General features: G+C 35.3%; 5 protein-coding genes across 7 annotated transcripts; 2 read left to right on the forward strand and 3 right to left on the reverse strand.

The window, feature by feature from the left end:
* The first annotated feature begins 7,900 nt into the window (after positions 1-7,900).
* Positions 7,901-12,965, forward strand: LOC115423496 (tumor necrosis factor ligand superfamily member 14-like). Of its 2 annotated transcripts, none has more exons than XM_030140335.1 (4): positions 7,901-8,225; positions 10,516-10,549; positions 10,636-10,722; positions 12,423-12,965. In XM_030140335.1, exons 1-4 carry the CDS (start codon positions 8,028-8,030, stop codon positions 12,806-12,808), a joined length of 705 nt encoding a protein of 234 aa, XP_029996195.1. In that variant the 5' UTR covers positions 7,901-8,027; the 3' UTR covers positions 12,809-12,965. The 2 variants fall into 2 exon arrangements, with proteins under 2 accessions (XP_029996195.1, XP_029996196.1); XM_030140336.1 differs by having other exon boundaries at positions 10,648-10,722.
* Positions 12,966-31,866: 18,901 nt separating this feature from the next.
* On the forward strand, positions 31,867-76,280 carry mylk5 (myosin, light chain kinase 5). Of its 2 annotated transcripts, XM_030142169.1 has the most exons (17): positions 31,867-32,206; positions 40,507-40,656; positions 53,508-53,660; positions 53,796-53,978; positions 55,517-55,552; positions 60,395-60,522; positions 60,859-61,012; positions 62,510-62,821; positions 64,698-64,806; positions 65,182-65,385; positions 69,071-69,288; positions 70,231-70,354; positions 71,221-71,373; positions 72,975-73,104; positions 73,188-73,272; positions 75,328-75,468; positions 75,559-76,280. In XM_030142169.1, exons 1-17 carry the CDS (start codon positions 32,071-32,073, stop codon positions 75,762-75,764), a joined length of 2,622 nt encoding a protein of 873 aa, XP_029998029.1. In that variant the 5' UTR covers positions 31,867-32,070; the 3' UTR covers positions 75,765-76,280. The 2 variants fall into 2 exon arrangements, with proteins under 2 accessions (XP_029998029.1, XP_029998030.1); XM_030142170.1 differs by lacking the exon at positions 31,867-32,206 and having other exon boundaries at positions 40,568-40,656; positions 53,504-53,660.
* Positions 76,281-80,640: 4,360 nt separating this feature from the next.
* Positions 80,641-82,580, reverse strand: LOC115424668 (complement C1q-like protein 2). The gene is made up of 3 exons (XM_030142047.1): positions 82,291-82,580; positions 81,181-81,315; positions 80,641-81,092 (listed from the first exon to the last, which is right to left on the reverse strand). Exons 1-3 carry the CDS (start codon positions 82,541-82,543, stop codon positions 80,806-80,808), a joined length of 675 nt encoding a protein of 224 aa, XP_029997907.1. The 5' UTR covers positions 82,544-82,580; the 3' UTR covers positions 80,641-80,805.
* Positions 82,581-87,994: 5,414 nt separating this feature from the next.
* LOC115424669 (coenzyme Q-binding protein COQ10 homolog, mitochondrial) lies at positions 87,995-100,828 on the reverse strand. The gene is made up of 5 exons (XM_030142048.1): positions 100,615-100,828; positions 95,195-95,347; positions 94,893-95,085; positions 93,339-93,440; positions 87,995-88,513 (listed from the first exon to the last, which is right to left on the reverse strand). The coding sequence occupies exons 1-5, from the start codon at positions 100,716-100,718 to the stop codon at positions 88,361-88,363; spliced, it is 705 nt and encodes a 234-aa protein (XP_029997908.1). The 5' UTR covers positions 100,719-100,828; the 3' UTR covers positions 87,995-88,360.
* A 7,530-nt stretch (positions 100,829-108,358) lies between these two features.
* hsd17b1 (hydroxysteroid (17-beta) dehydrogenase 1) lies at positions 108,359-119,052 on the reverse strand. Its single transcript, XM_030141724.1, has 6 exons — positions 118,956-119,052; positions 117,022-117,183; positions 115,593-115,772; positions 115,409-115,502; positions 110,914-111,097; positions 108,359-108,531 (listed from the first exon to the last, which is right to left on the reverse strand). The coding sequence occupies exons 1-6, from the start codon at positions 119,050-119,052 to the stop codon at positions 108,367-108,369; spliced, it is 882 nt and encodes a 293-aa protein (XP_029997584.1). The 3' UTR covers positions 108,359-108,366.
* Positions 119,053-144,179: the final 25,127 nt, after the last annotated feature.

A 144,179-nucleotide genomic window follows, 5' to 3' on the forward strand; every position in this document is an offset into this window, starting at 1 on the left:
CCTGTCAATACATGTAAATAATTGGAGTAAAATGCAGTTTGTCATCATTTCATGGTCATCAGATATGACCCATTTGGACGTTCAGAGGCTCTGTAGTGAACGTGGAAACACCGTCATCTTCTTTAACATTGATTCACCAGTGAAACCCATGGAGTTGGATCAATGACAGTGGATGGAGACATATGGTTTTACATTCTGTTATTGATATTTTTGATGAAAAAGTCACTTTTCCTTTAGTTTTCACTGTTTCTGTTATCACAACCTTTGAATTTACACTGAGCTTTAATGAACATCTACATCAGGGGTGTCAAACTCATTTTAGTTCAGGCCCCACATCCAGCCTAATATGATCTAAAGTGGGCCGGACCAGTGAAATAATATAAGCAATAGGACAAGAACTTTTGAGTGAAAAAAGTAACTTCCGTAAAATAAAAAATACACTTAAATAATCTTAAATATCCTGCAATACATGCAAAAATACACTTAATTATGCTCAAAAATCCTACAATACACGAAAAAATACACTTAAATATGCTTAAATATCCTACAATACACGCAAAAATACACTTAAAATTCCGTAATTCAAGTGTTTACATCTACGAATTGTACTTGAACATAACATGAACAAATATGAACAACCTGAAAATTCTTTAGTAAAATAAGTGCAATGTTAACAGTATTACGCCTTAGTTGATCATGTTTACATGTGAATCACAATTTAGAGATCACAGTGGATCTACAAATACACCAAACATTAAATAACAGGGAGAATATTTTCAAAATTCCACATACTTCTCTTAAGACTGTGACTTCTCTTAATTCTGTTGGGTTTCTGTAAATTGACTTAGAGTCTGGTTTTGACCAACTCTATATATAAAATGTCAAGAGATAACTTTTTTGTGATAAAAAGCGTCTGCCAAATGCGTAAACATAAACATAAACAAGACATTTCAGATATTCACATTTTCTGTGTAAAAGACTAGTCTGTAAATGTGAACATTTTTGTGTAATTTTACATTTTTTACACTAAAACAGACAAATTTGCAGTTTTCATTATTTATAGTTTATTATGATAGTACTTTACTGTTCTGATCCACTTTAGAATTAATTGACCTAAAATTATTTGAACATCCTTGATTATTAATATTTTCAGTGTAATTTTTGTATTTCACAAATTCATCCCACGGACCACATTGAACCCTTTGGCGGGCCGGGTTTGGCCCCCGGGCCGCATGTTTGACACCTGTGATCTACATAATCAGTAAGTTAAATATAAGAAAATACCTCATTTTCACTGAAAAAAATGCAAAATACAGAGGACAATATTGTAATAAATGGTGATAAATCACTTACAAAGGTTCAATATAGAGAACTAGAAGCACTCGGAGAGTGCAGACCTCCGCCAAAGCTGATCAGTGGCCCCCCCCGTGGGCCCCCCCACCCCCGATCACCACCAAAATTTTATCATTTCTTCCTTATCCCATTTCCAACAAACCCTGAAAATTTCATCCAAATCTGTCCATAACTTTTTGAGTTATGTTGCACACTAACAGACAGACAAACAAACAAACCCTGGCAAAAACATAACCTCCTTGGCGGAGGTAAAAAATTAATTTGAGAACTACCACAAAATTAGCACTGGGCTTTTATGGGTTAATGCCTTGCTATGTGAAACAAAACAGGACAGCACTTAAGGAAGACCTAATTTATACATGTTAGTAATTTGTTCAGAGATATTCAGGGGGTTAATGTTGTAGTGTTAACCTCCTGGCCTTGTGCTTTTTGTGGTGCCCCTCACCACACATGTGGAGCTGTTGCCCCGAGGACTGCAGGTTCCAGACAGTCACGGTCAATGTGTGAAACCAGCAGAGCGAAAAACAACAAGACCTTTTGCACGACAAGGTCTTAAAGACACCTCTACAAAGCACATGTGCTACTTCAGCCACAGGGGAGAGGAGGATTGTAAAGTAACAAGAATTCCTGACGTAACGTGGTATTTGAGGAAGTGCGGAAAGCCAAGAAAAAGAGTTGGCAGCGGGCTTGGATTTCTAAAGACGAACATTTGGAGATTAATGGATTTGTTGTGCACTAACTCCAACATCTGATTAATGCTTAGTGTTAATGTTGTTAAGGTTTGTAACACCCCCTGCTGTTCTAACAATGAAAACTCACATAAAAACACAATCTGTCCTATTTCATGAATGAAGACCCTTTGCAGTAATACATTAAGTTTGTGGGAATAGTAATTATCAGCAACACAAAACCCCTCAGGAACTAACAATTTGTCCTGTAAACCTGAGAACTGTCACAGGTTTAGTGGCATTTTTTCATTTTACATTTTACACTTTTCTCGCTGAAAAGCTGAAGTGTTATTAATTGTGCTGCTCAAAGCAGGTAATGTCAGTAAGTTTTTAAAGCCTATGGCTATTGAAATACACCATAAGGAGAGGTTAAGGGTATGTTTGGCTCCATAGAGACCCAGAACAGTAATTATTTAAACTACTACTACTATTACTCCCACTACTACTACTATTACTAATAATAATAACTAAAAGCACTCGGAGAGCGCAGACCTCCGCCAAGGCTGATCAGTGGCCCCCCCTGTGGGCCCCCCCACCCCCGATCACCACCAAAATTTAATCATTTCTTCCTTATCCCATTTCCAACAAACCCTGAAAATTTCATCCAAATCAGTCCATAACTTTTTGAGTTATGTTGCACACTAACGGACAGACAAACAAACAAACAAACAAACAAACAAACAGACAAACAAACAAACAAACCCTGGCAAAAACATAACCTCCTTGGCGGAGGTAACAATAATAATAATAAGAGTAGTAGTAATAGTAGTAGTAGTAGTAGTGGTGGTACTAGTTGTTGTTATTGTAGCAGCAGCAGCTAGTATAGTAGCAGCAGCAGTAGTAGTAGTAGTAGTAGTAGTAGTAGTAGTAGTAATAGTAGTAATAGTAGTGGTAGTAATAGTAGTAATAGTAGCAGTAGTAGTAGTAGTAGTGGTAGTAGTGGTGGTAGTAATCGTAGTAGTAGTAGTAGTGGTGGTAGTAGTAATAGTAGTAATAGTGGTAGCAGCATTAGTAGTAGTAGTGGTAGTCATGGTAGTAGTAGTAGTGGTAATAGTAGTAATAGTAGTATTAGTAGTCGTACTAATAGTAGTAGTAGTAATGGTAGTGGTGGTGGTAGTAGTAGTAGTAGTGGTAGTAGTGGTACTAGTAGTAGTAGCAATGGTAGTAGTAGTAGTAGTAGTAGTAGTGGTAGTAGTAATACTAATAGTAGTAGTAGTAGTAGTAATAATAGTAGTAATGGTAGTAGTAGTAGTAGTAGTAGTAGTAGTAGTAGTAGTGGTAGTAGTAGTAGCAGTAATAGTAGTAATAGTAGTAGTAGTAGTAGTAGTGGTAGTAGTAATAGTAGTAGTAGTAGTAGTAGTAGTAGTCGTAGTGGCAGTAGTAGTAGTACTAGTAGTAGTAGTAGTGGCAGTAGTAGTAGTAATAGTAGCAGTAGTAGTAGTGGTAGTAGTAATAGTAGTAATAGTAGTAGTAGTAGTAGTCGTAGTGGCAGTAGTAGTAGTACTAGTAGTAGTCGTAGTGGCAGTAGTAGTAGTAGTACTAGTAGTAGTAGTAGTGGCAGTAGTAGTAGTAGTAGTAGTAGTAGTAGTAGTAGTTGTAGTGGCAGTAGTTGTAGTACTAGTAGTAGTAGCAGAGGTAGTCGTAGTGGCAGTAGTAGTAGTAGTAGTAGTAGTAGTAGTAGTAGTAGTAGTGGCAGCAGTAATAGTAGTAGTAGTGGCAGCAGTAGTAGTAGTAGTGGTAGTCGTAGTCGTAGTAGTAGTAGTGGTAGTGGTAGAAGTAGTAGTAATAGTAGTAGTAGTAGTAGTCGTAGTTATAAAAGTAGTGATAGTAATAGTAGTATTAGTGGCAGCAGCAGTAGTGGTAGTGGTTTTGGGAGTAGTAGTAGTAGTAGTAGTAGTTGTTATAATACTAGTAATAGTAGTAGTAACAATCATTGTAGTATTGTTGTAAGATTAGATTTATTTTTGCATTAATTTCCTTTAAATAAACTCTCAGTGCTTGGATATGTTTGTCATTTTCAGTCATTCATCAGCTTTAACACCTTCATCCTACAGTTAGTTTTTCACATTTATCTCATTAGTTTCTGTCTTAACTTGTGTCATTAGTGTATTTAGTGTTTTTCTCACTTTCACTTTCATTCTCACTATTTCACCTGGTCGATAAATTATTAAAACACTCTTTTAGTCATGAGTATCCATTATGGGATGTTTTTGATCATCAGTTTTTAATTATAGTTAGTTATTTCTGAACATGTATCAGATGCAGGTGAGAGTGAAATGCAGTACAGAGTAAAAGTGTTTTTAGATACTTCTTTTTTTTTGCAGGATTATTGCATCAACAGTGTGTTACATTGATTTAGACCAAACAGTTCTCCTTATCTGTCAGTGTAGGTGGTGTTTACTGCAGCTAAAAAACAAACACTGTCTGCAGGAACTATTTTCACCTCTAGATGGCGCCAGTTTCTTATCATTATCTCACCATTGACCAAGGAACTGACATCTAATAAGTTCCCAATAACATCACAGCCTTCATTGTGTACCTCTGTGAATTAATGTAATATAATTAATGACTGAACTGTACATTTAAGACACAGATAGAATGTCGTTATACTAAAATCACAGACAAATACAGTATATAAATAATGCAGCTACTGGGATTTAGCTGATTGAAATAATGTTGGAATAAAATATTTTTACTTCTTCTCATGAAAATATTGTGAAAATGTGATTTATTTTTGATGTATAAAATGTAACTGGGACTCAATATGTAATCATTGAACATGGATAAGGTGATTACTGATAGGAATAAATAGAAGAATGTATCTGAAAGTTAAATTATTCCAACTTTATGGGCAACAGTGTATTTTAGAACCTACAACATATGATTATATGGCAATATTTTTTTTAACATTCCTATGCATTACTCACTATGTACTTTCTTGGTTGGACTGAAACACTCAGTTCAATATATAATTACGCTTTCTAAACCTATCCAGACTAAAATTTCTTTCTAATTGCTTTGCTGTTAAGTACTGAGTCCATTTCAGAGATAATGATGGTCAATCTCTGGAGGAGAAATTAGCATATTTTAATGTAAAACCACTTCACTTCCTTATAATTAAAATCATAGATACATGTATAAATGATGCAGCTATTGGGATTTAAATACACTGTTACACATATAGTTGGAATAAACATAGTTTTACTTCTTCTCATGAAAAGATTGACAATGTGATTTATTATTGACATAAAATGTAACTAGGACTCAATATGTAATCACTGGACATGGTTAAAGGTGATTACTGATGTGTATAAACAGGAATAAATAGAGGAATGTGTACAAAAACAAAATTATTCCAACATTATGAGCAAGAGTGTATTTTAAAGTCCATAACATATGACTATTTACCAATATTTTTAACATTCTATATTTACCCTGTTATGAATTATTCATTATGTACTTTCATGGTTGGACTAAAATATTAGATCTACTTATTCTATCACATGTCCTTGTATCACAACAATATATAATTCAATCTATAATTATGCTTTCTAAAACCCTATCCAGACTAATATTTCTTTCTAATTGCTTTGCTGTTAAGTACCAAGTCCATTTCAGAGATAATGATGGTCAATCTCTGGAGGAGAAATTAGCACATTTTAATGTAAAACCACTTCACTTCCTTATGATTAAAATCATATATATATATATATATATATATATATATATATATATATATAAATGATGCAGCTATTGGAATTTAAATACATTGTTACACATATAGTTGGAATAAACATAGTTTTACCTCTTCTCATAAAAAGATTGACAATGTGATTTATTATTGACAGATAAAGTGTAACTGGGACTCAATATGTGATCACTGGACATGGTTTAAGGTGATTACTGATGTGTATAAATAGGAATAAAGAGAGGAATGTGTCCAAAAACAAAATTATTCCAACTTTATGAGAAAGAGTGTATTTTAGAACCCTAAATATATGACTACGTATTTAGCAATATTTTTAACATTCTATATTTACTCCATTATGCAATTTTTTGGTTGGACTAAATTATTTGATCTACTTTTTCGATCACATGTTCTTGTATCACAACACTCACTTCAATATCTAATCATGCTTTCAAAAAAAAACTGTCCAAATTAGGATTTCTTCCATTTTTCAGGAACTAATTTCTTTGCCATTAAGTACCATGTCCATTTTAGAGATAACAATGTTCAATCTCTGGGGAGAAATTATCATATTTGATGTAAAACCACTTCACTTCCTTATAACAAAAATCATAGATAAATATATAAATAATGCAACTATTGGGATTTAACTGATAGAAGTACACTGTTGCTCATAAAGGTGGATTAATATATTTAAAATATTTTCTTTTTCTCAAGAAAAGATTGTGACAACGGAATTTATTATTGACAGATAAAATATAACTGGGACTCAAAATGTAATCATTGGACATGGTTAAAGGTGATTACCGTGTATAAATAGGAATAAATAGAAGAATGGGTCCAAAAACTAAATTATTACAACTTTATGAGCAAGAGTATATTTTAGAACCCTCAACGTTTGACTTTAGCCTATAGCAAATTTTTTAACAGTCTATATTTACTCCATTATGTACTCTCTTGGTTGGACTTAAGTATTAGATCTATTTATTCTATCACATGTCTTTGTACCACAACACTCAGCTCAATATCTAATTAAGCTTTCTAAAAACCTATCCAGATTAGGATTTCTTCCATTTTTCAGGAACTAATTGCTTTCCCATTAAGTACTGTGTAAATTTTAGATAACAATGGTCAATTTCTGGGGAGAAATTAGCATATTTGATGTAAAACCACTTCATTTTCTTATAATTAAAATAACAGATAAGTATAGAAATAATGCAACTACTGGTATTTAGCTGATAAAAATACACAGTTGCCCATAAAGGTGGATTAATATATTTAGAAAAGAAAAGACTGTGACAATAACTCATTATTGACACATAAAGTGTAACTAGGTCTCATTGGACAAGGTTAAGGGTGATTACTGATGTGCATAAATAAGAATAAAAAGAGGAATGTGTCCAAAAACAAAATTATTCTAACTTTATGAGTAACAGTGTATTTTAGAACTCTCAACATATGACTATAGCCTATAGCAAAATTTTTAACATTCTAAATTTACTCCATTATGTACTGTCTTGGTTGGACTGAAGTGTTAGACTCAGATTCACATTTATTTGTCATTTCAGCATATAAAATACACAAAAACCAAACACTGTTCTCAGGTCCTGATTGTCAGCAGCATTAATAAAATACTATGAAAATACTGATAAAAATAATAAAATACTGATAAAAAAAAAAAAAAAGCAATTAAAAAAAGATCTACGTATTCTATCACCTGTCTTTCTGTCACAACACTCAGTTCAATATCTAATTATGCTTTCTAAAAACCTATCCAAATTAATATTTTTTTCCCCATTTTTCAGGAACTAATTGCTTTCCTGTTAAATACTGAGTCCACTTCAGATAACAATGCTTAATCTCTGGGGAGAAATGATCATATTTTGATGTAAAACCACTTCACTTCCTCATAACTCAGACCTACTTTGCTACAACACAGTACAAAGGTAAATAAGGTTGATTATTATCTTCAACACAGACACTTAACATGTCACAGCTGTACATGAAAAAGCCACATCAACTTATTTATGTTTTTGGTGTTCGTTTTTGACATACTTAGACATTGTTTACAGATATAAATCAGGATTTCCTTTTCCAGCCCAACTTCCTAAAATCCATCTCCACAATAAGCCAATGCATTTACTTTTGATTTCTTTTTTAGTCTTCTTACAACATAGGATCGTTTCTGTTTGTCTCTGCAGCCTGTTGACACTCAGGTGGGTACTTTAACACTTTACACACAGAGAAGCAGTGACAGTATGGCTGAAGAGCGTGGAAAGTATATCTCTGTGTATCTGGTGGACGACCACCTCACCCACCCTCCTCAGACGCCCACGGTGAAGGTGAAGCAGCGCTGTAGTGGACTGGAACTGGTTCTGCTGTTCCTGGTCAGCCTGGTTTTGTGTGGCATGATCATACAAGCCTTCTTTATCTACCGTCTGTACCAACCTGAGTCAGTGAGTATCAAATGTTTTTAAAGCTTACACATATCAGCAATACTTTTTTTAAAACTTGTTTTGGCATTTTTATTTTACTGCAAATTCTTATCATCTACACATGTGTGCTTATTCTTTTTCATTGAAATCCAAGAATGACTTCATGAGCTTTAACACTTCAACCCGACTTTTAGTTTTTATTTGTTTTTCTCTGAGCTTGTGTTTTTACAATGTTGTTTTTCTCTCAACTGAAGAAAGCCAGATTACTTTCACTTTTACATTTGCACTTGGCTGTTGAGTGAAAACACCCTTTTAGTCATGACTATTTATTATGGAATGTGTTCTTTGGGGTGGGGGGGTGGGGGGGTGAAGTTATATTTTTCATTTTTAAGACAAAGATAGGGAGAAAGTGTTAATTATATCTGACGACAATAATGTCTAATCACATTATGAAATATGATGAGTGTTATATGATGGAAGAAGTTATTACCCCCCCCAAGGGAAGGCAAGGGGTATTGTTTTTCATTTGGTTGGTATGTTTGTTTGTTTGTTAACACTCTAGCAGCAAAACTATTGGTTGAATTCATACCAGACTGGGTTTATAGATTGCCAGTGACCCACAATGGATCTGATTACATTTTGGGAAAAGTAGGGCAAAGTAAAAAAAAAAAAAAAAATATGATTTTTTAAATCTTTTTTTTCCACATTTCCTTATAATGGGCGACATTTCAAATGTCTGTAGCAGCAAAACTCTTAACTGAATTCATACCAAAGTTGGTGTATATATTGCCAGTGACCTAGAATATATGTCATTACATGTTGGGAAAAATAGGTCAAAGTTTCAATTTTTTATGATTTTATTTAAAAAAAATTTTTCCATGTACTTATAATGGGCAAAATTTTACGTCTGTAGCAGCAAAACTATTGGTTGAATTCATACCAAATTGGGTTTATAGATTACCAGTGACCAAGAATAGATGTCATTACATTTTGAGAAAAACAGGTCAAAGTTAAATTTTTTTATGAATTTTTAAAATCTTTTTTCCCAATTTACTTATAATGGACGAAATTTCAAATGCCTGTATCAGCAAAACTATTGGTTGAATTCATACCAAATTTGGTTTATAGATCGCCAGTGACCCACAATAGATCTGATTACATTTTGGGAAAAGTAGGTCAAAGTAAAAAAAAAAAATTATGAATTTTTAAATCTTTTTTTTCCACATTTACTTATAATGGGCGACATTTCAAGTGTCTGTAGCAGCAAAACTCTTAATTGAATTCATACTAAAGTTGGTGTGTATATTGCTAGTGACCCAGGATATATGTCATTACATTTTGGGAAAAATAGGTCAAAGTTTCAATTTTTTATGATTTTATTAAAAAAAAATTTCCATGTACGTACAATGGGCAAAATTTTTCGTCTGTAGCAGCAAAACTATTGGTTGAATTCATACCACATTGGGTTTATAGATTACCAGTGACCCAGAATAGACGTCGTTACATTTTGAGAAAAATAGGTCAAAGTTAAAATTTTTTATGAATTTTTAAAATCTTTTTTCCCCATATACTTATAATGGGTGAAATTTCAAATGCCTGTATCAGCAAAACTATTGGTTGAATTCATACCAAATTTGGTTTATAGATTGCCAGTAACCCAGAATAGATGTGGTTATGTTTTGGGAAAAGTAGGTTAAAGTTAAAATTTTTTATGAATTAAAAAAAAAAAAATTCTCCTATTTACTTATAATGGGCGAAATTTCAAATACCTATAAAAACATCAATTTCATTTCCACTTACTTCAAACTTGTCACATATATAGAGGCAACTGATATGCTGACATCACCACATGCATAGACATGATGACATCAGCTGGATGGATGCCAAAATAAGCTACAATACGTGCGAGGGGCGGGGTTTGTTGTGCCTGGAACCACTTGTTATGGAGTGTATTCTTATTTTGGGGGAGGGGGGGATCCATTTTTCATTTTTAAGACAAAGATAGGGGAAAAGTGTTAATTATGACTGAACATTCACCAACATTATGAAATATGATGAGTGTTATAAGTTATTTATAGCTGTAGACCTATGACTTTTAGAAATATACAGTAAAAAACAAACATAACCATGACCTAAAAAGAAATACTGTACAGTGCAACATACAGAGGAAGAACTTAAATGCCAGACAGAGCTTTTCAACATTGATGAACTTAATTAATAACTTGATTGCACACAAAATAACAAAATACTAGACATAGAAACTCACATTATAACACAACTAATAAGGAGACTGTTTGCATTTCCTTTACAGACCAACTCTGGATCATCTTCTAAACTCATCGGTGGTAAGTCCCTGAAGGTCAAGTCAAAATAGGTAACATCATAACTGACATAATCAACATAAGAGACATTATATTTGGTTTTGATGCAGACAAGGATGCAGGTGAGGACGAGCCTATGGCAAAGAAATGGGACAGACTTATTGATCCTCCATCCAAACCAGCTGCACATCTGACAGGTGAAAATGAGTTTTGACGCTGCATTGATGACTAGATTCCAAAAAAAGCTGGCACACTGTGTGAAATGTAAAGAAAAATAGAATACAATGATCTGCAAATCGCATAAACCTGTATTTTACATACAATGGGAAATAAAGGACATATTAGATCGTTAAACTGAGAAAATGTAGCAGTTGAACCCATAAAGACCCAAACAGCCCCCGTCAAACAAAACCATCTACTGATCTAAACTGTTTAAAACCTGTTGATCCACTAACCCACAGGTGTCAAACATTTGGCCTGGGGGCCAAATCTGGCCCGCCAAAAGTTCCATTCCGGCCCACGGGATGAAAATGCAAAAATGAACCTGAACAGTCCATGTTGTCCAAATCATTTTGGTTCAGGTTCCACATACAGACCAATGTGATCTCCAGTGAAAATAACAACACAATAACCCATAAATAATGACAACTACACATTTTCTTTGTAAAAAATTATGTGGAAAAATTTAACTGAAAAAAATAACATTAGACTGTGAAAATATTTACATTTACAAAACTATTCTTTCACAATAAAATGCAAATAAATACATAAATAAAAACAAAGATGAACAACCTGAAATGTGCAATTTTCACAATATTCTGCCTGTTCCTAAATGTTTTGTGCATTTATGGATCCACTGCAATCTGTGGTTGTATTCATCATAAGAGATCTAATATTGTAGAAATTGTTCAAATTTTAGTTCCAAACTCCAAAATTTTGACAATTTTCTGCCTGTTACCAAATGTTTATGTAACATTGTGTGTAATGTACATGTATAAATAATAAGTCGAGGCATAATATTGTTAAAATTGCACTAATTTTTCAAATGAAATTTCTATTTTTTCAGGTTATTCACATCTTTTTTGTAAAATGTAAACATTTTCATCATTTAATTGGGGGTTTTTTTTGTACTAAAACAAAAAGAAAAACTTGGATTTGTCATTATTTATAGATTATTAAGTCATTATTTTACTGGTCTGGCCCACTTGAGATCAAATTTGGCTAAATATGGCCCCTGAACCAAAATGAGTTTGACACCCCTGCACTAATTCTATCAATACATGGAAATAATTGGTGTAAAATGCAGTTTGTCTCCTTTTCATGGTCATCAGATATGACCCATTTGGATGTTCAGAGGCTCTGTAGTTACCGTGGAAACACTGTCATCCTCTACAACATTGATTCACCAGTAAAACCCATGAAGTCTGACAAATGACAGTGAATGGAGACACTTGTTTTATGTTCAGTTAATGATAGATTATACTGAAAAAGTCACTTTTTTCTTCATTTTCTCTGCTTTTGATATGATAACCCTCAATTTTAGTTTGAGCTTTTATGAACAATACATAATTAGTAAAATAAACATAGGAAAATAGCTGATTTTCACAGAAAAAAACACAAAATACAGAAGATAATATTACAATAAATTGTGATGAATCACTTAAGGAAGGTTAAATATAGAGAAAAACATCATTTGGGAACTGCCATAAAAGTAACATGGGTTAAGACAAAATTGAGGTAATTTTTTTTTTTTTGAATTGTAGCAACATGTAAAAAGAAAGAGCTGGAGGAACATTTTGCACACATGAATATTTTTACGCATAGTGTCCCAACTTTTGTATTACCATAGTGCTTCATATTACACATGTTATTTAATATTGCATTTCTTTTTTAATAGATGGACTGGACGTAGTTCTTGGAAGTGAGATTTTGACCTGGAGCCTGAATGGAGACCCCCTCCTCTACAAACTGGACTACAGTGATGGAAGCCTCATCATTCAGACTGAGGGTTATTACTATGTCTACTCTAAGGTTACTTTCTTAGACAAGAGTACATTCCACCACTCAGTTCATCGCAAAACTAAACTGTACACAGGTAAAAGTATCGTCCTCCTGGAGTCCAGGATGTACTCGAGCAGGTCTGGTAACATCCAGTCCAACAGTTACCTCGGCGGAGTGTTTCACTTGTACAAAGACGATGCCCTCTTTGTTAAAGTGAGCAATACTTTGCAAGTTGTGCGGCACAAACACTATGAAAATGTCTTTGGCGCGTATATGATTTGAGTGCTTTACAGATGTTTCACCAAGAATTTTGAAAGAAAGAATGACATACACTGCAAAAATCAGAATCTTACCAAGTGTATTTTTCTCATTTCTAGTCAAAATATCTCATCACACTTAAAAAAATAAGACATAATCACCTAAAGAGTAGCTTTTCAGTGAGATATAAGAACTTATTTTTAGACAACAGATCTTGAAAATCTTATTTCAAGAAATCTTACCAAGATAATTTTCAGTTGTTCCATTGGCAGATTTTTTTTTTTGTTTGAATTAAGCAAAAAAAATCTTGAATTAAGCAAAAAAAAAAAAATTGCCAATGGAACAAGTGAAAATGATCTTGGTAAAATTTCTTGAAATAAGATTTTCAAGATCTATAGTCTAAAAATAAGTTCTTATATCTCACTGAAAAGTTACTCTTTAGGTGATTATGTCTTATTTTAAGTGTGATGAGATTATTTTGGCTAAAAATGAGGAAAATACACTTGGTAAGATTTTGATTTTTGCAGTGTAGATGAGGATCTGATATAATAATGTACATATATGGACTAATAGTGGTTCTTCAGAGGGTGAAAGGGGAATAAAATTTCTTTCAGATGATAATTTTGTATCTAAATTTACATACCAGTGATTATTTCTGTGTTAGGATAGAAAGCTTGCTATAGGTCAAAATTTTAAAATAACTTCAACACAATGGTAAGTCTTATTTTTGTTTAGTATAACCTTACTCATCTACAATTAAACTTATATACACTTAAAAAAAAATCATTCTTGCTGTATCTGCATACTGTTTTGTTACCCCAAAGTTAAAATGATTGTTTTAATCCTGCTGTATTTTATTTTTACTGCAATAAATGATTGTAATGTTATTCATCCTCCAGTAAAACAGAAGTTGGTTCATTCACTTAATGATCATGTAGAGTCAGTCAAACAGATAAACAGGAAAAAACACACCAGTTTGAGTTAGTTTATTTTGTTTAGCAGGGACCATAAGACTGCCTGACCCAAATACGGTCGTGGAAATAATTATTAGACCATTAAAAGTCATCAAAAACAATGGTTATGCAATCCAGTACTAACTCCTGTATGTATCATGTGACTAAAACAGACAGAAAAGAAAACATGGAATGTCTAAAAGCACTGTTTTTGTCAGTACAATGCCATAGCTATTGATGTAAGAACTGAAGTGATTTTGGTTATTATCAAGAAAACATGGAAAATGTCTAGATATCAGCTCTGAAATTAACCCTTTCATGCATGAATAATGAGAATCTTTTTTTTCCTGAGTGTTTTTATTCCTCATTATGCATAAAAAATCAATGTGAAATTTTGAAATATTTTCTATGAACCTATTTTTCATGGAGTTACAAAAAGGTCTATTCTGCTGGACACCATGTGTTTAATTCTCGAAGCAAAAAAACATGCATTTACAGATTGAAACTATGAAATAATTTTTTAAAATGCTGCTAACCTCATATTTTCTCACATTTTTAACATACTACAGGGTGTCCCATTAGTCTCCATACATAGGAAAAATAAATGTTTCTTGACATAAACCATTTTCATTTATATAATATGCTCTATATGACTGCCATTTTGTCAGGAACACATTTCAATGCGTGTCTGCTGAAGAACTATAAAGAAGAAATATAAAGAAATACATGTTAGAACCATATATGTATAGAATGTATTATGTCTCCTATGTATGGAGACTTACAGGACACCCTGTATAATACTAGGTATTACTCACTCAGGTTATATGCAACAAAAAAAACTTTTTGTTTAAAAAAAATTACAGTCTAATAACAATTGGCAAATAATTTACACTCAAATATGTTTCTGCAGATGAGGGTTATCGAGAACAGTAAAGTTTTTGTAATGGTATGAATTACAGTGTATGGGATGGTGCATAAGGGTCAAAACACAGTATTCAAAATCTCTCTGACCGGACATTTTAGAGATAATTTGACAGATTAGTGTTGCTAAATGACCCACGTTTTTACTTTCAAATTCATTTTTGCTTTAGTTGGACCATAAGGGATTATCCAAAACAAGGAGCTACTTTATACTGAAATAAACGTTGGAATGGCAATCAATTAAAGCTCGCTCTCTGACAGGACATGACTGTGTTTTGACCAATAAGTGTCCACTGTTTTGGCTGATATGCAAGTAAAACAAGAAAAGCACTTGGAGAGCGCAGACCTCCAGTCCACTGTAGTGACCACTATGCATGAAAAGGTTAAACTCTTATGAGCTATTTTTGTTGTTATCATCATATTTGTCCAAACAAACGTACCTTTAGTTGTACCAGGCATTAAAATGAACAAGAAATTGAAAAAAACAAGGGTGGTCTAATAATTTTTTCTGCAACTGTATAAATATAAAGCCTCTGCTTATCTAAGGTAACTTCAGCTTTTGTTCATTTGTTAGCTTAAACATAAATGTGGAGCCTGATTACACCCTGTCCTCACACATCCCCACCTCACATTCACACCATAAACACACACACGCAGATCTAATGGGTTTTATGTTGTACTAATAGTGTAAAGTCCAGCCAATAAAAATAACATTGTTTCTTTTAATCTTCATGTGTTGCATCATCTGATAGTTTACATTATAGCTCTGTTAGCTTAGCTCTGTTTTTAGACAGGAAACAGCCACAGTAAAACCACAAATCACCTTTATTATCTGTATAAATTGTGTCAATAGCTGCACTAAAGATCACCATATGACAGGAAACCTACTAAAACATCAAAACACAGTGATTTCAGCATCAACTCCATTCCTTTTCATTTACAACTATGTCCAGTGGTGAAAAAAAAAAAACAGTGCTTCTAGCTTTTATTACTTTGTCACTTTGCTTTGCTTAGTGACCTCATCTGACCTCGTAATATTCTAGTTATTTCATCAAAGACCCTGAAAGTTCTGGGAGGTGGACACAGTCACTCACTACCCCCTTTAGTGGTCGTATAAATAAAACAACCTATGGATGTAAATAAATCCAGTTTATAACGCTACAGTCCAATAGATTAATAAATTAATGTTAGCTATGCTATTGTCATAACTAGGGATGTCTGATAATATCGGCCCACTGATATTATCGGCCCGATATTTGCATAAAAATGTAAAATTGGTGAATATTGTTATCGTTTTTTTTTTTTTGCCTATCATTAAAACTGATAAAATAATGCCATGATTTTGCCGGCATTTACCGACACATAAACGAATAATTGTTTGTAGCTGAAAGTAATATGCAGTTTTCAAAATTGTACAGTAGAGTTGCCACACTGTAATAAACTCATGGAGGGAGGGAGAGAAAATAAATAAATATGGCATTTTTTCCACAACTTAAGTTGAAGTATGTATTCTTTGCACAGACAGTGTTTACATTTTGAAAGCCTTGTTGCATTTGAGAATGCATCCAATGGGGCATCACAATAAAATTAGGCATGATGTGTTAATTCCATGACAGGAGATATGAGATGTTACCTAAAATTAGTTTAATATCCCACATATATCGGCAGCGGTATCGGTAGATATCGGAATCGGAAATTAAGCGTTGGACAAAATCGGCATATTGGTTTTTGGCAAAAAAGCCAATATTGGACATCCCTAGTCATAACCCATAAAGACCCAAATATCCATCAACGACCAAAAGCATCTACCGATCTACACAGTTTAATACCTGTTGATCCACTAATTCTTTCAATGCATGTAAATAATTGATGTAAAATGCAGTTTCTGATCTTTTCATGGTCATCAGATATGACCCATTTGAATGTCAGTAGTGAACGTGGAAACACTGTCATCTTCTACAACATTGATTCATCAGTAAAACCCATGGAGTTGGATCAATGACAGTGGGTGGACACACTTGGTTTATGTTCAGTTAATGGTATATTTTACTGAAAAAGTCACTTTTTCTGCAGTTTTCTCTCAACTTTAATCTGAGCTTTTATAAACATCTACATGATCAATAAATTAAATATAGGAAAATACCTGATTTATACTGATAAAATACAAAATACAGAGGATAATATTATAAATAAATGGTGATAAATGACTTATGAAAGGTTAAATATAGAGAAAATTTCATTTGGGAACTAACATAAAAGTAGTGCTGGGTCTTTATGGGTTAAAAAGAGAAAATATGAAGATGCACAGACTGCCACATGATCTGGGATTAAAGAAAAGGTGGACTGTAACAATATGACAATGTTGATACAATTGTGGTTTTTAATCCACATCTTTTAAAGTCTGATTATACAGTGATCTAATGGTTTTAACATAGCCTCATCTGCTTGAGACCAACAGGAGATGCAATAATTGATATGACATGCCAAATAAACCCTAGATGCTTCTGTGATGAGTGCATTTCTATTATGTCTGAAGGCAGTTATGGTCTACTACAGCGTGTGTCAGAGATCATCCAAGTATTTCACTTCCTCTACTTTGTCTTTTAGAGGAAGTCTTTTGTCAGATCTACAATGGTAAAATACCGCACAGCTTTCTCAATAGTCAGGCTAAGATGTACTTATATTTGACATTTTAGAAGCCATTTCCTCTTAGAAATGTCAGTAAATAATAACCCAGATCTGTATTCATTAAATCAAAAACACAATTTAACAAAATGTTGACAGTGTATGTCTGTTTTTTTGTGGGTACAGGGCTTTTCCTGATGTAGGTTCGGTCACATTTGTAGCAAAAGAACCAAGATCCTCACATGTATTAATGCAGATCATACTCAGTAATCACATTACTTTCAGTTTGTAGAGATTTGCATTTCATTAAAACCTATTCTAGTCAAGAAGGGACAAAATATTCCAGAATAAGTTTCCCTCTGTCAATTTGTTTACTTTCCACCCACATCCACATTTAATATTATTCATTTGCACTAAAAGTAAATTGCAGTTTCTTTTCTTTTTTTAGGCTACAGTTCCATGTCATTGAATGTCTCCAGATACTGGAAGAGCTTAGGTTTGGAAATCCCAGGCTAATCTACTTGTGTTATCTACCAGAGCTTTTTATTGGCTTCAAAAGAACACTATGATATCACTGACAACTTCCTTGAAGAGTTTTGCCGTAAACATAGTGACGTATTTTCAGAAAACCATGATGTGAATAGGTTTGCACCAGTACAGGGTGGGGAAGCAAAATTTACAATGAACATTTAGTTGTTTTTTTTCAGCAGGCACTACGTCAATTGTTTTGAAACCAAACATATACTGATGTCATAATCATACCTAACACTATTATCCATACCTTTTCAGAAACTTTTGCCCATATGAGTAATCAGGAAAGCAAACGTCAAAGAGTGTGTGATTTGCTGAATGCACTCGTCACACCAAAGGAGATTTCAAAAATAGTTGGAGTGTCCATAAAGACTGTTTATAATGGAAAGAAGAGAATGACTATGAGCAAAACTATTATGAGAAAGTCTGGAAGATACTATTAAAGAAGAATGGGAGAAGTTGTCACCCGAATATTTGAGGAACACTTGCACAAGTTTCAGGAAGCGTGTGAAGGCAGTTATTGAGAAAGAAGGAGGACACATAGAATAAAAACATTTTCTATTATGTCAGTTTTCTTGTGGCAAATAAATTCTCATGACTTTCAATAAACTAATTGGTCATACACTGTCTTTCAATCCCTGCCTCAAAATATTGTAAATTTTGCTTCCCCACCCTGTATGTCATATAGTTTTACTGTAAATGTATTTGTTTATTGTTTCTATTTATTATTTATTTTTTGTTAGAAATTTGTTATGGTTTTTCAATATATTTTCAGATTGTTTTTCATTCTCACTACCAAACCGAGGTGGTAGAAGTACTTGCATTCTGTACTTAAGTAGAAGTACAGCTACTTGTGTGAAAAAATACCCTTGTAAAAGTAGAAGTACTGATTCAACTCCTTTACTTCAGTAAAAGTAAAAAAAAAAAATACAACTTCTCAATTGTAATGAAGTACAAAAGTAAAAAGTAAAACTGCATTTTCTTTTTTTTTTTTTTGTCGTGAATGATACAATAATTATATAACCAGGCAAAATCATAAAAGTTTCCGTTTACCAATTCCACAGTGAATGGTACTGACCAGAGTCCTGCACCAGGTCAGGTACCCAACAGGTAAAACGCAAACACATGCGGGGATGGGTTAAAAAAAAAAACACGGATTTTCCCTCTCTGAAGCGACATATTTTATGTACTGTCACATCCATTTAGTCTGAAAAAGTAACAAGCCTATTCTGAGAATGTAAGGAGTATAGAGGGTATGCATATAAGTCACTTCCCCCCTGGGCCACGCCCCTCTAAGTCAGACTGAGTGGCAAAAACCAACCTGCTCAACATGACGGAGTATAGCAGTAAACATAGCAAGACCCGGAAAATGTGAAATATGAAATTAAATGAAGGACAATTGGATTGGACATGGATCCGTATGAGCTACCAAAGAGCAAGTGGTCCACGAACACTGACATGTGGACAGAAATCATGTATCCGGACATCCATGGTGTGGGGGATCATCGCTATTTTTACCTGAAACAAATATACATGGTTTCATCATCACTGACAACCAGGGTCCAAAACTAGGCAGAGAACCAGCTGATCCAAAGTGCATTTACAGTAGACCGTGTACTGACCCCAGTGAATATATGTATGATCTACTGGGACTGAGGAGATTTACTGAGTCTAGTTCAGATCAAGTACTTTATACAACACAGATACTACTGCTGTGGACCAGCAGGGACTTTATTCTTGTAATATTATGGCTTTATTGTCAGAATGTGAGGACTTTAATCTCATAAACGAATGACATTTTTGTGAAATTATGAGGTTGTTTTTTTTTTTTCCAACTATACTTATTGAACATTTTCAATGAACACAACAGACATTATATCAATACGCAGCAGTCAATACACAATCAAGAATGACATATCTGACTGTCAACACCCATCCCTTCCCACCCACCCAACCCACAGGCCAAAATAAATAAATAAATAAATAAATATATAAATAAAAAATAAGGAAAAACATAAAAGAAATCAAAAACAGAAACCACAAATAGTGATAGAGGAACTCAAATCGTAAAAGTAATAAATTATGAGGGTTTTTTTTTAGAACTACGACTTTATTCTCATAACATTGTGATTCTTTTCGTACTTGACTTTATTCTCATAAAATTACGGGTTTTATATCAATATTTTATGATTTTATACTCGTAGTGTCAAGCGTTTTTATTTTCTTATGTGGCCCTAATACGCTGTCGTAGCTTTATTCTCCAGTTTCCCCGTATTTGAAAAACTAGGTTAGCCTCAGTTTAAGTTAGTTTACTAATCATGTAGCAGCACAAGGTTCAGAATCACAAAATGAAGACAAAAACCATGAAAGATCTGATCATGAAACCAAGAGCTTTACTAAGAAGTAACGTTAGCCAAAACAATACCTCATTTAAGGTATGATTTTACCCAAAAATACAGCATAAATTAATGTTACCTGACACAAAATGGGATCCACAAATCTAGGTTTGATGGATTTTTCAGGAAATGTTGATACTGGCACAAGGAACAAATTATTACGTTTTGGTGGTGATTGGGGTGGGGTGGGGGGGGTGATCTGCCTTGGCGGAGGTCTGTGCTCTCTGCTTTTTTAGTTTTCAAAATGTTTCTAATTTTATGAATGATGGTATTTTACATCTGACCCAGGGACAACAGTTGAAAAATAGCTTTTTTGCTAATAATTAATGTGTACTGTCCCTGCTAAAATAAATAAATAAATAAATAAATGAATACAGTACAGATATTTATTCAAAAATGTAGGGAGTACTAGTAAAAAGTTGCCAGAAAAATAAATACTCAAGTCAAGTACAGATACCTAAAAAATCTGCTGAAGTACAGGGTCAAGTCACGCGGTTATGTAGGGAGTGTGACTACATTTTATACTGTAATTCAAAAAGTATTTAAGATAGAGACATGAATTATACATCATTTTAAAAGGTATTAACTAGTACTTGAAGCTCATACAAAGAAACAAAAGATATAGTGCCATCTTTTGCCATAAAAATTTGAAAAACTGCATGGTTATATAGGGAACAAAAATTAACATCTAAACTTTCCTTTTTTTCTAAATCAGGGGTCACCAATCCTGGTCCTCGAGGGCTACTATCCTGCATGTTTTAGATGTTTCCCTCTTCAAGCACACCTGACGGTTGTTATCAAGCTTCTGCAGAGCTTGATGATAGGCTTATCATTTGAATCAGGTGTGTTGGAAGAGGGAAACATCTAAAACATGTAGGTTACCGGCCCTCGAGGATCTGAGTTTGACACCCCTGATCTAAAACATGCAGGATACTAGCCCTCGAGGACCAGGATTGGTGACCCCTGTTCTAAACGTTTTAAAAGTGCGGTTGCTAACTATGAAACTTTGCTGAGATGTTCTTTAAGGTGTCTATTTTGATAAACTATGGATGCATTTTTTATTTTTTAAATATAACTATGACTCATGGCAAGAGTTTTGAAGAATGGAATAGTTATGTAGGGAATTAGGAATTTCGGTTATGTAGGGAAAGAAAAGACAGGTATACAGTTTCAATAGTTTATTCAAGCACTTGGTAACAAATTTATACATTTTTATACATATACACTCCCAGGCAAAAGTTTGGACTCACTTGGTTTTTCTTTATTTTTATGACTATTTCCATTGTAGATTCTCACTGAAGGCATCAAAACTATGAATGAACACACATGGAATTATGTAGTTTAAAAAGATGTGACAAAACTCAAAGCATGTTTTATATTTTAGATTCTTCAAAATAGCCACGTTTTGCTTTTATTACTGCTTTGTGCATTCTTGGCATTCTCTCGATGAGTTTCATGAGGTAATCACCTGAAATGTTTTCTAAAAGTCTGGAAGGAGTTCCAAATGATGCTGAGCACTTGTTGGCCATCTGAGGTCCATCTCATGTCATTTAAATAATAAGGTGAGTCCAAACTTTTGCCTGGTAGTGTACGTTAACAAAGTACTTATACTTTGTTACTTCCCACCTCTGCAACTAAATTAATGGAGAATATTCCCTAGATTACTAATACTGCTTTAAAAAAACAGTCCGAACTCTTCTCTCTGCTGTGACTATCTCCAGTCTGCATCTCCTGTGTTTAGACTGCGGAAACACGGTGAATCATTGCTTTTAGCTTATCACACATCAGTCTTTGGACGATAAAGAACAGGCTGAACTACCTGAACACATTCCATTATCAGCCTAAGTTAGAGCAGAAAATGTGGACAAAGACGTAGAGCTGCTGGGTCAGCCAGCATGTCTGTCCTGCTCCAGACTCTATTGTCTGAAGTTAGTGGCCTTTGACTAAATTATATTAATTATGCCTCTGTGGGCCAAAACTCACTGGGACAAATGTAGCTTTATCACTGTGTCATTTTAACAAGCCGTTCTGCAGCGTTAGAGGCTCTGCCAACACTCACCACACGTGTTTTCTTTTCCCCCCGGAAGCTGTCGTGACTTTTTTAAAGCTTTGAGACAGATCTTATTACATACCGTGTCCGTCATAATGAGCATCATATCCAAAACAGGTCTGAAGGCGAAATTATCAGAGCAGTTAGAAGCTTTTAATGAAGAGCCCATTAATATGATCATTATCAGATTGCAGGAGTTAATTAGATAAATGGATGATATGTTCACAGACACTACTTATAGAAGGAACTTTAGGGGTTTTTATAGTATTCATAATCCAAACTTAACAGCAGGGGGAAGTCATGTACCAAAACTACCAACAAATCAACTATCCACAGACTGTAACACTCACTGAATAAAGTATAGATCTCATTGTTTACACACATCTGTATTATGATCTCATCAAGTTTTTTTTAGAATAAAACTCATGCCTGCTTATTTTCTTTGACATCGGTCAAAATAACAGTGTGTCTTCTGATCTTCACGTGCTGCATCAGCTGGTAGTTTACAGAATAGCTCTGTTAGCTTAGCTCTGTTTAGAGACAGAAAACAGCCACAGTAAAACTACAAAAACCTCTGTTCTTTGTACAGTTTGTGTTGTCAATAGCTGCATAAAAGATCTGTTTGGAAATCGTCCAAGCAAGGTCAGAACTGTTACAGTTTAGACTGAACCGTGGATCAACAAATGGCAACTTAGTGAAGATGCAGAAGAGATGATTTTAGCATTAAACTCCATTCTTTTCATTTACAGCTGTGTCCAGTGGAGAAAATAACAGTGCCTTCAGCGTTTATCGTGGACTCTCTTTCTATAGCCACTTTTATGCAGAGATCCCAGAAATAAGGTGAGATGGTGATCCCACCTTTTTTCCACCATTGACTGATTTCCACAGACAAACCAAAGGAGTAACAGAGGTGAGACAGGCTGGACTTTTACACAGCAGACCTGCATTCTGGAATCTAAGGGGTGGTGACACAGCACAGCGTATAGGGTGACATATAACTTGCATGTCGGAAATACCCGAGCATAGTGGTGTTCCTAACCTCTTTCACTGTTCCACAGATGTTAGCATGGATAGAGTCCTCCACCCAAAGTGACAACAGCTCATGGATTGATGAAAAATGACATAAAATAAAGCCTAATAGGGAGAAGGGCCTGAGGGGCAAACAGATGAAGTTATTTCCCAGCATAGGAGCCACATGTTGAAGGAATAAAGTTATTTCCCAGCATAAGGGTTTGTTGCCTGGTGCATCGCAGTGTCTAGATAAGAACATGAGATGAGCATTCTCATGTCTCATGTAGCGGCCTAATGGAGACTAATGGTCCCAACCTGCATTCCAAACGTATTAAAAGATGACAAATGGTGGACAGTAGATGTCAACCGATGCTGGGACCAGATGATGAGTCAGGTTCCCAGGGTGATAATGGGGGCCTGACTTAAGAAACATATATAAAAAACCATGATCAAGGACACCTGACACGGTTGTTTTTGATTATCATTAATTAATAGAAACAAATGCTGGGAAAGGGCGATTTTTCGGGAAGTCACGCCCCGAGCCCCGAAACAAGGTATAAAGGATGGGGGATTTTCAGTTACCCTTCAGACCATTCCCGGGTGTGTCTCCGTGTGTTTCTCCTTGCTTTTGCAAATAAACACATGTACGGCTCTGAAGACTGGTTGACTCGGCTCATCACTGTCTCTGAAGAAGTTTCTTCTTGATCATCACTTAGCTATAATTTGGCAGTATAGATTAGGCGGGGAAAAAGGCACAGACCTACAACCAAGTCTCGTCAGGATCTCCACAGTTCAACATCTTTCTGGTCACACTGATATGTTTGTTTACGGTACATGCTCATTTTAAAATCCCCCCAGGGGGAGGGTTGCACACGCAATACTTTATCAAAATGACACCTTGGCCGTGGAACAAGAGGTGTTCCTTTACATAGCATTCCGGAGTCATGATTCCACTTTCATCACGGTTCTGTTACTACCCCAGAGGTGTAACAGAACCATGACAGAGGTGGAACGATCTCTGCTCAGTGCATTTGTCCGTAGGTGCTCAGCTTCCATGCACTTCAATGGAACTTCATGGAACAGTTTTTTTCATTGCCTCAAAACTGGACGGCAATTGGATAAATGCTACGATGTTGTCCCGCCCCCGGACGCTCAGCGTCTCTGGGGGTGAAAGGAGCTGTGGGGGAAGCTCGGCTGGGCTGAACGCCAGGCTTCCACGTGCTGATTGGAGGATCAATCGAAAGGCTGAATCCCATTTGATTGACAGCTATTTTGAGATCTACTCCTTCACTGACAGTTCAGTTTAATACCGTCACGCATTCTGCTGTGAAATGGAGAGAGAAACCACTACGAAATGACTTGTTCATTTCTTGCACTGTAAATACAACACACTCATTGTACTTCCTTTTTTCAATTTAACATAATTTAAACGTTTTCCTGTTTACTTGGTACGATAAGGTCACTGACCACTGGGCCAAATTTATGTTTAACCCTTTCGTGCACGAATTATGAGAACCTTCATCAAAAGTTTTTCCTGAGTGTTTTTATTCCTCTTTAGGCTAAAAAAAAAAAAACAATTTTTCTTCTGAAAAATAAATAATAATAATTAAAAAAAAAAATAATAATAATAATTAAAAAAAATTTTAAAAATACATAAAAAATAATAATGAAAAAAAAAAATTCTTATGAACCTATTTTTCCATGAAGGTGCAAAAATGTCCACTCAGCTGGACACCACATGTTTAATTTTTGACACAAAGAAATATGCATTTACTGATAAATTGTGTGAAAACTATGGGGAGGGCTTGTGATTCTGGGGCTTTATGCTCAGGAGAGATCTACATAATGTTACCAATTCATGCCAGAAAAGATATGTAGTGTCTTAAAACTTTAATAAAGACATGTGTAAAAAACAACAACGAAAAGAACAACAAAATCCATGAATATACAAGAGAACAGCTGTAGAATAGCTGTCCACTGTAGTGACCACTATGCATGAAAGGGTTAAATAACCCGACTTTTTTTTTTATGTAAGCCGACAATGAGCCTCCCCTGTCTGAAAGACGAGCAGCCGCCACTGCCGTAAATATATATACATAAACATATATTTTGGTAGACCAGTTCTCCGTACACATCTACCCAGTTATTCATATTTATCTTAACTATTCTCAACCCATTGTTGTCCTTGTCTCTAGTCAAATGTTTGTATATATTAGGCCTGTGTTTAAGTGTGTTTGGGTTTATGCTGAAATTGTACATTGTGAACTAAGAAAAAAAAAAAAAAAACGAAGCCATTTTCCTCCAATAAAGCTGATTCTTTGTGGTTCTTAGACCATCTGGTCACTTTCTGATGCTTTGGTCAAAGAAGTTAGTTTTCCTCACCATGGGAGACCAACAGAGTGACTCACTACTCCCTCTAGTGGTTGCATAAACTAATCAGTGTAAATAATGTATATTCAGTTCATATCTCTACAATGTAATGCATTGGTATCTCTGGCAGAACTTCACAGATCTTTATTCTAAATACAGTAATGATATTTTTAGTTCAGTTTTATACATATATTACACATAGCATGATCATTATTTGATGAGTCGTCTTGTGGATTTACCAAGAATGCTACATGTGCAAGTTGTAACCTGTGTCTAAGTGAAAACGAAAAGGTTCTCTCACAGATTCTTTAGCAAAATGCAACTTGAGAAATGAAAAGGGAGTTGACTCTTATCTGTTGCTTTATAGTTTTTGTTTTCTTATTACCCCAGCGGTTTCAGCCTGTATCTGTGTTTCTTTTATCTCTGTACAATGGCACTGACAAAAAATACTTTTAGCAGATGTCCACCAGAGACAGGGATGGGTCACTCTCACAGCAGCATGTACTGAAATAACCCAACAACTTGTTCTATGTAACCCTTTCATGCACAGTGGTCATTACAGTGGACAGTTCTTCTACAGCTGTTCTCTTGTACACTGTAAGCCCGGAATTTGTATTTACAAAAATGCTTTAATTACAATGCACTTAAATGATTTAAGTTTTATGATGTTACTATAAAATGTTAAGTATATTCTACTAATTTGTAGACATAGTTGACAGTACAAAAAAGTTTAAGTTGAATGGAATTAAATCACTAAGTTTTAGTCATGACCACACCTTTTTATCTTCACATTGGATTGTGGGTATTGGGCCTGTTGTTGAAAATGTGTTATTTTTCTGTGCAGGGGTTCAGCGGGGTTGTGGTGTTAGTGTTAATTTGGATTTAATGTGTGTATGGCAGTGTTTATTGGCCTTTTTGTGTTTGTTTTTGTATTTTTGTAGAGCTGCACCATGACTCAGAGCCATAGGAAGAACAATGGGTTTCCTGTTCATCTGAGGCTGTTATTGGAGAATGGAAATTTTAATGTCTTGTCAAATTAAAAGCATATTTTGTACTGGCAAATGACATTGAGCTAACTTCCATTCCTACTACAATACATTAAATTGAATAATTTTGTAACTATTATAGTCAGGAATAGAATTTTGAGTTTGATTATCTTAAAAAAAAAGTTGTTTAATCAATGATACATTAATCTGGCTACAATTGAGAAAATTAGTCAGTGTAACCTAAAATACTGAGTTGAATGGTTGGATAGTGGGGTTGATTTTACAACAGATTTAAAGTACAAATAACTTGTCTTTTAGTGTTTTCTACTTAATAGTTTAAGTTCAATACTTTTAGCATTAAAGTTGAACCTACTTAAACCAACTGATTAGTCGATCATTACTCAAATCATTTAAGTGCAATCACTTGCCTCAAATTTTTTGAGTAAACTCTACTTATCCGGGCTTACAGTGTATATTCATGGGTTTTGTTGTTGTAGTTCCACATCAGCCAGCACAGTGGACGCTCATGCATCATCCCTTACACCGATATTCATACCATTACTGTAACTTTCCTGTTCTTTTATCTAAATCAATTGCTAATTGTTATTAGACTGTAATTAAAAAAGTTTTTTTTTTTTTTTTGCATATTATCTGAGTGAGTAATAACTAGTATTATAGTATGTTCAAATGTGAGAAAACATCAGATTAGCAGCATTAACCTCTTGAGACCCAGGAAAGTGAAAATTTTAGCTTTTTTCCATTAAACAATTGTCTTGATTGGAAACCGCATCATGCAACAGGTTTTTGTTTTTGGGGGGTTTTTTTTGCAGATACATTTTTTAAAACTATTTTTATTTATTTTAATGGAATGTCCTTTACAATGGACAGCATTTTTTAAGTGAAACTGTCAAACTTTTGTCCCCTACAGAGGATAAAAATGTGTTGCTGGGTCTCAGGAGGTTAAAAATGTTTTTATTTCATAGTTTTCACACAGTTTGTCAGTAAATGCATGTTTGTTTGCTTCCAAAATTAAACGCAGTGTTCAGCTGAGTGGACATTTTTGTAACTTCATGAAAAATAGATTAATTAAAAAAAAAAAAAAAATCAATCACATTGTTTTTTTCATGCCTAAAGAGGAATAAAAACACTCAGGAAAAAAAAATCTTGATTAAGGTTCTGATAATTCATGCATGAAAGGGTTAACTAAAAATTAACTTTACAAGAAATGGATGCAACTGAAAACAAAGGTATAAGGGGAATTTATGCAGAAAAACAGCCTTACAATAGTTCCTCTGTGTGCAGACGTTTGGTGAATGTTTGATTTGGGAATTCTCACAGAAACTAAAACAAGACCCTCTCAGTGCTATTCTGTGTGGTCACTGATGTGGAATTTGGGAATCTGGGATGGGAGTGGAGTGGAATGGGATGTGTTAACCACCTCAGTGGGTTCTTATTGTGGTCATTCACATTCACTTTACTCGCCTCATGAACACTGACACCAAAATTTATACCCACATCTTCAGTTGTAATGATTTATTTATTGATTTTTAACCCATTTGTCCCCATGGTGAGTGTATTCAGCTGTAAATAATATAACCCACAGGTGTCAAACATTTGGCCCAGGGGCCAAAACCGGCCCACCAAAGGGTCCAATCCAGCTCGTGGGATGAATTTGTGAAATGCAAAAATTACACTGAAGATATTAACAATCAAGGATGTTAGGATCACTTTAGGTCAATTCAGTCTAAACTGGGTCAGACCAGTAAAATACTATCAGAATAAACTATAAATAATGAAAACCACAAACTTTTTTCTTGGTTTTAGTGTAAAAAAAAAAAAAAAGTTTAATTATACAAAAATGTTGACAGTTACAAACTAGCCTTTGACAAAAAATGTGAAAAACCTGAACCAATACACACAACCTGAAATGTCTAAATAGAAGTATGTGGAATTTTAACAATATTCTGCCTGTTACTAAATGTTTTGTGTATTTGTAGATCCTCTGTGATCTGTAAGTTGTGACGCACATGTATAAATGATAAACTAAGGCACGGGTGTCAAACATGTGGCTCGGGGGCCAAATCTGGCCCGCCAAAGGGTTCAATCTGGCCCCTGGGATGAATTTGCGAAATGCAAAAATTACTGAAGATATTAATAATCAAGGATGTTAGAATCATTTTAGGTCATTTCAGTCTAAAGTGGATGAGACCAGTAAAATACTATCATAATAACCTATAAAAAATGAAAACTGTAAATTTGTCTCTTTGTTTTAGTGTAAAAAAAGTAAATTACACAAAAACGTTTACATTTACAGACTAGTCTTTTACAAAAAATATGAATATCTGAAATGTCTTTAGAGAAGTATGCGGAATTTTAATAATATTCTGCCTGTTATTTAATGTTTGGTGTATTTGAAGCTCCACTGTGATCTCCAAGTTGTGATTCACATGTATAAATGATAAACTGAGGCGTAATATTGTTAAAATTGCACTTACTTTACTAAAGAATTTTCAAGTTGTTCATATTTGTTCATGTTATGTTCAAGTACAATTCGTTGATTTAAACATTTCCATTGTAGCAGAATTTACTTTTTTCATTCAAAAGTTCTTATTCTATTATTTATATTATTTTACTGGTCCGGCCCACTTTAGATCATATTAGGCTGAATGTGGCCCCTGAACTAAAATGAGTTTGACACCCCTGATATAGGCTGTGTGATGTTTTAGTGCTGACTTGAGCATTTCACGAACATATGTCGCTCCTGTGAACAAAAGCTCCTCGTGACACCTCTCCTTGTTGTCATAGCTGTTCAAGTGACGCTATTACCCTGGAAACAGACGACCTGTTTGTGCTGGGATATACTGTACTGCGACAGGTGCCCAGACTTCAAGCCAGGCAAGATTTATTACCCCCATGTGCGGAGAAAAGATGTTAAAAGCGTCCCACTTGTGTGAAACGCTAGTGTCGTCACCTGCATCACAAAGTTCAGCTCCAGCATTGATAAGTGAGTAAGCAAACAGGGAAATTGATAAACGGCAGCACATTCAACAAACAGCAGACAATACGACCTTTGGCTGGAAGGCCAGATAACCCACCACCTTTCCCCGACTCTGTGTTTTTCCTGTTTATGTGCAGGGTGTGTGTCCATTCACTGTAACATAAAGACAAGGTTTGAGTAAAGGGAGGGGGGGGGATCTGGCAATAGAGCAGGGGTGTAAAACTCATTTTAGTTCAGGGGGCCACATTAAGCCCAAATTGATCTCAAGTGGGCCAGACTATTAAAATAATAATGTAATAACCTATTAATAATAGCTATACATTCTTATATTTGTTTGTAAATTTATTTTGTTTTGTGCAATTTTAACAATTTTATCAGTTTCTCATTTAGACGTGTGTTAAAACTTACATATCTACAAAGACACAATTTATTTACTAATAGGCATGATACTGTTCAAATTCCACTTATTTTTCTAAATAAATTTAAGGTTGTTTGTGTTTGTTTAGATTATTCACATTTTTTTGTGAAAGGGTAGTTTGTAAATATAACATTTTCATCATGTAATTTTACTTTTTGCACACTAAAACTAAAAAGGTTGTCATTATTTATAGGTTATTATGCCATTATTTTACTTGCACTTTGTATATTTTCCCCCTGGGTTGGGTTTGTCAGGCCAGTTTTGGACCACAGGCTGAATATTTGACACCCCTGGCATATGAGATGTGTTAAAGGAATTAAAATCTACACTGCAAATACAATTACACTGAAGGGAGTTAAGATAAATGAGAATTAATAAAATGAACAGACTCGGTCATTATAACAAGATAACCAGTAAACCAGAAGCATAATAACCTATAAATAATGACGACTCCAAATTTTTCTTTTTATTTTACTGCAGCCCACATTAAATTGTGAAAATATGTACTTTTAAAAACTATCCACACAAAATGATGCGAATAACCTGAAAAAATGAAATTTCTTGAGAAAAATAAGTGCAATTTTAAATATTACACCTCAAAATTTCACTTTCAAAAGTTCAGGTTTTTCATATTTTATTGTTAAAGGATAGTTTGTAAATGTTAATATTTTCATAATTTAATGTAAGTTTTTACACTAAAACCAAGAGAACAAATTTGGAGTTCATTATTTATAGGTGAAATGTAATATTATGTTTTTCACATTAAACTAAGAACATTTGGAGTCATTATTTATAGGTTATGCTATTATTTTAGTTGAGATCACATTGTTCTGTATGTGGAACCTCAACTAAAACGAGTTAATTTTTGCATTTCACAAATTCATCCCAAGGGCCAGACTGAACCCTTTGGCGGGCCGGATTTGGCCCCCGGGCCGCATGTTTGACACCTGTACCTTAGTTTATCATTTATACATGTGCGTCACAACTTACAGATCACAGTGGATCTACACATACAGAAAACATTTAGTAACAGACAGAATATTGTTAAAATTCCACATACTTCTATTTAGACATTTCAGGTTGTTCCTATTGGTTCAGGTTTTTCACATTTTTTGTCAAAGGCTAGTCTGTAAATGTCAACATTTTTGTGTAATTTAACTTTTTTTTTTTTTTTTTTTTTTACATTGAAACCAAGAAAAAAGTTTGTGGTTTTCATTATTTATAGTTTATTCTGATAGTATTTTACTGGTCTGACCCACCTGAGATTGAATCGACCTAAAATGATTCTAACATTCTTGATTGTTAATATCTTCAGTGTAATTTTTGCATTTCACAAATTCATCCCACAGGCCGGATTGGACCCTTTGGCGGGCTGGATTTGGCCCCTGGGCTGTATGTTTGACACTTGTGTCTTAAGACATTTCTGGTTGTTCATATTTGTTCAGGTTATTCAGATATTTTTGCAATGTTATACTTTGTTTTTGTGTAAATACATGAAAACATTAACATTTACAAAGAGAAAAATTTGGAGTTCTTAGTATTTATAAGTTATTATGACCTACCTGAGATTGAATTGGTCTGAATGTGGAACCTGAACTAAAAGGATTGTTAACATCTTAGTGTAATTTTTGCATTTCACAAATTCATTCCGAGGGCCAGATTGGAGCCTTTGGCGGCCTGGATTTGGCCCCCGGGCCGCATGTTTGACACCTGTGCAATAGAGTGACTTAAGGAGATAAGGAGATGCCTGCCCACACAGTGAAATGACCTAAAGAGTAAAAGAGAAGGATTTGTGCTGTAGGTGGAGTTAGAGCTTGAACAGGGGAGGGTGAGAAACTGAAGGCTTGAACATGTGCAGTAGAAGAGTGAGTGAAGGCAGAAGTGTTCAGCCTTGGCTACGAGTAAGAAAGAGAAACAGAGCAGCAGACCCACACAACAGTGACAAAGACAGGAAGTCAGATAACCGGCGTGGGAAATGACAGTGTATTTATTATTATTTTTACTTTCCGGTTAGAAAGAGGACAGACATGAATGGTGATGGAAGCAAACAGCGTTATGTGTCCACTTTTAGGATGCACATCAAGGCTCCCCCTGCATCATCTGCACCGGGGAACGGACCGGGAATTGTTAAAATTTTGACCTCAGATAAAACTACTAAAGCAGGTAAGAGCAAAGAGAGCTGCAAAAGAAAGACAGGGATTAATACTGTAAGATTGTTTGTATTGAGATAAACTGGTGGCATTTCAATAGACAAGCCTGAACCTGCTGCTTCCTTATAACACATTAGTAATAAGGGAGAAAAAAAAACAAAACAGATGGTAGTTTTCCCTTTAGTAACATAAGATGTGAGGCTGCTTTTTAACCCTTTCATGCATAGTGGTCACTACAGTGGACAGCTATTCAAAGCTGTTCTCTTGAATATTCATGGATTTGGTTGTTTTAGTTCCATGTCAGCTAACACAGTGGACACTTACGCATCATCCCTTACACTTAAATTCATACCGTTACTGTAACTTTACTATTTTTGATAAACCTGATCTGTAGTAACATGTTTGAGTGTAAATCAACTGCTGATTGTTATTAGACTGTAATTATCATTTTTCGTTAACCCTTTCATGCATGAATTGTAAGAACCTGAGTCAAGATTTATTTTTTGAGTGTTTTTATTCCTCCTTAGCCATGAAAAAAACAATGTGATTGAGTTTTTTTTTTTTCTATGGAGTTACAAAAATTATCCATGCATTTAGTTTTTGAAGAAATGTGTTTAAAACCAAATATCAGAAAGTGATATAAAAACAATGAAATAAAAACATGTTTAATGCTGCTAATCTGATGTCTTCTCACATTTTAACATATTCTAATGCTAGTAATTATTCACTTCACAGAGATAATATGCAAAAAAAAAAACCTTTTTGCCTAACAAATAACAATTGATTTACACTCAAACATGTTAGTGAAGATCAGGTTTATCAAGAACAGCACAGTTACAGTAATGGTATGAATGTCAGTGTATGGGATGGTGCATAAGTGTCCACTGTGTTGGCTGATATGGAACTAAAACAACAAAACCCATGAATATACAAGAGAACAGCTGTAGAATAACTGTCCACTGTAGTGACCTATGCATGAAAGGGTTAAGAACATCTTTTTTTTTGTATATTATCTACATGTACTAGTATTAGAGTATGTTTAAATATGAGAAAACATCAGATTAGCAGCATTAAAAATGTTTTTATTTCATAGTTTTCATGCAGTATATCAGTAATAGGTTGATAAAAAAAAAAAAAAAGTAAATCGCATTGTTTTTTTCATGCCTAAAGAGGAACCACTGTCTTGTCTCGTCCTGTCCCTGCACACTTTCCTCTATATGAGCCCTTCTTCTGTGTATATGTATACGGGCAAGGAATGGATGAACATGCAAATATAAAGTCTGAGATCGTTACTTAAACACAAGTTGTAATTAAAAACAAATAGTTCAGGAATTTTCATTTTGTCTTCTTATCTTAATGATAGAGGGGTTATTTTCTTTTGTTCTGAACAAAAGAAAATAACCCCCGTATAATTAACCCTTTCATGCATAGTGGTCACTACAGTGGACAATTACTCTACAGCTTTACTCTTGTATATTCATGGGTTTTGTTGTTTTAGTTCCATATCAGCCAACACAGTGGACACTTATGCATCATCTCATAAACTGCAATTCATACCATTATTGTAACTTTGCTGTTCTTGATTGGTTCTTGAGTGGAAATCAATTGTTAATATTTATTTTTTGCATATTATTATAACTCCATGAAGTGAGTCATAACTAGTATTAGAATATGTTAAAATGTGAGAAAACATCAGATTAGCTGCATTAAACATGGTTTCATTTCACTGTTTTCATATCACTTTATGATATTGGGTTTTAAATACATGTTTCTTTGCTTCAAGAATAAAATTCACGGTGTAGCCGAGTGGACATTTTTGTAACTCCACGAAAAACAGGTTGATTAAAAAAAAAAAAAAAAAAAAAATCAATCACATTGTTTGTTTTTTTTCATGCCTAAAGAGGAATAAAAACACTCAGGAAAAAAAAAAAATCTTGATTAAAGTTCTCATAATTCATGCATGAAAGGGTTAAAAATGAAGTTGTCCGCTGAAGAAGGGGGTGGTGGCGAATAAAAAAAAAAAAAAAAAAAAAAAAACAGGATGAAAAATCGGGTTTAAGGTTCTTGTAATTCATGCATGAAAGGGTTAATTTCCTCATAGTTTGTCTTTATTCTTGTATTGCTCACAGACCACTTTTTTTTCCCCCCTAAATAATTTACACTAGACTTAATTTCCTGTTAGAATTAAAAACAAACAGAAATTCCAGCAACTTAACCCTTTAAAGACCTAGAGCTATTTTTGTGGTAAATTCCAGATGACTCTTCCTCTACATTTAACCTCCCCGAAGGCATTCATTTACTATATTACTATCCTCTGTATTTTTAGTGAAAATCAGGTATTTTCCTGTAGTTTATTAACGGATCAGGTAGATGTTCTTAAAAACTCCCAGTAAATTCAAAGGTTATTTGATCAAAACAGAGAAAATGGATGAAAAAGTGACCTTCATTGCAAATTATATCATTAAGTGACATTAAAACAAGTATATACAACCAGTGTCATTTGGTTTTACTGGTGAATCCGTGTTGCAGAAAATTATGGTGAAGCTGAGAAACTGCATTTAACCTGAATAATTAAAATACAATGACAGGATTAGTGGATCAAAGGTTTTTAAACAGATTCAATCACTTGGTGCTTTTTGTTGCTGGTGGCTGTTTGGGTTTTTGAGGGTTAAAGGTGGAAATGAAAAGCTGAGATACTGTATTTTAACTGATTTTTTTAATTGTGCTGCTAGGATTAGTGGTTTTAGTCACTGTTTAGGTCTTTGACGGTTAATGCAATGCTTTTACATTTCTAATTATTTCATTTTAGTCTGTTGTCTGGTTACATTAAGTCTGTCATCCATGCTTTTTCTCCATGTTGTCCTCCTTTGTGCATGTTGAACATCTTTTATTTGGGTTTTTGTTTAGTCGAATTTTTACGACATTATGAGACAATAAAGTGAATCATGAATCTTGAATATCACTGTGTTTTAACCCATAAAGACCCAAACAGCCACTATTGACCAAAGTCGTCTACTGATCTAAACTGTTTAATATCTGTTGAGCCACTAAACCTATCGATACATGTAAATAATTGGTGTAAAATACAGTTTGTTATCTTTTCATGGTCGTCAGATATAACTCATTTGGATGTTCAGAGGCTCTGTAGTTACCATGGAAACACTGTCATCTTCTACAACATTGATTCACCAGTAAAACCCACGGAGTTGGTCAATGACAGTGACATAACTTTGCTGAAAAAGTCACTTTTTCGTCAGTTTTCTCTGTTTCTGAAATAATAACCCTTACCATATATCTGAGCTTTTATGAACATCTACATCAGGGGTGTCAAACTCATTTTAGTTCAGGGGCCAAATTCAGCTAAATTTGATCTGAAATGGGCCAGACCAGTAAAATAATAACATAATAATATACAGGGTGGGGAAGCAAAATTTACAATGAACATTTAGTTGTCTTTTCTCAGCAGGCACTACGTCAATTGTTTTGAAACCAAACATATATTGATGTCATAATCATACCTAACACTATTATCCATACCTTTTCAGAAACTTTTGCCCATATGAGTAATCAGGAAAGCAAACGTCAAAGAGTGTGTGATTTGCTGAATGCACTCGTCACACCAAAGGAGATTTCAAAAATAGTTGGAGTGTCCATAAAGACTGTTATAATGGAAAGAAGAGAATGACTATGAGCAAAACTATTACGAGAAAGTCTGGAAGATACTATTAAAGAAGAATGGGAGAAGTTGTCACCCGAATAGTTGAGGAACACTTGTGCAAGTTTCCGGAAGCGTGTGAAGGCAGTTATTGAGAAAGAAGGAGGACACATAGAATAAAAACATTTTCTATTATGTCCATTTTCTTGTGGCAAATAATTTCTCATGACTTTCAATAAACTGATTGGTCATACACTGTCTTTCAATTCCTGCCTCAAAATATTGTAAATTTTGATTCCCCACCCTGTATAAATAATGTCAACTCCAAACTTTTTTCTATGTTTTAGAGCAAAAAAAGTTAATTTACATTATGAACAGGTTTACATCTACAAACTATCCTTTCAAAAGATGTGAATAACATGAACAAACTGAAAAAATGAGTGCAATTTTAACAATATTATTCCTCAGTTTATCATTTACATATGTACATTATAACTTACAGATCACAGTGGATCTACAAATACACAAAACATTGAGTAACATTCAGAATATTGTTAAAATTGTACTTGCTTCTCTTTAGACATTTCAGGTTATTTGCTTTTTTTTTTTTTTTGCAAAATTATACTTTGTTTTAGTGTAAATACATGAAAATATTTACATTTACAAAGAGAAACATTTGGAGTTATCATTATTTATATGTTATTATGATAGTATTTTACTGGTCTGACCCACTGGAGGTTGAATTGGTCTGAATGTGGAACCTGAACTAAAAGGATTGTTAATATCTTAGTGTAATTTTTGCATTTCACAAATTCATCCCAAGGGCCGGACTGGACCCTTTGGTGGGCCGGATTTGGCCACCTGGCCGCATGTTTGACACCTGTGATCTACATGATCAGCAAATTAAATATAGGAAAAAACATGATTTACACTGAAAAAACACAAAATAAGGAAGATAATATTACAATCAATGGCGATAAATTACATAAGAAAGTTTAAATATAAAGAAAAACTCATTCACAAAAGTAGCACAGAATCTTTATAGACTCCTAATAATTATGTTTTTGTCCTAGTTATGTTTTCCATATTTAGGTATCTCATTTACACATCTGCTCATGTACAGCAAAGTGACACATATCTAAAACCCAAACAGAGCTCACAGGAACTGACACCCTGCCGTCACCTTGCTTCATCTCTCTGTTGCCCAAAGCTATGAGAGTTTCATTTTCAACAGAAGTGAACGCTTTTTACCGCAACACATAAACCTTGATAGTGAGTTTCTGAGCAATGAGTGACGTCTAATTACAGCTGTGAGCGTCAGAATAAGCCTGGTAAAAAAACAAAGGTCAAATGGCCATAATGTGAAACAGGTGTGTCTGTGGGCTGCAAGTCATTGACCTCATGGGTCATGTGTTACTACGTTGTCTTAGGATTCCCAGCATTGTAAACACAAGGATAAAGGTCGATGGTAAACCACTCATCTTGTTAAACCTTAACAAGGATAATGTCAGATAGAGCACAGGTGTCAAACATGCGGCCCGGGGGCCAAATCCGGCCCGCCAAAAGGTCCAATCTGGCCCGCGGGATGAATTTATGAAATGCAAAAATTACACTGAAGATATTAACAATCAATGGTGTTAAAATCATTTTAGGTCAATTCAATCTAAAGTGGGTAAGACCAGTAAAATACCATCATAAAAACCTATAAATAATGAAAAAAGCTTTTTTTTTCTCCTCTGTTTCAGTGTAAACAAAGTAAAATTACACAAAAATGTTTACATTTACAGACTAGCCTTTTACAAAAAATGTGAATAACCTGAACAAATAAGAACAGCCTGAAATGTCTTAAGAGAAGTATTTGGAATTTTAACAATATTCTGCCTGTTAATAAATCTTGTGTGTATTTGTAGATCCACTGTGATCTGTAAGTTGTGATACACATGTACAAATAAATGATGGTGCAATATTGTTAAAAATTGCACTTCTTTTTTTTTTTTTTAATTTCCAGGTTGTTCATATATTTTTATGTTATGTTCAAGTACAGTTCATAGATGTAAACATTTTCAAATGGAATTTTACTTTTTCACTCAAAAACAAAGAGAAAACTTTGGAATTGATATTATTTATAAGTTTGTATCCTATTATTTTACTGGTCTGGCCCACTATAGATCATATCAGGCTGTATGTGGCCCCTGAACTAAAATGAGTTTGACACCCCTGAAATAGAGTCTAGAGTCACATAGTCTTTTAGTTCTGATTCTCTGTACTAAAGTTGATAGACTCTATGGACGAAATTAAATGGACTCTGGATAACATTCATTGTCAGCGTTTTGCAGCTGATAATGGACTCATGATGTAAAAAAAAAAAAATAATAATAATAATAAGTATGGGGTGGTGGTGGGTGTAATTCCTGGGAAAACACATTCCCCTTGGCTGGAATCCATACTTCTTAGCAAAAAAGTTCAGTGGAAGTCCAGCATTGCACTGAAAAACAAACAAAACGCAGAGAAAAATATACTTCAGTAAATATGACCTTCATAGTTCAGAGGCAGAGGATTGGTGTAAAGGCTGTGGTTATAAAGAGATGACCTGCTGTTATGAAAAAACACCGAAAAAGAAGAACTGAAAAAGAGTTGACACGATGTGACTGGGTAGGACATGACCGTAAATATATGTCACATTTTATTTCAGAATAAGAGTGAGATCTTTTTAATATGACTATGGACTCAGAGGTGCAACATCCCCTTTTGCGTGGTAGTTTCGCTTTGTGACTTGTGAATTTACAGAAGTGTCTTCTCTAGTTTATTAGTCTTGATTGTGGATTCTATCTATTTGACTACAGCACAGGTGTCAAACATGCGGCCCAGGGGCTAAAACTGGCCCGCCAAAGGTTCCAATCCGGCCCGTGAGATGAATTTACAAAGTGCAAAATGCAAAAATTACCCTGAAGATATTAACAGTCTAGGGCATCAAACTCAAAAATGATAGCATAATAACCTAGAAATAATGACTCCAAATTTTCTTCTTGGTTTAATGTGAGAAAAAGAATATATTATGCCTATAAATAATGGCAACACCATTTTTTTCTCTTTGGTTTACTGCAAAAAACATTCAATTCTGATATCCTTTAACAATAAAATGTCAATAACCTGAACAAATATGAACAACCTGGAATGTCTAAAGAAAAATAAGTGCAATTTTAACAATATTCTGCCTATTTTGTGCCTTGGTAGATCTGATCTTTAATGCACATGTATAAATCAAAAGTTGAGGCATAATATTGATAAAATTGTACTTACTTTTCTTCAGAAATTTCAGTTTTTTCCAGTTATTCACATCTTTCTTGTTTTGGATAGAAATAGTTTAATCATTTAATGTTATTTTTTTGCACTAAAAAATTTGGAGTTGCCATTATTTATAGGCTATTCTGCTATTATTTTACTGGTCCGGCCCACTGGAGATCATATCGGGCTGAATGTGGCCCCTGAAAGAAAATGAGTTTGACACCCCTGGACTACAGGGTGGGTGAAAAGTAACTAGGCATTAAAAATTGGTAATAAAATCTATATTCCTATTGCAAATTTATTGAAACAAATGGTACATGTTCTTTATTACATGGGAAATTGAAAGTAAATCTTCATATGCCAACCAGCTTTCTCAAACAGCCAGGGATGGAGTGAACAGCCCTCTGAAGGACGTCATCTGGGATTTAAGTAGTCGCTTTTCCATTGGACATCTGCGCAAAACTTTACCGATATTTACCAAATGTCGAAAAAACCAAAGTGCGTAATGTCGGTTTTTCCATTAAATCATGAATGCGATGATTTGTTTATTTATTATGGCAAGATGACACGAGAAGTCATTCCATAAACATGGTGTTGATTTACAGATATATTCATTATTATTATAATTTACCCCTCTATCTCGTACTAAATTAAAAAATGATTGGGTTTCCTGGTGTATCCACACATACCGCGACATGTTTCTTCTTCTTCTTCGCTTGTTGTAACGTTCATCAACATCCGTTTTTTTAATTCACGTGACTCTAGTTGCCAAAAAAGGTCTTTCCATTTCAGTTTTGCGTGACAAACCACCTCTTGCCAGCGCAAAAACTTTTAATCAAAAAATGAGACTTTTGGCGAAATTGTCATTTTTCCATTAGGTCAGTTTTTATGCGCAAGTTATATTTGCACAATTTAAGGGTCAATGAAAAAGTGACTATTGAGAACCTCCTGAATCCATGAATAAGACATAACACAATAAGAAAATAAGAAATCCCCGTTACTGTGTGGTTTGTTTAAAAAAATTTTTCATCATGACTTCAGTGATACTAGTTTAGTTTATTTCAGACACAAACATAACACAAAACATAGGGAAAAAAATTAAACAAAACAAAAATAAAGTTTAGAATAATAGAAAAAGGAACAACTGTTGTGCCTGAAAGGGAGTAAGAAGAAGATACTGCTTTTCCAGTCTTTCTATAACAATTTGTAATGCCTAGTTACTTTTCACCCTAAACTGAATTGTAAAATGAGGAATATTCACAAACTTTAATTATTTCCTCAAGTTCTAGTATCATTTTTTAAGCCTCGCAGTAGAAACATTCCAGATAAAACCTCAACATCCATTCACTGTCTGTCATCTCTTCCACATCCAGGGTCTTTGAACTCTTCCTGTGGTAAACGTCTAGATCCGCCAGTCTTCATAAAACCCCTGGAGGACTGCTGTGTGGACGAAGGAAGTGATATCGCATTGCGTGGGGTTCTCACTGGGGGTCAGCCAATCAAAGTGTCATGGTTACATAATGGTGAGAAGGAACTATTTGTTCTGTGAACGAACCAAAACACCACTTAACATTTCAAGACTGCAGAGCTTATTTTCTGGCTGTGCTATTTTTAAATGGAATGCTTCAGTTTATGCAGATTTCCATTTATTTTGCAAAGCATAGGCTACCTTATATTTTGGAAACAGTTAAAACAAGTTATAGGTTTGAACAGCTGTGGAAACCCACTACCCTCAGATCTTTAGTGGACCCTGCTCCCCCCTCCCTGTGTCTGTAGTCACTATGGGAGTTACATCTTACTGTCTGTTGTAGAGTATATGTTTTGCCAGTTACAGAAAATCAGTCTTTATTCTTATGTTGTGCATTGGTTAAAACTGCTCCTGTTTCCTTTAATGCAGATAAAGGATGCATCTAAGTTTCAAAACCCTCTTAGATCAAAAGTGTCAAGCAACTCGCTGCACCAGTACACATATATTGGAGGCCAAATTGCTGAACAGGACAGGTTCAAAAATAAATAAATAAATAAACAAGTGGTGCCAGGCACAACAAACCCTGACCCTTGCACACATTGTAGCTTATTTTGGCATCAATCCAGCTGATGTCATCATGTCTATGCATGTGCTGATGTCAGCATATCAATTGCCTCTATATATGTGCAAAGTTTGAAGTACATTGAAACAAAATTGATGTTTTTATAGACATCTGAAATTTCACTCTTTTTAAGTAAATGCGAGACAAAAAAGATTGAAAAAAATTCCTTAAAAGTTTAAACTTTGACCTACTTTTCCCAAAATGTAATGCCATTTATTTTGGGTCACTGGCAGTCTATAACCTCAGTTTGGTATGAATTCAATCAATATTTTTGCTGCTACAGACATTTGAAATTTTGCTCATTATAAGTAAATGGGAAAAAAAGATTTTAAAAAAATCATAAAAAATTTTAACTTTGACCTTCTATTCCCATAATGTAATCAGATGTATTCTGGGTCACTGGCATTCTATAAACCCAATTTGGTATGAATTCAACCAATAGTTTCGCTGCTAGAGTGTTAAAAAACAAAGAAACAAACTGAACCAAAAACCATAAGAATAGCACTCGGAGAGTGCAGACCTCTGCCAAGACAGATCTGCCCCCCCCGATCACCACCAAAATTTAATCATTTGTTCCTTGTGCCAGTATCAACATTTCCTGAAAATTTCATGAAAATCCGTCCATAACTTTTTGAGTTATCTTGCTAACAAACAAACACGCAAACACGAACGCACGCACGTACACAAACACACAAAGCACACAAAGTGATCACAATACCTCCTGGCGGTGGTAAAAAGCACTTGGAGAGTGCAGACCTCCACCAAGCCAGATCAGTCGTCGCCCCCCCGATCACCACCAAAATTTAATCATTTGTTTCTTGTGCCAGTATCAACATTTCCTGAAGTTTTCATCCAAATCCGTCCATAACTTTTTGAGTTATCTTGCACACTAACAGACAGACAAACAAATACACAAAGCAAAGTGATCACAACGCCTCCTGGTGGAGGTAATAACTTGCCTCCCCTTCAGGGGGCGGGGTAATAAATAAACAAAAATAAAATGATAAAGGACGCAAAATTAGCGTTGATATCCATATATTATGTGCATTATCGTGACTAACTCCCTTTATGCCACACAACTTTCTCAGTTTTAGCTGCAAATTGAAAACCTTTACAAGACTGCCTCCAAATATCGCAACTGTTTTACTTAAATATTGTCATTACCCGGCTCTAGGCATGACAAAAGGACACCAACAACAAAGTATGTATCAATGAATAAGCTGATTAATTTACAATAAAATCGTATCAGTATCTATGTAACTGGTTACATGTGGTTGTTACCTGAATTGCATTAGTTTTTTGCTGAACCTTCATACAGTGGATGATGTCGCCAACAGACCAAAGAGACTACTTACGATTTTGAGACTTTTGTTAAGTCATCCTTTGTTGTCAGATGAGTTAACATTATGGTGACTGACCTATGACCCACTGACAGTTTTATGTGGAAGTCTTTGTATTTGCACTTTTATGAGCTGGTGTCTGTGACAACATTCCCACTGAATATCATCATTTAGTGATGTGTGTTTTATCGTCATGGTGACCTGTGACCTATCACTGTATTAACGTAAGGCTCGAACATAATACAATAGTAGAAAATACAATAGTGTTGCAAATAGTGAGTAATTTAATCACGTTCACCTTTGTCAACAAGATTATGTAATAATCTGATTCCACCAGAGACACATCATGAGGCAAAAAATACAATGGAAACAGAAAAAGCCACAGAAAGTGCATCTTCTACATAACTTTTGGTTTCGAGGGAGTTTCACCCCTTGACTTTGACTTTGTGAGGAGGAAGGTGACCCGGAGTTCGATGGTTCAGTACCGGTCAAATTGCAACACAAGTGTACATAGAAACATCTTCTGCAGCCAAATATTTAACCCTTTGATCTGTCTAATTTACTACCCTCTGGGGACCCAAAAAACACAAAAAACTGCTAGAAAATCACCATATGTCAATATTTTTTCCTTTATTTTCTGCATAAATCTCTTTAATCAATTCAACTCTGCTAAAAACGACCAAAAGTTCAATTATTTTTTGGATTTTTAAGCCTTTCAGTGCTAGTTTGGGGGATGGGATGGCATTGCTGGCGACTCTGATGCGCTGAGTCTATTTCAAAACTGGACCAAAACTACTGAATGTTTATTGTCAAAGGAGTTAAAGCAACGCCACAGAGCTTTTGCTCACGGGGTTCCCCTGACACCAATAAGGGAGGGGGGGCAAACATGACAAATTCATGCGGCCCAGCATTTGTGGGGGGCCCATAGAGCAGTGGAGGGGGTCCAGTGGATACAGGTTCGAAGTTGTGAAAATTTTGTGTTTGATCCAATGTGTAACAGAGGCATAGAAGTCAGGAGTTTGACATTTCAGTTTCATTTCATTGACATTATGTATGGATTGCACCCCCACCTACAACCTGACAGATTGAGAAGATACTGAATTTATGAAGGGTCCACAACGTTTATGCTTTCATTGGGCCCACAATTGGTAGCGGCACCCCTGGTAACAACTGTCAGAAAATCTCTATCTCGGTAATAATTGCGCATTTGTTGACAAGTCATTGATGTCGGCAAACTTCTTGAGGCAAGGCAGGAGACACACTGATAGAAATTTACAAGGGTCTTCCTCAGTGACACATGATTAAAAAAATACAATATGAAGTTCGGAGCCTCCGGCGGGATAGTCTGCGATCTCTGTACAAAATCAAATACAGTGCAGGAGGCAGAATCGGTGTGAAAGTGAAACTTAAGATGCGTTACTAATTCTTCTAAATCTCCCACTGTTATGAAGCTCATTTACCTTTTCCCTACCTCCTGAAACTTCACAAACTTTGAGGGGCCAGGACATTCTTCTTTTTTTTTTTTGTTGTTTCTAGGGGGGTTTGCCCCCCGTACTGGCCCCAGAGGGAACTCCTGTGGCAGGTCAAATGGGTGCAAGTTCAATGTCTGGTGTCCAAATTTGTTGTCTTATAATAACAAAGCTGCTGTATTGTTCATTAATATACAGACATACTCCACCTCACTGTGTTTTACCTGTTACTTCAGTATTGCGGTCAGTCGGAAGGGGGTCCCGAAGCCATCAGTGGCAAGATCAGAGTTGTGGTCCTGTTCGGTGAAAGCCATGACGCAACAGTCCTTAAATTCCTTTTGGAAGCAAACGTTCCCCCGGAGCTCGTCTCCTTTATTCCTTAAAAACGAACATAAAAGTTCAAAAGCCAGGACGCCAAACTCCTTACTGCCGGTCACTGCATGCACGTGTGTCCATCAATCACATGACGTACACCATAAAGCAGTCAAATTTTTTTTGTAGTTCTTTTTGTGTAGGGGTCCAGACCCGAACCCAGAAGTTGCATTGTGCCAGTATAGTGGAGTGATGACGAAAGTAGAATCGAACCTATTGTGAGTTCTTGTACCACCAAAATGACCTGGAAAATATAGTTTGAAGGCTGAAAAAGTGCATTGTGTTACTTTAAGGTAGTGGTTTGTTGTGGTGGCTAGAAGAGGCTGGTTAAAGGAACACTTAAGGCAGCTGTAGGGGGCATGAGGAAGGTGGCAAGGTGATGATCAGAAACCAGCACACAGAAGTTCACAACAGCTAGGTTGCCAACTGTCCCTTGAAAAAAGGAATCGTCCCAAATTTAGAAACAAAAATACGCGTGAGCTGAGCTGAAAATTGAGCTGAAAAGGGACACACTTTTTCACACACACAAAACGGGCAAAATAAATTCACCACTCCAGGAGGAATGAAGACAACTGGGTCAGCCAGCTCTGCCAATGAGGTGTCCCTTATTTTTTTTTTTTTTTTCAGGAAGTTGGCAACACTAACAACAGGGAGGGCATAAAGTCTGAACACTGGAATCCTCTGGTGAAGTGGTAGTGGCTTAAATACACAGTACAGGGCGAGGATAATTGCAGTCAGGTGTTACTCATCAGCCACGCCTCCTCACACACGCCTGCAGGGAGAGAAAATAACACAAACACAACAACACAACACCACAGATCTGAGTCTTGGATAAGGCAAAAAGTAGCAACAACTTGTTTAATCTGGTGTATTTACTTGTGAAACAGAGCTGTTTTGTATTTTGGAAAAAAATGTGAAAAATGAAGTACATATTGATTTCATTGTATTAGTATTTTTTTGTGAGTGACATTTAAAAACATGGTTTCAAAGTAAGTCAATAAAGCGTTTTTCATCATGAAGGTCGTGCACTGCACAAAAAAAACTACTAATGCAATAAAATCAGTGTTGTTGTTAATCTTTGAATCTGATATAAAACAACAGTCCAATCAGTCCACTAAGCTTTATATGAAAAATATCTCATATTTTGTGTTTTAAAGAAAATGAGTGGCATCCTGTTTCAATGAATTATTGAACATGTAGTTTTGAGCAGAGCTGAAGTGGTTTCAGATGTTTATGCAGAATAATATGGATATACTGATTGCATATTGTTCAGTGTCTGGGACTGACAGTGCAGCTTCCATTCTGTACAACTGTGTTCATTTTCAGTGAAAAATATGTTCATCTAATCTACTCTGTTCTTTCTGATTCAACTGTAAAGTTATTAGGTAGGAGCAGCCACAGTTGTCTAATAGTCCAGTCTGTCTTTAGGACATTATAATGTAAGGCAGAGAATTTGTCTCTTCAATATAGACTGTGTTACTGGTTATAATGTTGTGGAATGTCTAAGTTACAGTGAATGCCACACCTGTGTGCCCGAGAACTGGAGTTCACACGAGACTGGAGTTAGTTATTGTCCAGAGGTTGAATGGCGCTCATGCCTTCTTGCATGGACAGCATGAATCGCTGTTCTGTGCGTAGTGCAGCCCACAACCTGAAGACTGATGTAAAGCAGTAGCTTGTACTCACCTGCAAAGTTCACTAAAAGTCCCGAAAAGTGAGATTCTTGTCGTGTGAAGTTATTATCACCCATGCACGTCCACACAAAGCGGCTGAGTTTCTTTCTGGGTCTGAGCACGACAATAATGTTATAATCATGCAGGTTTATTCTGATCATTAGATGCGTCCAGATATCTGTTCTTCTGAACTTCCTACTTTTATATTATTTCATTTTAAATAGTTTTTTAAAGAATGTTCTTTCACATACAGTTAACAGGTGCATGAAGATTTTTTTTTTTATATTGTGTATTTTGGAGGTGAAATGACCAGAATGACCTTTTTAATGCATCTGTGTATCTCTGTTAGGTTTGGTTAAGATCCCCAATATCAACAGAATAGAATAGAATAGAATAGAATAGAATAGAATAGAATAGAATAGAATAGAATAGAATGCCAAAATACCTTATTGTTTGGCCCATACATTCACATGGACACTAGGATGACCTGAGAAGATTTTGATTACACAAAGGTCAAAGGTCATCGTGACCTCACAGATAACATTTTTGGCCATAACTCAAGAATTCAAACTCTAATTTTGACAAAATTACACAGATATTTCATTAAAAAAATGAGATGGGGACATTTTATAGATGGAATATCAAATAGCAATATCACTGTACTATAATAATGTTCTGTAAAAACCCTTTCCTGTTCATTACGAGGGCCGTTCAATAAGTTCATGGCCTCATCCAGAACAGAACAACATAGACTGATAATTTATATTTTATTTTTCAACATAATCTCCATTTACAGCAATGCACTTGGTCCATCGATGTTCAAGCATCACTATCCCATCACGAAAGAATGTAACATCCTGTATTATAACAACCAGTATTTCTAGGTGAGGCCATGAACTCATTGAACAGCCCTCGTAATTTAACATTACTCAATTTCCACTAATTGGCAGCCAGTGTACAATTCTTGATAAATACGTTTTTGAAGAGGGGAAATAAATATCCTTTGTTGAATGTATTTACTGGAGATCAGCCATCAATGATCCACCAGTTCTGTGGAAGTCATTTGATCCGACCACATATCCTGTTGTCGCCTGGAGCGTAGGCCTGGTACTTTTTTGGAACATGTAACTACCTCATAGCTGGGGTTAGTCATGTTGGAGGGAGAACACAGCAGAGTTGGATGTTACAACTATAGGCCTTTCAAACACCTTATTGCAACTGTTGGAGCTAACCACATTATTTTTTTTGCATAATCACATGGACAGAACTATCACTATTTCCTCATTCTACCTACTATTACTAATTTCTTTGTTACTCAACCAAGAGGCGTTGTATTTATAACTTATTTATGTGAAATATGTCCTGTGCAATTGTTTACAGAGCCTAAAAAAACATGTAGAATTCCATTTTTTATTTGCATGTGCCAGTGTTCAATGCCAATAAATATCTCTTCTTCACTAAGTGAGCTGTATGCACATGTATCGAAATAAAGTAACTGTTTTATACTAAAGAAGTGGCAAAAGTGAAGAGAAAAATTAAGACTATAATGTTAATCAGAATTATTTCAATACAATTAACCGCAAACAAAAATGTCTGAAATTTCCAGTAATACAGGGTGGGGAAGCAAAATTTACAATATTTTGAGGCAGGGATTGAAAGACAGTGTATGACCAGTTAGTTTATTGAAAGTCATGAGAATTTATTTGACACAAGAAAATTGAAATAATAGAAAATGTTTTTATTCTATGTGTCCTCCTTCTTTCTCAATAACTACCTTCACACGCTTCCTGAAACTTGCGCAAGTGTTCCTCAAATATTCGGGTGACAACTTCTCCCATTCTTCTTTAATAGTATCTTCCAGACTTTCTCGTAGTAGTTTTGCTCATAGTCATTCTCTTCTTTCCATTATAAACAGTCTTTATGGACACTCCAGCTATTTTTGAAATCTCCTTTGGTGTGACGAGTGCATTCAGCAAATCACACACTCTTTGATGTTTGCTTTCCTGATTACTCATATGGGCAAAAGTTTCTGAAAAGGTATGGATAATAGTGTTAGGTATGATTATGACATCAGTATATGTTTGGTTTCAAAACAATTGACGTAGTGCCTGCTGAGAAAAAACAACTAAATGTTCATTGTAAATTTTGCTTCCCCACCCTGTAGGTTGGTCATATATAAAATACCATAAAAAACATAAACCCTATTTACTGAATAGTTTTAAAAGAGTCTAATTAAAACTAAATATTAGGTGTGAACCGTTCATTAACAGACAAAAGTACAAACATTTTCAGTGTATTTTACAGACCACTTATTAAGTTTGTCAGTAAAAACACAGATGTTGCTTTTGCATCTTCCACTGATGACAACTTGGATGGTTTTTTCATCTCCGACATGTAGAACCTGACATCTGTTCCTCCTAACAAACACCTGAAATGCAAACTTGTATGACCACGGTACACGTCCGTCCGAGATGAGCTCAGGTCTGCAGAACCTGGTGCACTGGACTATAATGTCAGTTACATTTCAGGATTCAGCAGTGGAGTGTGTTGCATGACAAGGGTTTTCCAAAGTCCTCCTGGGTCCATGTGGTTGTATTCATCACTGTAAATCGATGTTTTTTCATGCAATGTCACGTAAGGGTCAAAGGTCGCACAGATTCAACAGCGGTTTCCATGAGTCTATTCATTATACGATGCACTGTAGGTGGCAAAAATTAGAATTATTTCCAATTTCATGTTGAGAAATATTCTTTCACCTAATGATGATGATTCTTTGAAATTGAGCCATAACCCACCCATAACTCAGTCTTGAATAGATGCTCCTGTTATAATAATTATTCTGCCAACACTGGTCTGCAACTTTTGAGCCTGCCTCTGAGATTAAATGTGTTAAAAGTTAAATATTTTAATAAGAGCAATTGCAAAACAAGTGATACCAGGCACAACAAATCCCACTCCTTGTACGTATTGTAGCTTATTTTGGTATGGATCCAGCAAATGTCATCATGTCTATGTATGTGCTGATGTCAACATACCAATTGCCTCTATATATGTGGCAAGTTTGAAGTAAATTGAAACAAAATTGATGCTTTTATAGAGATGTGAAATCTCGTTCATTATCAGTAAATGGGAGAAAAAAGAAAGATGTAAAAAATTCAAAAACAATTTAACTTTGACCTGCTTTTCCCAAAATGCAATGAGATCTATTCTGGATCACTGGCAATCTATAAACCTAATTTGGTTTGAATTCAACCAATAGTTTTGCTGCTAGTGTGTTAACAGACAAAAAAACGCGCAAACAAACACACAAACAAACCGAACCGAATTGTTTTTCAAAGGCAAAGGTGTGTTTATATTATATATATATATATGTACAGGGTGGGGAAGCAAAATTTACAATGAACATTTAGTTGTTTTTTCTCAGCAGGCACTACGTCAATTGTTTTGAAACCAAACATATATTGATGTTATAATCATACCTAACACTATTATCCATACCTTTTCAGAAACTTTTGCCCATATGAGTAATCAGGAAAGCAAACGTCAAAGAGTGTGTGATTTGCTGAATGCACTCGTCACACCAAAGGAGATTTCAAAAATAGTTGGAGTGTCCATAAAGACTGTTTATTTTTTATTTTTTTCTCTTCTCATTCTTTTTTTTTTTTTTTTTCTTCTTTTTTTTTTCCTTTCTTTTTATGGGCTCAGCTGGCTGACAGGCAGCTGTCTGTACCGATAAGGCAGCAGCCAACACCAACTGTACTCCCAGTCATCATTGCCCATTTTTCTAACACCTTTGCTTGTGTATCCTCTTTTATTTGGACATTTTACCAGGGAGTGTCTCACACTACCTTTTTTTTTTTTTTTTTTTCCTACTTGTCTTGTCCAGCATTCTAACAGCAGAATGGTAGTCTGGTTCTGCCATAAAGACTGTTTATAATGTAAAGAAGAGAATGACTATGAGCAAAACTATTATGAGAAAGTCTGGAAGATACTATTAAAGAACAATGGGAGAAGTTGTCACCCGAATATTTGAGGAACACTTGCGCAAGTTTCAGGAAGCGTGTGAAGGCAGTTATTGAGAAAGAAGGAGGACACATAGAATAAAAACATTTTCTATTATATAAATTTTCTTGTGGCAAATAAATTCTCATGACTTTCAATAAACTAATTGGTCATACACTGTCTTTCAATCCCTGCCTCAAAATATTGTAAATTTTGCTTCCCCACCCTGTAAATGGGAGAAAAAAGAAAGATGTAAAAAATTCAAAAACAATTTAACTTTGATCTACTGTTCCCAAAATGTAATGAGATCTATGCTGGATCACTGGCAATCTATAAACCTAATTTGGTATGAATTCAACCAATAGTTTTGCCGCTAGTGTGTTAACAGACAAAAAAACACGCAAACAAACACACAAACAAACCAAACCGAATTATTTTTCAAAGGCAAAGGTGTGTTTATATTATATACATATATATTGTGCTTTGCAGCTACCAATTATTTTCATTGTACGATGTGGATGATGCCATCACTACAGTGATACTGTTAGCTTGAAACTGTTTGCAACCAGTGTTAGTTTGTTGTGTAATCAGGTTTGGCTGTAAATTCTGCTTATACATTGCTTTATATTTTACTGAATGTTGAAATAATGCAGTTTTACATTTTGGCAAAGTGAAATATCCTCAAGAATCTTACCACATTAAATTATTATGTACATATTTATTGGAGCTTAACTTGCTGTAAATAATGTGTGAGATATTTGTTTTTAATGACCTTTTTTTTTTTTTTTTTTTTTTTTAAACAAAAACAAACAATAAATACAACCATTTGTTTTTAACTGACAGCCAAGACAGACATTTATGCATTTTATCAATATTTGTAAGACCAATACAAGTGGCTTTATTCTGAACCATTTGCAATTTTCTTATATTATTTGATGAAGTACTGGACCAGACTGCTGTACAACAATCCATGAGAGAAAAAAATAATAATCTGGCACTTGTTTAATAGCTTTGATGACCTCAAGTGTTGCTGCCTTTGTCCTCTTTTTTGGCTCATATTAATTCCAAATCATAGTGACTTGCTGAATTTGAGCTTTCAGATTAACAGAAGTTCCATCCAACTGCCCTATTAAACCTGATAATAACTTTTCCTGTTCTTCCCACTATTTCCCTTAACCCTTTCATGCATGAATTATGAAAACATTAATCAAGATTTTTGTCTTTATTCCTCTTTGGGCATTAAAAAAACAATGAGATTATTATTATTATTATTTTTAATGAAGCTATTTTTCATGGAGTGGCAAAAATGTCCACTTAGCTGGACACCATGTGTTTCATTTTTGAAGCAAAGAAACATGTATTTACTGATACACAGGGTGGGGAAGCAAAATTTACAATATGTTGAGGCAGGGATTGAAAGACAGTGTATGACCAGTTAGTTTATTGAAAGTCATGAGAATTTAGTTGCCACAAGAAAATTGACATAATAGAAAATGTTTTTATTCTATGTGTCCTCCTTCTTTCTCAATAACTGCCTTCACACGCTTCCGGAAACTTGCGCAAGTGTTCCTCAAATATTCGGGTGACAACTTCTCCCATTCTTCTTTAATAGTATCTTCCAGACTTTCTCATAATAGTTTTGCTCATAGTAATTCTCTTCTTTACATTATAAACAGTCTTTATGGACACTCCAACTATTTTTGAAATCTCCTTTGGTGTGACGAGTGCATTCAGCAAATCACACACTCTTTGACGTTTGCTTTCCTGATTACTCATATGGGCAAAAGTTTCTGAAAAGGTATGGATAATAGTGTTAGGTATGATTATAACATCAGTATATGTTTGGTTTCAAAACAATTGACGTAGTGCCTGCTGAAAAAAAACAACTAAATGTTCATTGTAAATTTTGCTTCCCCACCCTGTACTGTGTGAAAACTCTAAAATAAAAACATTAAATGCAGCTAATTTGATGTTTTCTCACATTTTAACAAACACCACAAACAAAAAGTTATGGATATTTTTAATTTATGGGCTATTTTATTCAGTTGGGATTCTTGCACAACGCTTTTTACTTTTTTGTGTGTGAATTGAATTGAAACACATTTTTTTAATGACCAGACATAGTTTTATTTACAAATGGCAAAAATGACCAAAAAAAAAAGACAAAAAAAAAAAAATCCTTAACATTTTGTTTGTAGTGTACTCTAATACTAGTCATTACTCACTTCATCGACATAATATGGGAAAAAAAAAAAAAAGTTGTTAATTACAGTCTAATAAAAATAACAAGGAATTGATTTACACTCGAACATGTTAGATCAGGTTTATCAAGAACAGCAAAGTTACAGTAATGTTTTCAATGTCAGTGTATGGGATGATGCATAAGTGTCCACTGTGTTGGCTGATATGAAACTAAAACAACAAAATCCATGAATATACAAGAGAACAGCTGTAGAATAACTGTCCACTGTAGCATGAAAGGGTTAAACCCATATAAAATTGATATAAGCATATTCAGACAAGCCTGTTCTCATGATGGTGAAAGGACTTTGGTGATTATAGAACCAGCAGTGACTCAGAAACCTCAGTTTGAAGTTTAACCAATGCAATATTTCATGGAGAACTATGGAAAACCTACACCAAACAACCTGCACATTCAGTCTAGTCTGGTATTATTATCATTATTTTCATTTTCCTGCGTTCCATTATCAAAAAAGAGTGTCTAGCTCACAGGTGTCAAACACGTGGTCCGGGGGCCAAAACCAACCCGCCAAAGGGTCCAATCTGGCCTGTGGGATGACTTTATAAAGTGCAGAAGATATTAACAGTCAAGGGTGTTTAACTCTAAAATAACAGCATAATAACCTAAAAATAATGAGTCCAAAAGTTCTTCTTGGTTTAATGTGAAAAAAAAATTTAAAAAATGACAACATGCCTATAAATAATGGCAACAACAATTTTTTTCTCTTTAATTTATTGCAAAGAACATTAAACTCTGATATCCTTTAATAATAAAATGTCAAAAACCTGAACTAATATGAACAACCTGAAATGTCTAAAGAAAAATAAGTTTTAAATAATATTGTGCCTGTTTTGTGTCTTGGTAGGTCTGATCCATAATGCACACGTATAAATATTGATCAAATTTTTCTTATTATTTCTTCTTATTTTTCCTTCAGAAATTTCATTTTTTTCAGGTTATTCACATCTTTTTTGTTTGGATAGTTTATAAAATGTAAATGTTTTCATAATTTAATGTTATTTTTTGCATGTTAAAAATTTGGAGTTGTCATTATTTATAGGCTATTATACTATTATTTTACTGGTCCGGCCCAGTGGAGCTCAAACTGGGTTGAATGTGGCCCCTGAAAGAAAATGAGTTTAACACCACTGGTCTATCTTTTTTGTGTCTTTGCTCCTATGGGCAGGTGAAGCGGCTCGTTTTGGGAAACCCTCCTTCAACGGTAGAGAAGTGAGTTTTGTTGTTCGGGAGTCTTTGCCGGAGGATGCTGGTGCTTACACCTGTTTGGCAGAAAACAGCGCAGGGAAGACATCCTGCTGCGCCGCTGTGTTTATCAGAGGTAACGTAAACACCCAGACTGTCCCTTCAAGGTCATGGAGATTAAAAAATGTAAATTCTGACATAATGAGTTTCATTTCTGATATTTTGTGGTCTGTTTCTTCCCCTTTTTCCACTTTGCTGACAACCAACCCAGACTTTGAAACTATCTGCAGCACGAAGAAGCATGTTTCAGCCGTTCCCACTTCTCCATCCGAGAGCATAACTGAGAATGGACGGCCACCACAGTCTGCCCCAGATACACAACTACACAAGCTTAAAGGGTCGACTTGTACATCCCCCACAGACTCCGATAAGAGTCCAGTCTCATCTCCAAGAGGTAACTTTACGATCATTTATAAGCTTAGTCAAATCATATCATTTACATTTACAGTCAGGTCTGTATGCTTTTGGAGAATGACACTAATTTTGTGTATTTTCATCTGTACGACACCGCAGTGAATCTGAAATTAAACAAAATGTTGACATTTACAGTCTAGCCCAGGGGTGTCAAACTCATTTTAGTTCAGGGGCCATATCCTCCTAATATGATCTGAAGTGGGCCAGACCAGTCAATTAGTAACTTAATAATGCATAAATAATGCCAACTCCAAACATTTCAATGTGTTTTATAGTGAAAAAAGTAAAATTACATTATGGAAACATTTACATCTATAAATTATCCTTTTAAAAATGTGAATAACACGAACAGCCATGAAAAAAACTGAAATTTATTAAGAAAAATAAGTGCGATTTTAACTCTATTATGCCTCTGCTTATCATTTGTAAATGCGCATTACAACTTACAGATCACAATGGATCTGCAAATACACAAAATATTTTAGTAACTGGCAGAATATTAATAAAATTGCACTTACGTCTCTCAGGACATTTCTAGTTTTTCATATTTTTTATAAAAGGTTAATTTGTGAATTTACACATTTTCATGTAATTTCACTTTTTTTTACACTAAAACAGAGGAAAAATTTGGAATTGTCATTATTTGTAGGTTTTTATGGCAGTATTTTACTGATCTGACCCACTTGAGACAAAAGTAGAGCTTTATATGTCAAGGACTGACTATTAATAACTTGAATGTAATTTCTGCATTTCACAAATTCGTCCTACGGGCCGGATTGGACCCTTTGAAGGGCCGGATTTGGCCCCTGGGTCGCATGTTTGACACCTGTGGTCTAGCCTTTAACAAAAAATGAGAATATCTGAAATGTCTTAAGAGAAGTATGTGGAATGTTAATAATATTCTGCCTGTTATTTAATGTTTTATGTATTTGTAGATCCACTGTGATCTCTAAGTTGTGATTCACGTGTATAAATGATAAACTAAGGTGTAATATTGTTAACATTGCACTTATTTTACCAAAGAATTTTCAGGTCGCTCATGTTATGTTCAAGTACAATTCATAGATGTAAACATTTTCATTACGGAATTTACTTTTTTCACTCAAAAGTTCTTATCCTATTATTTAGATTATATTACTGGTACGGCCCACTTTATGTCATATTAGGCTGAATGTGGCCCCTGAACTAAAATGAGTTTGAGACCCCTGCCTTACGCTATTGTCCACTTGCTGCCGGATATCCATGTTATATTTATAAAAGAAAAGGAAGTGCATCATTTCTGGCGTTTGCCTGATTGGTTTTCAGTCAGGAATTGTTCAGGGCTTCCATGGCAATGTGTGCTCTTTTGATACACCCTGAACAAGTTTTTCAGTCCCAAGTGAACACCATGTAGGGAAGCGGACAGTAGACGCTACAGTACAAGTTGCTAAGTATGTAAACTGATAGCCTTAGACGGAGCAGGGCCACACCTCTATCCACCTCTGTTAAAACCAACCTGCACTTTATTTCCTTCTGCAGAAGTCGTTCCAAAGAAGAGAGCCAACTCAGGGACAGGTGAGCAACACATGCAGTACTTATCAGTTCTTTGTTTCACTTCTCACACTACTCAGTTTCTGTGCTTTTGAATTAATACTACTGCTGCATTAATGTATACCCTCCTGAGACCCAGCAACGCATTTTTGTCCTCTGTAGGACACAAGAGTTTCACAGCTTAATTTAAAACACAAAAAAACAAAACATAAAAAAAGCTGTCCACTGCAAAGGACACTCCATAAAAAAAAAAAAAAATCTATTTGAAAAAACTGTTGCATCATACTGTTTCCAATCAAGACAATAATATAATGTAAAAAAGCCAAAACTTTTCCTTTCTTTGGTCTTAGGAGGAAATGTTGATTTTTTACTGCTGTACCTGTTTAAGAATGCGCTCACTGTTACTATTATATAAATTACTGGGTAATTTAATGTACAGCAATTCTTTAAATTATGCAAGATCATCATGGTTAAGAACCAAAGTCCGCTTTTTATGAATGGAGAAAAACAGGCTTATTTTCAAGCTTTGTGCCAATGCATTTTTATTTTAAAAGAGTTTGTTTAGTGAATAATATCCATAAAAGAAGACAAATGTAGCACAATTGTGGAAAAATTTATTAGACCACTGTTGTTTTCTTCAATTTCTTGTTCATTTTAATGCCAGGTACAACTAAAGGTACATTTGTTTGGACAAATATAATGATAACAACAAAAATAGCTCATAAGAGTTTAATTTCAGAGCTGATATCTATCCATTTTCCATGGTTTTCTTGATAATAACCAAAATCACTTTCGTTCTTACATCAATATCTATGACATTGTACTGACAAAAACAGTGCTTTTAGTCATTCCATGTTTTCTTTTTTGTCTGTTTTAGTCACATGATACACACAGGAGTTAGTACTTGATTGCATAATGATTGGTTTTTGATGACTTATGATGGTCTAATGATTTTTTCCAATAACTGTAGTGTAGAAGTGTAAAGCTGCTTAAAATCAAGTGGAAATACTAAATAGTATGTCCTTTAGTCCACCAGTGACTGTAACTTGCCTGTTAGTCTGTCCCTGGTGCTCTTGTGGTTTTCCCTAGAGCTACACCTTTGTAGCCTTTGTTAAGGATATAATGTTGTCTGGATAAAATATTGTGCTCTTAAATGGGAACTTTGTGGTTCATCTGCATGAATAAAAGCAGGAAATGCCTCATGTAACCAGACTAGATGTCCAATGTAGATACAGTCGCTGAAAAAATTATTACACCATCAAAAGTCATCTTTCATCTTATTTCTTGCACTTCAAAAATTCTATGCATAATCAAATATTTTAATGTGCGCTGCTTTTATTTTTATTTTTATTTTATTGTATTTCTCTCAAATTTCATTTCATTTCTTGATGTATAATCAAATCTTAATGTATTTTAATATTGTATTTTTTCAATCAATGTGAAGCGCTTTGGGCTACAATTTCTGTATGAAAGGTGCTATACAAATAAAGTTTATTATTATTATTATTATTATTATTATTATTATTATTATTATTATTATTATTATTATTATTAAAAGTCATCAAAAACAATTATGCAATCAATTATGTGAACATGCAATCAAGTACTAACTCCTGTGTGTATCATGTGACTAAAACAGACAGAAGAGAAATTTAAGAGATTTATGCAGCGGCAATATTGATACAAAAAAGTTAGGCTTAGAATATAGAACTGTTACCTGCAGAGGGGTATCTTCACAGTGTGTAACTTTTACTGAAGAAAATATCTGAATACATTTGCTTTTGCGCATTTGGCCAATGCAAAATACAATCACGGAAAAAATTATTAGACCATCAGAAGTCATCAGAAACAATGATTACTAACTCCTGTGTGTATCATGTGACTAAAACAGACAGAAAAGAAAACATGGAATGCCTAAAAGCACTGTTTTTGTCAGTACAATGCCATAGATATTGATGTAAGAACTGAAATGATTTTGGTTATTATCAAGAAAACATAGAAAATGGATAGATATCAGCTCTGAAATTCAACTCTTATGAGCTGTTTTTGTTGTTATCATAATATTTGTCCAAACAAACATACCTTTAGTTGTACCAGGCATTAAAATGAACAAGAAATTGAAGAAAACAACAGTGGTCTATTAATTTTTTCTGCAACTGCACGTTATACCATTACAGCCACAAAGAAGTGAAAATATGTGTAGTTAACAGTTAATATTTATTACATATGAACCATGGATGAAAAGGAAAATACAGAAAGCTAAATAAACTAGGCCATTTATGCAAATAAGAGGTTTATCAGATTGTGTCCAGTCAAATTCCCTGTCCTAATGCCGTTCTATTTAAATGTTTACAGTTTTAGCTGTCACTATATGGTATTTCTTACAGTAATATGATATATAGATAATTGTTAAAGTAAATAGTGCTGTGTTTATGACCTTTAATCTTTAGTCTAGTTCAACAGTGTTGACATTTGATTGCACAAGGACTGGTTGTGCTTGTGTGGGGTAGGTTGTCTGTGTATAAGTGTCACTGTGCATTTGTTTCCAGTTGAGACACTTGTATGCAACAATAATAAGGGTCTAAAGAAAGCAGTAACCTACTTTCAGTTTTACAATACGCCAAAAACCACAGAGCATGTATTCCCATCCCCCAGACTTTCACTCGTCACTCTTTATCGCACACTGTCACACCATGTTTCCCTTTACCAGTGTGATCTCCATACTGGATCCACTCTGAACTTGGTAAAACAGCTTCTTCCTGTGCTGGACCTTGGTCATGGAACAATTTGGAAAACTCCCAAACAGTCTAACAGAAGTGTATAACTGCTATCCTTAACCCTTTCATGCTTGAATTATGAGAACCTTAGTCAATATTTTTTTCTTGAGTATTTTTATTCCTCTTTAGGCATGAAAAAAGCAATGCAATTGAATTTTTTTTTTTTTTTTTTTTTTTTTTTTTTTTTTTATGAACCTATTTTTCATGGAGTTACAAAAATGTCCACTCAGCTGGACACCATGCATTTAATTTTTGAAGCAAAGAAACGTGCATTTAAAACTCATCATCAAAAAGTGCTATACTGTGTGAAAACTATGACATGAAAAGATTTTTAATGAGTGCTAATCATATGTTTTCTCACATTTTTTTCATACTCTAATACTAGTAATTACTCATTTCATGGAGATAATATCCTCCTGAGACCCAGGAAATTGACAATTTTAGCTTTTTTACATTTAAAAATTGTCTTGAATTGGAAACTGCATAATGCAACAGTTTTTTCAGATACATTTTAAAAATTATTTTTATTTATTGATTGATTTTTTTAATGGAATGTCCTTTGCAATGGACAGCATTATTTAAGTTAAACTGTCAAACTTTTGTCCCCTACAGAGGACAAAATGCATTGCTGGGTCTCAGGAGGATATGCAAAAAAAAAAAAAAAACAACCAAAACTTTTTGTTTCAGAAAACTGTTAATAACAGTCTAATAACAATTAGCAATTGATTTACACTAAAAAATGTTACTGGAGATCAGGTTCATCAAGAACAGCAAAGTTACAATAACTGTATGAATACCAGTGTGTGGGATGAGGCATAAGCTCCACTATGTTGGCTGATATGGAACTAAAACAACAAAACCCATGAATAAACAAATAGAACAGCTTTAGAATAACTGTCCACTGAAGTGTCCACGATGCATGAAAGGGTTAAACTGGTTTTCAACTTTTTATTATTTTAGCCATTTTATGCTGTCTTAACTGTATATAAGTTTTATACTTTGTTAGTTCTTTTGTATTGTACTGATGTGCACTGTAAAAACAAACCTTTAGAATCTACTCTAAAAGTGATGTAACAATTTGCACTCATTTTGGTTGGGTAGATTTTACCCCATATTTTGAGTAAAATGTGATTAAATTTAACAGCTATAATACACTAAAAGAAATGAGGTAAAATCCACCTCTCATATCCCAATAGATTACACAACAAATTACTCATAAAAAGTGAGTAATATTAACTCTCAATTGTTAATAGGAATATGTCCATCTACTTAATTTAGGGCAGGGAGGATCAATCTAAATATTGATAATATCGATACTAAGGTGTGTGTGCATTGGTATCAGATCGATACCAAAATTCCCAGTATCGCCTACCCTTAATTTAATTGTTATTAGTAACAACCAATCAGTAGAACTATTTAACCATTACTTATTCAAGGAAGGATGGTTTTACTTGCAAATCTGCCAGTCACAGGAAGGTATTCATCATTCAACCCCAACTCTAAGGACATAAAGACTGAGCAACAAGGACTTCAAATTTATGTTTTATTTTTACCCACCCCTGTATGGAACACAATTACAGAGAATAATGAAGCAAAGAAGCAACTTAGCTCATGGTGCAAGAATATGGAACTCAACAGAAATATTCATTCAACAACAAAATAACAAATCAAAACAGTAAAACACACCATAACTGCGCTATATATTAAAAAAACAAAAAAAACCCCACTTTTTCTCAACTCAGAACAGTTAAACACATAAAAACTGACCCAACTAGTTTGTCCCAATGCATGCTGGGAAACTCCCCCCAGCTGCTCCTCACGTCACAATATTATGGGGTAGATTTTATTATATTATTTTAATTAGCAATTGTTACTGTTAACAAATAGGTAGAATTTAACCAGTCCTGGCTAAATGTTACTGTTGATTAAAATGTAACTGATTTCCATAGTCTGTATTTACCAACCCCCAAAACCCTTTTTTACAGTGTGCCTCTTGGTCAGGTCTCCCTCAAAAAAGTGATTTTTACCTCAAGTGACTTCCTGGTTAAATAAAAATAAATAAAATCTCATTTTGTCTTTGCATTTCCAGCTACACTTTTACACTTTGAAAACCCTCCACAGCACCTGGAGGTCAGGGTGGGACAACCAGCCCGTCTGACGTGTTTTTTCGATGGCAGCCCACCTATAGTGTCCTGTTGGATCAGAAACAAAGAGCAGGTAATAAAGGGGTGGGATTAAATTAAGTAGTGTTTACTTTGTTCCAGTCCTTTTCAAATGTGTAAATAACACTAAATTTGTATTAAGTATTTCTTCTGTGTAATAATATAAATTTATTTTTTTGGTTGTATTACGTTGTTAAATGGCTTAGGGCATTTGCTTTTGTTCATGGGGTATTGTACTTTTTATATGTGTGAAATAAAACATGTATTCATTCTTGATGATTTGAAGGCGTGTTTACAAAATAGCAATTTTCCCCATTGTTACTTTGTTGTCTCTCTGTATTTATCACACACACTCCATGTTTTTCTTCCCCTTCACAACTTTGATGAACAGATAGTGGATGGTCCAGAGCTCTGGGTTGAAAATACTGATAAAAACAGCACGTTGGTCATTGCAGAGGCTAAACCACAGCACACAGGTCGCTACACTGTGGTAGTAAAAGACCGGAAGAGTTCAGCACAACACACACTCACCCTCTCTGTAATAGGTAAGAAAACACACACTCTGCATCGCCAGTTTCCCAAGATAAGATAAGATAAGATAAGATAAGATAAGATAAGATAAGAGACAAGACAAGACAAGATAAGACAAGACAGTGGTTCCCAGACCTTTTTTCTTTTGCTAAAATTAATTTGTTTCTGATCATGTAAGAGTTTGGAATACTACGTTGCAAATAAATGTTAACTTTAGATAACATTTAGTCTATATAATGCATATTATTATGGACGGAGGCAGAAAAGCCAGGTGTAGATTACTGCACAAAGTGAGAATGTTATTTTCCTTGGTCAGGATATGTACAGTCAGTCCAGCTTGGATTTACAAGGCTGACAATTAATACTGAACAAACAAGAACTCAAACTGTGAATTATGAAAGAGCTGCAGCATCTGAAACCGACCACAATGAACATTTGACAGATAAACAGAACCACAGTGCTTCAGTTTCAGCTTCACAGTTTGTCATGTCTTTTATGGATTGGGATTGTCTCTGTCAACTCACCGTGTATTTATTATTAGTACGTGTTTTTTTTTTTTTTTTAATCAATTATTAGAAATTTCATGCAACCCCATTTGAATTCCAGGTGACCCCACATGGGGTCCCGACCCCAAGGTTGAAAAACACTGAGATAAGATAAAATAAGACAGGGGAGTCAAACTCATTTTAGTTCAGTGGCCACATTCAGCCCAAATTGAACTCACCAATAAAATAAAAACAGTGAAAATAGTAAAATAATATTCTGATCACGTTTACATCTACAAAGTTTCCTTAAAAATCTGAATAACATGAACAACTTGAATTGTCTTAAGAAAAACTTGTGCAATTTTAACAACATTATGCCTCAGTTTATCAGTTTATCATTTACACATGTGCATTACAATCATACAAAACATTTAGTAACAGGCAGAATATTGGTAAAATTGCATGTACTTTTCTTAAGAAATTTCAGTTTGGTCATATTTGTTCAGATTATTCACATTTTTTTTTTTTTTGTAAAAGTGTAGTTTGGTAATGTAAACATGTTCATGTAATTTTACTTTTCACACCCAAAAATAAAGAGAAAATTTGGGGTTGTCATTATTTGTAGGTTATTATCATAATATTTTACTGGTTCTGACCCATTAGAAATCTAATTGGACTGGATGTGTCTGTATGTGGAACCTGAATTAAAATAATTTTGACACCATTGATATCTTCAGTGTAATTTTTGCATTTCACAAATTCATCCCGCGGGCTGGATTGGACCCTTTGGTGGGCCGGATTTGGCCCCTGAGCCACATGTTTGACACCTGTGAAATAAGCTAAGCTAAGTTAAGATAAACTAAGCTAGATAAGCTAAGATAAGATAAGATAAGATAAGATAAGACTTTACTGATCCCACCATGGGGAAATTTAACAGTTTACAGCAGCAATATGCAACACACTGGTACATTAACTTGTTTGGCAATTTCTAACCTGTATATTCATCATCTCACACCCTCCTTCCAGAAAAACCAGAACCTCCAGCGTCCTGTCCTGTGATCTCCGTCATCTCTGGTACCAGCCTTGTGTTGTCCTGGTCGGGTCCCTGCTATGATGGCGGCAGTGCCATCCTAGGTTATGTGGTTGAGGTAAAGAACGGAGGATGTGCTGAAGCTGGGGACTGGAGCGAGCTCACCGCCCAGTGCACAAGTACCTCTTACAGAGTATGTTCTGGGCTGCAGCCTCTGAAGGAGTACTGTTTCAGAGTGAAGGCCTACAACGCAGTGGGAGTAAGCGAGCCAGGACCAGTATCACCAGTAGTTAAAATGGAGCAGAAAGGTGAGGTGGAATGTTTCATGGAGGCCTGAGATGCAAATAGATAGAGCTCATAATACTACGACTACTATTAACAGTTACTTAACCCTTTCATGCATGAACTGTGAGAAACTTAATTGTGTGAGTGCTCAGTGTTTTTATTCCTCTTTAGGCATGAAAAAAATAATGTGATTGAAATAGTTTTTTATTAACCTATTTTTCATGGAGTTGCAAAAATGTCCACCCAGCTGGACACCATGTGTTTAACTTTTGAAGCAAAGAAACATGTTTCTATCGATACACTGTGTGAAAACTATGAAATTTTTTTTTTTTTAAATGTTGTTAATCTGATGTTTTGTTACATTTTAAAATAGTCACTTTATGGGGATTATATGCAAAAAAAAAAAATAATAGTAATAATGTTAATGACAGTCTAACAGCAATAACAAGCACCTGATTTACACTCAAACATGTTACTGCAGATCGTGTTCATCAACAGCAAAGTTACAGTAATGGTATGAATGTCAGTGTATGGGATGATGCATAAAAGTACTGTGTTGGTTGATATGGAACTAAAATAATAAAATCCGAGAAAATACAAAAAGAGAACAGCTGTAGAACAACTGACCACTGTAGTGACCACTATGTATGAAAGGGTTAAAAAAGGAAAAAATATAACACAGCAGTGGCAGAAGTTATAGGAAATAGAAATTTCAGCCACACATCCACAATAAAAATGTACAGAAAACACATACATATAGAACACCACCAATAATTTAAAAGGAACTAAAAATATAGAGCAATGTCCCTTAAAAGCATTTACTTAAAGTCATTTCCAGTGGATATAGACCAGTGAATAAGATGAAAACAGACCTAAAATACATTTCGGCTAAAATTTGCTTAGAGGTCTTATTTCTGGTCTTTGTGCATAAGAAATCAATATAAGTGAATCCCCAAAGGAACTTTGTGTTGCTAAATGCAAGTTATGCAAATTTACAGGATTTCAGTTCTGTTGCAACATGTTGATGGTCATATGAACTATGTTTTCAGGTCAAAAATGTCCAATTTCATCACAATTAATGCTATATGTTCATGTCACAAATGGCCAAGTTATATTTTAACTGAATTTACCAGAAAAACAAATATTCTATTCTTTTAGATTCCCCAATTTTTCTTACAAGATTATATCCTACATATCACATGTTTTATTTTTACAAGTTGCAATATGGTGTATGGTGCTGATCCATCCTGCTTATGTTACGCCAATACATACATTAAGAATGTCACACGTCACTTTTGAAATCAACAGTTTTCTAATAATAAGCATTTTTATAAAGAAATAACAATTCTATATTGTTATTTACTCTTTAGTATGATGATAAACTATACAATAAATAATTCTGATCCTAGTTTTTGCACAGGGATCATTTGTGGAAACGGTGACATGGCTGCCGAGCATCAGTATGATGGGATCTGTAACAACCATGTCACATCCGTCCACTGCCACATTTTGTGTTTTTGTGTCAGCTGTTATTGTTTTAGATCCACAATACTAACATTTATGAATAAGAGGAGAATTAGCAATAGTAAGTCTATACGTTTATTACTAATAAAGTACTGGTACTGACCAAAGCATCATGGGTAATGTCACGTCCGTCCACCAGCAAAAGTTTTCACATACACGTGCTATTCAAAATCCAATATTTCTGAAAATATAGCTTCCACTGTCAAATAATATCAGTAGTCTGTGCACAAATGTATTAGCATTATTTCAACACAGTTCTATGCATTTCTTACAACTTTTTTTTTTTGACAAAATTGGCCACTCATTTGACCCCCTAAGTAAATTTTAGCCGATTTATAAATTAAAAGAATACTAGAATATTGTGTCTGTGTGTAGTTCCACAGAGATCACCAGAAGAGGAGGCCCCTCAAACATATACCTGTGTCACAATCGACTCTTCCCAGAAAGTCACGGATCACTACATCTTACAGGAGAAGCTGGGAATGTGAGTATTTGTCACAACAGCCTCCAATTTCCAAACATGTTTTTTCACGTAGTGCCAGAAGGAACTGCCTTCAGAAATTAAAACAAACAGCCAAGGTTAATATTTTAGGGGAAAATCCTCCCTGTATCAGTGGAGTTATCTGGAGAGAGGGAAGTTCTGCCAAGTGCAAAAGAGGATTTAAAGTTCAAGCGTGTAGAGGCATGGTTGTTACCCTTGTCGACATCAGATAGAAAGTTGTTTTGAATTTATAATGTGTATTTGATTTATTAGGTGATCAGTTTACAACAGTGCCACATTTTTAATGACATAATGCAATAGTGTCATTTTATTCCACAGAACAAGACAAGAAAATGACTAATATTGTTTTTCCTTTAGGGGAAAGTTCGGACTGGTGTTTAAGCTAACTCACAAAGAAACAGGGCGTGTGTGTGCTGGCAAGTTCTACAAAGGCCGGCGTGCCAAGGAGAGGGAGGCAGCTCGAAAAGAGATCGAGTTAATGAACTACCTCCACCACCCAAAGCTGGTTCAGTGTTTGGCAGCTTACGACCACAAACCTGAGATGGTCATGGTCATGGAGTTGTGAGTATCATCACAAAGTGGTCCATCTGTGGGTGCACACCAGGGGTCGGCAACCTTTGCCATCTAAAGAGCCATTTTAGGACAGAAATAGAAACAAAAACCAAACATCTTTGTATGTGTTAGCTCAAAGTGGTGACGGTTTAAGAAACTCTTTAGGATTAGTTAGTACGGAATTAGGGATGTAACGATTACACTGGTCTACAAGGAAAATGCTTCCAGAATAAAAGTAATGAAATTTTACCACATGAGAGTCACTGATGAAGAAAAATCAAGTAAAAAATGCTGGTTGGCTGAACTTTCCAAGATACAGCCTCGGGTCAAAATGTGAAATTCAAGAATTAACGAGAGAATGGGTTTGACTCAAAAGGAATATTTGTCTCAGAGCTACAAGATCTACTTCAAAACACTGTCTGCACATTAGAATACATTCACTTTACAGGTTCTATTTAGTGGAAGATTTATAAAACTATTATATAAATGTACATAAACCAATATATATGTGTAATAACACTTAATCATATACCTTGAAAACATCAGCAAACCGGCACTTTTGTCATTTATTTTCCAATTAATCTTATTAAATACGTAACATTTAGCACATTTACCCTCTGAAGCAAATCATTTCTAAAAAATGGTAGACCAGTGTTACTGGTATACCGATAAACTGTGGTAAAATTGCAGATGGTTAGTATTACCGTTTAAATTCTAATTATCATGATAACCATGTTTGATTACTGCACTTTTAGGGGAAAAAAAACCCTCTGTAAAGATCTGCTTTTATGTCAAATATTTGAGTATAGTTTTAATTTATTATAATTTTAATTGTATATACCTAATATTTGGAACTAATATTCACTTTTAAAGTCTTTGAAAAGGTTTGCTAAGCATCTTTGTGTTGTTTATTCAATAAATTATATAAATTTTTCAAATCGGATTTTATACTTTTTGTGTATTTTTTGTCCTTTTGTGTTGATATAGTAGGTTGAAGTTAAGAAAAATAATAGACAGATGAGATAGATGAAGTTGTACTGAAAAAAAAAAAGATACCAAACATGGGTATAGTAAACATTTGTTTATATAGTATATAAAGGCAAAATCAAACGTACTGAAAAACGGACAAAATAGGCTCAGGCCCAAAAATACAACTTAGTTAAATTATTTCAGTGACTGTATTAGTACTTTTTGAACATTTTGAGCACAATTTCAATAATACCGCAATAATAATGATAACCGTGATAATTTTGGTCACAGCAACTGCGATATGAAATTTCCATATCGTTACATCCCCATATGGAATTTGTCGAGTTTCGGTGCATTTACAGAACAACAAAGAAATTCCAGAACGACACTTAAGAAACCAGTGATATTTGCCATTATTGTGTTGTGCAACAAAAAATTACTGGTGTATCAGACTGATCTCATGAAATTGCGTTGTATGTCACACAAGGTTATTATCATTAATGAAAACTAACGAAATGACAAAAACTACAATTGTAAAACATTTTCGTTAACTGAACTAAATAAAAACTATAATTAAAAGAAAAAAAAATGATAACTAACTGAAACTGTATTGTGTGCTTACAAAACTAACTAAAACAGATAAAAATTATGAATAAAATTCCCTTCGTCTTCGTCTTTGTCAATGCTGGATTGATATGAAATTTATTTATTTCGCTCTAGCAATTTTAGCTTCCATCACCATATGATATTTAACGGTCCGTCACTTGTCATCACTTGTGGTTTCCAGTCGTCTTCTGGTCCCCACTCTACCTGGAAACATGGAGACTAAAGTTGGGAGAAAGCAGCAGAGTCCTGTCTGGGATTTATTTGAATATGACGTAGAAGAAGAGAAAAGATATCCAAATCCGTCCATAACTTTTTGAGTTATCTTCCACACGGACAGACAGACAAACAAACCAAGGCCAACAAAAACATAACCTCCTTGGCGGAAGTAAAAAAAAAAAAAAAAAAACTAAACTAAAACTAAGCATTTAGAAAATAACGAAAACTAATAAAAACTTGCAAACCTGCTCTAAAAACTAATTAAAACTAACTGAATTAGAGGAAAAAAAAGTCAAAACTAAATAAAACTAAACTATAATGAAAAATCTAAAACTATTAGAACCTTGATGTCACGCCAGTTCTTATGGCATTTGGGATGCTATACGTACGCTTTTTTATCCTTTCACGTGTTATTCAACGCCATTTGTCAATGTACGCCAAGATCTCCGGTTTACGTATTCGCTGGGGCGACGATAAGGGGGGGGGGGGGGGGTAAACATTTCAAATTCATGGGGCCCAGTGTATGTGGGGGGGGCCATAGAATAGTGCAGGGGCCCAGTGGATATAGAAGTTGCTAAAATTTCGTGTAAGATCCGCTGTAGAAGAGAGGTGTAGAAGTTGGGAGACAAATGGTAAAAGGATGTTAAGTTTCAGTTTTGTTTTCATACCAGGATCGTACCCCCACGTACATACCCACCCCCACCCCCACCCCCACCCCCCATTCCAACAGATGGAGAGGACGGGAAACGTCAATTTCTGTAGTGTCCGCAACGATTACGCTGTCATCAAGCCCATGATTGGTAGCAGCGCCCATACATATCCGTAACTGTTAACCCTAAACACTGGTATTTGACGCTGCATGAACCAAGGTTATAATAGTTTTGGATTTTTCATTATAGTTTAGTTTTATTTCATTTTGACTGCTTTTTTTCCCTCTAATTCAGTTAGTTTTTATTAGTTTTTAGAGCAGGTTTGCTAGTTTTTATTAGTTCTTGTTATTTTCTAAATGCTTAATTTCAGTTCAGTTTTAGTTTTTTTTATGTCTTTTATCTTCTTTGCTGTCGAATTCACATAAATCCCAGACAGGACTCTGCTGCTTTAGCCCAACTTTAGTCTCCATGTTTCCAGGTAGAGTGGGGACGAGAAGACAACTAAACGACAAGTGACGAGAAGTGACGGACCGTTAAATATCAAATGGTGACGGCAGCTAAAATTGCTTGAGGAAAATAAATCCATTTCGTATCAATCTGACATTGACAAAGACGGAAACGAAGAGAATTTTATCCATAAATTTTATCTGTTTTAGTTAGTTTTGTAAACACACAATACAGTTTCAGTTAGTTATCATTTTTTTCTTTTAATTATAGTTTTTTTTTTATTTATTTCAGTTAACGAAAATGTTTTTACAATTCTAGTTTTCCTCGTTTCGTTAGTTTTCGTTAACGATAATAATAATTAGCATGAACATACACGTGGAAAACTTATAATGCATACAGACAACACAACAATTAAAAGTAGTGTTTTATCTTTACACAATTAAGATTTTCTTTGCAGTAGAATATACAGATGAATACCTTCAGCGTCTTAAAATAAAAAGTCGACATTTACTACAACTACTATTATTACTACTTCTATATTTTGATTCATTTGGAGTGTAGTCTATATTTTTAAAACTAGATAACATCAGAATTACTTTATGGTTATAGCAAAATGTGTAAAAATAACTGTTCTACCTTTGCATATGTGTATTTTTTTTTGACATAGCCACATGGAGACACTTAAAAAAGGGCTCAATAGCCAAATGTGTCCCGGAAACCACAGGTTGCCTACCCCTGGTGTATATCAAGAACCCGTAATAATAATAAAACATTTACTTTTGCATTATTTGCTGGTGTGTCTGCAGTATAGCAGGTGGGGAACTGTTTGAGCGGATTGTGGACGACAGCTTTGAGCACACAGAGCCCACCAGTGTGCGTTACATGCAGCAGATCTTGGAGGGGATTGCCTACATGCACAAGCAGAATATCGTCCACCTGGACCTAAAACCTGAAAACATCGTGTGCGTCGACTCCACCGGCACCTCCGTAAAGATTATTGACTTTGGATTGGCAAGCAGGCTCGGTATGTAAAATGTGAAGTCAAACCGACACTGTAAGCCCAGATAAGTAGAGTTTACTCAAAAAATTTGAGGCAAGTGATTGCACTTAAACGATTTGAGTAATGATCGGCTAATCAATTGGTTTAAGTAGGTTCAACTTTAATGCTAAAAGTATTGAACTTAAACTATTAAGTAGAAAACATTAAAAGACAAGTTATTTGTACTTTAAATCTGTTGTAAAATCAACCCCACTATCCAACCATTCAACTCAGTATTTTAAGTTACACTGACTAATTTTCTCATTTGCAGCCACATTAATTTATCATTGATTGAACAACTTCTTTTAAGCCAAACAAACTCAAGATCCTACTCCTGATCAAAGTAGTTATGAAACTACTCAACTAATTACATTGCCACATGAGTAGAAATTAGCTTAAAGTCATTTACCAGTACAGGAAGTGTTTCTTTAATTTGACAAAACATTAAGTTTTCCATGAGAAGATAACTGTTTCAGATGAACAGGAATGTGATTATTCTTCCTATGGCTCTGACTCATGGTGCAGCTCTACAAAAAAAACAAAAACAAACACAAAAAGGCCAATAAACACGGCCATACATACATTAAATCCAAATGAACTCTAACACCAAAACTCCGCTGAACCCCTTTCACAGAAAAATAACACATTTTCAACAACAGGCCCAATACCCACAATGCAATGCGAAGATAAAAAGGTGTAGTCATGACTAAAACTTAGTGATTTAAAGCCAACTTAAACTTTTTCGTACTTTCAACTATGTCTACAAATTAGTAGAATATACTTAACATTTTATAGTAACATCATAAAACTTAAATCATTTAAGTGCATTGTAATTAAAGCATTTTAGTAAATACAAATATAGTGTAATATTTACCTTCCATACTTGAACAAGATTCAGCTCCAGACTGTGCATTTTATGTTGAACAGATGGAAACACACCTCTGAAGGTAATGCATGGAACTCCAGAGTTTGTAGCGCCTGAGGTGATCAGCTATGAGCCGGTGTGTTTATCTACTGACATGTGGAGCATCGGGGTCATCTGCTACATATTGTAAGTTCGACTGAAAATCCCTCAGCCCCTTTGTGTTAGGGTCTGTTTGTCAGTAACTAGGGCTGTGTATTGGCAAGAATCTGGCGATACGATACAAATCACAATGCTAGGATCACGATACAATATATCACGATATATCACAATACTATTAAAAAGGCAAGTTTTTAGTGGTTTTGTTTCTTTTTGAAAAGATTATTTCCTGGAAGAATTGAATTCCACCAGAAATATGCACAAATACTAAACACATTTTTATTTGATCCCAACAGGCTTTAATGCAATATCGCAAAATGTTCCTGTGTTCAAAATTAAATGATGTTTTACAGACATTACAGTTTAAGATCTTGTTCACGTTCTGTTAGTTCATAACTAACATCAGAACATTATTTTTGTGCAATCCCAACAAAGGAACTAATATCATTTAATAAGAGTGTTAAATAATAATAAAGAAAATATAAACAAAAAACTCAAAAACTCAAATGAACCTCCACAATATCTACATTTGAAAAAAATACCAAAAAATATTGATACAGTATTGTGAAATGAAATATCACGATATATTGTAGAACCGATATTTTCTTACACCCCTATCAGTAACGCAATTATTCAGCTATAAAGTAACTAAATCAACCTGGGACTGAGACACTTTACTTCCCAGGAGACCCTTAATAAGCATAAAATCCACTGAAAACCAGAACTAAATCGTGCTTGATTGGTTGACTGTGTTGTCTACAAAGCACTGCTTTTTATTTAAACATTGACGCCACCTACTGGATGTAACTCAACAGTAAAATATGAATGCAATTTAAAAATATACTGTGAAATTCTCAATACAATGACAATATCTGCTCTCTGATTGTGATCTTCAGACTGAGTGGGGAGTCTCCATTCCAGGGAAGCAGTGATGCAGAGACTCTGGCTTTGGTCACTGCAGCTCAGTGGGAATTCGATGACGAGAGCTTTGATGATATAACAGATGAGGCCAAAAACTTCATCAGCTCCCTTCTCAACAAGGACACCAGGTGAAACTATGTTGAAAGCAAGGATCCAATTACTTCACCTTAATAAGTAGCTGAACAACATTAAAAGCTACTTGAGGGTGAAATGTACTTTGGTCATCTACAATAAAACATCTAAGAAAAGTAGTTTGAACTACTTTGTGAAAAATGATCAAACACATGTTATATGAAACTTATGGAAGAGGAAAAGTTACATTCAAAGTATTGGGGTTTAGTTTTCAGATGTTAAAGGCGTTATATATAGTATTGATATTCCAAACTCTCAACAGCAGCTTAACCCTTTCATGCATCTTGGTCACTCCATTATTCTACAGCTGTTCTCTTGTATATTTATGGGTTTTGTTGTTTTAGTTCCATATCAGCCAACACAGTGGACAATTATGCACCATCCCATAAACTGCAATTCATACCATTACTGTAACTGCATTGATTTTGATAAACCTGATTTGTAGTAACATGTTTGAGTGTAAATCAATTGCTAGTTGTTATTAGACTATAATTAACAGTTTTCTTAAACAAAAAGTTTTTTTTTTTTTTTTGCATGTTATCTCCATGAAGTGAGTAATAAAAAGTATTAGAGTATGATAAAATGTGACAAAACATCAGATTGGCTGCATTTAAAAAATGTATTCCGTAGTTTTCACACAGTTTATCACTTTTTGATATTGCATTTTAAATGTATGTTTCTTTGCTTGTAGAAGCCAATAACATAAAAACGACCGATAATGTAATAAATTTGCCATTTTTAAACTGTAATAGGCCAATGATGTAATAAAATTCTGAACCGATAACATAATAACTTTTGGCCAATAACGTAATAAGTTATTATGTTCTTGGCCTGGTAAAAAAAATTCTTTGCAAATGTAATAACTGAGCTAATAACGTAATAATATATTAATGTCACTGTATTTAAGTTTCATTTATTAGATACAACTGATAAACACAAAGTGTAAACACTGCAGACCACTGATTGGTCAGACAGTTGTCTCTGTGACCTGCCATTTTACAAAAAATAAATGTGGAAGTTTACAGTAAATATAGCCGTAGGTTAATCCACATGATGACAGCCTGCAAAACTACATCATAGTTTGTTGAGGAGGTTCAGACGTAAAAATTCTGCGTGAGTTTGATGAGACAACACGAAACGAGCAAGTTTATCACAGAAGTAACGCGCCACATCGCTATGACGTCCAGGTACTGTAAAGTCAGTAGTATCCTGTAATGGAAACGGTCTCCAGGAATAGGACCTGGTACTCGAGTCAAGTCGAGCCGGTTCCACGTAGTGGAAACACGGCATTAGACTCTAAAAGTTGTTTCTTTGAGTGACTTACTCCCTCTAGTGGCCACACAAATCTCCTAGACTCACTAAATTCAGTTCCCATTTGTACAATACAATACTTTGGTGTCTTTGGCAGAACTTTAGAGCTCTTTATTCTAAATACTCTAAAGATACTTTTGTAGAAATACTACTTTGGTGGTGAAATAAATATTATTTTCTTTTTATGCAAAATATACAGTTTGTACTTTCAGTGGTTAACTATTCAAAAAGCAAAAATGCAAATATAGTTTTGCACCACTACTATAACCCACTGTGTGCTTTCCAGGCGGAGGATGACCTGTGAAGAGGCACTTGCCCACCCCTGGATGGAAACATTTGACTCTGACGATTCTGCCACCTCCAAGAGCTTATCCAAGGAGAAGATGAAGAGGTTTCTAGCCAGACAGAAGTGGAAGGTAACATATTTCAGAGTACATAGGTGTGTGGTATATTTTTGTACAGTGTTTCTCCAGCAGATTTTTTTTCTTCTTTGTAATAGAAAGCAGGTAAAGCCATGTTAGCCCTGAAGAGAATGGCTCTGCTGTCCAAATGTGAAAGCTCTGGTTCTACCAGCCCAGGAGAAGGTGAGTGATTCACCCCAAGGTTATTATCATTAACGAAAACTAACAAAATGACGAAAATTAGAATTGTAAAAACATTTTCGTTTACTGAAATAAATAAAAACTATAATTAAAAGGAAAAAACGATAACTAACTGAAACTGTGTTGTGTGCTTACAATACTAACTAAAACATATAAAAATTATTGATAAAATTCCCTTCATTTTTGTCTTTGCCAATGTCAGATTGATATGAAATTGATTTATTTCCCTCAAACAATTTTAGCTGCTGGCACCGTAGGATATTTAACAGTCCGTCACTTCTCATCACTTGTCATTTAGAGTCGTCTTCTCGTCCCCACTCTACCTGGAAACATGGAAACTAAAGTTGAGCTAAAGCAGCAGAGTCCTGTCTGGGATTTATTTGAATATGATGGCAAAGAAGATAAAAGATATAAAAAAAAAAAAAAAAAAAAAAAAAACCTAAAACTAAGCATTTAGAAAATAACGAAAACTAATAAAAACTAGCAAACCTTCTCTAAAAACTAATTAAAACTAACTGAATTAGAGAAAAAAAAGTCCAAACTAAATAAAACTAAACTATACTGACAGTCAGTAGAAACTTTGAGGTAGAAATGTCTGCATATTTCTACTTGTAGGGGGGTTGTAATTATTCATTGTGGATTTATTGATGACTTCGTGCTCGGGTAGTTTAGATAATGATGAGTTGTCATGTTGTCACGGTTCATTGCACATGGTGGACCAAATACACATTGAGCAACACTCAGTGGGTATCTGCACAATTTGAGGATTGGTTTTGAAGGCCTATATAAAGGCCCAAAAAAGGCCTCCATTGTTAGCCCAGTGAACGGCATCATGCCGCGTCTATCAAGTGAACTACGTCTCCAGGCACTGGGTATGGTGGAGGCCGGTTTGAGCTGCAGTGATATAGCCAGGCCTACGTATGGGCTGTTCCCAACCCACAATCACAAACCTGGTTGAACGCCACAACACCACAGGCTCTGCTGACCATAGACCGCATCCAGGGCGAGAGAGAGTGACAACTCCCGACCAGGACCGCTACTGTTGTGACTTTGTGTTTGGGAGGTGCCATTCTGTTTTCTTAAGTTTTTTGTTTTGAAACTATTCTTGAAACTTTAGATTTTTGCTTCTGTATGCCAATATCCTAAACCACAGGTGCCAAACATGCTAAGGTGCCAAATCCGGCCCGTGGGGTGAATTTGAGAAAAATTGCAAAAATTACACTGAAGATATTGACAATCAATTGTGTCAAAATCATTTTAATTCAGGTTCCACATACAGACACATACAGTCCAATTAGATTTCAAGTGGGCCAGACCAGTAAAATATTATCATTATAACCTATAAAAAATGACAACCCCACATTTTCTCTTTTTTTTTTTTTGGTGTTAAAAAAAGTAAAATTACATGAAAATGTTTACATTACCAAACTATACTTTTACAAAAAATGTGAATAACCTGAACAAATATGAACAAACGGAAATGTCGAAAGAAAAGTAAATGCAATTTTACCAATATTCGGCCTGTTACTAAATGTTTTGTACAAATGTAATGCACATGTATAAATGATAAACTGATAAACCGAGGTATAATACTGTTAAAATTGCACTTGTTTTCCTTAAGACAATTCGAGTTGTTCATGTTTTTCAGATTTTTAAGGAAACTTTGTAGACGTAAACCTGATCATAATAGAATTTTTCCTTTTTTTTACTGTGATTATTTTACTGATCCGGCCCACTTGAGATCAAATTGGGCTGAATGTGGCCCCTGAACTAAAATGAGTTTGACACCCCTGTCCAAAACAAATGATTCATATGAAAAAATTCCGGTTTAGGGTTTCCAAAATAAAAATTTTGTCGAAAAATATGGTCTCAAAGTTTTCATTGACTGTGAGTTTATAATGAAAAATCCAAAACTATTATAACCTTGATCCACCCCCATCAGAATCAATGCAGTTTCCTGGTGTTACAATGTTAAGTACATCTGTGAGCGTTCCCCTTCATTTTATCTTCTTCCTCATTCCTCTTGTACTCTCCCAGACTCACCACTGACCCCTGAGGCCGAACATGCCCTGCTGTCTTTGGAGCGTAAGATGCAGGGCCCCCCCCACTTCACCCACAGCCTCCAGGACCAGACTGTGACCCCAGGATCCACCGCCCGTCTCACCTGTCACCTTACAGGTACACAAAGAGCTCTTCCTTGTTCTCTTCTCAGTGAAATGTTGTTGTTTTCTGTCTTTGTGTGCTCACCCCTCCCACCTGTTTTGGCAGGGTACCCTGACCCGGAGGTGGTGTGGCTCTGTGGGGAGGAGCCTGTGGAGGAATCATCCACAGTGCAGATAGAGTATGAGGAAGACGGCCGATGTACCCTGGTTCTGGCCAAAGTTTGCCTTGACGATACTAATGTTTACACCTGTAAAGCCACCAATGACCACGGGGAGACATTGTGCTCAGCTAAACTTGATGTTCAAGAGTAGATACAGTAATGGAAAAAAGTTTTCAGACACCCTTAAAAATGTCAAATATTATCATCAAATATTTTTGGAACTTTTTTTTTTTTGTGTTTCAAAATGTGTGGCTGCATCAGACAGACACAAACAAATGCAAATTATTATTTTTTGTTTATTGTTAAAAAGAAAAACTAAATTCTTGACAGTTTCAACATGTCATGTCCTGGATGTGTTTCATTATCTTATTGGAACGTCCCACTTTGACCTCGACAGAACTGAGCACATGCAAAAGGGAGCAGGTGAAGAATGGAGCAATACTCAGTAGTGGTCAATAGTCGCTTTTCCATTGACCTTCAAATTGCGCAATTATAACTTGCACATAAAAATTTACCTAATTTAAAAATGACAATTTTGCCAAAAGTCTCATTTTTCAATTAAAAGTTATTGCGCTGGCAAGAGGTGGTTTTTCAGGCATAGCGCAAATGGTAAATCACGAAAAACTGTAATGCAAAGACCTTTTTTGGCAACTAGAGTCAGGTGAATTTAAAAAACGGATGTTGACGTACATTACAACAAGCGAAGAAGAAGAAACATGGCGCGGTATGTGTAGACACACCAGGAAACCCAATCATTTTTTAATTTAGTACGAGATAGAGGGGTAATATATAATAATAATGAATATATCTGTAAATCAACACCATATTTATGTTCGTCACCATGTTTATGGAATGACTTCTCATGTCATCTCGCGATAATAAATAAACATTTCAACATCGCATTTGTGATTTAATGGAAAAACCGACATTACGCACTTCTGTTTTTTCGACATCTAGTAAATATCGGTAAAGTTTTGCGCAGATGTCCAATGGAAAAGTGACTACTGACTGAAGAGTGATTCTTCATGCAATATATCACAAATGCATGGGGTGTTCAAAAGCTTTTTTTTTCCCACCTCTATATATTATATACAACCTGACCAAAATGCCCCTAAACATCCCTACCTGGATTTAACAAAGCAAATGTATGAGAACTTTCCTTTGGAGAATTTCTGCGGCAAAACAAGTTATTTCATTGCAGTTTGCTCAAGAGCAAAAAGCACAGGTGTCAAACATGCGGCCCAGGGGCCAAAACTGGCCCGCCAAAGGATCCAGTCCGGCCCTTGGGATGAATTTGTGAAATGCAAAAATTACACTAAGATATTAACAATCCTTTCAGTTCAGGTTCTACATTCAGACCAATTCAATCTCAAGTGGGCAGGACCAGTAAAATACTATCATAATAACATATAAATAATGACAACTCTAAACTTTTCCCTTTGTAAATGTAAATATTTTCCTGTATTTACACTAAAACAAAATATAATTTCACAAAAAATGTAAATAACCTGAACAAATATGAACAACCTGAAAAGTCTTAAGAGAAGTAAGTACAATTTTAACAATATTCTGCCTGTTACTAAATGTTTTTTTGTATTTGTAGATCCACTGTGATCCTAAAGTTATAATGTACATGTGTAAATGGTAAACTGAGGCAGAATATTGTTAAAATTACACTTATTTTTTCAGTTTGTTCATGTTATTCACATCTTTTGAAAAGACAGTTTGCAGATGTAAACCTTTTCATAATCTAAATCAATTTTTTTTGCTCTAAAACATAGACAAAAGTTTGGAGCTGACATTATTTATATATAATTATGTTATTATTTTACTGGTTCGGCCCACTTCAGATCAAATTTAGCTGAATGTGGCCTCTGAATTAAAATGAGTTTGACACTCCTGGCATAAAGACTGGACAAAACCAGGATTCATCCAGACCTGAACCACACTGAGAACCTCTGGGATGTTATGGAGAAGACTGTACGCAGTAGTCTGACTCCATCAATACAAGATCTGGATAAAAATGAATGCAGCTATGGATGTAACAAATGATGTGCATAAGTATTGAGTGGCATAAAGGTGAAGAATGAACGCATCCTGTTGTCGGTCCAACTAAATATTGCATGTCAAATGTTTTTTTGTTTTTTTTTTGGGCCAGGGAGTGTATCAGCGAATGCGTACCAAACATGACTGAGATAATATAACCACAATATGTTTTTAGTGCCTTGAATAGCTGCCTTGTACATCATGGTTTAATACTATAACGGGGGACAAAACTGTATATTGTGTTCTCTGCAAATACTATATTATTGTACAAAATGTTTTAAAGATGAATATTGTTACAGAGCTTCACACACTGATTTGTCATATTTCTATGTGGGCGAAGTATGAAAAAGAAAAGCATATATGCATGGAATAAAGTACATTTTCAAATTATTCAACACCTGAATTCATGGAAATAAACTGATGTAAGCAGTGGACTTGTATAAAGATAGTCACTAAATTTCTAATAAGGCAACAGAAACATGAAATAATGTTAAAAAAACGGGGGGCTTTACAATTACTGTGATATGAAATGTGTGAAAAATCTGAAATCAGACTCATTAACAGTGTTTCCTTGTGCACTAGAAGGTTAAATTTTCTTTTACAGCCATTTCAGGATGGTTTTAACCTACTTGAAAGCTGACAAAAGTGGTGAAATTTATCCCAGAGGCACCAAAGGCCATGAGACATTAAATTCAATTCAATATGTATGACAATAATGTAAAGTGTTTTGGGTGCCTTGAAAAGCACCATAGAAATCGAATCCATTATTATTATTATTATTATTATTATTATTATTATTATTATTATTATTATTATTATTATTATTATTATTAATTCAGCTGAAATGTTCAATAAACATGGATAAAAATAATGCACAACATAACAACATATGAATCTATATGCATTTTTAGTATGTGTAATATTTATTTTTAAAAAGGGAGAGATAAACAGACAATTAACATAATTTACAATGACACCACAAAGCATACATTATCTACCCAAACACTTGAAAATATCATATTGTTAAGCTTTACTCTGAAAGTTGTTAAAAAATAAATAAATAAATAAATAAATAAATAAATAAATAAATAAAACTATCAGCTAAAATTTACTTAGGGGGTCAAATGAGTGGCCGTTTTTGTCAAAAACAAAAGTTGTAAGAAATGCATAGAACTGTGTTGAAATAATGCTAATACATTTGTGCACAGACTACTGATATTATTTGACAGTGGAAGCTATATTTTCAGAAATATTGGATTTTGAATAGCACGTGTATGTGAAAGCTTTTGCTGGTGGATGGACGTGACATTACCCATGATGCTCTGGTCAGTACCAGTACTTTATTAGGAATAAACTTATAGACTTACTATTGCTAATTCTCCTCTTATTCATAAATGTTAGTATTGTGGATCTAAAACAATAACAGCTGACACAAAAACACAAAATGTGTCAGTGGACGGATGTGACATGGTTGTTACAGATCCAATCATACTGATGTTCTGCAGCCATGTCACCGTTTCCACAAATGATCCCTGTGCAAAAACTAGGATCAGAATTATTTATTGTACAGTTTATCATCATACTAAAGAGTAAATAACAATATAGAATTGTTATTTCTTTATAAAAATGCTTATTATTAGAAAACTGTTGATTTCAAAAGTGATGTGTGACATTCTTAATGTATGTATTGGCGTAACATAAGCAGGATGGATCAGCACCATACTCCATATTGAACCTGTAAAAATAGAACATGTGATATGTAGTATAGAATCTTGTAAGAAAGATTGGGGAAGCTAAAAGAATAGAATATTTGTTTTTCAGGTCAATTCAGTTCAAATATAACTTGGCCATTTGTGACATGAAAATATAACATTAATTGTGATGAAATTGGACATTTTTGACCTGAAAACATAGTTCATATGACCATCAACATGTTGCAACAGAACTGAAATCCTGTAAATTTGCATAACTTGCATTTACCAACACAAAGTTCCTTTGGGGATTCACTTATATTGGTTTCTTATGCACAAAGACACAAATAAGACCTCTAAGCACATTTTAGCTGCTATCAAAGTCTTGAAAAAGTGAGGCGACACTCTCCAAAGGTAATAAAAACTGCTTTGTGATATCAACATAGGAAGAAAACAGAATACAAGCATTGAACTTCATGCAGCTACATTCTCTTAAATTTCTAATATTTACTTATTTTTTTCTCTCAGAAAGAATGAACTCATTCTTATCATTCAGATCCACTGTTCTCCTGGTGTTTGGAATGTTAAATCTCACTAGAGCCTAAAAGGAACAGGTGCAGCCGATTGTCTTTAATTAGGAGATGTGACCACGCCCACTAAACACCATGTAAGGGTGGGTGTTGTGCCGTGTGCACACAGCAGACTTGGGGTCAGCAATTTCAGAGATTCCAACAAAAAAAGGGCAGTAAATGGAAATACTATTAAAGGAATGATATTTTGCTTTTTTTTTTAATGGAATTATACATTTTAAAATATTTCCCTGTGGTCTACATAAACTGTAAATGCTCGGCTTGGGTCTGAATTCTTCATTAATTCAACTCCACAGGTCCATCTTCAACCCTATTTCTGAGTAATGACACCAGAAAGGTCATTTTGAACGCTGGCCCTTTAAATCCAAATGAGCCACTTCACCCCATCCCACCCCCCCAGGTTGTTGGCTGTGCTGCTCTGTCCTGTACTTCAACCAACAACTGAACATTTTAAGTAATCGGCTCAAAGTTTGGACATATTTTCAGTATGGAGTACAACCGCTGCTGCTGACAAACAGTTATGTCGTACTCTGACAAATGTTCGTCAGAAGTCTTGACCTTATATGTGCAAATGTGACGTAACTATAGACAAAACAAATTAAACAGGAGTTAAAACAGGTTGTAGAAATCCACTAGATTTTTGCAAAAATGAATCTAAAGACGGCTTTGCAGCACCTGGAGGGTTCAAATTCAAACTTTTTACTTTTTTGTGTGTGAATTGAATTGAAACACATTTTTTTAATGACCAGACATAGTTTTTTTTACAAATAGCAAAAATGACCAAAAAAATTACAAAAAAACAAAACAAAAAAATCCATAACTTTTATTTTGTAGTGTATGTAAAATGACGGAAATGCTGAAGAATTCACATAGTGAAAAGCAGAAATCCACTGAAGGTGTTGTAGTTCATGGCATCATCATAGACCACCCTGTTGTGCAACAGCTCTACATACACACTATCCCCCGGCTCCAGGGCGATGACCACAGCGTTACTGCCCATGTCGTTAGCGTCAGACCCTGAGGTGTCCCACACAGATGTCAGACGGACGCCGTTCTTCATAAGACTCACAACAGAGTTTGGAACAGCGTTGAGGTTGTTGAACATTGAGAACCGGAAGAAGTACATTCCTTTCACCTTCGCAGTGAAAATACCTGACAACAAAGAGGGAGAGGCTGACATTAAATCACTTTATATCTCCTTTTCACTCTGTCTCTTCCGGTCTCCTTCACATGCACACACCTGTTGAAGGATTGTAGCCATTGTCCAAGTTGGAGAAGACCTTCTTATACTGCAGTGGGGTGTTAGTGGTGAAAGGTCCGATGTTTCCAGATCCAGATTCTCTGAGAGCTGCTGAAAACGCCACCTTAGGTGTGTCTGAAAGCATTAAACGACAAAAGACGTTCATTTATATCCTCCCACAATAATCCCCCTCATTATTACAAGCCACATGGTCTCTTTTAATGCAGTCAAAGTCATTCTAAATGAATGGAAAAAGGGTCTCCGAGTGTTTCTAGTTTCCCAAATGTTTTCATTCATTTTCTAGTTCATTTTCTCTCTTCACCAAAGTATTTCAACCACTTCTCTATGAAACAAAATATTAATAAAACATAGTGAAACAGTTGTAAAACTAAAAGAACTCGGAGAGCGCAGATCTCCGCCAAGGCAGATCAGTGGGCCCCCCCCATGCCCGCCCCCCCATCACCACCAAAATTTAATCATTTGTTCCTTGTGCCAGTATCAACATTTCCTGAAATTCTCATCTAAATCCGTCCATAAATTTTTGAGTTATTTTGAACACGGACAAACAAACAAACAAACTAGAAAAGCACTCAGAGAGCACAGACCTCCGCCAAGGCAGATTAGTGCCCCCACACCCCCCATCACCACCAAAATTTAATCATTTGTACCTTGTGCAAGTTTCAAGATTTCCTGAAATTTTGATCCAAATCCTTCCATAACTTTTTGAGTTATCTTGCACACAGACAGACAGACAAACCAACGCCAGAAAACATAAACTCCTTGGCGAAGGTAGTAATAATAATAACTAGAAGCACTCAGAGAGCACAGACCTCCACCAAGGCAGATCAGTGCCCCCCCCCCCCCAATCACCATCAAAACTGAATCATTTGTTCCTTGTGCCAGTATCAACATTTCCTGAAATTTTCATCCAAATCCATCCATAACTTTTTGAGTTATCTTGCACACGGACCGACAAACAAACAGACAGACAAACCAACGCCAGTAAAAACATAACCTCCTTAGCGGAGGTAATAATAATAATAATAATAATAATAATAATAATAATAATAATAGTCATCATCATCATAATAAAAACATTTGTTACATTACCTGCATTGAGGCTCCTCAGCTCCAGGACTTCTTTTTCAGTGTTTTCCAGTTTAGTCTCCAGAAGTGTAACTTTTTCTACCAGGTTTGTAACTTTCTCCCCCAGTGCTCCAAGGTTTTGAGCCATGGAAACAAGGGAAGCATCTGAGCAGCCATCTGATCCTGGGCAATGTGCATTTTTGCTAACGTTTTCTACCTCTTGAGCTTTACATAGAACGAAGAGGCACATAAGAACCAGGAGTGTAATCTTCGTCATCCTTGTGGTTTTGAAGTCTCTTTCTGCCCATCTCAGATCCATCCCTCTTATTTTATACACAGTCTGACACTCTGAAAACCACACCTTTTCGCAACACTAAACACTACTTTTTTTTATTTAAAGACTTGGGAAACCGGTCCATCAGGTGATTTATGATAAATGGTCATGTACTTTTTGCAGCCTGACCTCTAAAAGTCAAAGTGTTGCACAATGAAAGTTAATCAGTTGTAAATAATAATGTTTTTTTCAAACTTACACAATGTGTTGACATTTGACAAAGTCTTCAGTTCATTTGCTGAGGGTTCAAAACAAGTGACTCTTACTGTGACTCACATCCATGCTATGCTGCTCAAGTGTTCATCAAATAGTATAAATCATGAAATAACTTGACTAATGTATAAATACACACCATTTTATCCACTTGAACTGTATGAAGCTGTTTGAAAATTATTGATCATGGTTTGGCAAACACAAACATCAGTTCATCTGGTAGTGTTTGGAATTTTGCATCTGCGTTTTGATCATGCGGCCCATACATTTCCTTTCTCTTCTGTTTGCTTATGAATTAGCGAGTCAATAAATCTGTTCTGCTGTGCTGCTGGGAATTTCCACAAGCTGTTTTTCATGTATCATCATCCGGGTGCAGGTTATTCTAATAAGATCAACAGCTGTGTGGGAGTGGAGCATCTATGAGTCAGGTTGTGTAATTGTATAAAATCACCTTTGCTGCAAAATTTGGCCAGCACAGATAACAGGGGTATCTGATTTTAGAGCCACAACATTTAATAATAATAATAATAATAATAATAATAATAATAATAATAATAATACATTTTATTTATAAGCGCCTTTCAAGACACCCAAGGACACTGTACAACAAGATAAAACAAACAATCCATGAAATACAAAGAAATAAACAGATTAAAACAAATAATTACTATATATAGAAATGAAGTTGTAGAATGGAGAGTAGAGCTTATGGGGGATAGGCTATTCTGAAAAGGTGAGTTTTGAGTCTGGATTTGAATGTGGGGAGAGAGTCACAGTTACGGATGGATGGTGGGAGGGAGTTCCAGAGCTGAGGAGCAGAGCGGCTGAAGGCTCGGCCTCCCATGGTGCTGAGGCGGACAGGGGGCATGGTGAGGTGGATAGAGGAGGAGAACCTGAGGGAACGGACTGGAGTGGTGACATGGAGGAGGTCTGACAGGTACTGAGGAGCGAGATTGTGGATGGATTTAAATGTGTACAGGAGGAGTTTGAATTCAATTCTCTGTTTAACTGGGAGCCAGTGTAGTTCCTGGAGGATGGGGGTGATGTGGTGGTAGGAGGGGGTTTTGGTGATAATGCGGGCGGCAGAGTTGTGGACCAGTTGCAGCTTATGGAGGGACTTTTGGGGGAGACCGAATAGGAGGGAGTTACAGTAGTGTTACGCCCCGGCCTAGGGGTTCACCAGGGCGAACATAATATGCTCTACTTTTGTCCCCTCCCAGCTCCCAAGCACACAAGTCAGTTGAAAACTAAAGTTTACAATGTTTATTACAATTATTTTTTTCTAAACAACTAAGGAAGGGTTAGGGGAGGGAGCGGCTAAAACAACAAACAAAATATCTTCTTTCCAGTTTAAACTAAATTACCTACTCAAAATAAATGCACGAAATAAAATACAGCAAACTTGCCTAAACTTCCTAACCAAAAACAGGAGAAAAAGTGAAACAAAAAAGAGCCGACCTCCCCTACCAGAAAAGGGTTCGATTTACAAAAACTATTCTCAACTATATACAATCGAATTTTGCAGGAGCACGAAGACTGACGGTCACACACACGAACACGGGGTTGAAAGCTGGCAGGAGGCAAGAGCGAGCAAGGATGGAAGCTCCAGGGCCATTTTTAAAGGGGCCGGGTAATCACAATCCACCAATCAGCACCTGTGAGCAAACAGACACAAAAGGGGCACAGCACACCTACAGGACGGGGGAGAACACACACACACACACACACAATAAACAGAAAACACATACATATAAATAGACAAATTATGCCCCAGGGTCATAACAGTAGTCAAGGCAGGAGGTTACGAGACTGTGTACAAGAATAGAGGTGGTATGGGGGGTGAAGGATGGGCGGAGGCGGTTGATGTTGCGCAGGTGGAAATATGCAGACCAGGTGACGTTATTGATGTGGGATTTGAAACATAGTAGGCCATCGAGGATGACACCCAGACTTGATTTGACTTCCAAGCCTAACTTATCTGAAGGTTTTTACAAGTCTGTACAGGGTGTATAAAAGAAAACTATACATTTTGAAAAATTACCCCCAGTTTCACATTTGATAATTTTTGGAATTTTCTTTTATGGATGTCAGTAGGTAGGGGATTGGTGGATATTTGTCCAAATGTACAGACCCAGGTTTTCATGCATGAGTGAGCAGGGGCAAATTGTGCAATCCAAGTTAAAAAAATTGGTTTGCGCGAAGTAGCGGTGGGATTTAAATCCAATCAAAGGTCATGGGAGGGGACAATGGGCATTAGTGTGGTTCAGAAAATCCAACTTCATTGTAGTAACCAAGGCACCTTCTCAATTTGTTTGTTTCAATGAAATGTGTATCTATGCAAAATTTCTAAGTGATAAGGTGAAAAGAAGGCAGTGCTCAAGATGTCATCTTTCCTCTAACCATCCTACCTCGTCTTCTCCACAGTTCTTGTCTTTAGATCATTCACTATGGCATCCACACGACAAACTAATGAAATTTATTTGATTGGCTATGCTGACAGGGAGACTATTACAAGATACAAACAATTACCAACTGTAAAGCAAGTATTGCAGCGTTTCCACCACCATTTGGAGAGCAAATCCATCCGAAATGCCAGTCATGAGACAATTGACGAGCTCTTGGTTGTGTGGAAAAATGCATGTATTCCGACAACTCTGAAGAAACATGCCATTGAAAAGCTGGAGAAAGTACATGACAACTGGCTGAAAAACAAAGATCTGTAAGTATGAGTATACGCATTGTCGGTTTAGCCCTCTAAATATAAATATTTTATTACCTCCGCCAAGGAGGTTATGTTTTTGCCAGGGTTTGTTTGTTTGTTTGTTTGTTTGTCTGTCTGTTAGTGCGCAACATAACTCAAAAAGTTATGGACATATTTTGATGAAATTTTCAGGGTTTGTTGGAAATGGGATAAGGAAGAAATGATTAAATTTTGGTGGTGATCGGGGGTGGGGGGGCCCACGGGGGGGCCCATTTCCAACAAACCCTGAAAATTTCATCAAAATCTGTCCATAACTTTTTGAGTTATGTTGCGCACTAACAGACAGACAAACAGACAGACAGACAAACAAACAAACAAACCCTGGCAAAAACATAACCTCCTTGGCGTGGGGGGGGCCCACAGGGGGGGCCACTGATCAGCCTTGGCGGAGGTCTGCGCTCTCCGAGTGCTTCTAGTTTTAATTGTTTCCTTTTTTGCTTTGGATAATACAACTTAGCAAATGGTTATTTAATGTAGTTTGAGTCAGATTGACGCTCTTAGTTAATCATCTGAGAGAAAAGAAGTTCTCTAGAATTGTGATTATTTTTTATCACAATATGACAATATCGAAAATACATTGTGAGGTTGACCTATCTTGAGCACTGCCATTCACTGAATAGATCAACCTAAAACTTTGCAAAATAAAATAAAGTGACATTTGGAACAATTTGGGAAGGTGCCGAGACTTCTTTCATTGAATTTATTTTTTTCTCAAATTATTGGACCACCCTAATGGGCATCCATCTTGTTTTCCACAAAATTGTCAGGTTACAGCATTAACACTTTGGCCACCATGTTCATTTCATTTCTTTACCCATGGCAGCTGTTCCTGGCTTTTAAAGTTCAAAGTTAGGGTTAAGGTTAAAGGGTTAAGCTAACTTAGCCTGTCCTCAGTGACATTTTCAGGCCTAAACAAGTTGAATGAACTTTGAAAGGCGGGAACAGCTGCCTGGCACTTTTGTAGAAAACAAGATGGATGCCCATTGTTCCCTTCCATGGCCTTTGATTGGATTTAAATCCCACCGCTACTTCGCGCAAACCAGTTTTTACTTGTATTGCACAATTTGCCCCTGCTCACTAATGCATGAAAACCTGGGTCTATGAATTTGGACAAATATCCACCAATCCCCTACCTACTGACATCCATAAAAGAACATTCCAAAAAATTATCAAATGCGGAACTGGGGGTAATTTTTCAAAATGTATATATATATGTTTTTTTGATACACCCTGTATAGTCGCAATGGAATTTATATTTATCACTGGAATTGTGTGGCTTTTCCTTATGACAAAATTCAGTCTTTGTATGCTGAGCTGCAGTCATAGAAAAGAGGAAATTACTGTATATGAAGGGCCATATGGGACATTATTCAGAATTACCATTCACACACACGTGAAATGCAGTTGCACACACGCATATGAAATGCATTCACACGCATATGCCTTTCCACATGTGAATGCATTTTGTGTATGTGTGAATGATAAAATTATACCTACATAAGTAAAAGACAGAATAGAACTGTAACATTAGACCTCAATTACTGACATTTATCTGAGGAGGCATTTTAACCCTTTGATGCATGAATTATGATAACCTTAGTCAAGATTTTTTTCCTCAGTGTTTTTATTCCTCTTTAGGCATGAAAAAACAATGAGACTGATTTTTTTTTTTTTTTTTTAATTAACCTGTTTTTCATGGAGTTACAAACATGTCCACTCATTTGGACACCATATGTTTAATTTTTGAAGCAAAGAAACATGTATTTAAAATGTATCAGAAAGTGATATAGGGTCAAAATACAGTATGAAATTTAACTGATGGGAAATTTTTGAGACAATTTGACAGATTAGTGTTGCTAAATGAGCCACGTTTTAACTTTTAAATTTGTTTTTGCTTTAGTTGGTCCATAAGGGATTATCCAAAACAAGGAACTACTTTTATATTGAAATAAATGTTGGAATGGTAATCAATAAGTTTGCTCTCTGATGGACATCACTGTGTTTTGACCCTATACTGTGTGAAAACTATGAAACAAAAGCATTTTTGATGCAGCTCACCTGATGTTTTCTCACCTTTTATCATACTCTAATACTAGTTATTACTCACTTCATGGAGATAATATATTAAAAAAAAAAAACATTTTTAAGAAAACTGTTAGTTACAGTCTAATAACAATTAGCAATTTATTTACACTCAATCATATTACTGCAGATCAGGTTTATCAAGAACATAGTTACAGTAATGGTATGAATGTCAGTGTATTATGGGATGGTGCATAAACCCATTGTGTTGGCTGATATGCAACTAAAACAACAAAATCCATGAATATACAAGAGATCAGCTGTAGAATATCTGTCCACTGTAGTGACCAGAATGCATGAAAGGGTTAAAGATAGGAAAAAATACACTTAAACACAAATTTAATACAAGAATTTTTTATTCTACTGATAAAACATAGACAAGACTTACAGTAATAATCCTCATACATTTAACACTGAGCAAAAGTCACAGTCCCACACACTTACAAAACAACCATTCGTCCAGATTTATAAGTTGAAACTTCTTTTTTTCATAAAATAAATATATACCCGTATGTACACGAAGGTAAATAAATTAGTATGTGGTGTTTGTATAAATAATTGAAGTATATTCCATGTACACGTCAACCAGAATGTAAGATACGATTGAACGCAAAAAGAAGATCCAGTCTCCTGTAAAAGACAAACGTGGATGGAGAGGACGAGCGTTGTTCGGGTCTGAGTGGATGGGATCAGAAGTATGGCTGTTATGCTGAGCGCCTCCTCACAGACGCCCCCTGCTGGCTATTGTACAGTAGTGCGGCCCGAGACTCGAAGGCGTTGACCATCTGCTTGACCACTTCGTCAAAGAAGACGCTGGCCAGCTGAGAGTGAAGTAGAGACTTGAACTCGAAGGACACCTGTAGAAAACACAACCAATGCAGATGAGTCACAATACCAACAAATTATTACTAATTAGGGATGTAACGATATGAAAATTTCGTATCATGGTGATTGTGACCAAATTTATCAGGGTTATCATTATTATCGCAGTATTGTTGAAATTGTGCTCAAAATGTTCAAAAAGTACTAATACACACACTGAAATAATTTAACCAAGTTGTATTTTGAAAAAAAAAAAAAACAAACAACAACAACAACAACAAAAAACAAAAACAAATAGAATAATTGGCACATTGCACTTTCTCTTGGCAGAAAGGTTCAAGTATTAACCCTTTGTGGTCTGAGTCTATTTTGGGTGTTTTTCAGTACTTTCGATTTTGCCTTTATATACTATACAAACAAATGTTTACTATACCCATGTTTGGGATCTTTTTTTTTTCAGTACACCTTCATCTATATCATCTGCCTATTATTTTTTCACTTTAATCTACTATAAAAACACAAAAGGACAAAAAACACACAAAAAATATAAAAGCCAATTTGAAAAATGTATATAATTTATTGCATAAATAACACAAAGATGCTTAATGAACCTTTTCAAAGACTTTAAAAGTGAACATTGGTTCCAAATATTAGGTACAGAAAATCAAAATAGTAATAAATTTAAACTATACTCAAATATTTGACATAAAAGCAGATCTTTACATAGGCGTTTTCCCCAGGAAAGTGCGGTAATCAAAACAAATCAAACCTATTACAAATATAGGCTGAAATAAAGATATAACTGCACAGTCAGTCACCCCCATCTTCCCATCTGCTTAAATCTGTCAATATAGATCCTGAATTTGATGTGATGTTATTATCTTTGCTAAGCTGCCATATGTCAAATATTTGAGTATAGTTTTAATTTATTACAATTTCAATTTTATATACCTAATATTTGGAACCAATATTCACTTTTAAAGTCTTTGAAAAGGTTCATGAAGCATCTTTGTGTTATTTATGCAATAAATTATATACATTTTTCAAATCAGATTTTATATTTTTTTGTGTGTTTTTTTAGGTTAGAGTGAAAAAATAATAGATGAGACAGATGAGGTTGTGCTGAAAAAAAAAAAAAAGATACCAAACATGGGTAGAGCAAACATTTCTTTACATAGGATATAAAGACAAAATCTAAAGTACTCAAAAAATGGCCAAAATAGGCTCAAACCCCTAAGGCACAGGTGTCAAACATGCGGCCCGGGGGCCAAATCTGGCCCGCCAAATGTTCCGTTCCGGCCCACAGGATGAAAGTGCAAAAATTAACCTGAACATTCCAGGTTGTTAAAATCATTTTGGTTCAGGTTCCACATACAGACCAATGTGATCTCAAATAAAAATAACAACACAATAACCCATAAATATGACAACTACAAATGTTTTTTGTAAAAAATTATGTGGAAAAAATTTAAGTGGAAAAAAATAAGATTACACTGTGAAAATATTTACATTTACAAAACTATTCTTTCACAATAAAATGCAAATAAATACATACAAAAACCCAGAGATGAACAACCCGAAATGCACAGTTTTAACAATATTCTGCCTGTTACTAAGTGTTTGGTGCATTTATAGATCCACTGTGATCTATAGTTGTGTTAACCCTCTGGTATCCCGTCCAGCAAGGCCCTTACTAAGCACCAAGTGTGTCTATTTCGCACACTTGTGGAATAATGTAAAAAAAAAAATTTCATATAGTTTGTTTTTAATTCTTTTACACTTTTTTTCTATTTCATCAGCTTGAGCCGTAAATAAAAATACCAAATACTCAATAATTGTCACATTTTTTAACCCTTTAAATGCCGTGTTTGTAATGTAAACAAACCTTTTTTTTTTTATGCAAAAAACACAAAAAAAATATTTTTTTCAATATACTACATTAAAAGTGGATCACATATTATTTGATTTTTGCAGCCTGGCATATGTCAATGATTAACTCCAACATTGGTTAATTTGCATTATTATTTTTGGCTCTAGGTCAAATGTTCAAAAATACTCGCATCTGTCACCAAGTGTGCGTAAAATGCACACCTATAAATCAAACTATTAAATATTATTTATTGATTTATTTTTCTGCTCTAATTTGATTTTATTTTTGTAAATCAAGGTCAGCCCTATTCATACATATCAAATGGAAGAAATAGTGCGTTTTAGGCACACTTGGGAGACAGATGCTAGTCTTGTAATTTTCTTTTGTTTACAATGTGCAAATTTTAGTTGGTGGTCAGAATTTTTGAAGATCATGCAAAAATGAACAACTTTTGAATTCTAACCTTATTTAAACTGTGAAAAATAATATGAAGTTTTTTAAAACGAAGTGCAAAATGTGCCTAAAAGGCACACCCGGATACCGGAGGGTTAATAACACTGGTCAACAACAAATTTATTGTTTAAGTTTTTTGAGCTGATTTAGGATCATTTTGGTGTGCTGAATCCAAAAATCACATTAATTTTGCTCAATCAGGTCAACTTTCTGAACTATGCTACATATTGGCTTTTTAACATTTTTGCTTACATTTATGGGCATTTTCACATCATATGATACAAAATTCTTTCATACTTCTTGCAATAAACGAGTTCTGAAGATTTTAATTTTTGGCAATTTATGATTAATGGTTTTTTTAATATTACAGGTGAATGAAATGGCTTTGACTAGAAGATCTTACAAAAATAAGCCTGACGTATTCTGCTACATCTGCGGTGAATACACCATTGTACCTAACAGGAATCCTGTTAGAAAAGGATTTTTTTTCCTCTTAAAACCTATTTTGGGTGAGAACTGTATAAAAAAATCAACTGATAAAGTCACAAAAATGTAATCAATTTTGTGAGAAGATCAAATTTTTCAAAATCAAATTAGCAAAAAAACCTGACCTGATTGAGAAAAACAGATGTCATTTTTGGATTTAGCGGTGCAAAATGGTCCTAATTCAGTTGGAAAAACCTAGACAACTTGCAAAAAACATTTTTTTGTAACCCAGTGTAATAAGAGATGCAATATTGTAGAAATTGTTCAAATTTTAGTTCCAAATTCCAAAATTTTAACAATATTCTGCCTGTTACCAAATGTTTATGTAACATTGTGTGTAATGTACATGTATAAATAATAAGTCGAGACATAATATTGTTAAAATTGCACTAATTTTTCAAATGAAATTTCTGTTTTTTCAGGTTATTCACATCTTTTTTTGTAAAATGTAAATATTTTCGTAATGTAATTGAGGATTTTTTTTGTACTAAAATAAAAGGAAAAACTTGGATTTGTCATTATTTATAGGTTATTAAGTCATTATTTTACTGGTCTGGCCCACTTGAGATCAAATTGGGCTGAATATGGCCCCTGAACTAAAATGAGTTTGACACCCCTGCCCTACAGGTTAACAAAGTAAAAGTTGAAAAGTCTTTGGACGGTCAGACTCTGTTTCCTTCTCGTCTTGGTGAACATGTTCCATTGAAACCCAGTCACTTCCTTCCTGACCCTGAAGAACTCTGAGCCAACACTGAGGTCAGAGTCCTGTCAGCAGCTCTTTAACACTGTTCCCTGCTACTACAGCTATTTCAGGCGTCTAAGAACACCGACGTGGTACTACTGACTAATTTTAGAGCATAATGAGATTTTACTCAACACTTCCTCTACGCCTTAATCCATTCACAAGAGTACAGCAGCGAAGACGGGCAATTAGTCTCTTCTTTAGCAACTTGATCAATGGAGCCCCATGGGAAAAATTACCTTGTTATAATGACCGAGTCTGTTCATTTCATTAATTCTCTCTTATCTTAATTCCCTTCGGTGTAATTGTATTTGCAGTGTAGATTTTAATTCCCTTCACACATCTCATATGCTAGGGGTGTCAAATATTCAGCCTGCGGTCCAAAACTGGCCTGACAAACCCAACCCAGGGGGAAAATATACAAAGTGCAAGTAAAATAATAGCATAATAACCTATAAATAATGACAACCTTTTTTGTTTTAGTGTGCAAAAAGTAAAATTATGTGATGAAAATGTTAGATTTATGAAGTAACCTTTCACAAAAATTTTGAATAATCTAAACAAACATGAACAACCTGAACTTTATTAAGAAAAATAAGTGGAATTTTAACAGTATTATGGCTGTTATTAAATATTTTGTGTCTTTGTAGAGCTGCAAGTTGTAACGCAAATGTGTAAATGAGAAGCTGAGTATAATAATGTTAAAATTACACTAAAACACATATAAAGAATGTATAGTTATTATTAATAGGCTATTAGATTATTATTTTAATAGTCTGGCCCACTTGAGATCAAATTGGTCTGTATGTGGCCCCTGAACTAAAATGAGTTTGACACTCTTGTTATATATGTGCAATGAGTATATAAAAAAAAAAATAATAATAATCTGTCCTGCAATAACAATCCAATATTTGTAAAAAAAAAAAAAAAAAAAAAAAAAAAAAGCACTATTTTTATATAGACCTAGTTCATAGGAATACATACTGTTTTACATAGATATACATACTGTTATTCATGGTATTACAATACTGTTAATATTGTTCATAGATATGCATATTGTTACATACTATTAATTGTGCCTGTTCATATGTTATCCAGGTTTTTTTTTTGTTTGTTTTTTTTTAATTCTACTACACTCTACTCTTATGTTAACTTGTTAAATTGTAAATTTCTTATTATATTTCCTTTTTTTTGTATTTTTATATTTGTTCTACTCTTATTTCTGTAGCACTGGTAGCGTTAATTCCATTATACACACACTGACAATTAAGGCTATTCTATTCTATTCTATTCTAAATAGTGTACTTACAAAGAAATCCACTTTGCAGGAGTCTGGTAGATCTTTGGCGCCGGGGGTGAACCTCCATATTGTTTCAAGATGGCTGAAGAGGGATCCATCATTACACACAGCCTGTTTCAACACAAACACCATTTATTTGTCCAAATCCTGTGCCAAAGCCTGGATCTTTCTTTTTTTATTATTATTTATTTGCACATACAAATATAAAATAAAACAAATACATGTACCTATCTCTCTTGGTAGAGAGGAGGGTACGAAAATGTGCAGGTGAGGTCGGAAACCCAAAAGGCTTATAGAATGACCTCACCATGACCGAGCTGTATTTAAACAAATTAAAAGAACATCATTTGCATACCTTCCATGAAGTAGAGGGATCATCTAGGATCATCTCATATCACTAGTCGCTTTTTTATTGACCATCAAATTGCGCAAATATAACTTGCGCATCAAAATTTACCTAATGGAAAAATGATAATTTCGCCAAAAGTCTCATTTTTCGATTAAAAGTTTTTGGGCTGGCAAGAGGTGGTTTTTTGACGTAGCGCAAATGGTATATCACGCAAAACTGCAATGGGAAGACCTTTTTTCACAACTAGAGTCAGGTGTAGGGCTGTGTATTCGCAAGAATGTGGCGATACGATACAAATCACAATACTAGGATCACGATACGATATATCACGATACTGTTGAAAAGGCAATTTTTTTTTTAGTGGTTTTGTTTCTTTTTTAAAAGATGATTTCCTCGAAGAATTGAATTACACCAGAAATCTGCACAAATACTAAACACATTTTTATTTGATCACAACAGAATCTAATGTTTTATCACAAAATGTTCCTGTGTTCAAACTGAAATGATGTTTTACAGACATTACAGTTTAAGATCCTGTTCAAATGTTCATATTCTATTAGTTCAGAACTAACATCAGAACAGCATTTTAGTTCAATCTCAACAAAGGAACTAACATTATTTAATAAGAGTGTTAAACAATAATAAATAAAATATAAACAAAACAAAAACAAAAAAAACAAAAATGAACCTCTACAATATCTGCATTTGAATAAATACCTAAAAATATCGATACAGTACTTTTTAATATCGATACAGTATTGTGAAGTGAAGTATTGCGATATATTGCAGAGCCGATATTTTCTTACACCCCTAGTCAGGTGAATTAAAAAAATCGGATGCTGACATACGTTACAACAAGCGAAAAAGAAGAAACATTTCGTGGTATGTGTGGACACACCAGGAAACCCGATCATTTTTTAATTTAGTACGAGATAGAGGGGTAATATATAATAATAATAATAATAATAATAATGAATACATCTGTAAATCAACACCATATTTATGGAATGACTTCTCATGTCATCTCGTGATAATAAATAAACAAATCATCGCATTTGTGATTTAAAGGAAAAACCGACATCACACACTTCTGGAAATATTGGTAAAGTTTTGCGCAGATGTCCAATGGAAAAGTGACTACTGTCAAACGTTTCAATGAACTGGGCATGGAAGGGGGGGGGGGGGGGGGGGGGGGGGGGGGGGCTAAGGCTTACCCTGACTTGGTGGTTTGGGACCATGGTGACTTCAGAGGTGTAGCGTTCTACAATAGGAGGAAAACCGATTTCAAGCTCTGCCCGGATGTCGCCATTTTGTGACTTCATGACCCGAGACTTCTTGCACCAGGGAACAAACTGCTGGTACTGGTCCACATTAGCCACCACGTTGTACATCTGCTCTGGAGTATACCTAAGCATGGAGATAACACATTACACTCCAGGTTTTCACTTTTTGACTTTATTGAGCAAACATTACATTTTTCAGTGAAATGGTGGCTAGTAATCGTATCGAATCATACCCTATTGTCCGGCACTCGGCGTACTCCATTCGTCGGGTGTTGATGGGAGCGGCCAGGTTGATGAAGCTGCGGGTGGGGGTGATGGTGGGGGTGTCAGGGAAGAGGGGCAGACTGGGCCTCCTTGCTGCCAAAACACCACAGGAACTCAAATATCTAATACAGAAAAGGAATAATGAAGACATGATTTAAGTCCCTGGTCTGCAGGTCTGGTTTCTGAGTCTGATTTACACTGATGATAGTGTGAAATAGTTCTAGATTCATTTTAAAACTCTGACAGAGCAAAGACGGACGCCACAGTCTAGGGCAGGGGTGTCAAATATATGATTTGTGGGCCTAAACTGGCCTGCAAAATGGTCAAATCTGGCCCCAAATGCAAAAATTACACTGATGATATAAACCACAGGTGTCAAACATGCGGCCCGGGGGCCAAATCTGGCCCGCCAAAGGGTCCAGTCCGGCCCTTGGGATGAATTTGTGAAATGCAAAAATTACACTAAGCTATTAACAATCCTTTTAGTTCAGGTTCCACATTCAGACCAATTCAATCTAAGGTAGGTCATAATAACATATAAATACTCACAACTCCAATTTTTTCTCTTTGTAAATGTAAATGTTTTCATGTATTTACACTAAAACAGGGGCCTCAAACATGTGGCCCGGGGGCCAAATGCATCCCACCAAAGGTTCCAATCTGGCCCGTTGGATGTTTTTGCAAAGTGCAAAAATTCCACAGTCTTGAATTGAATTAAGCAAAAAAAAAAAAAATAGCTTGAATTAAGGAAAAAATGTTGAATTAAGCAAAAAAAAATCTTCAATTAAGTAAAAAAAATCTTGAATTAAGCAAAAAATCTTACATTTAGCAAAAAAATCTTGAATTAAGCAAAAAAAAAAATCTTGAATTAAGCAAAAAAAATCTTGAATTAAGCAAAAAAATCTTGAGTTAACAACTTCAATTTTTTTAAAATTTGTTTTAGTGCAAAAAATAACATTAAATTATGAAAATATTTACATTTACAAACTATCCCGTAATAATAAAACATGAATAACCTGAACAAATATGAACAACCTGAAATGTCTAAAAAAAAAAAAAATTAAGTACAATTTGAACAATTTTCTGCCTGTTACTAAGTATTTAGTGTCTTTGTAGATCTGATCCATAATGCACATATAGAAATTATAAGTTGAGGCAGAATATTGTTAAAATTGCACTGATTTTTCTTAAGAATTTTCAGTTTTTTCCAGGTTATTCACATCTTTTTTGTTTGGATAGTTTATAAAAGTATTTTCATAATTTAATGTTTTTTTTTTCTTTACACTAAAACAAAGACAAAAATTTGGAGTTGACATTATTTATATATTATTACATTATAACTTTGCTGGTTCAGCCAACTTCAGATCAAATTTATCCGAATGTAGCCCCTGAACTAAAATGAGTTTGACACCCCTGTTCTAATGCGTCAAAACCAGTTTATATACGTATTGGAAAAAGAAAAAATGCATAAAATGATTCTTTAATTTACTTTTATACCAGCTGTCTATCGTCTACTGCTGTTTAGAGTGGCTCAGGTCAGACATGTCACATGTCACATCACACTGGTAGGAATCTGTCATCGTGTGTTCTGTTATTCATTTTCGCATTTTTATTACTTTTCCTGTAGGAAAGCAAAACAGGGACCGGGACCATGGAGTTCCAGACTGGCTGTCCTGGACTAGCTGGTCCAGACCCTGGTCCAGAAGCCTGAACCTTTCACACATGTTTATTTATTTCCCTTTTAATCTCAAGGTACCTTGTTTTTGCGCACCTTTTGTTTTGTTACAATTTTTAATAAAAAAAAAATCTAACCTAATAATGTCTGTACATTTACAAGGCATCAAAATATGAGTAGAGTATAAGTACTTTTATAAGTAATATGCAGTCAAATAAACCCCATTTTCCTTGTCCACCCTGCTTGGGAACATATTGGGCTGTATGTGTTTGACAGTCCTGGTTGGAAATAATGTTAACGCTGCAGCTGTACATGCAAGAAAATGTGGACTAGTATTTATATCACCATTTAAAAAAATTATATAAAATGCAACATTTCTTGTCAGATACAACTACAAAAAGCTAAAGAATGCACAGGAACATATTATTAAACATGTGGTAACACCCTGGATGTATTTTATTTAATTTTCTACACTGAATCCATTACAGATTCACCTCATATGGCTTCGGAATCTGTACAGAATAAACACGCTCTGTTTGTTCAACCTTGGTTCGAAAGAGGAAAAACTTCTCATTTAAAAAAAAAAAATGGCGGAAACCTCAGGAAAAACCACATCAGAGGATCCCTCTTCCAGGAAGGACAGGACATTTTCCAAGAACAAAGGCTCTAACATCACCTGACATGATAGTCTCCATTTTCCTCATCTTTCACAGGGAGTGTCAATGACCTTTGATCCACTAATCCAGTCACATGCTTGAAAAACTCCTGTAAAGTGCATTTTTTTAAACATATTTTCAGTGCCATCACTTTTTCTTTTGGACATTCAGAGGTTTACTTGTGAAAAAGTATAATCTATTAAGAAACCATTTGTTTCACTGTTTGTTGCTCATACACATTTTTCATTATCATGATGAATAATCAAAATGTAAAGGGATTCAACAGGCATTTTTTGTGTATGTTTCGGGAATATGTTTTTAAGAGGGGATAGGAGACAACAATAATAAAATAAAACGTTTTAACTTGTGTGTCTTACATTTGGACATAAATCCACTCAATATATATAGCACAACTTTGGGAGGTAAGTAAAGTAAGTAGACAAAGACAGAAAGTAAAGTAAGAAAGTAAAAAAGAAAGTAAACAGATTATAAAACTATGAACCAGACTGGAACTTCAGGTTCTTCTGAATCAGATGAAACTAAGGCACATGATCTTATCAAATGCAAAAAAACAAATACAGTTAAGTCCATTTTATGTTTCTTTTTCTTTCAATTTCTTTTTCTTCTTTTTTTATGTATTTATTTTTGGTTCAGTCTTTTTTGAGGCTTAATGCTCTAATGCACAGGTGTCAAACATGCGGCCCAGGGGCCAATTCCGGCCCGCCAAAGGGTTCAGTCCGGCCCCTGGGATGAATTTGTGGAATGCAAAAATTACGCTGAAGATAATATCAATCAAGGATGTTAAAATCACTTTAGGTCATTTCAGTCTAAAGTGGATCAGACCAGTAAAAGACTATCATAATAACCTATAAATAATGAAAACTGTAAATTTGTCTCTTTGTTTTAGTGTAAAAAGAAGTAAAATTGCACAAAAATGTTCACATTTACAGACTATCCTTTTACAAAAAATGTTAATATCTGAAATGTCTTAAGAGAAGTATGTGGAATTTTAATAATATTCTCCCTTTTATTTAATGTTTTGTGTATTTGTAGAGCCACTGTGATCTCTAAGTTGTGATTCACATGTATAAATGATAAACTGAGGCATAATATTGTTAACATTGCACTTATTTTACTAACAAATTTTCAGGTTGTTCATATTTGTTCATGCTGTGTTCAAGTACTATTCGTAGATGTAAACATTTTAATTACAGAATGTACTTTTTTTTACTCAAAAGTTCTTATCCTATTATCTATATTATTTTACTGGTCCGGCCCACTTTAAATCATATTAGGCTGAATGTAGCCCCTGAACTAAAATGAGTTTGACACCCCTGTTCTAATGCGTCAAAACCAGTTTATATTTGTATTGGAAAAAGAAAAAAATGCATAAAATGATTCTTTAATTTACTTTTATACCAGCTGTCCATCGTCTACTGCTGTTTAGAGTGGCTCAGGTCAGACATGTCACATGTCACATCACACTAGTAGGAATCTGTCATCGTGTGTTCTGTTATTCATTTTAGCATTTTTATTACTTTTCCTGTACGAAAGCGAAACAGGGACCGGGACCATGGAGTTCCAGACTGGCTGTCCTGGACTAGCTGGTCCAGACCCTGGTCCAGAAGCCTGAACCTTTCACACGTGTTTATTTATTTCCCTTTTAATCTCAAGGTACCTTGTTTTTGTGCACCTTTTGTTTTGTTTCAATTTTTAATAAAAAAAAAAAAATCTAACCTAATAATACAAGGCATCAAAATATGAGTAGAGTATAAGTACTTTTATAAGTAATATGCAGTCAAATAAACCCCTTTAGCTCTATCAGCCTGCCCGCGGGCCGAAAAAATTATATTAATATTCATCTACTATAAAAATATAATAAATCAGAACAATGAATGTTCTTTTTCAACTTTTGCTCAAAGTTTAGACCCTAATGTTAATAAAAGTACATCAAAAGTGTATTTTAGTGCAAACTTTAATGTTCAAACATGATTTTTTATCTTTGTGGGGTGAAATATACGCTATTAAAAATCTCCAACACGAACAATTAATTTATGCATATCATCGTCAATCCAGCTGAAAAAAAAAAAACAGGCAAGGATAAAAAATTCCAATTTCTCTTTTAGTTTGTTACGGTTTACTCAGGCATAGTAATAGATACAATATTTTAGACAATGGGAATAGATTCTGTGAGGTCTCTAAATGTTCATAGACACCAAGAACATCCATATGAACCTTATTATTGTGAAGTAATTCTTCATTTACTTTGGGTAGGTCTTTTTAGGCGTTTTTCTCCTGAAAATATGGTCAGGGTTAAATAGGCATTTGAGTAAATCTGTCTGACTTTAGGGTTGAACCTGGAGTATATCTGTAAAACAATAGAAATGAAACACAACCATCCATCACATTTAAAGTTAGATGTAATTGAGTTTAAGGAATGAGAAGTTGAAAATACATGTTCTACCATTTTTAAACACAAATTAAGGATATGTAATGATGATTGCCTTCATTTAAAATGTATTCCAGATGGATTAAGTGATTCAACAACCAGTAAAACCCAACATGTCCAGTTACAGTACTGTGTCATTTTATTGAACTAGAGGTTAGTTTGTGAATGAACATGAACTGGACTACAGGTTCTGTTACTGCTCCTCATACATCATCAACCTGATTGGAATAAATTGCCCTGAACTTTGGCGTGTGGTGGAAACGCAATTACCAGGAACTTTTTTTTTTTTTTTTTACCCAAAATAAGTTCCTGGTAATAAAGTTCCTGGGCTTTTGGTGGAAAAGATCCTATTGATAACAGACCCTTCTCTCTCATTGGAATCTCAATGGCGGATCATTGCAGTGCAAACAGTCCGAATTCCTCCGCACATCGTTGCGTCTTTGCGCACATTTTCAGCGCTGGAAACTCATAAAGATCTAAAATATTTAATTCAAACATCAACTTCACTTATCATAAACACCTGAAAAGTTAGAAGTTACAGTACTTTGCTACTTTGGGGATGACTTTTCCATCTGCGCCTTTTGGAACAGACCCTGACCCCTCACCCACCTGATGTTTGGTCTTTTGGAGGTTCCACGCAGGGCTTTGGAGGAGTGGGCTTCAGTCAGCTCCAGAAGAGCCTTCAACAGGAGGGGGCTCGTCCTGTTGGCCATGATGAAGATGAAGATGAGGATAAAATGTTAAAAAAAAAAAAAAAAAAAAAAAAAAGTCTGTAGGAGAGAGAGGACGGCGGTGGATTCAGTCCCACGGATCCCACAGTCCGGCGTCTGTCCGCAACTACCCACAATGAAAGTCTTCTCCACGGTGTGAGAACCAGCGTGACGCACCGGTGGGAGGAGCCAGTTTGGACCAATCACAGACAGACAGACAGACAGAGACATCAGACAGGTTTAGGACAGGTACAAGGGTTAGGAAGGTGACGTCGAACTCCAAAGTAAATGCGTAATGGATGAATTAGATAGATAGATAGATAGATAGATAGATAGATAGATAGATAGATAGATAGATAGATAGATAGATAGATAGATAGATAGATAGATAGATAGATAGATAGATAGATAGATAGATAGATAGATAGATAGATAGATAGATAGATAGAGAAATAACAGTACATGAAGAGCCCGAAGAAAGAAAGCAGGAAAGAAAATCATACAAACTAAAACACTGTACATATACTGTATGTTTTCAAATCAACCTGGTCATAAACTCTGAATATACTGAAAATCAATCAGTCAATCAATAGACAAGTCATTCATTCATTCATTCATTCAATCAATCAATCAATCAGTCATTCATTCATTCAACCAATCAACCAATCAATCAATCAATCAATCAATCAATAATTCATTCATTCATTCATTCATCCATCCAATCATCCAATTGATTGATTGACGGATTGATTGAATGATTGATTGGTTGATTGATTGATTGATTGATAGGATGAATGAATGAATGAATTATTGATTGATTGATCAATTCATCCAATCAATCAATCAACCATCCATCCATTCATTCATTCATTCATTCATTCATTCATCCAACCAACCAACCAACCAACCAATCAATCAATCAATCATTTATTCATTCATCCAACCAACTAACCAACCCACCCACCAATCAATCAATCAATCAATCAATCAATCAATCAACCAAGCCACCCTCCAATCATTCATTCATTCATTCATTCATTCAATCAATCAACCAACCAATCATTCAATCATTAATTCAATCAATCAATCAATCAACCAAGCCACCCACCAGTCATTCATTCATTCATTCAATCAACCAACCAATCATTCAATCATTAATTCAATCAATCAATCAGTCAATCAATCAAACAGATGAATAAATGGATGAATAAATTGCCTGTGGTTTAGAGGTATGGAACAGATAAATAGAACTGAATGATCCACAGGAGAAACTAAAAGTTCATTTTTATGTTTTCATCCAAAAACTAAACACAGACAGGAGTCAGTCCAGTAGGATTGTGGAGTGGGAACATGATAGAATATATATGACGTGTCATCAAACCACATTCATGTTCCCAGTTAAAGGTGTATAATTTGTTAGTTTATTTCATAGGGGCAGTGCAAAGTGATGAGCATCAGGAATGAAAATGTGGAGATATAGAGAGAAAAAAGTTAAACGGATTAAATATGGGCCTTAAGCCACTGTTTTCAAAGAGTCTAACATGAAAGTGACATATAGGCCTACAGGAGTCACTATTTGTTTCACTCTTCTTTAGTCACTTTTATTTGATAACACATTTTTCACATTTTCATGATCAGCAATAAAAATAACAACCTATATTTTTTGTGTATGTTTTTCTGCATTTTTAAGGGGAGACAGAGAACAACATTAAAATAAAGGGTTTGAATGTGTTCGGCAAAGGTTACAGTACAATACAACTTTGAGAAGTGAATAATTAAAAAATAAATAAATAAAATAAAAATGTAGACATTACATGCAAATAAACACAGTATCTGCACAAAATAAAATTAAAAATCGAGAGATTAAAAATGTTGTTTCCAAGACAGCTGCCTAGACACTGATACAACTGTAAAAAAAAAAAATATATATACAATTAAATAAAATTAAATAAAAAAGTAGACATTACATATAAATAAGCACAGTATCTGTACAAAATAAAATAAAAAATCAAGAGATTAAAAATGTTGTTTCCAAGACAGCTGCATAGACACTAATACAACTGTAAAAAAAAAAAAAAAAAAAAAAAAGAAAGAAAGAAAGAAAGAAAGAAAGAAAGAAAGAAAAGAAAAGAAAAATTTAGACGTTGTATAATCATGTACACAGTATCTGTACAAAATTAAATAAAAATCAAGAGACTAAAAACCATTACCGGAGATTAAAAATGTTGTTTCCAAGACAAGATAGCTGCATAGACACTGATACAACTGTAAAAAATAAATTAATTAAAAAAAAAAAAAGAAAAAAAGAAAGAAAATAAAATAAAAATGTAGACATCACATATAAAATAAACACAGTATCTGTACAAAATAAAATTTAAAAAAAGGAGATTTAAAATGTTGTTTCCAAGACAGCTGCATAGACACTGATAAAAACTGTAAAAAAAAAAAAAAAAAGAAAGAAAGAAAGAAAGAAAGAAAGAAAGAAAGAAAGAAAGAAAGAAAGAAAGAAAGAAAGAAAGAAAGAAAGAAAGAAGAAAGAAAGAAAAGAAAAATTTAGGCATTACATAATCATGTACACAGTATCTGTACAAAATAAAAAATCATGAGATTAAAAACCATTACCAGAGATTAAAAATGTTGTTTCCAAGACAGCTGCATAGACACTGACATAACTGTGAAAAAAAAAAAAAAAAAAAGAAAAGAAAGAAAGAAAAGAAAAGAAAAATGTTGGCATTACGTATAAAATGAACACAGTATCTGTACAAAATAAAAGATAAAATCAAGTTAAATCCAGGCCATGTAACCCAAGACCACCTCCACAGTACTGGCTCTATCTAAAGGCTGACACTTCAGTCAGTGGTGTTGGATCCATTTCACACTTTAAGTGGGACACTTGATCGGGCAGGGATTTAAGAAGCTCCGTAAATCCTATCAAAGATAGACCAGAACAGTGAGTGGTGGATGTTCAGACAGGCCGGCTCAGCAGATAAAGGACTGGACCGAGGGGCTTAACGGTGTCAGGCTGATATAACAGTTACACAGTGAATGGCTGCGGCTCAAATTGGCCCTGGCTCAGTCTGAGGTCCCTGAACGAACAGATATAACTCACTTAACACAGCTGAAGGTTCCTCCTTTCATCTGTGCACAATATTCCAATGATTTAACTCAATAAGGACCCAGTGTGACTTTTGTATCAGCTCCAAAATGAATTTTTCTCTCTTTTTAACCTTTCCTAAGATATTACAGTGGTGGGCCGTCAGGGCCTGCAAGACCTTCTCTACTGGCCTAAAAAAATATCTGAATCACAGACTGATGTTAATTATATTTTGTCCATGAATACTTATTAAATAATTCCAAATGCTCTGTCTGCTTCCTTTCTTAGCTTTTCCCCTGGTTGTGCTGCTTCCACACATGTATTTTCATATTAAAGCATTTAACCAATCACATTTCAGCCATCATTTGTTGCCAGGCAGGCTCACAGTCACAGAAGTCTGCCTGGAGGCCTTCACAATCAGTTCTGGAGGCCCTCTATAGCAAAGCATAAGTGTTGATGACGCTGTTGCTTCAACCAGTCAGATTTTGAGTTGGTCACACCAGGGCCCTCCAGCAGGCGTATAACGTCAGCATATTCACACCCTGTGATTGGATAGTCAGAGAGCGGACTAGCCAAAGCTAGCAAACTACATCTGTAGCGAGCTGCACCAACAGGAATATAGATGTGTTGGTTTAACAGCTGTGCAGTCAAAACACAGCGGCTGAAGGAGGAGAAGAAATGGATTCGGATGCAGATTTATTGTCAAAGCCATTTTCAAGACGGACTTTTCCAGAAAAGCTGGACATTGTTCAGAAAGGTCGGACAATTCTGAAGCTAGCAAGCCAGTCACAACCAGGAAAAGGATTTGTCCGTCACTGTCACTGCACTAACTACGACCCGTACCCCTGGTACCCACACAGATAATCTGTACAACAGAGGAGTTGAACTCTTTTTGAGGAAAGAAAGGAGGATGGATTTTGTGAACAAATCAGAATTTTTGGTGAGTAAAATGTTGCTATTTTTCTAAATAATATTGCGAGTTAATGAGGTTATTATTGATGCCTCAGTCACAAATTTGGAACGATGGGTTCGTACGAATCTCCCGGTTCGTATGAGTTCTGGAGTTCGTAGACATTCATGGAGGCAGCAGTAGTTTCTAACACCCGTCTTATGAAGTCGGTACGGCTGCTGTTCAAAACACAAGAACATCTTGAGGCCGCCGTGAGAAAATGATGTGATTCTGAGTTATCTCTGCAGATTTGTTTCAAGTTTATTTTTCTGTTAATAACAGACTTTATTCTTTATATGTTCTGCACCGTGTATTTGAGACCAGTCATTCACTCCGTCTTGACAGTTTGTATTTGTACATATAATGGTCCATAAATTGTTTGCATAGTGTTCATAGCCATTCGTAACGGCATTTGTGACTGAGGCCTCATGTGTGTTGCAGCTGTAGCTGCAGTAGAAGGAGACTTGTGGACCCTGGGTTTGTTTATTCAGTAAAGGCATTTATTGTGGCTACACGAGTTATCTATCTGTGATGCAACGGCTCTTTGTACTGCATTTCTGCATAATAAGATGATTTTATAACCATAAAATAGTTATTAAAGGGTGGATTGATTCAGACGGAGCACTAATGAAGGCCTAGGTGTGAAATGCACGGTCCGCCACTGGATATTAATCACCTGTATTATACGTTATGCACCTGTCGTCAGGAGGATAACCATTGTTGACATAAGACTTGGACTGAATGCTTTGAACTGAGCGTATATTTTATCTTAAAGTCATTGTACTGATGTCACCAGTTTGTAAAGATGACACTGAACCAACATTTGACATTCACTTACGCTTGAAAAGTTCACTTAATTATTAACGTGACCCAAACTGTCATCATGTGGACACACCGTACAAAAGCTGTGTCAGAAGAACTTTTATATAAATAGTTTCTTGTCGCAACAGAAGAGGTCAAAGTTCATCTCCAGGCTTAGCTGCTAGAAAAACAGGATTTTTGTCCTCTTTCACAAACTTTCATGTTCTACCAAAACCAAACACTGCATCACCTTTAAGTCCCATTTTTCTCATAATATAAAAAATACAGAAATCACATTTAGTGTTACTCTGTAAACATTTGTAAAATATCTGTTGTAACGGCCAAATTAATTACTTGAATTACTGAAAGGTGACGGCTGGACTGGTGAGTTCACATCTAAATGATACTGTGTGATGAAATGAGTCAACAAGTTCAACACAAACATGTTGGTCATGTGATCAGCAGGTGACTAAAGGTGACCTGTCACAGTCACAGTGAATGTTGAAATAATTACTCCTCTTTAATTCTCTACCCACAATCACTGATTCCTACCAAACCCCTTAAGTATGGAGCCCCCTAAGGGACAAAGGGAGGAAAAAAATTATGGGTGGAAAAAAAAAGACGAAATCTCGCAAAGTGGGGTGGGGGAAATAGATGGATGTACAGTTCCTTTACTGCCAATCTCACATCCTCTTTCCTCACCTGTTGTCCACATTCTCTGCATTTCACGTACATCCATCTATACCCATGAAGCTGTCCAGAGTATTGCATTTGGTTCTGCACCCTGTAAAGCTTGAACCAATAAATCATTAACAGAAAATTCCAGTTCTTTGAAACTGGAGCCTTTATTGGTCCTTCTGAACAACCAAAAAATATTTTTCAAATATCATTTTCCATGTATGAGTTTCAATTTTGTATCATATTTGATACATCGGGTCTCAATGCTAAAATATTATCATTTTTGAACGAACAAAAACGTAATATAACACAAACATGTTTAACAAATTGATAATTCCATTTCAAAATCGGCAAAGTTCTGCCTCCTTCCTCATTAATGACAGTCTTGTAGTGTCACTAGAAAGGGCTCTGGTGAATGAATTCTTCCCCCCTGGTGGATTATCTGTGTATTGCATGTATCTAATTGTATACATCAGGTTTTTCAAGAAAAAAAATATCACACTGATCATGTAGAGGGCTTCAAAACTCATGTATCAAATATGATACGTTTGGCGTTATAGGGTTAATGAAATCAACCAGGACCACAAGATCGGAATATGCTTTGCGATGAGAAAGTTCTCTCTCGCTGAACAAACTTTAAGATGTCTCTCACTAACATCGAACTTGTATCTACTGCCAAGCACTGTTTTAATATATTTGAATTTTAGGCCCAGGTCAAAATTAAACTCAATAAACTTCTCCCACTGTGTTTTGTTTCTCATTCACTGCAAAAGTCAAAATCTTACGAAGTGTATTTTTCTCATTTCTAGTCACAATATCTCATCACACTTAAAATAAGACATAATCACCTAAAGAGTAACTTCTCAGTGAGATGTAAGGACTTATTTTTAGACAATAGATCTTGAAAATCTATGTAAGATAATTTTAACTTTTTTGCTTGAATTAAGCAAAAAAAATAAATAAATAAATAAAAAAATCTTGAGTTAAGAAAAAAAATCTGCCAATGGAACAAGTGAAAATCTTGAAAATAAGTCTTGAAATAAGATTTTCAAGATCTCTTGTCTAAACATAAGTTCTTATATCTCACTGAAAAGTTACTCTTTAGGTGATTATGTCTAATTTCAAGTGTGATGAGATATTTTGACTAGAAATGAGAAAAATACACTTGGTAAGATTTAGATTTTTGCAGTGCACTTGAGATCATATTGGGGTGAATGTGACCCCTGAACTAAAATGAGTTTGACACCCTTGATCTAATCTAAATGTAAATGTATATTTTCATTTTTGGGTCATTTTCGACTCCTGCTGTCAAATGGGTTCATGGCTCAGGTGAGTATTATATGACATAGATGAAATAAAAATACGAGATTGGAAAACTAAATTATTACTTGCAGATTAAGATTTTACAGCTAAACATTATACTTATTTGTCCAAAGTGTTTGTGCAATAATTCATTATGCATTATTTGTTTAATATCTGTTAAGGTCTCCAATAGATGTGTGTAGACATTATTATTTTTTTACCATTTGTGTGAGATGTGGATGTGTATATGTATGGGCAGATGAACCAGAAAAAAAATGAAATGTATAGTCGCTGTTTTATTCATATCTGAGGATCAATTAAAAAAAAAAAAGCCATATAACAAATTAGACCAAGTCACAAAGAGAAGAAAAGACAAGAATCACACAGTACGAAAGTATTTAAGAGTTCATTAAAAGAAGAATGAGGAATAACCCGTCCAGGATCACACACCCATTTCACTACAAATATTTACCACAGTTCTACTTTGAACTTTATGAAAAAACTGGACCGCCAAAGCTGTTTTTATCACTGGAAATGTAATAGTTTTGGGTATTTCTCAAATAATCAGAAGTTGGCCCATTCTTAAATTTTTGTGATAAGGATCTGCTGATAAGTGAAAAGCAAAAACAGACTCTGACTCATTTGTTCCAGTAATCTTTGCTCACAGAACTCTGAACTTAGTGACCTTTCCAGTTGAGCAACATCTGCAGCACCTTTAGACTAAGACAAATTAAAAAAAAACGTGACACAAAATATTAACCCGTGCATCCGTTGCAGTAGTAGACAGATGGTTCAGAGCATACATGGATATTAGTGTGATTTAGAGTTCATGGACGCTGCTGTTCGTTATCTGAGAAAATGTGATCGCTCATAGCACTGATGTACTGTAAACCGTCTGGATGTGTGAGCTTCAGTTCAGTGAGCGGTGGCACAAAACCGCTGGTGAAGTATCTGAACGCGGGGCTGGGGGACTGGATGGCGTCTAGGAAAACCTAGGAGACAAAACAAACATGGTACAACCTGTTACTGCTTGCTTGTTGATGTCTGGTCAAAAAAAAAAAAAAAAATTAAAAAAAGTCTGCACCTGGATTTAACAAAGTAAATAGTTCTGATCCTTCCACTGGATAATTACTGCAGTGACTAATATGTTTCAGCTGCAACAAGTGCTTTATTTATGTATTAATTTAGCTGATAGAGACTATGAACATTAACCTCTTAAGACCTAGTAATGCATTTCTGCTCTCTGTAATGGACAAAAGGGTCGCAGCTTTACTTAAAAAAACAAACTGTCCCAAAAACAAACCGAAATAACAATAAAAAAGAAAAAACATGCTGTCCACTGCAAAAAATCAACTTCATTTAGCACTTTATTACCCTGCCCCCTGAAGAGGAGGCAAAGGGGTATTGTTTTTGGTTCAGTTTGTTTCTTTGTTTGTTTCTTTGTTAACACTCTAGCAGCAAAACTACTGGTTAAATTCATATCAAATTTGGTTTATATACTGACAATGACCCTGAATAGATCCCATTACATTTTGGGAAAAATAGATCAAAGTTTCCATTTTTTTGAATTTTTAAAATCTTTTTTTCCCCATTTACTTATGGTGGGCAAAATTTCAAATGTCTGTAGCAGCAAAACTATTGGTTGAATTCATACCAAATTTGGTTTATATATTGCCAGTGACCAAGAATAGATACAATTACATTTTGGGAAAAATATATCAAAGTTTCAATTTTTTATGAATTTATAAAATCTTTTTTTTTTCCCCATTTACTTATGATCTGCGAAATTTCACATATCTGTAGCAGCAAAATTGTTGGTTGAAATCATACCAAATTTGGTTTATATTGCCAGGGACCCTGAATAGATCCCATTACATTTTGGGAAAAATAGGTCAAAGTTTCAATTTTCTATGAATTTTTAATCTTTTTGCTCCCCATTTATTCATAATGGGCAAAATTTCAAATGTCTGTAGCAGCAAAACTATTGGTTGAATTCATACTAAATTTGGTTTATAGATTGCCAATGACCCAGAATAAATGTCATTACATTTTGGGAAAAATAGGTCAAAGTTTAAATTTCTTACGAATTTTTAAAATCTTTTTTTTCCTCATTTACTTAGAATCGGCGAAATTTCACATCTGTAGCAGCAAAACTATTGCATGAATTCATACCAAATTTGGTTTATAGATTGCCAGTGACGCTGAGTAGATCCCATTAAATTTTGGGAAAAACAGGTCAAACTTTAAATTTTTTATAAATTTTTACAATCTTTTTTTTCCCTATTTACTTATAGTGGGCAAAATTTCAAATGTCCGTAGCAGGAAAACTATTGGTTGAATTCATACCAAATTTGGTTTATAGATATCCAGTGATCCAGAATAAATGTCATTACATTTTGGGAAAAATAGCTAAAAGCTAAATTTTTTTTTTAGGAATTTTTAATCTTTTTTCTCCCCATTTACTTATAAACTGCAAAATTTCACATCTGTAGCAGCAAAACTATTGGTTGAATTCATACCAAATTGGGTTTATAGAGCGCCACTGACCCAGAATAGATGTGATTATATTTTGGAAAAATAGGTCAAAGTTCAAATTTTTTATTAATTTTTTACATTATTGTTTTTCTCCCGTTTACTTATAATGGGTAAGATTTCACATGTCTACAAAAATATCAATTTTGTTTCAGTTTACTTCAAACTTGACACATAGAGGCAATTGATATGCTGACATCACCACATGCATGATGCCAAAATAAGCTACAATTCGTGCGGGGGGGGGGTTGTTGTACCTGGAACCACTTATTTTATTTTTATATGGAGCTGAGTGCCGCCCCTTCACACTCCCCAACAATAGGTGGCGGTAATGCGCTGTAATGCTAATTAACACAAGACATTTCACAGCATAAAATAAGACCCAAAAGTTTGTATTAATATAATGTCATAACTCAGGTGTGACAACGACTACAACACATATTAAGGACAAAACCTCAGTGTGTTTAATGCTTCAATAAGTGACTGAGTGCACTTTTCATTTTTACCTGACTGCACTTTTTAGGTTTGGTTCAAATGTACCCAGTTTCGTGTCAAATTGAATATTTCAGTCTTCAGCATCACCACCTGCTGGTCAGTTTGGTTTATCATTCAACTTGTCTGCTGTGTCTTCATACTGACATATTCTGTATTATCTCAGGTTCAAAACACACAATCTTTTTATTAAATACATTTGAGGAGTTTAACTGTTCTCAGTGTGGGTCACGGTTTGTCATTTAGGGGTGATAGTGGGTCCTGAAGCCAGACCAGCTGAGAACCACTGCTCTAAAGCTAAAGTCCAGGCAGTGAATGAAGAGGAAAATACAGACTGTGTAGACATGCACCTTTACAATGTCCTCAGTGTCCTGGGCTGCGTTTTGGAAAACAGAGCCACAATGCTGGAGGAATTTTTCATAGAGGCTGAGTGTTTGAGGATCGACGTTCTGCAGAGACGTGTCCCCGAGTTCTGCCTTCTGGAGGTTGATCAGGAAGTCAGTGTTGACGGGACCACACTCGATAAGACTCACACTGCAGGATGGAGCAGTTTGTTCATGAGCGGTCATTCACATTAGACATTAGACATTAGACATTAGACAGATTTTACAGTACTTATGGTTAAATCAAATCAAATTTATTTATATAGTGTCACATCATAACATATAAGGGGGGTCTGAAAAGTTCACAGCCTGACTCGGAAGGAGTTATTCCACAGCTGTGAAACTTGGCTTACATTAAATTCAACCTCTCCTGATACTAATTGCATGGTTTCCTTCCAGATAAACCCACATTGGAGAGGGAGAATGTGAGAGCGAATGAATAATGGATCAATAATATAAAGCGCTTTGGGTGTCTAGAAAAGCACCATATAAAATCCAATCCATTATTATTATTATTATTATTATTATTATTATTATTATTATTATTATTATTATTATTAATTTAGGACTACTGAAAATTTGGTGAACCATCCATGGTCTTATCAAATGTCTGCAGAAAAAGGGCTTAGCTCATAAGGGCATTCATGCTGACATGGTTGCTATAGGGATGATGCTCCAGCTTTATCAACTGTGCAAAACTGGGAAGAGGGATTCAAGAGGGGTAGGGAGAACGAGGGAGGGGTGAAAAGCAAGCATTTTCATGGAATGTCTGTAGTACTACTTTTCAAAGTCCTAAATTATTTATCCAATGTGGGTTTATCTGGAAGGAAACCATGCAGGTAGTATCAGGAGAGGTTGGATTTAATGTATGCCAAGTTTCACAGCTGTGGAATAACTCCTTCTTAGTCAGGCTATGAACTTTTCAGCCCCCCCCTCGTAAAAGTTATCTCATGACAGTTTACATATAGAACTGGTCAAAACCAGACTCTTGAGCCAATTTACAGAAACCCAACAGAATCCTCCAGGAGCAAACACTTGGTGACAGGGGTGAAGAAAAACTTCCTTTTAATAGGCAGAAATCACGAGCCTCCAGAAACCTGGAGGATGGTCGTCTGGCTTGACCAGTTGGGGTTAAAGATAGAGAGAGAGAGAAAGAGAGTTTGGAGAAGGGGGGTATAGGGGGAGATACAGTTGCGGAAAAAATTATTAGACCATCATGGAATGCCTAAAAGCACTGTTTTTGTCAGTACAATGCCATAGATATTGATGTAAGAACTGAAGTGATTTCGGTTATTATCAAGAAAACATGGAAAACTGCTAGATATCAGCTCTGAAATTAAACTACTATGAGCTATTTTTGTTGTTATCATTATATTTGTCCAAGCAAATGTACCTTTAGTTCTACCAGGCATTAAAATGAGCAAGAAACTGAAGAAAAGAAGGGGTGGTCTAATAATTTTTTCCGCAACTGTACATGGATGCACAGTAGACTGCACTACAACTGTCAAACATAACGTGCTTTAACCCTTTCATGCATGAATTATGAGAACATTAATTAAGACTTTTTTTCTTTATTCCTCTTTAGGCATTTAAAAAACACAGTGAGATTATTATTCTTTTTTTATGAAGCCATTTTTCATGGAGTTGCAAAAATGTGCATTGAATTTTTAAAGTAAAGAAACATGTATTTACTGATATACTGTGTGAAAACTACGAAATAAAAACATTTAATGCTGCTAACTTGATGTTTTCTCACATTTTAACATTCACTACAAATTAAAAGTTATGGATATTTTAAATTTTTGGCCTATTTTTTCATTTGGGATTTTTGCACAACACTTTTTACTTTTTTGTGTGGATTGAATTGAAACAATTGTTTTTATTGACCAGACATAGTTTTATTTACGAATGGCAAAAATGACCCAAAAAATTACCAAAAAACAGAAATATTCTTAACTTTTTGTTTGTAGTGTACTCTAATACTAGTCATTACTCACTTCATGAAGATAATATGCCAAAAAAATAAAAAAATGTTAATTACAGTCTAATAACAATAACAAGGAATTGATTTACACTTGAACATGGTAGATCAGGTTTATCAAGAAGAGCAAAGTTACAGTAATGTTTTCAATGTCAGTGTATGAGATGGTGCATAAGCATCCAATGTGTTGGCTGATATGAAACTAAAACATCAAAACCCATGAATATGAATATGAATATCTTTGACCAGGACATGTCTTTAGAATTCTACTCCAAACACCTAGTCAAAAACTGTTTCTTCCACCTACGCAACATCTCCAAACTCAGATCTATGGTGTCCACAAATGAGCTCGAGATGATCGTTCACGCTTTCGTATCTTCTCGCTTAGACTACTGCAACAGCCTGTTTACATGCTTAAACAAGAAGGAGCTGGCCCGTCTACAGTTTGTCCAGAACTCTGCTGCCAGGCTCCTGACCCGCACAAACAGGAGAACCCACATCACTCCCATCCTTAAATCTCTCCACTGGCTCCCTGTTCTATATCGTCTTCATTTCAAAATTCTTGTGCTAACTTTCCGGGCCCTACATGGCCAGGCCCCTGCATACATTGCTTCCCTGATCCAGCCCTACAGCTCGACTCGTAGCTTGAGGTCTTCAGGACAGCACCTGCTGATGGTTCCACGGACCTGTTTTAGCACACGCGGTGACAGGTCTTTTAAAGCTGTGGCACCACGTCTATGGAATGACCTGCCTCTACACCTACGGTCCATGGACTCTGTAGAGAGCTTTAAGAAACACCTCAAAACCCTCCTGTTCAAAAAGGCTTTTTAGTCTCCCACCTGACCCAGGACCACCACAGACTGATTACACTCTATGTATTCATCATAACGTACTCCATGTGTCATCCCCCCCCCCAGTCTCTCTATATCTCTATCGCTCTCTCTTTTCTCCTCCTTTACTCTCTCTCTCTCTCTTTAACCCCAACTGGTCAAGGCAGATGTCCATCCTTCAGGAGTCTGGGTCTGCTCGAGGTTTCTGCCCGTTAAAGGGAAGTTTTTCCTCGCCACTGTCACCAATCACAAGTGTTTGCCCCTGAAGGATTCTGTTGGGTCTCTGTAAACTTAATTTGATTCTGATTTGAATTGATAAAGCACTTTGTGACTCTGTCTGTGAAAAGTGCTCTATAAATAAAATTTACTTTACTTTACTTTACTTTAATATATAAGAGAGCAGCTGTAGAATAACTGCCCACTGTAGTGACCAGTATGCATGAAAGGGTTAAAGTTACTCCCTATTGTCTTTGTGTAAAACTTATTACATACTTACATGTATATGTGAAAGTAATCAGATATTATGACTGCACAAGGCACAAGGCCATTTGACTTTGAAAAAGTAAGTCAAGGTGACCTATTTTTGATAGGCCTCTGCTCCATGCCAAGATGTATCCACAGTATAAATTTGGTGCAGATATCACAATACATTCTTCAAATAATGCAGTTATGTTGTTGAATGGACAGACAGATGGATGGACAGACGACAAAACGATTACAATAACCCTTCAACCAAAACAACTGGTGTTCGTATAATTACCAACAGTTAGAACAAATGTCCATAATTGCTAATACTACTACAACAAATACAAGTATAAACAGTGGATCTACTACTACTGCAGCTGTTAGTACTAATAATAGAAACCACTACCATCTATGTAACTATGTAATAAACATCATAGTGGGGCTTTGCCACATATGCAATATCTAGTTTAAATATGGATATATGAATATGTTGTTACTATATAGGACAATTTAGAATATTATATGTATTTATATTATATATGTATATGTGTTTTTGTTTGTTTTTGTTTTGTTTTTGTTCTTTTTAGTTTTTATTAATATCTGGTAGGAAAAGTTGTAAATGGGCATTATCATATTAATGTATATAGGAAAAAGGATGTGTGATATTGTTATACTATTATTTTTATTGTTTTTATTATTATTATTATTATTATTATTCATACAAAATAATTGCTATATAATGATCATAAGGAATAGAAATTGGGGGTAGGAGTACATAAGTTTTTACGTCTTCCTACTCCTTTTCGAGCATGTATAATTTAATTTCATTTGTTTTATTTATATTATTATTATTATTATTATTATTATTATTATTATTATTATTATTATTTATTTACTATTACTATTATTATTAATTTATTTATTTATTTTGTTGTTTGTTTGCTTATCAATCATGTATGTACCAGTACTTATGTTTTGTTGGTTGATTGTTGTTTTGATTTCACTGTCTTCATGTTCGAAATAAAGATTCCATTCATTCATTCATCATCACAACTCTATGGATTTTTAAAAAATAAATAAATAAATAACTATATGGATAAATGAGCGATGACGATAGAGGCAGGAGAGAAGCAGGACCAGAGATGATCAGGGAAAACCTGGTTGACCCTGCAAACTTGAAACTCACTGGATATTGAAGTGTTTCAGGAGGACAGCCAAACTCTCACATGCTCCCTCTACTGCAAATTTGCTCGCACAGTAGACTTCATTAAAAGGCAGACCTGTAAGAGATAATGAAGCACCAGGAGGGCTTATTTTACCAGTTTCACACATTTCAGTGGAATATTTGAACATGCATTGCCTCCTCTCACCATGAAGCCCTCCGGTGCTGCCTGTCACCAGGATACGACCTTCACCCTGGGCCTTCATGTCCGGCAGGAAGGCTTGGATGGTCTGGATGGTTCCCAGGAGGTTGACATCCAGAATCTGCCTCATCACATCCATGGACTGCACCTCCAGAGGCCCCATCAAACCGACCCCAGCATTACACACTGGGAATAGTGAGGATAAAGGCATTAACTCACAGGAATCACAACCCTACACTATTTAAAAAAAAAAAAAAAAAAACAGTAATATTCCGGCAGCGGGGGTGCCGAAAAAATACTGGGAAATAATGGAAAATAACCATCTCATAAAAATACGGTAATTTTCCATAAAATACAGATTTTTGCCCTAACTTTACATGAGATTTTGCTTTGTTTTATTTATTTTTTTTTGTTTGTTTTTTTTTTTAAATGTTTAATAAAGAATATTTTCATGTATTAAAACAATCAAATTACCTATAAATATATATATATATATAATTTTCAATGAGACTAAGTTTTACAATCCACTGATAAAAACTGTATTTGGACAGTTTATCGGTGCTTATACATATAATACATTCACAAAAATACATTTATTCAACATTTTTGTTGTAATTACGCAAGATATTTGTCAATTAACAAACAAGTCTTGTTAAACTTACAGAACAAATACTTCTTTTATAGTTAATTGTCAGTAATTTTATCTCGTTTTATTTTTTTTTTTTTTACAGTATTAAACTTTAAGTTAACAGTTTAATCTCATGAATAGAAAAGAAATATTTGTGAAATTCCAATACATTTGCAAATGTATTTTAACTGTATTTTTCTGTGAAAAAAAGAAAAAAATTGTTTTAAAAAAATGGAAATTTTCTGGTTATTCACAGTTACAGTTTTTTCATGTTATTTTACATTTGACATGTAAAATCACAGTCTGTTTTTGTCATTTCACTGATATTTTCTTGTATTTTAAAAATAAAGGAAAAATCTGTAAAATAAACTGAAAATTATGTTAAATTACAGATTTTTTTTTTTACAGTGTACAGTCGTGGAAAAAATCATTAGACCACCCTGGTTTTCTCTAATTTCTTGTTCATTTTAATGCCTGGTACAACAAAAGGTACATTTGTTTGGACAAACATAATGACAACAACAAAAGTAGCTCACAGTAGTTTAATTTCAGAGCTGATATCTATCCATTTTCCATGTTTTCTTGATAATAACCAAAATCACTTCAGTTCTTACATCAATAGCTATGGCATTGTACTGACAAAAACAGTGCTTTTAGGCATTCCATGTTTTCTTTTCTGTCTGTTTTAGTCACATGATACACACAGGAGTTAGTATTTGATTGCATAACCATTGTTTTTGATGACTTTTGATGGTCTAATAATTTTTTCCGTGACTGTAATGAGAGCGCAGTGATACCGGTGCCTACCCAGGATGTCCACTCGCTTCTCTACAATCTTGTCCCGTGCGTTCAGGATGGACGTGCGATCAGTCACGTCCATTTGGAGAATATCCAAGGTGTCCTGGTGCAGGCCTTTTATGCAGTCCAAAAGACGCTCCTTCTTGGTCAAGTTCCTCATTGTAGCATAGACTGGAAAGACAGTAAGGCTTTGTGATGGTTTTAAGTACTGACCTAAACTGTTTAATACCTGTTGATCCACTATTCTTATCAATCCATGGAAATAACTGAGGTAAAATACAGTTTGTCATCTTTTCATGATCATCAGATATGACCCATTTGGACATTCAGAGGCTCCGTAGTTACCGTGGAAACGCCATCATCTTCTACAACATTGATTCACCAATAAAACCCATGGAGTTGGATCAGTGACAGTGGATGGAGGTGCTTAGTTTACGTTCAGTAAATGATAGATTTTACTGAAAGTCACTTTTTATGCAGTTTTCTCTATTTCTGATATAAAAACCCTCAACTTTAATCTGAGCTTTTATGAACATCTACATGATCATGAATTACATACTGGAAAATACATGATTTATACTGATTAAATGCAAATATAGATGGGGTCAAAACACAGTATTTGAAATCTCTCTGACAGGACATTTTAGAGACAATTTGGCAGATTAGTGTTGCTAAATGACCCACATTTGTACACTACCAGGCAAAAGTTTGGACTCACCTTCTTATTTAAATGACATGAGATGGACCACAGATGGCCAACAAGTTCTCAGCATCATTTGGAACTCCTTCAAGACTTTTGGAAAACACTTCAGGTGACTACCTCATGAAACTCATCGAGAGAATGCCAAGAATGCACAAAGCAGTAATAAAAGCAAAACGTGGCTATTTTGAAGAATCTAAAATATAAAACATGCTTTGAGTTTTGTCACACCTTTTTAAACTACATAATTCCATATGTGTTCATTCATAGTTTTGATGCCTTCAGTGAGAATCTACAATGAAAATAGTCATAAAAATAAAGAAAAACCAGGTGAGTCCAAACTTTTGCCTGGTAGTGTACCTCCACCAGGAGGTATTGTGATCACTTTGCTTTGTGTGTTTGTTTGCTTGCATGTTTGTTTGCTTGTTTGTTTTTAAGCAACTTTACGGGAAAACTATTCCAACCATCTTTACCAAATTGTGCCCACAGATAGGCCTAGGCCCTGGGACCAACCCATTCAATTTTGGGCCAAGTAGGCCAAAGTTCAAGGTCACAGCAAGGTCACAAAATCTACAATTTTTCCTGTCATCATTGAGCGATTTTCGAAAATTCATAAAAAATTCAAAACGACTCTGATTAGCCTCCAATTTGATACACCCGTAGTTTATAAGAATATCTTGTATCTGGCACAAAATTGTCCACATCCACTGTGGAATGTGGACTCTGTGGACATTTCAATTTAACATTGAAAATCCCATTTACCACACATTTTTCATTATAACTCAACAGATATTGATTGGAATTTCATATAATTTGACATACACATGACTGGTACCAACCTTCAACTTTTTCTGTTGTATGGAACAACCTCGAAACTGTTTAATTTAAAAAGAAAGAGTCAATCCACACATGCACACCATTCGAGGTGCTTGGTAGAGGTTTGCGTTCTCTGAACACTTGTTACTTTTAAATTCATTTTTGCTTTAGTTGGACCATAGGGGATTATCCAAAACAAGAAGCTACTTTATATTGAAGTAAAAGTTGGGAATGGGAATCAATTAAAGTTCGCTCTCTGACGGGACATTACTGTGTTTTGACCCGAAGATAATATTCTAATCAATGGAGATGAATGGCTTAAGAAAGGTTAAATATAGAGAAAATTTCATTTGGGAACTGACACAAAAGTAGCACTGGGTAAAAGATAGAAGATAGAAATGAGTATGATGCCTATTGCCATGGTTACCTTTATATGTTTTCTTGGGGTCAGAGGCCAGTCGGACGGCCAGGCTGAGTCCAATCCCAGAGGAACAGCCTGTGATCAGCACCACCTTCTTGTCCATGGAAGCTCCGTGAAGACAACACCTCAAAGTGAAACACAGTTAGGGATAGACCATCCAGAAAAGTCTACGGTGTTTCTTAAACCTTCCTATGTAGGCTACGTCGGTCCAAACATCTTTTTGCTATCAGCCACCTGGAGTCCTCCCATCTTTCTCATGCCCTTGACGGTGATGTTTCTTTGAGACCTGTGAGAAACTTGAATGTGTGACTGAATATTTATCTTAGTGTACAGGAAACCCACAGCATTCATAGTAGTGGAAAAAAAAGTTTATGAATACCCTTAAAATCAGTCTGTTTTGTGTTTTTCGAAAGGTGTGGCTGCATCAGACAGACACAAATAAATGCAAAATTATTATTATTATTATTATTATTATTATTATTATTATTATTATTATTATTATTATTATATTGTAAATTATTATTATGCAATTGTTTTTTTTTTTTGTTTTGTTTTGTTTTTTTTTTGGTTTATTGTTTACAAGAAAAAATAATGTCATGCCCTGGATGTTTGTCTGACAGTTGTTCTTACATTTTTTTGTCCACATTTCTTCTAAATCTTCTTGATTAACTGAAAAATGTAACATCACAAGGCTGTTTTTCTGAACTAATAAAAGGTTGATTTTTAATTGTTTATTTTTATATTTGTGGTTCTCGAGAAAATCAACTCTGAGACCTTAGAAAACATGATGTCTTGCATTAGGTTAAACTACCAAACATCATGAAATAATTACATCATTTTAAGATTAAACATCTACAGCAGAAAAACACATCACATAGATTAATGCAGCTATAATATGAGTCTAAAGCATCATATAAAGGGACCATTTTACTGCACAGTGACTCCTTTTCTTTTCACATTTTCGGTACATTTTGCTGAGGATGTTTATATTATTTATATAAGGTTTTGACTGGTGAAGTTACTTATGGTGAGGTATTTTCACAGTATTGTGTGTGTATTTTTACTCAAGAAAATGCTGTAAATACTGCTCAAATCACTGTATCTCTGTTCAGTTCAGTTTAATTTTATTTATGTAGCCTAACATCACAAATTAGAGTTTTGCTTTTCCAATCTTTACAATATACAGTAGTGGAAAAAACTTTTGACACCCTTAACATTTTACCTCATCTCAAATATTATAATAAAAATCTTTTTTATGTTTCAAACTGTGTGGCTGCATCAGACTGACACAACCGGCAAAATTACAAATCTAAATTCTTGATAGTTTGAACATATCATGTCCTGGATGTGTTTCATTATCTTGCTGAAACGTCCTGCTTTGACCTCGACAGAACTGAGCACGTGCAGAAGGGAGCGTGCGGAGAATGGAACAATGTTTGACAGAGTTCAGTGACTTCAGAGTGATTCTTAATGCAATATTTGACAAATGCATGTGGTATCCAAAACCTTTTTTCCACTGCGGCAGCATTAGTCTGTTACTTGTAATGATGATACAGTCAGCAGGTGGCAGCAAAACCTCAGTCTTTGACAAATTATAGGCATCACTGTGAGGCACTCCATAGGAAGAGTGATTCAGGGACATTCCCATTTAAGGTTTGAAAGAGAGTGAAATCCTTGGAATCAAGGCTGTTGGTCTGGAAATATTTTTGAATGATTGTTTCGTGTGTGTGTGTCTGTGTTTGCAAATGCTTTTATTGTAAAGTGTAATGATGTGACTGTATGAGCTGTAGAGGCCGGCTGATAAGGGTTTGTCAAAGGCCGATGCAGATTTTCAAAAAATTTGGTCAGCTGATGGCTGATATCTGCAGTCGATATTTGAGGCCGATATTTAAGGTCATTTTTTTTCTTTTTTTTTTGTAAAGTGCATTGACCGAAACACTCAGATAATTAAGATTTTTATGCAGCAAAGAAATGAAATTATAAATACATGTACACATAGTACTCTTTTAACATTTATTGAACTTCAGGTGCTACCCACACAGGTGCCTGATTAAATATCTTATATCGGCTTTCGAAACAAAAAAACCCATCAAGGTAGATATTAAAAAAAATCAATATACAGCTGTGGAAAAAATTATTAGACCACCCCTTGTTTTCATCAATTTCTTGTTCATTTTAATGCCTGGTACAATTAAAGGTACTTTTTTAACATTTATTGAACTTCAAGTGCTGCCCACACAGGTGCCTGATTAAATATCTTATATTGGCTTTCAAAACAAAAAAAAAACATCAAGGTAGATATTAAAAAAAAACCAATATACAGCTGTGGAAAAAATTATTAGACCACCCCTTGTTTTCATCAATTTCTTGTTCATTTTAATGCCTGGTACAATTAAAGGTACTCTTTTAACATTTACTGAACTTCAAGTGCTGCCCACACAGGTGCCTGATCAAATATCTTATATCAGCTTTCAAAAAAAAAAAAAAGAAAAAGAAAAATTAAGGTCAATAATGAAAAAAAACCAGCATACAGTCGCAGAAAAAATGATTAGACCACCCCTTGTTTTCTTCAGTTTCTTGTTCATTTTAATGCCCGGTAGTACTAAAAGTATATTTGTTTGGACAAATATAATAATAACAACAAAAATAGCTCGTAAGAGTTTAATTTCAGAGCCATTTTCCATGTTTTCTTGATAATAACCAAAATCACTTCAGTTCTTACTTCAATATCTATGGCTGACTGACAAAAACATTGCTTTGAGGCATTCCATGTTTTCTTTTCTGTCTGTTTTAGTCACATGATACGCACAGGAGTTAGTACTTGATTGCATAACCATTGTTTTGGATGACTTTTGATGATCTAAAAATTTTTCCGCAACTGTATCTACCTGCCACCTTGGCCAGGTCTCACGTGAAAAAGAGAACCTCCATCTCAATGGGACCTGGTTAAATAAAGGTTAAAAAAAACAAAAACAAAAGCAGATTCTGTGAAGGGATCTGTCATGAAATCATCCCTTGTCTTTAAGATCCTATAAAATGTGCCTCAATTCATAGTGTTTGCATCAACATCTCTGTCCAAATCTGCAAATAAAGCTTGGAAAAAGTAAATTAACCTTTTAATTGAGGAGAGGGGTAATCAGCCCATAAATGCTAGAAATGCAGCTAAGTGTTTGACAAAGCGAAAAAAGATGTAGTTCGAGGCTGAGGAGACTCAAGTAAAAACTCAGCCAAAATTCTCCCTTTAGACTTTCCATTGTCTGAACACATCCACATAAATCTAAAGTCCTGCCACCTGTGACGACAAACATTTTGGGTTTTATGCATTCGAAACAAAGACGTTATATCTGAATATTTATACCAAAATCAAAATGCAGCTGCATCCCATGGAAACTAAAAGGAAATCAGAGTCCAACCAGAGTTCAGGTCCAGAAGTGTGTGTTACTCAGTGCAAATAATCCATCACACAAGTTCTAAGGAGTGAACTGGAAAATATGTAATGTGATTCATCACATGTGTGTAAGTACCTTTTCACTGGACGGTGGTAAAATTTCAGGTACAAACCAAGGTTATAATAGTTTTGGATTTTTCATTATTTAGTTTTTACTTTTTTCCCTTCTAATTCAGTTAGTTTTAATTTGTTTTTAGAGCAGGTTTGCAAGTTTTTATTAATTTTAGTTTTTTTCTAAATGCTTAGTTTTGGTTTAGTTTTAGTATTAATTTTAGTTTTGTCGTATCTTTTATCTTCTTCGCCATCGTATTCACATAAATCGCAGACAGGACTCTGTTTTCTCCCAACTTTAGTCTCCATGTTGGCGGTAGAGTGGGGACGAGAAGATGACTCTAAACAAGTGATAAGAAGAGAAGGACCGTGAAGTGTTGTATGGTGCTGCTAGCTAAAATTGCTAGAGCAAAATAAATTGCTTTCATATTGACAAAGAAAAAAATGAAGGGAATTTTATCCATAATTTTTATACATTTTAGTTAGTTTTGTAAGCACACAATACAGTTTCAGTTATCGTTTTTTCTTTTAATTATAGTTTTTATTTATTTCAGTTAACGAAAATGTTTTTTCAATTCTAGTTTTCGTCATTTCGTTAGTTTTCGTTAATAACATTGGTACAAACCACTAATCTCATGATTTTTTTTTTTTTTTCTTGCTCTTAAAATTTGTATCAAGTCTAGTCATGATGAACTTAGCAAGAACATAAGTTGAAAGAACCATTTTATTCCCACGAAGGATCATTTAGGTTATAAACTATGCAACAGGGTTTGTTCTGTTACATAATTCTTACATGGAAGTTATTATTCAGCTCCACTTCAAAGCTGCTGGTGCTTAGATTATTAAACAGTTCTGATATATATGGTATTTCCTCTGACTCTGTTCTTCCTGCTTCATGCCTAGTTGACTTTTTTTGTGCTTCAACTTGCTTCCATCCCATTCTGCTCCGTTAAGAAGCCTACATATTTTTTGCAGCGTTTCAGCGGCCTGATTTGAAAGAACTTCTTTTACTGATGGGAGCAAGTAGGAATTTCCTGCCATTTTGTTGCGTTCCTCCCCTTGAGATGGCATCAGTTTGGCTGCTGTCCCAGAGTCTGTGGGACAGATATCAGCAAGCCTTGAACTTCTTTCAAATACCTACAGGCATTGTGTTGTCCTGAACTGACTGACCTCGTTGCTGAGTTCTAGCTGTTTCGTAATATGTATATATACGGCCATATTTGTCTGTCAGATGGAACTGAAGTAAACACATAGAACATCGACTGGCAACCTTTGATATCCAAAAAGCAGGCATTTGACCCATAAAGACCCAGTGCTACTTCTGTGTCAGTTCCCAAATGAAAGTTTCCTCTAGATTTAACCTTTCTTCAGTCATTTGTCGCCATTTATTATGATATTATCCTCTGTATTTTGCTTTTTTTTTCAGTGAAAATCTACTTTTTCCTGTATTTAATTTAGTGATCATGTGGATGTTCATTAAAGCTCAGAATAAAGTTGAGGGATATTATATCAAAAACAGAGAAAACTGAAGTAAAAAGTGACGTTTTCAGCAACGATATCAATAAGTGAACTAAAAACAAGTGTTTCTATCTACTATCATTAATCCAACTCCATGGGTTTTACTGGTGAATCACTGTTATAGAAGATGACAGTGTTTCCACGTTCACTATGGAGCCTCTGAACGTCCAAATGGGTCATATCTGATGACCATGAAAAGATGACAAACTGTATTTTACACCAATTATTTACATGTATTGATAAGATTAGTGGGTCAACAGATATTAAACAGTTTATATCAGTAGATGGTTTTGATTGCCAGTAGCTGTTTGGGTCTTTATGGGTTAAGGACAGAAATAGAAAAAAATACAGGGTGGGGAAGCAAAATTTACAATATTTTGAGGCAGGGATTGAAAGACAGTGTATGACCAATTAGTTTATTGAAAGTCATGAGAATTTATTTGCCACAAGAAAATTGACATAATAGAAAATGTTTTATTCTATGTGTCCTCCTTCTTTCTCAATAACTGCCTTCACACACTTCCTGAAACTTGCGCAAGTGTTCCTCAAATATTGGGGTGACAACTTCTCCCATTCTTCTTTAATAGTATCTTCCAGACTTTCTCGTAATAGTTTTGCTCATAGTCATTCTCTTCTTTCCATTATAAACAGTCTTTATGGACACTCCAACTATTTTTGAAATCTCCTTTGGTGTGACGAGTGCATTCAGCAAATCACACACTCTTTGACGTTTGCTTTCCTGATTACTCATATGGGCAAAAGTTTCTGAAAAGGTATGGATAATAGTGTTAGGTATGATTATGACATCAATATAGGTTTGGTTTCAAAACAACTGACGTAGTGCCTGCTGAGAAAAAACAACTAAATGTTCATTGTAAATTTTGCTTCCCCACCCTGTACATATGTCTGGAGATATCTTTATATGTTTTACCTCAAAGTTGTGACTGTATAAGAAGCTCTTTAGGATTAAATCAAAGTTTGGGTGCATTTACAGAACTACACTGGAAAAAATGCCCCTCTGCAAACAAGTAAAAAACATTTAATACAAGATATTGCTTGTTATGTTCACTGTAGATAATGCTGTTCATAGCTTATTTAAATACACTATCTAGTGGCCATTGTCAGTTTACTTTTTTAGAATAGTAGAAGAAGAATTAGACAGGACGTCATTAAAAACATTCTCACCGCAGTACATGGCAGCTCTACTTTCCTTAGTTTCTTTTATTTTGGTGTTTGTTAAAGCATCGTCTGTAAGTATTATATGGTAGAAATGATTGCGCACTTTATACATTGTTGTTTGGTTGTGCATTTGAGTGTCAGAACGTTCTCATTGACCTATAAAATGTATAAAATCGCTATGCTAACCGTGATGCTAACTCTGATGCTAGCGGTCTCAGGTCATTGTTGTACAGATGTGGATGTACTGCTTGTATTCTGTGATCATTATTTGACATGAATACTGATATGGATATTTCCATTTTTCTGTATTATTACAGTTTCGCAAGATAAGAACTTACTCAGTAAACTCCATTGATCATCCCCTGGAGTTTGTGAAGTTTCTGGATTCATGTTTAGCTGTTTGGATAGCTGGTTCAGCAACTAGTGAGGCCATTTACATTGCTTGAATTAAGCAAAAAATATGTCAATCGAACAAGTAAAAATTCTTTTGGTAAGATTTCTTGAAATAAGACGTTATGTTTAAGCCAAGAGTGATTTTAAAATTAGCTTATAAAACTCATTCTGAGCTGTATTTAAATAATATTGGGAAGTTTAACCCTTTCATGTATTAATTGTGAGAACCTTAGTCAAGATTTTTTTTCTTCAGTGTTTTTATTCCTCCTTAGGCATGAAATAAACAATGTGATCCAGTTTTTTTTTCTGTGGAGTTGCAAAAATATCCATGCATATATGTTTTGAAGTAAAGAAACGTGTTTAAAACCCAATATCAGAGAGGGATATGAAAACGATGAAATAAAAACATGTTTAATGCAGCTAATCTGATGTCTTCTCACATTTTAACATATTCTAATGCTATTAATTCCTCACTTCATTGAGATGTTTATGTTTACGCATTTGGCAGACGCTTTTTTCCAAAGCGACTTACAGGGGAAAACCAATTAAATCACTCAATCAATCAAATTTTATTTATATAGCGCCAGATCACAAAAAAAGTTATCTCTTGACATTTTATATATAGAGTTGGTCAAAACCAGACTCTAAGTCAATTTACAGAAACCCAATAGAATCAACAAACCCAACAGAGATAATGTGCAAAAAAAAAAAAAAAACCTTCTTGTCTAACAAATAACAATTGATTTACACTCAAACATGTTAGTTCAGGTCAAGTTCATCAAGAACAGCAAAGTTACAGTAATTGTATGAATGTCAGGATAAGAGATGATGTGTAAGTGTCCACTGTGTTGGCTGATATGAAACTAAAACAACTAAACTGATTAATATATAAGAGAACAGCTGGAGAAGAACTGTCCACTGGAGTGACTTATGCATGAAAGGGTTAATGTCATATGATAAACTTGTGATGCTGAAAAGTAGTTTTTTGTTTGTTTGTTTTTTTACCTTTCTTCTTTGTCATCCTCTTCATTTTAAGCATATTCAACTCAGTTTTCATTCCAGTTGTGACACTGTTCTAGATTTAAGTCCAAAGGCTACATGAAATAAAATCAGAAATTGTCATTTTGAGACAAAATATCTTGGAAGTACAATTCCTGACTGGTATAAGGAAATGCTTTTTTATGCCATAATAAACCAAAATTTTCCAACCTGTCATTTCAATTGTGTTTACCAGTAAATTACAGAACTACACTAAAGATAACAGTGGCATTTGTCATTATTGTGTTGGCAGCAAATAAAGTAGTCCACATTTACTACTACTACTTTATGGTTGTGACAATAATAGCAAAATGTGGTAGTTTCTGTGCTGTTGTGTATTCGTGCATGCTGTACTGCATTTGTCCAGCAGTCACCGCCAAAGCGTTCTGGCCATAGCAATGTGATTGTAATGCTATTGTATTCCAAAATTACTAATATCTCCCAAAATACTGGTCCTATCAAGTTGCAGTTTTCTCTAGTCTGTTCCTTTACCAAAAATACATAAGTGTGCCAAACTGCAGCAGTCAGCTCTTTTCAGACTTTGTGTGAATCCTCAGACACACACACATGCATGCACACACACACAGAGGCCACTTGGCTTTTATAGTACAGATATAAATACATGACATAGAAGACTCATGTTTCTGTTAGATTATGCATTAATTTAAAGAATGAACGCAAACAACATCTTGATTTTTCTTCACTGAGCCTCGTCTCTCATTTCCTCTCTCTCACCTTGCACAGTCAACCACAGCACCGCACAGACAACACAATCTGCTCTTCATCATCATCTGTTTCCTCTGAATTCTTCCTGGCAGTACGCTACAGTAAGTGTCTCATGTTGTCGTACAACTGATACGCTGCTACAACGTGACCGCACTTCACCTGTGGTAAAATAATCACAAAGAGAAAAGGCAAAGGACCATTTAAAACACCTCTTGGGTAAGACCGAGCCAAAAGCACACAGAGTAAACAGTCCTCAGACGTTACAACTGCCCAGAGCAAGAAAAAGACACATGCATGGCTGTGTTCCTTTCTGGAATATTTCACCGAAAAATGTTGAAAGTGAATCAGTCAGCAGGGTAGTCTCATGCTCACACTCTAAAACACATGAAATGGACTGTATCTGTGACTGCTTCAGGACAAAAAAAGCATAAAAACTCCTTCCTGTCAGCCTGTGTGTCCGCCGGGTCACATGACTCACACTGGGTCGTTCCACAGTTAGACACATGTCATGAGTATATGATGCAGATACAACACAAGCTCTGTAATATCATAACACCCATCATTTGCAGGAGCAGATGTGCTTGACAGGATGTCCCATGTGAGAGTAATGAGCAGAACTGAAACACCCAAAGACGTGTTTTGGTGGATGTGGTGAAGTTGAAATGTCACGCAATACCTGTTAGCGGAGCCAAATCGAGTAAATTTTACTTTTAGTTGAACATACTGACGTTATGTCAGTTTTACTGGAAGACAAGAACATTTGATTATTTTAAATAAAAGTGAAAAATTAAATCTCTGAGCAGAATGACTCTGTCTTAAACTTTTGGTAAAAACAACCCAAAAAAAAAAATCCCCTATTGGGCTCCACTTGACTTTATGGATGTTTTTTTTTTTTTTTTTTAAGATGCACCTCTTATATAAATTTGTGTTGTTTACAGGTTAAAGTTTATATACTGCTTCAACTGCAACCTATATTTGTTTCACTTTATAAAATGCATAATCCAGGCTTGATTTATTACCATTTATGTGCCTGCACTGAATGAGATAAGGATGTTTACACTTACTGGCCACTTTATTAGGTATGCTTGTTCAACTGCAGGTTAACCCCTTATAGGGCACTCACTGAAATTCAAATTTTCAACCTTAGTTTGTTATTGGAGGACATAACAAGACTTTATTACTTCTGTGAATTTTTTACCTCCGCCAAGGAGGTTATGTTTTTGCCGGCATTGGTTTGTCTGTCTGTTTGTCTGTCCATGTGCAAGATAACTCAAAAAGTTATGGACAGATTTGGATGAAAATTTCAGGAAATGTTGATACTGGCACAAGGAACAAATGATACAATTTTGGTGGTGATCGGGGAGGGGGGCACTGATCTGCCTTGGCGGAGGTCTGCGCTCTCCGAGTGCTTTTCTAGTTATAAATTTTTTATTGTGATGCAGAAAATCAAGTTTAATGAAGTTACCAAATCTGTTTTCTCACCCGAAAGTGGCAAAAAACAAACAAATAAAACAAAAAAAATAGAAGTAAGTATAAAAAATACAACAAAAACTCATGAAAGGTGAAAGGAACATGTATTTTTGAACATTAGAACATGACTTTTAGAACATTAGACCAACATAAGTGCTGATCCAGACCCCTGTCCACATCCACATTATCCCTTTGAACATCATTCCTTACATTAGTACCATTACTTCATGGTACCTAACAAAGCAGGTACATTCACTGTTCATGCAGAGGTGGACCTTACAGACCCTGGAGACCACATTGGACCTGAGATTGTTGACCCGCGATCCTCACTGTAACTGTTACTGTCACTGTCTTGTAATGTGCAGAAATTAACAAAAATAGTCACTTGCCCAACAAAGGGTTAATACGTGTATCTATTTGATCAATCACATGGCAGTGTTGAAGTGTACAGACGTGGTGAAGCTGCAGAAGTTCAAGTTGAGCATCAAAATGGGGATGGAAGGTTGTTTAAGTGACTTTGAAAGTACCACGGTTGGTGGAGGAGAATGGTCCGACTGGTTTGGACTGATAGAAGGGCAATAGTAACTAAAATAAGCACTGGTTACATCTGAAGAATACACTTCTGGCTGCAGCAGAAGACCACTCTGGTCAGTTAGGAACAGTAAACTGAGGTAATAGAAGAGTGCAAAATGATGCCTGGTCTGGTGAGTCACACATTCTGCTTCAGCTTTTGACTACAATTTGGTGTAAACAACATAAAAGCATGGGTCCACTCTGCCTTCTATCACTGATTTAGGCTGGTACTGGTGGTGAAATGGTAAGGAGGATATTTTCTTTGCCCACTTTAGGCCACAACTGAGCATAGTTTAAAGGGGTTATATTTTGCTAAACCCACTTTTATTAGTCTTTGCTACATTTATTTGTGTATCTGGACCCTAATATTTAAAAAAAAAAAGTTTTAATTTGAACCCTCCAGGTGCTGCAAAGCTATTTTTATATTCATTTTGGCAAAAACTGAGTGGATTTCTACAACTTGTTTCAATTCCTTCTTAATTTGTTACATTTTATAACTAGTTACATCATGACATTTACACATATAAGGTCAAGACTTCTGACGAACATTTCTTCGAGTACGACATAATCGTTTATCAGCAGCAGCGGTTGTAGTCCAAACTGAAAATATGTCCAAACTTCCAGCCGATTACTTTAAATGTTCAGTTGTTGATTGGATTAACGAACACAAGTGGCTGAACAGGACAGAGCAGCACAGTCAACAACCTGCGGCGGGGCGTGAAGTGGCTCATGCGCATTTATCCCTATAACGCCAAACGTATCATATTTGATACATGGGTTTTGAAGCCCTCTATATGATTAGCGTGATATATTTTTTCTTGAAAAACCTGACATATACAATTAGATACATGCAATACACAGGTAATCCATCAGGGGGAGGAATTCATTCACCAGAGGCCTTTCCAGTGACACAACAAGATTGTTATTAATGAGGAAGGAGGCAGAACTTTGCCAATTTTGAAAAGGAATTACTAATTTGTTAGACATGTTTGTGTCATATAATGTTTTTGTTTGTTCAAAAATAATATTTGAGCATTGAGACCCGATGGATCAAATATGATACAAAATTGAAACTCATACATGGAAATTGATATTTGAAAAAAATGTTTTTTGGTTGTTCAGAAGGACCAATAAAGGCTCCAGTTTCAAAGAACTGGAATTTTCTGATTTAATGGTTCGGGCTTTACAGGGTAAATAATGTAAACAATGTGACTGTTTGAGAAATGCCACAGAAGTAACACTGGGTCTCTATGGGTTAAGAAACTATGGATAAATCAAGAAAACACCCTTAGACCTCAGAGAGTTAAAAAAAAAAAAAAATAGCAAGTGTTTTGGAAAGAAGTGGAGTTTGAAGGTTCAGAGTGAGTCTCTTTTGTGGGATTTGTTGCCAGCTGTTGATTTGTCAGTCCTGTGAATTCTACGGGTGAGACTAAGGATTTTGAAAAGTGAAGGAAACAAACATGTTCTTTTCTGGAAGTTGGTGACTCTTCAGTGGAACATACTGTCTCCACAAATATTTCCAAGGTTTCCTGGCGTTTTGGAACAATTAATTACTTAAAAAGTCATCTGTCACATTAGTGATTGTAGGAGGCAGAATTTTGCCAATTTTGAAAAGGAATTACCAATTTGTTACACATGTTTGTGTTATATTATGTTTCTGTTCGTTCAAAAATAATAATATTTGAGTACTGAGACCCAATGTATCAAATATGATACAAAATTTAAACTCATGCATGGAAATTTATATTTGAAAAAAAATGTTTTTTGGTTGTTCAGAAGGACTGATAAAGGCTCCAGTTTCAAAGAACTGCAATTTTCTGTCAATGATTTAATGGTTCAGGTTTTACAGGGCCAGTGTTCAAAACGACCTTTCTTGTGTCATTACTGAGAAATAGAGTTAAAGCTGGACCTGTGGAGTTTAATTAATGAAGAATTCATACCCAAGCAAAGCATTTACAGTTTATGTAGCCCACAGGAAAATGTTTTAAAATGCATAATTCCATTTAAAAAAGCAAAATATCACTCCTTTAAGCTCCACAGCCCACCCACTGGAGTATTATTGTTGCCTATGTTGATCACTTTATATCCACAGTGTCCCCATCCTCTGATTACCTCCAGAAGGCTAACACACCATGTCACAAACCTCATATCATCTCAAAGGTAGAGCACATTCAGGATGTGGTGGAATGGAAGATATTCATTAAGGACAAATCTGTACCACCTGTATCATTACATCATGTCAGTATGGACCAACACCTCTCAGAAAAGTCTCCAGCACCTTGTTGAATCCATTTTATGATGGATTTAAACCCTTATGAAGGTCCAGTGCCGTACTGGCAAAGTGTACCTAATAAAGTGGCCAGTGAGTGTATATCTGAGACCAGTTGTTGCTTTTCTTCTCTTTTAAAAGTACATACATCCAGCCCATTCTGCTGATTTCTTACATCTCAAATATTTCAGTAAAGCCAGCAGTTTCCCAACTTTATTGCTTACAAAGAGTTTTGTCTTGAGGGATGTTGTTACTGGGGTCGTTCCAAAGTTTTTTCTATTTCAGGACACATAGTATGAATATATGTAACTACATTTCCAGTGCAGATTTTTGCATATGTGTGTCCTACATGAACATTACACTTTTATATTAAATGGTGCAGGGATAAAAATAAAAAAAATAAAATAAAAAAAAAAATTCCTGGGTCTGTGAAAACCATCCAGTCTACGAGGAAAGTAGAACTTAAGTGAGAGACTGACAGAATTCCTTCCTTCGAGAGTTTAATCTGCAATGATAAAAAATCCGAACCGAGGAGCTATAACTTTATATGCCTGCACATAAACCGCAGGCTGATGAGTGATGTGGCTAAGACAAATCATTCTGTTCTGACATCCACGGAGAGTATGGCAGGTTTACATCCATAAAGAGTAAAGAGAGAGGCTGAGAAATGCACAGTGGATTTTTCACAGGCTTATACAGAGAGAGTGGGGCTCGCTCCTCTGGTAAAATCATCACAGATGAAACAGGAGAGGATGTGTGGAAAGTATGAATGGTTCTGAAAGCATATAAACACAGGCAGAATCAGCACTTTTTCACTTGCTAATCTACAATAGAGAATTTCCTAAAACCATTTCAGCATGAATGGTTTAAACTACTGTGATTTATTCTTACGCAATTATTTTATAATCTCACTTTGTTGTGAGTTAAAGAGAATCACAGAGAACCTCACAGTAAATGAATCGAAAAAGTACCAGTCCATAATTTGATGTGTGTGGGATAACAGAAGCAAAAGAAAATATATAGTCTTCAGTATTTTCACATCATTCAAATCCTGCTCCTGACCCAAAGTGATGGTTCAGGCTAATCGTTTATCCCACAACAAGGTCAAAGTCTTTACTTTGTGTCTGTCCACAAGGTTTAGGAGTGTGTTCATGGGAATTTTTGACCATTCTTCCAGAAGCGCATTTGTGAGGTCACATACTGATGTTGGACAGAAGGTCTGGCTCTCAGTCTCCGCTCTAATTCATCCCAAAGGTGTTCTATGGGGTTGAGGTCAGGACTCTGTGCAGGCCAGTCCAGTTCATCCACACCAGACTCTGACATCCATGTCTTTATGAACCTTGCTTTGTGCACTGGTGCACAGTCATGTTGGAAGAGGAAGGGGCCAGCTCCAAACTGTTCCCACAAAGTTGGGAGCATGGAATTGTCCAAAATGTCTTGGTATGCTGAAGCATTCCCAGTTCCTTTCACTGGAACTAAGGGGCCAAGCCCAGCTCCTGAAAAACAACCCCACACCATAACCCCCCCTCCACCAAACTTTACACTTGGCACAATGCGGTCCGATAAGTATCGTTCTCCTGGCAACTGCCAAACCCAGACCCGTCCATCAGATTGCCAGGTGGAGAAGCGCGATTTGTCACTCCAGAGAAGGCGCCTCCACTGTTCTAGAGTCCAGTGGCGGCGTGCTTTACACCACTGCATCCGGCGCTTTGCATTGCACTTGGTGATGTATGGCTTGGATGCAGCTGCTCGGCCACAGAAACCCATTCCATGAAGCTCTCTGCGCACTGTTCTGGAGCTAATCTGAAGGCCGCATGAAGGTTGGAGGTCTGTAGCCATGGACTCTGCAGAAAGTTGGCGACCTCTTCGCACTATATGCCTCAGCATCCGCTGACCCCGCCCCGTCAGTTTACGTGGCCTACTACTTCGTGGCTGAGTTGCTGTCGTTCCCAAACACTTCCACTTTCTTATAATACAGCTGACAGTTGACTGTGGAATATTTAGGAGCGAGGAAATTTCACAACTGGATTTGTTGCACAGGTGGCATCCTATCACAGTTCCACGCTGGAATTCACTGAGTTCCTGAGAGCGACCCATTCTTTCACAAATGTTTGTAAAAGCAGTCTGCATGCCTAGGTGCTTGATTTTATACACCTGTGACCATGGAAGTGATTGGAACACCTGATTCGGATTATTTGGATGGGTGAGTGAATACTTTTGGCTATATAGTGTTATCTCTATGTGTTTCTCTGCTCTTTTTCCTTTTCTGGCCCTTTAACTCAGTCACACCTCCTCATCAGCATTATTCCACTCACCTGTGAGCGCAGCTGCAGCTCATCAGGCTGGGTGTATAGATTCACTGCTCTGCTCTTTGTTCACTGCCAGATTGTCTTCTACCTCATGTGAAACTTTCCAGCGTTGTTCCTGCCAAATTATCCGTTCCTGAACCTGACCATCCCTGACCTGCTCTGCCTACCCGCTGCCTAACTCCCTGCTTGACCTGTCTGCCTGATTTCGTCCGTTCGTCTGATCCCGGTAACCGACCTGCCTTCATCCCCGACCAGGTCTTCAGCCTCTGCTCCTCTGGCTTCCACTGACTCTCCTGGTTCTGGATCTCCCGCCTGTCCCCGACATCCCCCTTTGCCTTTCCCCTGTCTGCTCTAAAGTGACTCTGTTTGTGACTGTTTAACGGACAATTGACCACCTGTTGCTCCTTTGTAGTTTGAATAAAGACTATTCGAACTATTACATCTGTGGTGGTCTGCATTTGGGTTCCGATTGTACCCGTTACAATTAAATTGTGAAAATAATTACATATTTACAAACTAAGCTCCTTTAACAATAAAACAATTATGAACAATCTGAAACTTCTAAAGAAAACAAGAAAAGCACTCAGAGTGCAGACCTCCGCCAAGACAGATCTGCCCCACCCCCGATCACCACTAAAATTGAATCATTTCTTACTTGTGCCAGTATCAACATTTCATGAAAATCCGTCCATAACTTTTTGAGTTATCTTGCTAACAAACAAACAAACAAACACACAAACACACAAAGCAAAGTGATCACAATACCTCCTGGCAGAGGTAATTAAGTGTGATTTTAACAATAATACAAATGCGTTGTGCCTTTGTAGATCTGATCTGTACTGCACATGTTTAAATGATAAACTGAGGCATAATACTGTTAAAATTGCACCTATTTTTCTTAGGAAATTCCAGTTTTTTCAGGTTATTCACACTTTTTTCTTTGAGATAATTTGTAAATGTAAATCTTTTCATAATCTAATGTTATTTTATTGCAATAAAACAAAGACAAAAACTTGAAATTGTCATTATTTATGGGCTATTATGCTCTTATTTTACTAGTACCGCCCACTGGAGATCAAACTGGGCTGAATGTGACCCCTTAAAGAAAATGAGTTTGACCCCCCCCCCCCCCCCCCCCCCCCCCGCTTTACGTCATCTGTAACCCTCAAGGTCACGATTTGACACGGTGGTTCTGCTTTCCACGAGACCAGTTTGTGTACAAAACTTCACAGCTCCAGGAAGTAGCAGGGGCTGTGTCATGGGAAACGTCTCCCCCCGTCTTGAATTGACCTACCAAGACATTCTTTTTCAACTCTCTGGGACGTCCTGTTCCTGCTCCTTCGCCGAGGCCTCGAGGCGCTCCAGTCAGCCCTGGGACTAGACCCGGCCTGTGCTGGAGGTCCAAACAGGGCGCTGTGCATACATGCATACCTCTCGCAGCTGCACCATCATGCGGTATTTTCCTCAGCTGGCAGGCACAAACATATCTCGACGATGTATCAGAGGTTCTTTCCCTATGTGAGATCTTGTTGGTTAGATAAGAAAAGAAATTTGTCGGGTCAAATGTCTGGTCTGGTTTGGTTTGTCTGTCTGTGTGGTTGTGGTGAAGGTAATTAGATATAAACTAGTCTCATTTGTAAACAGTTAAATATTTATAAAATGTGCGTCTTTTGTTTGTGACGGTTGCATTTTTTTGCTTTCGTTTCGTGCCTTGTTGCTCCAGGTGCAGCTGCCAGCCAATGCCACACACTCTATGTATCAGTAATTCACATGTGATGTGGTTAAATGAAGTGATGGGTGGTGTGTTGGGGCATGGTGTGAGTGCTATGACTCAGGCATACTGGTATTTCACCGATAACGTGTAAATGGGCTTCTCAGCAGCGAAGGCACAGAAATACCACTCTCACCCAGCACTCCTCTTTACAAGAACTGACTTCCTTTTTTTCTTCAGTGTTTTCTCTTCCCCTTCCTTGTTTTGCTTTCGCTCCCATCAGTTCTATCTCCCTGTTGAATGACTCCGTTTTTTGCGGTGGCCCAGAGGTGCAACAGCTCAAAAGATTATCCGCTATTAGAAAGAAAAAGAGAACAGCCCAAAAAATTATTCACTAGCCCAAAAAATTATCCACTATAAGAAAAAAAAAAACAAAGAAGAAAAAAAAAGAGAACAATCCAAAAAATTATCCACTAGCCCAAAAAATTATCCACTGTAAGAAAAAAAAGACAACAGTCCAAAAAATTATCCACTAGCCCAAAAAATGATCCAGTATAAGAAAAAAAAGAGAACAGTCCAAAAAATTATCCTCTTGCCCAAAAAATTATCCAATATAAGAAAAAAAAGAGAACAGCCCAAAAAATTATCCACGACCCCAAAAACGTATCCGCTATAAGAAAAAAAAGAGAACAGTCCAAAAAATTATCCTCTAGCCCAAAAAATTATCCAATATAAGAAAAAAAAGAGAACAGCCCAAAAAATTATTCACGACCCCAAAAACGTATCCGCTATAAGAAAAAAAAGAGAACAGTCCAAAAACGTATCCACTTGCCCAAAAAATTTTCCGCTATAAGAAAAAAAAAGAGAACAGTCCAAAAAATTATCCACTATAAGAAAAAAAGCATCATCCACCTTTCTAATTAAGGGGACGCTGTTTACCTGAAAGGTCTCTTGCTTTAAAATTTAGGGCACCGGAAAAAATATAAGCACAGGCTAAAAAATTTTAAGGTCTTGAGCTAATGTGGCCAATGCTAACGAAGTAACCCATCGGAAGTGGAGGTCGGTGCACTAAAAATAGTTATTTTAAAAATATATAGTGAATAATCTTTTGGGCTGTTCTCTTTTTTTCTTATAGTGGATAATTTTTTGGGCTGTCCTCTTTTTTTTTCTTATAGTGGATAATTTTTTGGGCTGTTGTCTTTTTTTTCTTATAGTGGATATTTTTTTTGGCTGTTCTTTTTTTTTCTTATAGTAGATATTTTTTTGGGCTGTTCTCTTTTTTTATAGTGGTTATTTTTTGGGCTGTTTTCTCTTTTTTCTTATAGTGGATAATTTTTTGGGCTGTCCTCTTTTTTTTTCTTATAGTGGATAATTTTTTGGGCTGTTGTCTGTTTTTTTCTTATAGTGGATATTTTTTTGGCTGTTCTCTTTTTTTCTTATAGTGGATAATTTTTTGGGCTGTCCTCTTTTTTTTCTTATAGTGGATAATTTTTTTGGGCTGTTCTCTTTTTTTTTTCTTATATGGATAATTTTTTGGGCTGTTGTCGTTTTTTCTGATAGTGGATAATTTTTTGGGCTGTTCTCTTTTTTTTCCTTATAGTGAATAATTTTTTGGGCTGTTCTCTTTTTTTACCTCCGCCCAGGAGGTTATGTTTTTGCCAGGGTTTGTTTGTGTGTTTGTCTGTCCGTTAGTGTGCAACATAACTCAAAAAGTTATGGACAGATTTGGATGAAATTTTCAGGGTTTGTTGGAAATGGGATAAGGAAGAAATGACTAAATTTTGGTGGTGATCGGGGGTGGGGGGGCCCACGGGGGGCGGGCGCAGACCAGAAAATTTCATCAAAATCTGTCCATAACTTTTTGAGTTATGTTGCACACTAACGGACAGACAAACAGACAGACAGACAGACAGACAAACAAACAAACCCTGGCAAAAACATAACCTCCTTGGCGTGGGGGGGCCCACGGGGGGGGCCACTGATCAGCCTTGGCGGAGGTCTGCGCTCTCCGAGTGCTTCTAGTTTCTTATAGTGGATATTTTTTGGGGGGCTGTTGCACCTCTGGGCCACTGTAGTTTTTAAACCAATGCATTCTCATGTACATTCTTTTCTTCCCACAGACACTGATGAAATCTGCGACGCCTCCACCCACCACCTGGCCGGTTACCTAGCAACCTACGTACTGTTTACGCCTGGGTCTGGACACACAGTAGCTAAGCATCCAGACATAAACATGAGGCATGGGGTTAGTATGCATGCATGACAGTTAACTGACAAGGCTTTCTTTACAAAAACATCAGACTTTTTCTTACGTATTTGACACCCACACACGCTCCTATATCCTCTTTCCTGCTTTCTTCTATGCAAATGCTTCTTAAAACCACTTCCTCTGATGCTCAAATGCATACAGTTCAGTTTTGTAGCTTAACCCTTTCATGCATGAATTATGAGAACCTTAGTCAATATTTGTTCTTGAGTGTTTTTATTCCTCTTTAGGCATGAAAAAAGCAATGCAATTGAATTTTTTTTTTATGAACCTATTTTTCATGGAGTTACAAAAATGTCCACTCAGCTGAACACCATGTGTTTAATTTTTGAAGCAAGGAAACATGTATTTAAAACTCATCAGAAAGTGATATACTGTGTGAAAACGATGAAATAAAACATTTTTAATGACGCTAATCTGATGTTTTCTCACATTTTATCCGACTCAAATACTAGTTATTACTCATTTCATGAAGATTATATCCTCCTGAGACCCAGGAAATTGACAATTTGAGCTTTTTTACACTAAAAAATTGTCTTGATTGGAAACTGTATAATGCAACAGACTTTTCAGGTACATTTTAAAAATTATTTTTATTTACTGATTGATTTTTTTAATGGAATGTCCTTTGCAATGGACTGTATTTTTTAAGTTAAACCAGGGGTGTCAAACTCATTTTAGTTCAGGGGCCACATCCAGCCTAAAATGATCTAAAGTGGGCCGGACCAGTGAAATAATATAAACAACAGGATAAGAACTTTTGAGTGAAAAAACTAAAATAAAAAATACACTTAAATATGCTTAAATATCCTACAATACACGCGAAAATACACTTAAATATGCTCAAAAATCCTACAATACACGCAAAAATACACTTAAATATGCTTAAATATCCTACAATACACGCAAAAATACACTTAAATATGCTCACAAATCCTACAATACACACAAAAATACACTTAAATATCCTACAATACACGCGAAAATACACTTAAATATGCTCAAAAATCCTACAATACACGCGAAAATACACTTAAATATGCTTAAATATCCTACAATACACGCGAAAATACACTTAAATATGCTCAAAAATCCTACAATACACGCAAAAATACACTTAAATATGCTTAAATATCCTACAATACACGCGAAAATACACTTAAATATGCTCAAAAATCCTACAATACACGCAAAAATACACTTAAATATGCTTAAATATCCTACAATACTCGCAAAAATACACTTAAAATTCCGTAATTAAAATGTTTACATCTACGAATTGTACTTAAACATAACATGAACAAATATGAACCTGAAAATTCTTTAGTAAAATAAGTGCAATGTTAACAATATTACGCCTTAGTTGATCATTTATACACGTGAATCACAACTTACAGATCACAGTGGATCTACAAATGTACCAAACATTAAATAACAGGGAAAATATTATTAAAATTCCACATACTTCTCTTCAGACATTTCAGATATTCACTTTTTTTTTTGTAAAAGACTAGTCTAAATGTGAACATTTTTGTTTAATTTTACATTTTTTACACTAAAACAAAGAGACAAATTTACAGTTTTCATTATTTATAGTTTATTATGATAGTATTTTACTGTTCTGATCCACTTTAGAATTAACTGACCTAAAATTATTTGAACATCCTTGATTGTTAATATTTTCAGTGTAATTTTTGTATTTCACAAATTCATCCCACAGGGCCGGATTGAACCATTTGGCGGGCCGGATTTGACCCCCGAGTCGCATGTTTGACACCCATGAATTAAACTGTCAAACTTTTGTCTCCTACAGAGGACAAAATGTATGGCTGGGTCTCAGGAGGATATGCAAAAAAAAAAAAAAAAAAAAAAAATTGTTTCAGAAAACTGTTAATGACAGTCTAATTACACTAAAACATGTTACTGCAGATCAGGTTTATCAAAAAAAGCAAAGTTACAATAATGGTATGAATTGCAGTGTTTGAGATGATTTGTAAGATATTGGCTGATATGGAACTAAAACAACAAAAAACATTGAATATACAAGAGAACAGCTGGAGAATATCTGACCACTGTAGTGACCAGTATACATGAAAGGGTTAACAAAAACAGCCTCGACCTGAATGTTGAGGTCTTGTCTGCATTGAGGATTGTCTTATCACACTTCTTTGTTGCTGTTTCTTTTGTTCTCCGCTAGCTGAGGATACCCCACCTATTTTCCTTTAGCTTGCATAATCCTGCTGTTGTAGACAAGCTGCACCAGTCAGTGATTTGACCTGAAGCTGTATAAAACATAAAACATACTCCAGCTGCAAAACCAATGCTACTGCTTGTAGTTCCCAGGAGCCAAGAACATAATGACATCAACTTTTACACCTGTGGCATGTAAATCTGCTGAATGCCAATAACACCCAGCACATTTTCTCCTTCAACCTCTAATTGACGCATTAAAAGATCACATTTCTCAAGCACCCTTTGTCGTCTGGTCTTGGCACAGGCCCAAAAAAAGTCCCAGAGTCTCACACTTGTCAACTAATCCTTGTTATTACCACAACAAATTGTTCTCTCGCCCTCCGAAAGCACAGAGCAATGCTGCCTGTCTTCATTTCTGACATATCTGTTCTAGAGTGTCATTGTTTCTTCGAGCTGCGAGGTGCTTATTGGTTGGCTTTTCAACGGTTTTGATCATGCTATGGTTGACAGGTGCTGTCAAACAGAAGTAACCTGCAGTAAAAAAAAAAAATAAAGGCCAATAAATATGTTGTTTAACTCTTATGACGCTTGCATCATCTAGGTAATATGTTTGGTGTTTTTTCACTTTACTTTCGATTCTGATTTATATTCAAATATGTTGAGAAAAGATGGTGAAAGCAAACTTTTTTCAGCATTATAGTGTTTTTTTTTGTTGTTTTTTTTTTAATTACATATGATCACTTTAACCCATAAAGACCTAAATATCCACCAGCGACCAAAACTATCAACTGATCTGAACTGTTTAATACCCGTGGATCCACTAATCCTATCAATACATGTAAATAATTGGTGTAAAATACAGTTTGTCATCTTTTCATGGTCATCAGATATGACCCATATGGATATTCAGAAGCTCCGTAGTGAATATGGAAACACCATCATCATCAACATTAATTCAGCAGTAAAACCAATGGAGTTTGATAATTAATTGTAGTTGTAGACACTTGTTTTATGTTCAGTTAATGAAATATTTTACTGACAAAAAATCACTTTTTCTTCAATTTCCTTTGTTTTTTGATATATTAACCTTCAAGTTTAATCTGAGCTTTTACAAACATCAATATGATCGGTACATTAAATACCGAAAAATAGCAGATTTTTACTGGAAAAATGCAAAACACAGAGGATTATTTCACAATAAATGGTGCCAAATCACTTGAGAAGTATTAAATATAGAGAAAAAAAAATGGGAACCACTACAGAAGTAGCACTGGGTCTTTATGGGTTAACATGAATAGCATCCTTAAAATAACAGCCTAAGTCATAAAGGTTTTTCCAAAAACAGACAAAAAGTTGACAAAAAAATATATGAATATACAGCTTTTTTTGTTGTTTTTAGAAAAACCTGAAAATTATGACTTAGGCCGTTATTTTAAAAAGGTGATGATGTTTGATAAAGACATTAATAAGACATGAATTTAACCCAAATATCATTGTGATTCTTTGCTCCTTTTTGACATTTTTCACTCCTACATCCAAAACAATCATCCCTGGTTTAACCCTCCTCTTGTTTTAGGGTCGGCACTGACCCATTTTAGGTTTTAAACGCATAAATGAACAACATAAAATTTGTACTTTACATCAAGGCCTTTTGACTTTGACAGGAACCTCTAATTAGACAAAATATTGAAATTTTTATTTATTCTTTTTTTTCAATAAATTCAAAAACGCTTTGGTTGAAATTATAACCTTTGTGTTGTTATGGTCAGTTTCAACCCAGTTAAAAAAATAAGATTATAAAGCAATAATTACGGCCCAAACTGAAATCCTAAGTGCACTGTCAGCCAACACACTGACAGCCAGCTCCTCTGCCAATCATGTGAGCTTTAGGGGATTCTCATTTTGCTTGTTATTTAGTATACCTGCACAAAAACAAAACCAGCAAACACCGGCATGTCCAGACATGTGAGGTCAGTTCAGTTTAGAGGTGGTGACATGCAGAGTGCACATGGAGGGGTATACTGACAAAAAAAGACCCAGAGGCCCACACCCAAAATATTAAAACCAATATTTTCATGGATAAGGAAGCCTAACAAGGTAACCAAGAGATGAGAAACTAGATAATTGTTTTAAGTGTATTTTACAGCTGATTTAAGACATGGGTCAAAACTGACCCATTAACATAAGAGATGGTAACAGAAAGCTAACACAAGAGGAAGGTTCATCTTTCCTATTTTGACAATGGAACAAGATTCACTGGGTACAGTTACATGATGTTTTTTAAATCCGATTTATTTTTCCAGAAGAAATTAATCCAGAACTAAAGTACTTTCTCTTCTGTTTACATGGAAATGTTAAACCTGAATAAAGGTTTACATGAGAAACGTTTATTCAGTTCTCGCAGCCCTTCTGTTAGCTTAGCTTAGCATAGTCACTGAATTTCCATGGTCACACGTAGCCAGTTTTTTAAAGATGATTTGTAGTCTTTTGTAAGTGATTTTGTGAAATCCGATTCTCCCTAATTATTTCTTTAGAGCCGCGACTTACTGCACTCATACAATATTGGGACTGTTGTGTTGATGGAAGTTGGGCAATCTTTTTGTTGGAAGAGATGCATGTGCTAAATTAGCTTTGCTTTACCGTTTTAGCTTTGCATTAGTTTTTATTTCCCCAGATTGTATTAGTGCAGTAAGTCACATCGCCATGATTTGAGCCTCAATTTGTGATCATATTGACCCCAGCGGACTAAAGTAATGATTAGGGAGAACTGAATTTCACAAAATCACTCATAAAATACTACAAATCACCTATAAAAGCCTGGCTACGCCTGACCATAGGAATGAAGCGATTATGCTAAACTAGGCTAAGCTAAGCTATCAGAAGGGCTGCGAGAACAAGGCAATCAGTGCACTGCAGTGCAAACTGATTTGCCCACTTATCGAACTCATTGGTGCATGACGAATGAATAAAAAACAAGTGGTGAACTATTCCTTCAGGGTTTTAGAGGCTGGTAGATCCCATCAGAATAGCCCACTGGAACAGTTTGGTAAGACTAGACTGCACTGCATATTCTTTCGTCAGCGCAGAATGTGTGCGTCATCGCGACAGGACAAGACAAAGAGCATGTGCAGAATGGCAGGAATAAAGTCCAAACGGAATAAAGGGTTTACATGTCCGAAGAAGAATTTAGACCGGATTCAAAAGTGGATTAAACCAGTGACTTTAATTGGGTTTTTCTCTTTCAACTAGAATAAGGTGTTTCCATGGGCATCTGAAATAGGATCTAACCTTTAATCAGTTTAAACCAGGAAGAAAAGTTATCATGTAAACGCACGGAATGTGAGAAAAGTGGACACGAATTGAAAATTTGACCTAAATCTATGCCAATTGTGTGCCTCACAAAATCTAGATCACCCCACCATGTAACTAAAAAAAAAACCTCTTTAACCTCAAATTATGTAAATGCACTTATTCTGCAGTACCTTCCAGTCGGAGCCAGTGATGCTTATACAAAACATTCCCAAGGACCATCTGGCTCTTATCACATCTCAACATCATTTCCTTCTCGTTAAATGACCAAGTCCAGGAGCCAAGTCCCTTAAGTGTGGTGGTTCTTACTGTAAATGCTGCTACGTGCCTATCACACAGAACTCCCTCTTCTGTCATGTCACTGACCCTTACATTTTTATTGCTAATGTAGGTGATGATGATGACGTTTTCTGATATTCTAAGCTGATTGCTCCGTTTAACGACGATTACTGGATTAGAGGCTAAGGTACATGACGACGGAGATAAAATGAGGGCATAAATGACGTGTTGGAGGTTTCTCTTGTTGCCAACAGGGGCTGAATCTGCTTTGTGGTTGGTTATAAAATGACCGAGCAAAGGTCGGATAAATAAAAAAAAAAAAAAAAAAAAAAACGCTGGAAAACGTGACGCGCTGCACGATCCCTTTGGAGCTTGGGAAGTCCTGCAGCAGCATGGACTCATCGCTCAGTCGTATCTAGGACAAGCATTTTTTTCTGGCAATTTATCATACTTAGTAATTATTACATAAGAAGTTTTTGGCCTGTAATTTAGGGTTAG

The sequence above is a fragment of the Sphaeramia orbicularis genome, chromosome 8, assembly GCF_902148855.1.
Source record: "Sphaeramia orbicularis chromosome 8, fSphaOr1.1, whole genome shotgun sequence".
In the NCBI taxonomy this organism is placed as follows: domain Eukaryota; kingdom Metazoa; phylum Chordata; class Actinopteri; order Kurtiformes; family Apogonidae; genus Sphaeramia; species Sphaeramia orbicularis.

What these genes read in the sequence shown, in the direction of transcription:
- LOC115424668 (XM_030142047.1), bottom strand. Translation starts at nt 82,543, where the DNA reads ATGACGAAGATTACACTCCTGGTTCTTATGTGCCTCTTCGTTCTATGT. An exon ending in GCTGAGGAGCCTCAATGCAG is followed by an intron (nt 81,316 to 82,290) that starts GTAATGTAACAA and finishes TAATGCTTTCAG; the next exon opens with ACACACCTAAGGTGGCGTTT. An exon ending in TGGCTACAATCCTTCAACAG is followed by an intron (nt 81,093 to 81,180) that starts GTGTGTGCATGT and finishes CTTTGTTGTCAG; the next exon opens with GTATTTTCACTGCGAAGGTG.
- LOC115423496 (XM_030140335.1), top strand. Translation starts at nt 8,028, where the DNA reads ATGGCTGAAGAGCGTGGAAAGTATATCTCTGTGTATCTGGTGGACGAC. An exon ending in GTCTGTACCAACCTGAGTCA is followed by an intron (nt 8,226 to 10,515) that starts GTGAGTATCAAA and finishes TTTCCTTTACAG; the next exon opens with ACCAACTCTGGATCATCTTC. An exon ending in ACCAGCTGCACATCTGACAG is followed by an intron (nt 10,723 to 12,422) that starts GTGAAAATGAGT and finishes CTTTTTTAATAG; the next exon opens with ATGGACTGGACGTAGTTCTT.
- LOC115424669 (XM_030142048.1), bottom strand. Translation starts at nt 100,718, where the DNA reads ATGGCCAACAGGACGAGCCCCCTCCTGTTGAAGGCTCTTCTGGAGCTG. An exon ending in GCCGAGTGCCGGACAATAGG is followed by an intron (nt 95,086 to 95,194) that starts GTATGATTCGAT and finishes CTCCATGCTTAG; the next exon opens with GTATACTCCAGAGCAGATGT. An exon ending in TCCCAAACCACCAAGTCAGG is followed by an intron (nt 93,441 to 94,892) that starts GTAAGCCTTAGC and finishes GTGTTGAAACAG; the next exon opens with GCTGTGTGTAATGATGGATC.
- hsd17b1 (XM_030141724.1), bottom strand. Translation starts at nt 119,052, where the DNA reads ATGGACAAGAAGGTGGTGCTGATCACAGGCTGTTCCTCTGGGATTGGA. An exon ending in CAGCACCGGAGGGCTTCATG is followed by an intron (nt 115,503 to 115,592) that starts GTGAGAGGAGGC and finishes TATCTCTTACAG; the next exon opens with GTCTGCCTTTTAATGAAGTC. An exon ending in ACACTGAGGACATTGTAAAG is followed by an intron (nt 108,532 to 110,913) that starts GTGCATGTCTAC and finishes TTTGTCTCCTAG; the next exon opens with GTTTTCCTAGACGCCATCCA.
- mylk5 (XM_030142169.1), top strand. Translation starts at nt 32,071, where the DNA reads ATGAATGGTGATGGAAGCAAACAGCGTTATGTGTCCACTTTTAGGATG. An exon ending in GGGGTCATCTGCTACATATT is followed by an intron (nt 70,355 to 71,220) that starts GTAAGTTCGACT and finishes TGTGATCTTCAG; the next exon opens with ACTGAGTGGGGAGTCTCCAT. An exon ending in CTTCTCAACAAGGACACCAG is followed by an intron (nt 71,374 to 72,974) that starts GTGAAACTATGT and finishes TGTGCTTTCCAG; the next exon opens with GCGGAGGATGACCTGTGAAG.